The sequence below is a fragment of the Athene noctua genome, chromosome Z (assembly GCF_965140245.1).
Source record: "Athene noctua chromosome Z, bAthNoc1.hap1.1, whole genome shotgun sequence".
In the NCBI taxonomy this organism is placed as follows: Eukaryota; Metazoa; Chordata; class Aves; order Strigiformes; family Strigidae; genus Athene; species Athene noctua.
In genome coordinates, this window is record NC_134077.1 from 27961324 (window position 1) to 28090660 (window position 129337).

Genomic DNA, 129337 nt, shown 5'->3' on the forward strand with positions numbered 1-129337 from the left:
TGGCAAGAAATATATTTCAGGAACCCTCATTTCATGATTCTTCACAGCAACTGAAGTGAGCCGGAACAGCTTACAGTTTCTTAGGTCACTCTTTTCAGCTATTTTCTTAAAGCCTCACTAAATAGGCAGAGTCAAGCTTACCTAAGAAATGACAATTGGAAACCTGTCACAACAAAACAGAAGTGGAAAGATGCCTGGCAAAACCAAGCCAATCGTGCAGAGCAGGCAAGAAAGGTGTCTGGTGGCACCTTTAGAATAAGCAAAACCAGAACAAGTCTCAATCCCCAAAATAAGACACCAAGAGCAGATGAGATAAATTCATCTTCTTCTGGATTGGGGACAGAGAGTATAAAATATAATCTGAGTAAAGAAGAAGGCAAACTGCCTGCAAGGAGCTCTCAAGCCAGATAACCTTGGTCCTGGTGACTAAGGACTACTAAAGAGTGCAGCCATCAGCACTAACTATGTAGCATCACCTACACTCTGCTGTGTGCTCGCATCTCATCTGGGATAGATTTGTTAAGGACTAATTGTTTCGTATATGTAGCAATAATGATTGATAGTAATTAAGAGCTATTGGCAACATGAACTGCTATGAACATCAGTACTTCTTTTGAAGCTTGAAACTGACTTGATTTGTCCATTTCCTAAACACCCCAGTCACAGCGATATTCAATTCCCTAAATGATATAGGGACCTATATATTAATTTGTAACACTAATGATCTCAGATTTTGTCTTTTAGAACATTACATATGCCTTTGTACTTGATTTCATTATAATTTTCCTTAAGTTAGGAAAAGGAATTTAAAAATTGCAAAGAATATAAAAATTATTAATTTTCATTTTAAAAAATACAGGGAATTAAAAAATTAATCAGGCTGCTGGTGCTGCTGTTACTATTACCAGATTATTCCCAGTTTCCGTTGTCCTACCTCCATGTGTAACCCTTCGGTTTGTGAAATAATAAAATTTCTCATGTCATGTTTGTATTAGTGTACAGATAATATTTGAATGTTAAACACAAAATAAGACCAATGAATATATTTTAGAGGGAGTCATATGAAGAGTTTCATCTTTCCTAATGGACAATCTATTTAGTTACAGTGGGACTCAGTTTCAGATGATCTGCAGCATAATTCTTACGTGAGAAAAATACTTACTTTTTTTTTTTTTCTGTTATGACAGAAAAATTTGCAAGCAGAAATCTGAATTACAACCTTTCCCCAAACAAACACACATGGCTAGATAATTTTATTAATATGCTTTTTTAGCTTATATGTGAAGTTAGAACATAGTTCTCAGTCAAAGACTAGAAAAACAAGGATTTATTTTACTGTTAGATTGGTTTGACTTCAAGTTTGTAAATGTATGTTGGCACTTCATGTTTGTGGAAAATTAAAATTGTCAAACAGCAAGCATTTTTTTGTGCAGGCATTAATTAAAACATGCTCCTCTGAAAAATCCTAATGAATCATAGTGGTACGTGAAGTTAATTTCTTCAGAAACACACATGGAAACAGCTTCAGAAATACTGAAGAAACCTGTGAAGTAGAGGAAGCTCAGGTGTCTGTATTTCTTCTTCTCTGCTTAGCAGTCGAGAGCAGTGTCCTGGTTCAGCTAGGATAGGGTTAAGTTTCCCCAGCAGAGAGGGGGAAGGGATCTCCAGCCGGGTTATTCATACCATGCTGGCGTCAGGTCCGGGCGTGGCAGCGCGGGAACTTTTTCCTTTGTGGCTTTGGTGAGGGGGAGCACACAAGCGAGCTGTCTGTAACCATTTGTGGTATTTCTCTGTATATCTTCTGTCTTGTTCACTGTTATTACTGTTTATCGCTGTTATCATTGCTACTGTTGTTGTTCAGATTGTTTATCACACTGTTGTATTCAATTTCTCCTTATTTTAACCCGGGTTTGTGCCTCACTGCCAGCCCGACCGGCTGAGGGTGGGGGAGGGGCAACAGCAACGTGGTCTCCGGTCCCTAAACCAGCACAAGCAGTTTCAAACCTTATTTCCTGAGGTAGTTAAGAGACCTTTTGCCCATATCAGAGGCTGTAGATATGGATGTGATTTCAGGCAGATAAAATGAGATCTTATGACTGAAATAACATATCCTGTTATTTGAGTACAGTCAAATACACATTTACAGTCCTTTAATATGCAATTCTCCCTACTGGAAGTTTTGAAAGGTGTTTTCATAAAATTCCTCAGTCTGTGTGTCCATTAATACCTTTCCAGAAATCTAGTGGAGTATAACAGTTAAGAAAATCCACTTTACCATTTTCATTCAATTCTCACTTAAGCACATTCCATGGTATGCTTTATCTCGCTACTCACTCACGTAACATGGTAAAGCTTCGTCATTTTAAGTACCTCAGCTTTAAATATCTTTGCTTTTGGTTTGCTTTGACAGATTTTACATAAAAATAGACATTGATATCCAGATATTAATTCCTGCCTACTTGCCAGTATATTGTTCAATTTTTGGTAGCCTAAAATTACTAAAATAAGCCAGTCACATTATAATGCAAATTAATCTCCCTTTTTGCTGTCCTTCATACTTGAAGAAGCAGTTCTGAACAACCTGCAAAACACTTGAAGTATACTAACTGCTAACACCGTTTTCATCCCACAGTTTCAGTGTGATTTGTGCAAAGTCATGCTGTGGAGGGAAGAAATCACCAGACCTCAAAACTGCTTGAATTTATCCTTTCATTTAAGGTTCAGTGAATTTTCTAACCTCCGTTCTCATGCTTTCAAAACTGCAGTGAACAAGAAATGAGCTTGTTTGTGTCTAAGAAGTCAGTGCACTACTATGCTCGTGATAGTTGGTTACATAAACACCAAAACGCATCCAGACAGGACACCCCAAGAAAATAACACATTGAAATAAATGTTTTAGAGGGAAAATAAATGTAGATGCACACAAAATTAAACATTTATTTCCACATGTATGGCTTCACAGAGGAAGAGGTTGAGAGCTGCTGCAATACAACGAGTTGGCCATCATGGAAGCAGAACAAGGGAGATTACTGGGAAAGGTGTCACCCTTGTTACCTTCTGAAATACCCCATGTACACTCTTGCAGAGTCTCAAGTCTTTCTGACATGGATTTGTGAACTTGTATTAATGAAAACATAGTCCTTTGATTTTTAACTTTCCTTTTTTAAAAAAAAAATATTTGTAAGACGTTCAAATGGACAAGAATTTGTTTCAAAATAGCAGTTCCCTGAGATTATTTTTTTTTTTATTTTATTTTTTTAAGGCAGATTAGTGAAATAAACACCATTATGAATTTTGGAAGAGGTTTTTACGTTAGAGAAATGTGCTTCCACCTTGCCACAACAAAGCTCAGGCCATACCCGGTGCAGAGCTCCGCCACGAGCTGGAGAAGCCGGTGCCGTGGGCTCCTCCGCGTCCCGGCGCCGCCCGGGGACCCCCGCGGCAGAGTGCCGCTGCTTCGCGGGTGCTGGCTCTGCGGCATGGTCCCCAGCCCAGCCCTGGGCAGGCGCGGACCTTCTGCTCTTTCTGTTATACACAAGAGGGAGCTCTTGGTCGTAACGACTTTCCTGCGCTCTTACCGACTTTTGTTGAAAGTCTATTCCGTGCCTAAACTTTCCTTACTTTCATATTGGCTCTTCCAATTCAGTGATAAATGGATATGGGAAAGCTAAAAAAAAAAAAAAATAGTGACAATCTCGGCCATACATAGTGTAGGCATAGCTCAACGGAATGGGTTACAACACCCAGTGAAAGCCACATGTCACTCTAGGTACCAGCAGTCCCTAGGTATGACATATAGAGATCTCCAGCAGTGAGGCTTACAAGCACCCATGTCCTGAGCAGGGAGCTACAAAAGCTGCTCCATGGGAAACGAAGAAATTTTGTCCCATGTGAAATATCGGTGTGCTATGACATGTGGCAAACTCTAAGCAGTAGGCAGGAATTTGCCTGTGATTAACACTCACAGCTCCCAGTCCTCTCTGGGGACAGGTGCCCGCAGCCAGCCCTGTTACACAGTGTGTAGCTCTGGGGTGAGGCAGTAAGGACCGTCCGAATTTCTTTTAGGACTCGGAGGGCTGAGGATATGCAGAGGAGGCCAGTTCTCGTCTGTTCTCTGGCTGAACCCGGACTTCAGTGGGCTGCATTGAAGGGGAAAGGTCTGGGGAAGGGTTGGAAAACCTCGGAAGGACACAGACAGTGAAAGGTTGGCTGCACTGCAGTGGATAGGAACTCCAAACTATGCCCTGGCCAGATTTTAAGTGAAGAATCTAAAGAAACCAGGCATCCTTCCCACAACACTTCTCTCACTGGCTCACCTTTTCTTTTCTTTTCTTTTCTTTTCTTTTCTTTTCTTTTCTTTTCTTTTCTTTTCTTTTCTTTTCTTTTCTTTTCTTTTCTTTTCTTTTCTTTTCTTTTCTTTTCTTTTCTTTTCTTTCCAGTCACGGCTGAATTTTGATAATGTTGTTACACTTACCTAATGAAAGAAAGACGTGTTCTTTCATATGTGCACTCTTAACCACTCAGGTTTAAGGTACTTAAAATATGCTATAAAACAATAAAAACAATCCACTCTTTACAACTGTATAATTGGTCTAATAAAATATATCATTCTCTCTAAGAAACTGTTTAAATTAAAGCATTTTAAGCATTATTGTAGGTTCATAAGTAATGAACATGTTTTAAAAGACCAAGAATGCCTTTATGCAAAACAATTCTATATATTTTTCTTTTCTGTTACCTGACTAAATGGTTCTTGCCCATTCATAGTAATCCCAGCTATTCATGCTCAGGCTGTATTTATGCACTGAAAAATTAATAAATTGGTCTGTTACCGTCTGTAGTGCTGTAATTATTGCTTATAAGCAGCTGTCATTTGAACAAATAAAGCCTTTAGCATGACTGGCCCTCTAATAAATATGCTACTTTTAATATTTCCTAAGGGAAGCAATACAGAATTTCATATAAGTGAGTAAGGATACCCATCTAGTACACTCTCTGGCTACCCAAGTGTAGTCTATTGATTCAAAAACTACCTCTCTTAATCTTGGGAAAAAAACCACAAGATACTACATATTTAAGATACCAGATAAGCATTAGTATCTGAAATATCATCAGTAATCTAAGCCAAAGGGAGTTTCCACATTTCATCTTAGACATAGCTAACACAACAACAGTGTTGTTAATATCTTGGAAAGCAAAATAATCAGGTACTCTGTGAATCAGTTGGCTTTTTGGTTTTTCTCATTTGTTCTGTATGCTTTGTTGCTTTTAAGATATTTGACATATTGGTGCATTCAGGTATTCTTTCAGAAAATAGAAACATCTGGAAAAGCAATATATTGTCAAGGTGTTTAAAAATAGGAGTCAAAGGCTGGATGTGGCAATTTGTAACAGGTGAAGCCTAGGCAAAGATCATCCTTTAAATCAGGAAAAAAAATGTAGCAGTGTTACATGTAGATAATAGAGAAGAGAGAAGCAAATTTGTTTCTTGAGGTGGAATAAAAATGGGAAAAACAAGATTAAGGGGAAAAGCAAGCATTTTAGATGGGATTGAAAATAAGAGCTCATAGCCCGGGAACTCATAGCTGTTGTAAAATTGCCTTGCTATTCTGCAGATCACAATACAGGCACGTGAATGTGCATTTGGGGACTTAGAGCTAGATGAAAAAACATGGAAACTCTTTATAGTCCTCATTCTTCTCTTTTTAGCTGCAAAAGAACTAAAGGGTCTGTAAAGTGCAGATTGCAGAAAAAGTCACACACAATTTTTATATAATTCATTAAAGCATTCAACAAAAATAGCTGGTAGGTAAAGACTGGCTAGAAATGCTCAGAACTTGGGTGACAGGTAATGACAACTTCTGATAGACAGGAGGGGTTGTATACCATAATCAGTAAGAAAATTAGAGAGAGATGCTCTCAAAACAGTTACACCGACTGCTTCACAAATGTTATGCTGATACGAGTGCATCAAAAAAAAATCTTGGTTCTAAATATACATCAGTTCGTAGGCTTGTGCAAAGACATTACAGACAGTGGCTTCTGGAAATGGTAACAAGTCAAAATGGAGCAGAAAAACCCCACAGTGTTATTTGGCCTCTTGCATGTTCCAAAAAAAAAAAAAAAAGAAAAGAGAGAGAGAGAAAAGGGTAACATGCTGAGTATTTCAGAGCACAGAGTAACCTTGGATTTCATGTGATGAAATTGTGGTCATGACAGAAAATAAACAAAACCTGACTTATTTTTTCAGAAAGAAACATCTATCTGCACACAGCATTTCTTTCACCCATTTATACAGGAAAAAAAAAAAAAGAGAAGGATTAATTAATAAGCAAGACATACAAGAATACAGTATGCCTCCCTGATTTGCTCTGCAACTAGTCCACGTAAAGAAATACAGATATGGAAACCTAAGAATAATCTTATCTGCATCTCCTGATAAAGAAGATCCTCTGCCCACAACACAGTCTTTCAGAAAATGGTTCTCTTTACTACAAATTGGCTCAGACTAAAAAGTCTCTAAAAAAGAGCCTTACCACAGACACACAGAGCTTTGAGTGTGATTTGCTCAAGACTTTGGGCTAGAAGCCTAGAGACTGAACAAAAGCCGGTCTGCTTAAGAAAAATTTATTTTCAGCAATCTCTGTGCCACAATGGCAAAACTCTGCTAATGACATGAAGCACAGCAGGAGGAAGACAAGAATCCAAGAGCAAACTTGGCTTTGTATTTATTGCAGCCTTAGTCATCCTTTTTGAACAGAATTCAGCTGTCAGCCATGTGGAAGACAAACACCTGTGAGGAAGTACAGAAACAGCTGGTTATCAGAGGTCATATTGCAACCAGCATTAGCTGTGCTCTGTACCGAGTCCTGCTGACCTGCTAGATGAAAACAGTAACGCAAGTCCTGTCATAAAAACTAATGCATTGGTATGAATGAGGACATCCAACAGGCAACCGGGGGAACATTTTCTTTGAAAGAATGAAAGAACAAGGGTGATGCCATGTTTTTATGGATTGGTCATTGCTGTTGCAGTTCTTTACTGTATCTTGGGCACAGGGAAGTAATAGTGTTGATAGACAATAACACTTGCTCACTTTATTCATCTAAGGCTTCTATTCCAGACTCATAGTGACTGTTTCAACATCCTGTAGTTGATTTCTCTGTAATTTCTCTGGTAATCATCTCCTCTGGCCCTTGAAAAGATATTTTCAAAGTATTTGCTTAGATAATCCACTAAACTTGAATTTATTGTCTTTTATAAGGGATACTATAAAGTCTGTTGGACCTATCACAATGATGTAAAACAGGTAGCTATCACTATGTTAATAGATAACCAGGGTTTATAACAGTATAACTATGAAAGCAGAGATATCTCCGTGCTTGTGTTTTGAATTACATATTGAAAGCTTTGATGGTGACTGGTGCTTAATCACTGACTTGGAAAGATGATATGCTTGTATCAGTCTACAAAATTAAAAGTATGCCCATGGCTGCCTTCAAAAGATCCTTCCACTGACTTCTGTTAGCAGTTTTGTGACATGCTTTGTGTCCCAGGAGCTCACAGGTTCTTTCAGTTCGAAGAGTTAATCTGTTTCATTAAAATGACAAACAGATAAACTGACAAACCTGGTGTGGTGCGATATAGGCATTTTAAAGCAGATAGAGGAGAATTTTAAAGTGATTGTGAGAGGGAAGCAAGACTAAGAACTCGAGTGTGTGCTTATAGGCAGAAGAAGAAAGGTTTAGACGCTATTGAAAATGAATGAGATGCTGTAGCAGAAATCAGTCAGCTAAGACAGGTATTCTACATTCTTGAGTGCTTGTAGATTTTCATGGTGCTAGAAACTGCAGTTGTTCATTTTTCAGCTTCTTTTTACAACTTAAAATTAAGATAGACTGAAATCTGACAATGGTCTAAAAGCATGTAGCAATTAAAGTTGTATACAGAAATAAAAAACAAGATTCTGGCTTCAGGCTATAATATATTTTTAATTTGCTTAATAACTTACTAAGTTACAGACAGGATTTTGATAAGGGCTTTTTCTACATTGGATGAAATAGGAACCTGACATAAAGAAACATTGCAGAGAACACAAAGTATTTAAAGGGATTTAGGGTCTTAATTTAGAATAATTAATCCATTTTTGAAAGTCACGCGAGCCTGTATTTGAATTCCAGAGAACTTTAAAAATTGTACCTGTTATTACACTGCAGAATATTGAAGCTGTTATTAATTAACTTTGTAGAATGAGGCTGTGTGGAGGTTACAATGAGTTCATAATTTTTTGCTGGAATTTAGATGCTCAGAGTATATGTTCTGCTCATCTGTCTAAGTTAGAATTTATGTCTCTGGGTTGACATTATTACTAGCTAGTAAGGACTTTAAATTGCAGGGCTTCACCTACAAAAATTATAATAATTGTCATTACTGCTGTCTGCAAGTTTGGACGTCAATACATGTGGTCTGGGTGACAAAGAGAATAGGTAATTTCTTTCAGTCACAGGCACCCTTTGTGTTTGTACATTTTTAATATACTAGAACTTGCAAAAAGTGGGAGAACAGGAGAAAATGAAAACAATGTTTCCTTTCTGGAATAGTAGGCATGCCATGTATTTGCATTCTTGAGGCAATTTTGGACTTGGACGTGTGATAAAAATAAAACTGAGACTATCAGTAAATGCTTTTCATAATGGTAAGTTTATAAATTGGAGAGGGAACCTTTATAAAATTGTTGGATTTCTTTCCCCCAAATATATGTCCTTTTCATTTTATGTCTTTTCCATTTTAAACATAGTTATATCTCTGCAGATTATCATTAGCTGTTGATCATTCCTAATTTCCCATGTGTACCAGAGGACATATACGCATTTCTTCCTTGTGTTCATCTATTCAGAATATTAGCCATAACTTAAGGGAAAGAGGAATCCTGCATAGCTCTCTTCAGCAAGACTTTTCTATTTTGTCAATGTTACATAGAGAGTAGAGGAAATTCTTTAGTCCTGAGCCCAACTATCCAAGAAAATAAAGGAATACAAGCAGGGAAAATAAATATATTCTTTCTTCTTTCTCTAGAAATAGCTAATTCTTTCACTGTGAGATCAGTTCTTCCAGTACAAAAGGATCATTTACTTGCATGTGGAGATATCCAAAGTTTACCATAGATCAATACATAATTCTTCTAATGCAGCTGCCTCATCATCTGTGCACCTGCACCTACAGGTCACCCAACCGATGGCATCACATTCTGTCCTACAGTAGGACACAAATGTTACAACTCAGCACATTGCTTAGAGAGTAAAAAGGTGAACCAGCTAACTACGTAGAGCGTCATTACAGACAAGAACTATAGCACTGAACTTGATGTATTCAGCCAGAGGGCAGTGACATCTAAAAATGAAGGTATTGTCTATCATGTTTTCATATCAGTAGGTTTTTAAATTGCACATTTATACAATTAGTCATTTGCCACACTGATTAAAATAGGAAGTGTATGCAGTTACATAATGGGACATATGTAGTTGCAATTGCTAAATCATTTGCACCTGTGCAAAGGCAATACAAAATGGAGAAGGTTTATGCTTGCTTTGCAAAATGGAAATACTAATAAAAGATTGGGAAATAGATGTAATCAGAAATGGTGAGTTTGGGCAATGGAGTATTCTACATTACTCATTAATAAAACTAAGTGGCTGGGAGCAGTGATTTTATAGACTGGTGTGCCTAGAGAAGGTCTATCTCTTAATTTGTGGTGTAACATACTGGTATGTATGCTTCTGATGTTAAGAAAATATTCCCCCCAACTCTCTCCCACAAAAAGAGAGGAAGAACTAATATCTTTTTAGACAATAGAAAATGTTAGTGCAGCTAGAAAACAGGATGCTTATTTACTTTAATGGAAAAGCACAGAAGGTCCCTTGTTCCAAGATGCAGTTAAGCAAATCAGTTTCCCTTGTGAAGACATGCATTTCAAAGGAAAATAGGTATGAATATGTAAGGTTAATTTTTACCTTCCTGAAATTCCTTCATAGTTTATCTATATCATTCAGGTACTCTCCCAATGTATCAAATGTAAGGCCTTTGAGAGTTAGTTGCTCATCTTCCTGAAATGATGCTCTTTTGTACTGTTGATGTAATTTTTTGCAGTTGTTGCTCTATAACTAGAAAAGATGTACAAAGCTGTCTTTCGAAACTTTCAAAAACTTGTTCTCCCTCCCACTTTTTTTTTTAACCCATTTAGACAGATCAATAGAGATGTTTGATCAAGAAAAAGCAATAGTGCTGAAAATGGAGTATGAAGGTTATCTAGTGCCATATAGTTTGGAAAACTCAGTAAAAAAAAAGCCTAGTGATTCAACAAGTTGTGGGTGAAATCCAGGCTGTAAATGAAGTCAGTGGTAAAATTTCTGCTGATACCCTTAGGCCAGATTTTCTCCCTAAATACCCAGTAGATAATTGAAGACATTATACTTTTAGGTATTCACTGCAGTAATAAAGCAGTAGTTACAGCATTGCAGGGACTGACTGGAGCAGAGCACTGAGACTCAGGTTAGTCAAGACCCTTAACTCAAACTTTGATTTTATCTTCTTGTGAAACATAGGATCACTTATACTATAGCTGCACCTCTGTCAGCCAGTTAAGGTCAAAGAAAAGGGTTTTGTAGTGCTTTAGATTAGATTGCTTACCTTCTATTTAAGGAAATACACAAGTAATTTCTATGTAAAATTAGAGAGAGTTTTTCCTTTATTCTCATTCCAGCTTCTTGATCCTGTAAGTGAAGAACACGAGGCCCTAGAGCACCAGGCTTGAGAAAAGCCACAAAGTTTTTTTGTAAATTAGCTCAACGTCTGCATTTATTCACTTCAGAAATTGAGATCCTCTTTACTTTGTGCATGAAGAACAGAGGAAATAGTGACTCTGTAAAGGAGAGTTGATTTAGGAAAAGACTCTATAAAGGAGAGTTGATTTAGGAAAAGACAAATAATATTTGTTATGTTATTTAAAATATTGGGTTTGTTCGTTTTGCTAATTACTATTTGTCTTCAGTAATAAAGTATTGTAATGAAAATTTCAGGGGGGGCCTAATTAACATTGTGTCTGTACTTAAGAGCTAGTGGTGATATCTTTTTTTCTTCTGAGTAATTGTTGAGCAAGTTGCCAAGTCCAGTGTTTATATCTTACAGTTTTCAGGGTGGAATAACAAATATTCTTCCATTTTCATTTAAAACCTCTCTAATGATTAATTTTCTGACCCACTCAGCAGCTATATGGATGGAACATCATCCAACAGTCATTGCCTTTTAGTGCTCCATGTCTACCTAAAGCATCCACACAAAAACACCTTTGAAATTGCTGGTGATCTGGACAACAGTCATTAACCCTGGCTAAAACTTTCCAATCTGTTTTCAATAAAACACTGTGCTTTTGCACACAAAGTATGCATTTATGCTGATTAAGCACCTTTTTTATCAGTAGGGTGTGCACAATCAAGCGTATTTGACTCTAATACAAAAGCAGATTGGTTTACTCAGTTAAAAGCTTTGATCTGGCAACTACAGATATTAGGCAGAGCCGAAAGAATCCATAGTGCGTATGGATTCTAATTTACTTTCGGCCTCTAAAGCAGAATGCTAAGGGTAGGCAGGAATTTTTTCACTAGCACTAACAGAGCACTGAGTTCCTGCGAGTGAAAGATGCATTATTATTCCTACCAACTTTGCTTCTTCATATGGCCTTCCTTTGCTAATCTGACACAAATAGGCTTCTAAATTATCATGACACCATGTTACTACAAAGTATCAAACGTCCCTGGCTGCCTCAACTCAAGATAAAACACTAGCTTCAAGTTGTAGGAGCTTCAGTGAGACATACTCAGAAAAGGAATCCTGCCCTTGTTCAAGGGCATAAAATTTACTTTCAGATTTTATTCGTTTCAGTGGGTGAATGATGCCAAAAGAGGTAGTTATCAGAAAGGCTACATATACTTCTAAAATATTTCTTCAGGATGTGCCTGCAGTCCTAAGAATTGGAAATAGTCAAGATACTGTGTTCTGTCCAAAGGTAATAAGAATATTGCCTTATATACTGCTACAAAGGTAATAAGAAATTTTTATGACCATTAACTTGAAACCAGTGCAATGATTTAGCTATAATCCTCAAAATTACTGATCAACTTTTTTCACCTAGTCAGCTATTTGCTGTGATGTGAAATGAGAAAACAGTTGCTTGGATGAGATAAACATGCAACTTTTTATCGTTGCAAAATTGAAGTGTGCCACTGCACAAGCAAAATAGCTTCTTACATTCAGTTTTTAGCAGTTGCAACTTGTTGTCTTATTATTAAACTCCATCTGACCATTTAGGTACTGCTCCTTTGTGTTACCTTAAAAAAAACCAAACCAGTTATCCTTCCTGCCCACTTTTTTTTTTTTTTTTCAAAAACATTTACCACATTCCCAGCTGTTAGAAGAAATTTAAGCATAGAGATTGGTTTACTCAGGTGTTTTGGCTAACAAAGGTCAAGAAGATTGAGTTATAAATATGTAAATCATTAATTGTAGTGTGTGTTCCTTTTACTGTGTTGCTGAGAATTGCACAGGAGAACAGAGATTAAATACTTCCCTATAAGCTGCAGTTGTTTTCTCTCCATGCTGGAGTTAACTCTGCCCTGGTGCAAGAAAACATCTGCTCAGTTGTATTGGTTCCTTCTGCCAGCCACTTGAACATCCATAAATATGTTTTCTATGACTGGAGTCCTTGCTTTTCCTGGAGAAGACAGGAACTTGGTTTAAACCTTTGGTTTAAAGTGCTATAATATCAAATATTGTAACAGTGTCAGTCTGCCATGTTTACAACAGCAAGGGGCTTTCAGCAGATCTGGGAGCTCATAGCCTCAGATGACTGATCCCAGTGCATTTAACACGTGAAGACTCCCACTGAGTTCAGTGGGAACATTTCTGAGCTTAAAGTGAATTTTGTGATTTATTAATTGCATATTGGTGTCTATCTGAACATGTGGTAAATAAAAACTTATGTCCCAAAAATATGCTTGCAAGTTATGGGTTGAACCTACTGCTGTCCCAGTGTGGTACCCTCTGAGGGTAGGCATTAGTTGTGGGATAAAGACCAGGGATCTAGGGCAGATCCCAAGTGGTGCAGCCCATGACTTTTCAAATTGCAGTAGTTAGTCACTGAATGCATTTATATGGTGTTAACAAGGGTCAGACTTGGGATATCACTGACAGGCAGTATTGCATTCAAACTTAACATGCTCCATCTCTGCGTGAAAGTTTGGACCTATTCTGGAGCTCTAAGAAAGAGAATGCTGTCCCCCTCCAAACACATCTATGGAGCTCAGGCTGAGACAGCCTCTCAGAGGGTTTTGGGGGTTTCAGTGTGTCTGACTGGCAAATTCGGGCCAAAGAGCAGGCTTGAACTGCACTGAACTGATAAGTGCAGGCATATCCAGCGCATGCAACACTTGAAGCATGTGTTTCCGTTGCAGCAGAGGGACCTCCATCAACAGCTACCACTGAAGAGGGAACTTTTAGTATTCGGGATGCTTTCTTACCCACAGCAAGGTTAGCACTCAAGGAAAACTTGGAAAAACAAGCAATGAAAGCTTATAGAAGAGGTAAAAACTGCAAAGTACGTAGCTTTCAAAAAAGATGTCTAAGAGCCAGTAGTGAGAACTGTGCTAACGTTTTGGCATCCAAATGCAACTAGCAACCTTTGACTTCACGCCAGTTTGTCACTGGGTGTGAAACTCTTGGCAGTTTGCCTCGACTTCACAGCATTTTAGGTCTGGAGACAGAGAGAGAGAGAGAAGAGTGAGCAGAGACCTGCGTATTCAGAAGATTCTATTAAGTCTTGTTTCTGTTTCTCTTTTCTACTTGCAAGAAACTATTCATGTCTTTTGGACTATGGAGGATCTAACTTGCAAGGATCAGGTTAGGGAAACAAACCACATCCCCCATTTCTTTAGAAGTGGTATTTGGAACTATTAAACTGTAGTTTGTGCTCTGTTTACACAAAAGATATTTCTTGTCAAGAAATGATATTGTCAGATTTTCAGGAAATGAGCTATCTTTCCAGCTTCAAACACCAAACTTCCCTGTTAAGAGATAAGATTTTTTTAACACTTTACCCTCTCACTGAAATTTTAGAACTGCTTAGAGTATTTGGAAACAAATGGTCACAGCTCCTAAAAAATTGTAAAAAGTAAAAATATAAGAATTTTGATTTAATGATATAATTTGTGTTTGCACAACAAATATACTACATCTTGATGTTTACCTGGTGCTTAAACCAAAGTAATTTTAGATTCAAGGAGTGCTTTTCCAGTTCAGTGGAATAATTTTTCTTCTGCTTGCAGGTGTGAATTTAGCCAAGTCAAATGAAGATATTATATATGTTTATCTCTAATGTGTAGTATAAAATCAGAAAATATCTCATTAATCAAATAACCCTGTTTCTAAAAGTTTATGTTAACAATAGAAAAAGTATCTTTGAGATTCCAATAATTATGGATTTTTTTCAGAGGTCTTTTGCCCATCTGCTGTTTAAGACAGCAGTCCTCCTTTTACTCAGAACTGTGCATGGAAGGAAAGGAAGAGCAGGTTGTGCTTCCAACCATTGCTGCCACAGATGTTTGTTGGAGAAAGCCCTGTTGTATAGAGGGGATGATCTAGAAACAGCAGGGTTAGCAGAGGCAAAACTTGCTAACCTCAGGTCACCGACATGTGAAAGGATTACAACCCTCCCTTTCCTTCTTTGCTTGGATTACGTACAGTCACGTACACTGATTTCGGTGCCTGCAGTACCAGCTTTTATTGCCATCATCTTCCCCTATTGGCAGCACAACCCACAAATTTGATACTTTAATTATTCCAGCATCACTTAGGGAACCTCAATACCAAGTGTGACTGTGCTACTTCAGAGCAGTGATCCTGGAGGAATATATAGTGGCAGCTCTTACAGGCATTGCTGAGAGCAGTAGTGTATCCCACAGTCTGCCAATACACATGCCTGTTTTTTCCCACGCTGGCTTGGAGAAGGAGGCAGAGCAGCAGGGACGTTCATTTCTCCACCCTGGCAAATCCTATACCCTGTTTTGTACTATTCACGCTGTTTTGTTCCCCTGCTTGTCTTGAATAGGATTAACAAACAGAGTATTTTCTTTAAGCTCCGGTGAACTTTACTAAGATACTCAGAAACTGCGTCAGAAGTTTTAAATAGTCTTTCTCACTGGTGGTTCTCTTGCCACCATAATTTCTTGTCTTAATAGAGGCACTGACACTTTGTCAGTGACAGTTCTTGTTCTATATCACCATCGGAGTGTGTGACATATTAACTTTCAAGCAATCTAGAGGTTTTATTTGCTGTCACAGATCTCTAAATATTGACCTCTTTAAACATTAAACATTACAGACAAACACCCCAGAATTGATGATGCAGAGATTGCAAAATAAATTACTGTTTAAACCATGGAATGTGCAACATGACAATTCAGAGCAGCTGTCAGGGCCACCTCTGGCTACCCTCTGGAAGGTGCTCTCATCAGCTGCGATATTGTGGATAACAGTGGTTTCAGACTTATTTCAGGAAGCATTATCATCAAATAAGCATAGTGATTAATTGCTTTAATGACTCCAAATCAGTCTCTTACTGTCTGTCTGCTGATCTGCGGAATTATAACTTTGTGAAAAAAAAAAAGTGTCACTGGTCGTTTAGGCACACAAAAATCAAAATATATGACTCAAGAGGTTTAAAACATCAGTAGTGAGGCTTATATTTCGGTAATTTCCTCTCCAGGTAAAAATTTATTTGTCTGATCTTTGGTTGTTGAAATCACTTTGGCATTTGTGTCTGCATTGCCTCAGGGAGCTTGTCCAGTTTCAAGTTGTTTGAGTCTGAAGAAGGGAGCACAAATTCTAAGCCGTTACCACCCCCTGTCTGAGTTCTCCTGCCAGATCTGTCTCCTTTTCACTACACTTGAAAAATAAGAAACAGCTGTTCTCTGGCAAGCCTCAAAAGAGTGTAAACAATGCTCTAGTTACATGCTATACACTAGATGTGTTTTACATCAGCTCAGAAATAATCCTTTTGCAAGCAAGTTTACCTCTAATCCAGTAGGAAGACACTTAACAAGGGAAGAACTTGCAAGACCATACCCAGACTGTGCACTTATTGCAAGATGTAGAAGTCATGACCTGTCTTCAGGACAGAGCTAAAAAACATGCTTCTGCATTGCATTTTGGGTGAGACCAAGACCACAACTTTGAAGCAAACCTCCTGATTTTTCCCGCATACTGTAGAGAAGTCTTGAAGCGTATTATCTGAATTACCTGCAGATAACACTAACCCAGAATATGTACCCCTGGAGTTCCCCAACCACTAATGAGTTTTCCATTCACAGATCAGACCAGAACCAGCCAGAAGTAAAACCTACTGAAATCAATATATTGTGGAATGTCCAGTCCTCAGCACCAATTGTTTTACTCTCCAGATCCACTGGTACTGTCTTATCCTATTTGTCAATATATGCATAGCCCAAATGATCTTCTGACACTGTATTACCATCCATTAGATTCTTAACTGGAGTATCACCTTTGGTAGGTGTTGACTAATTCGTAACTAAACTAACAAATAAAAAAAAAAAAAAAAAAACCACAACAAAGCAAAACAAAGGAAATTGTCTCTGCTTTAAAACAGAAATGTCACCTCTTTCTAATGCTTTTTATTCTGCTCCTGCAAAGCATGCAAGGGAAACGCCAAGAGCCAGGGCTTCCAGACACAGGCAGCATTAAGGCTCAGATGATTTAAGTCACTATTACTTCATTGACTTCAATGGATAAAATAACTACACATCACAGATGAAGATCTAGACAAAAAGTATTTTGCTATAAGCACTGACTGCAAATTCAAAATTCAAGGATAGATTTTAATGACTACAATAAGCATATTACACCAGGGCAAATAATGAGATCCACCCAGCTGTTTTTGGTCTTCATTCCAAACCTCCAGTTTTACTACATTAGCAAGGACCAGGTGAAAAGATACCTGGTGCTAAAGTGAGACCCACAGGAAACAACAGCTCCAGAGAATGTGAGCCAAAATCCTATACTTTAGGCTTCCCTTTGGGTGTTACATGTTTCTGTATGTATCCCTCCATCTATCAACATGCATATGGCAGTATTTAGAAACTATTTTTGCCTCAGAAGTTTACATTTGTTTTCTCCTGTTTGAGCAATCTTGCATTGAACTGCTTTAAATTAAGAACATGGGTTATACCTCATAATTTCAAGGACGTTTATCCCAGCCTGCACTCTAGATAGCGGTTTCACCTCAGCAGAAGCAGCAGGCTAGTTCTCCACCTAAAGACCGATATTTTTATCTTAAATGTCCAGATTCTCTTTCTAAATGAAGATTGATATGCTGAAAAAGAATCTGCCTCGAGGAATCTCTGTGAAACAGATCTCTCCTTGGCACCTTCAGTTACTTAGATGCTTTCCCCATTCACCATTTTTCAATGATACTGGGGTTCCATCCATCTCCTGCATTTAGAGTGCTTCTAGATTTCAGAGAATTTTTTTATTCTCTCAGTGACCAAAGAATTGCAGCCATTCCTACCAGGTGCACCCAGAGGTAGGCAACATGACTGCTATAAAGGGAATGTTGTTGAGTCTACATAAACTGGAATTTTACTGGTGCTAGTTGAATTTTAAAATCTAAATGGAAGGTTACAGTCAGCTGAACTGACCTTAGAGGACCTACAGATAAAAGGCACAGATTAATTCAGCTGTAAATCTGTGCAGAATGGCATAGCAACAGGATGACTGTCCGAAGGGGAACTGTTGTTTTAACTTCACGTAACAGCTGAAAATTATTTTCCTGAAAACATAACAATTCTAGAACAGACTTATGCCCTTCCAGACAGGATTAACTGGTATGCAAAATATGCTAGATGAGTAAAAAAAAAAAAACAACCAACCAAAATTGTTGTATTTGATGATGAAGCAGTTTATCCTGTAAAAAAACCCCAGACCTTTCCCAGAAACACAGGGCCTAGGACACAAAGTCATGGGTTTAATTTTCATGTGAGAATTTGGACTCCCAGCCGCCTCTGAGCAGACTGACAGCTGTGGTACTGCTCTTGAGTCTGCTACATGTTAGATGAGGTAGCAACAATTCTCATGCCATCTCTGGTGGAAGTTAAAATCCCAGACAAGTCACAATGAAAGCAGCAGATAAATTGGTAGCTTTAGCCAATGTGCCCTTTAATCCAAACAAGTCCGAATATTCAATTTTGCAAGTGTGGTTGTGCAACTCAAGATAACTGATCCACTTGTGTTCCACTGCTCTTTAGGTAGCCACTGCCTGTAATGTTTTCTGCAATACGCATCATTGAGACTATACTGTAGAGATAATTATAAACTGATAGGTATAAAAGATATTTTCTTTGTGTATGTGAGGCTGTTATTTTCCTACTACCTCTTAAAAAAATGATTGAAAGCACTCAACTTTGGGATTTATTTGGCAGATCTTACAATATATCAGTTCTGACTGAAGATCTGGAAACTGCTCAGTGTCTTGCTAATGCCTTTAAAAGGGAAACTCACTCAAGATGAATACAGTGACAACTGCAAATACTTCATGAATGTGAATAAAAATTCAATCAACGAGCTCACACAGCTAAGAAATGCTTTTCTAAGTAATGCACCTGCGCTGCTGGGCTGCCTGATGTTCAAATCTCAGAACACAGCTTTCTTCCACCTGACAAAAGCATTCAATTTTAGAGTTTATATGGCCAACTTTCTAGCTGCAAAAGGCTGTTGAAGCATTTCAGTTTTGTTTTTCACACACTGTCAAAAGATTTTTTGTTTTGGCTTGTGTGCTTTCAAAGGCACAATAGAAATATTTACAAAAGTACTATTCATGTCAATATTTAACTATTGATTGACAACTCTTCTTCTGCATGCTGGTGAAAGCTTGCTGAATCGTAGCTTTGGCTGGAAGGAGCCAACAGTGAAACTGAACACCTCTTCCTCAATCCCAATATCTGCAAATCTAAAGAGCCTTTTGTTGAAAGAGTACTGAGTTTCAGAAAGCCAGGCAGGAAAGAAAAATAATTTTTTTTTTCCAGTTCTTTCCTTGTGCCTATTGCTACAGAGTCCAACACTGACCCCTGAACTCAGGGTAGATATTTCTACCACCATCAGCAGCATGCCATCTGACAAGAGGTTGTTAGCTTCTGTCAGGTGTTTTGTTTCCTCCCACATCAGTTCAATGAAAGAAGGACAAAGTTAAAAATGCTGGCTATTCTTGTGTTTAAAATATTTTCAGTAGAAAAAAGCTGAAGAAATAGACCTTGTTAAGTAATAAGACCTTGTTTTCTGTACATGTCACTGGAAACTTTGCCGTTTTAAGGCAGAGTTAAAACCTGAAGAAGTAGGCATGTATTTCTGGTTTCACATCTTTTAACAAAAAGTGATCTCAATGTTTTCAAGGAGCATTTACACACAATTGTCTACTAAAAGAAATTCAGCAAAGTTTCCATAAAACAGCTGCCACTTTTATCTTGTGCTAATATTTTGAGCTTTCATTTTTTAATCTCCCCCTTTAAAACACTCAGCTGAGTATCGCCAGACAAACATGCTGGACTTTGTCTTTCAAATACAGGGAAACAACTTGGCATTTGCATGTGCCAAGATACTTTGAAGGGTGTCAATTTCAGAGGTGGACTTTTTCAATACTCATACAGCAAGGGAGTCAGACTCATCCCTAATACTCTATAGTATAAGAAAATACCAGAAATAAGGGGTCTACATCTACATTAACATTTGAATTGTCTCTCTGGTACAAGAAAGATTTATGTAGTTTAATGTTTCAGGTATTCTTACACATCAAACAGATGTGGAATAATTGAATCAACAGAAATACCAAGATGCTTACTTTTAAAAAGAGAGAAAGACAGCAAAAAGAGGTGAAAAGCAGCAAAAAGAGAATAGCAAGCTATTCATAAATACATATTTCCTATCCATCATTTTGACAAATTTTTGTGTGAGATTTTGTCTTCTGGGTACTCAATGTTTTTGTCACACTCCTAAGTGTGTAAGATCTGAAAGACAGCCACCTTTGTCTCAAGAATTTTCACCTATTCAGGTATTCCTCCATTACATGACACAGAACAGACTTTCTTCTTCTCATTCTTTTAAACTTCAAAACACATTAGAGAGAAGACAACTGTGGCAGTCAGACAGAAGAGCCTTATGTCAGCTTTTCACACAGTCTATCCTTGTAAAGGAGGTGTTTTCTCCCATTAATTTAGTAAAGCTGTTTGTGTTATCAGCCTCTCAACATTTAGCAAGCCTGTGGATCTTTTTGCAACTTAACCATCAAGCTTTTATTTGAAACTGCTTTTTTTTATTATTCTATCAGCTTTTTATCATGACCTTAAAAACTATATTTCTCCAATTACTGATTTCACTCTTAAAAAAAAAAAAAAATCACCATTTGCAGACATCTTATGGACAAGATTCAGGGAGCACAATAGTAGAAGAGAACTTTAAGTATGAGGAATAGCTTAAAATAGCAATTTTGTACTTCTAAACTTTTTTTGACATAAACGTAAACCAGCAAATCTTGCAAAGGAGAACTATTTAAAATGCTTTCAGAGGAAAACCAGGTAAAAGATCCTGCCAAAATAAGATGAGAACTTTGCCTGAAGCCATGCAGCCATCACTTTGGTAGGACCTGTGTACATGAAGTAGCCCAAAACTAAAAACCAAACAAACAACAAAAGAAACAGCAACTCCACAAAACTTCTCAAGAATTCAGAAAATAAATGCTTCCCCTGTACATAAAAGGAAGCCTCTTCCAGCCCAACCTCTTTAATGAATATTGCCTTACAATTCTTTCTTTCTACTTTATATGCATCTAAGTCTTGTACATACAGTTGCATATACTTAGATGTATGTATAGGCATCAACATTCTTCCAAGTTCAATTTTCCCTAAGGTTTTTTGAAATTCAGCCTATTCCAGACTTGACTTCTGGGCTGCTGCAGGGAAGGACTGTTCTAACATCAGAAGCACACTGCCAAATTCAGTACAAGAGGCTTAAAAATTCATAGTAGTCTGCACAAAATGGCTTCAGATATGCATACTTGTTTTATCAGGATAATGTGTGCTCTGTCACAAGCATTAGAGTATTTTAAATAGTCGTATTCTGTGGTGCGTTCACCCCAACTGTGGTCAGGTGAGCGAGACTGTCTTAGAACTTCATCTAAACCCTCACAGTCTCTTTTTGTCAGTAAAATTATTTCCCCTTTTCCCTGTGTCTGTCCCAGTTCTGCTTGTAGAACTACCTAAAAGTTTGATCCAGGTTATCCTTCTGGACAGCCTTTTTCATCTGTGTTATGGGAGACATTGGCACACTATGCATAGACATAAACCACCAGCTGATCTGATCTACTTTGATTTGTTATTATGTGTATTTATACTCTTCCATGCACAATGTTAAATATTACCCAAAGAGCAAAACAGAGTGGAAAAATACTCTAGTGCCTCAGCCAGGAGCAGTGAGTGCAGTTCCTCAGAGCACCACAACCTCTGGTAGCTTTGAGCAAATCATTATTCTTTCTCTGCTTAAGGTTTTTGTCTCAGAAACTGTGAAGTAATACTTCCTTTCACCAGAAATATTCCCTATTTTCATCTTCAGACACTGTAAACTCCTGGTGCAGGAAACCTCTTGCTGTGTCTTTAGAACCAGAATGAGAAAACTCTGTCCCACCTTCAAGTTTTTGTGCACACTGTTGGAAGGACACTAAAATAAGTGCTAAAAATATTTGCCCGGTTCTGTTTAGGCCACTCAAACGAACATTACTTTTGGTTGTTTTCAGCTTTTTCTCATTGTGCAAGATGATATTTTTAAATAAGTTATTGTTAAATTAGTTTAACAGTTCCTGTATAAATATAACTAGTTACCATCTAAACAGCTAAAACACTGATTTTCACAAGATGCCTGGCTAGGGGGAATTTCCAATAAGAGCTGACGTAATACTTCTGCTTGTGAAACAGACAGGCAGGGTCACCTGTGTCATCCCTGGGCTGTTCTGCAAGGGCATATCTTTGTGTCAATAGGGCAATGTGATCTGTCCTCATCACTGATGTAAAAGTTCTGGCAAGTTTGGAGAACTACAGTTGGCAAAGTTAGAGGTTAGATTTGTGACTTTCACTTGGGGTTGAATAACGGGAACAGACACCTCACTTTAGACAAGCAGAAGAAAAGAAAAACAAGTTTTAAATGGACAATATTTTTGATATATCCTCTAAATCAAACACAAACCAAAAACTAATACATATTCTGACCAAAGGCCAAACTCTAAGCCTTGGCTGCATGTGCTTGACTCTCATTGTAATCAGCAGGAACTCTATGTGAATATATTGAAGGTCAGAACTGAGGCCTTATTTAAGCTCAGATCAATACAATCATGTGATTTCACCACCTCCACCTAAGTATAATAAAGTAGAACTTAAGCCGTCATATCACTGATTGATGCATTTCATGCTTAAGATACAGAACTTTATTTAAATAAATGACAGTCCAAGGAAATGAAAGTTAGTGTAAACCAAATTAATGCCTTGCTGTACAACATATAAAAACCCCAGCCATTTAACAGAGTGAAGCTTAATTATTCTAAGTGCAAAACAGTAAGTCTGAAGGAATAAGAGATGTGCTAAGAAACCAGACATTAAATTTGCAGAAGGAGAAGCAACTGATGGGTGGATGTAAGTCAAACATGTCTCCTTGACTACAGCACACAAGCTTGAAGTACAGCAAGCAATCTTTATCCTTAAGTATTGATGAGAAGTGGACACTTTCAGCTGGATCCAAGAGAAAGGAACACAAACTCTTCTGCAGTCCTCCTGCCTCTGAAGAGAGGAGTATTTTTGCTTTTAAGACTCCTACTGCCTTGAATTAGCTTTGCATCATCTATGTCATCTGTGCCTGCCATGGCATCAGACCACAATGAATATTCTCCTTCCAGAACATTACAGTTTTCATTCCACCCTCTGTCTTGGCTGTCCTGTAGGAAGATGACTTTATGAAGTGCAGGCTCTGATGAACAGCATGAGTTAAAGCCCCAGGATGTCTTCTCTTAACAATGCAGAGTCTGAAGTACAGGGCAGTTCTAACTCCGTTCCAGCAGAAGCCAAGCAGGACACCTGCTCTAGCTCTGGTCACACTTCTGTGCATCCTATGAAGGCAGACAGTCAGGAATGTCTATTTAAATTTAGTTCTTGATTAAATAATTGACATTTCCTTGTTTATAAACAGGCATATATACAATCCATACTTACAGATATAGATACAGTTTTTTAGAGTTGGTAGGTGACGTACACATAGATACAGTTGGTTGCATATAACCACCTGTCTTAAACAGGCGCATCTCTCATTGTAATTATTTCTATTAAGAAAAATTTTTGGCAAAGTATCTTCTTCATCCATTTAGAATGCACTATTCAGTTTACATTCTTAGAACAGGAAAAATTACCTCTCAGAACCCTCCCAGTCTGCTTTTCTGTGAATATTCAGTTTAGCTGAGTTTATATATTGAGAAAGGAGAAAAATAGTACAGCCAAGGAAAGTATAAAATCTTAAATATATCTGAAGTGTTTGCATGTTATGAAATAGTTTTTAAGTTCTGTCTTCCAGAGTGAAACTGGAGATTATGTATTATGGTGTGACATAACATGTGCTCTCTTTTAAACTGTGTTATGATCTGAAATATTTTACTACTAAAAGAGAAGCACTTGGATCTTAAACAAGCCACATGTACAGTAAGAGCCAGATGTAACTGTAATGTAATATCTTCCAGCTGTTACTGTGCAACATACCAGCAGAGCCTTTCCTGTTGACAGCTAGGGTTTATGTTATATTTAACTTTGAGCTGTTCTAGTAATGTGAGGCATGGTTCCACTTCCTTATTCCATCATGGTCACACTAGTGTGACAATACATGATCAGTGTGGTATGGAAATGAAGATGCCTACCAGGACTCCCCCAGAGGTACTGAGCATTTTGTTCACACAGACAGATCTGCCTCTTGAATTCTCTCTTCTTACTCCCCTTAGCCATATATAACATTTGAGAGTGGTCTTAAGCATTAAAAGGACTCCCAACAAAAGGTCTTGCAGATTATGGTGACTTTTCATTCTGAAACAACAATTTCTTTGTAATTTCAGTATCCTCCATCTTCAATGCCCTAATTGTAAACACAGCATCTTATCTATTTGACTTAAAGCAAGAAGCCTTAATGCTAGCAAATATGAGGTCCCTAAGGAAACAGAAACCTCTAATGTGCAGAGGCATGTTAGCCTTGATATAACCTCCACTAACTACAAGGGAGAGAAGCCAAAAAGAGAATCTTATCACTTAGGATATGTAGCACGTTTAAGCCCTGAAATAAGATATAGTTTGAAGATGTTTGAAAAGAATATGGTAGAGGAGTGGAAGAAAAATCTATACATCTTCCACACTAGATGTGTTGCTTTGCCTATCCATTTAAACTGTCCACTCTGCTTTGCTGGAACCTCTCCACATAATTAAATTCCTTCTCCTGGTTGTAGCCCATGATGCATACAAAATAAAATGAAGGCAGGGGGGGAGAAAAAACTAGGATAGAAAGTCAGGAGGAAAAATGAAAGAAAACAAGATAAAAAAGGAAGAAAAGAGGAAATAAAAACAGACTGTGAGCTAATACTACATTCTCACATACTCAAGATAGTGAAAAATAAGGTACAAGCTACATCAAGACTGCACTTTCAAATGTCTGGCTTATTTTCACTACTTATACTCTGGTGAGATATTACTGGTCAGCATCCAGCAAAGAACACACCCTCCTAACTTGAGAAGACCTTCATCCATACTGAACATACAGCTGCAGACCAACCAGTGTTATTCAATGAGTAGTAAGGCTACTTACTTGAGTAAGGCAAAAAGTGGGAAAAAAAGGTATCTGATCAGAACTGTCGGGGAAAAAATGTGTCTATGTGGAAAAAGGTAATTTTCAAGTTGAAAACTGACCAGGAAAGAGGCCTGAAATAGTGGAAAACAGTAAACAAATTCCTGTGAGATGAACTAACATTGTGCCCTGCAATGAAAATCAATTGGAAAGCAAAGAAAACAAGGAGTTTGGAGCCAGAACATAGCAAAAACCATCACAGAGTCTCATATCCCAGCTAACCAACACAATTCCGGTGCTACGCAACTCTTGGAAGAACAGCCTGTCTACTGTTCGACCCAGGAGAGTTCACAGGAATTTATAAATGACAGCTGCCTCTGCTGAAGGGCACCTAACAGGTATAAAGAATGTTATTGCATTGGTACTGCCCTTTTCAAACCCACAACCACAAAAACTGACCATTAGGATAGAGAGAGATGAACACCACTGAATCCAGTTCTACTTCTGTGGGAGTCAATGGTAAAACTCAAGATTTATTACAAAAGCATTTGTCTGAAGATATTTTCTGAACTTAACCATTGTCTTATTTTGCAAGCTTCCTGTCAATCACATTTTATTGTGGGGTTTTGGGGGGGGGGGGGGGGTGTTGAGGGTTTTTTGGGGAATGATATTACCCTTCTGTAAAAAAATCCCAACTCCATCAGGAAACTTCCTGTGAACCAGTGGATTGCTGTCTTAGACATAAATTTCTTCTGATATGAAATCCTATGTGCTCATTTTCTCCATGCAGGAAAAGGTTGTATGTGCCTGAAACTTGTCCATCTTTCCTAATTATACTAGCTGGTCTGATGACTCTTGTTGAATGAAGTAATGTTTTCTTTTGTATAGGTGTCTGGGGCATCATTCTTACTAATTCATGAATTACAAAAATTATTTACAAGACCCACTCTATTGCAAAGAACCTCCCATCTGTAAGTCCTTCCTTGTGCCTCATCTGGAAATGCGATGCCAAAGGATGAATGCATGGAAACTACTGAAAAATCTGGAAGAGCCAGTGGTAACCTGAGAGGTTACCTGAGAAGGCAGTTGACCTGTGAGGACCTGTGTCAACACACAGGTACCTAGTAAAGAATCTGTGCTTAGGAGAAATGTCAACAGAGCTGCAGCATCCCAAAAGCATTTAAGAGCCCACTGGGTACCTCAGAACAGTGGTCCAGTGAATGTGCTGCAGCAGATCTCTATCAATTAGCAAAAAAGAGCAAGTCCAGATATACCCATGATTCAGTCAAATGAGATGGTGATAACCCATGACGTCCCCACCCTTGTAGACAAGGCCAGGTACTTTGGCCCCTGATGGGAACTTAATGTACTTACTAAACAAAAATAAATCTCTTCTCAGCACTCTTAATGTTTGGTATAAGCTATTTGCATCACAATAACATGGGTAGCAATAACACTGACAAATCAGCACTACTTTTAACTGCTGAGTCATTGCCCTTTCACCAATCAATAATTCCAGATCTTTCCTAAGGGAATGTTTCCCCAAAGTCATCAAGAGAATCTTACATGGGGAGATCTTATATGATCTTATGAAGCAAAGACTGTGAGTTGATTGAAGAATTCTATAAAAATTCATTTGAGATCTGGTTTGTGTAGGCAACTCTGGTCTTAGAACCTCGTGATTACTGCCAGTAGGACTTCTTGGTCCAAGGTCATCCTCTTTCCTTCTGTGCTGCATGTCCTCATTGTTGTGGTTTAACCCCAGCTTTACATGCTGAGCATGATGACATATGGGGTCAGCTGTCCCAGCTCTGTCCCCTCCCAACTTCTTGTGCACCCCCAGTCCACTTGCTGGCAGGGTGGTGCAAGGAGTGGAAAAGGCCCTGACTCTGTGTATGCACTGCTCAGCAATAATTAAAACATCCCTGTATTATCAACACTGTTTCCAGCACAAATCCAAAACATATCCCCATACTAGCTATGATGAAGAAAAATAACTCTACCCCAGACAAACCGAGCACATTCTCTACCCTTTATTCCATACCATTTATGTCATGCTCAGGTCTCACACTACTCCATACATACTCAGTAACCTCCACCCCCTCCCTATCCTTTGATACAATACAGAGATATCTGTGAAATGTCTGTTAAATGTCCATAAATGTTCACAAAATACCCATTGAGTTAATTCAGTCCATGACTTTGGGCTCCAACTGTTATGGTGGTCACTCAGAGACGAGAGGTGTGTTTCATGGAGTTACTGGGCACCAAAGCCAGCTCAGGTAAGTCACACCTGCACTTGCACTGCTTCTTGTAAGGCTTGTTCTCCACTGGTTCAGGTGATCCCTGCTATAGTAATTTCTATAACTTGCAACTCAAATCCCAGGTTACAACAATTTAAAGGTGTTTCCATCACAATCTCCACCCCTGGCCCCTTCGGGCCAGATCACAGGGCTTAACATTGCAATGAACGCCACCCCTTGCCCCTGCTCCAGCTTGGACTTATTCACAGACTACAGTCCCTTAGGGTACATTCTTCAAGTGAAGCCCTATCTATGTGGAGCCATAGTCTCTTTGGGGGTATACATGCTGTGGCATGGACTTACCCACAGCCACAGTCACTCTGAGGGGCACCTATTCCAGCGAGTGAGGGCTTATCCATGGGCCACAATGCCTTCTGAAGTAAACCTCCTCCAACATGACCTATGGTTGCAGTCCCTCTAGGGCTGTACCTGCTCTGTCGTGAGCTTATCCATGGCCACAAGCTTTGAGATGCTCCAGCATGACCTCATTCACAGCCACTCATGCTTCAAGGTGTACCTGCTGCAGCACGGACTTATCTACAGCCACAGATACTTTGAGGTTTTCCTTCTTCAACACGGACTTATCCTTGGGCCACAATCCCTTCAGAGGTATACCTGCTGCAGCACAGGCATAACTGTGGCCACAGATGCTTCGAGGTGTACCTGCTCTGATGTGGACTTATTCACGGCCACAGACACTTCGGAGTGTTCTGCTCCCATGGAGACTCATCTGCAGGTCACAGACACTTTGACTCGATTTCCCACTGGAGTTCCAGCTTGTTCAGTACAGCAGCACAGAAGCAGCAGTTATCCCCTGGCCATCTGCCATCCCAGACACATGGCTATTGCTGTTATCAAAATGTTCCAAGGCACAGCAGAGTAAAGCAATAAGCATTACACTAACAAGTACTGGACTCGTTATACAGTAAGGCAAGCAAACCCATGACAAGAACAGGAGCCTGTCAATTAAGAGCTACACAGCAATAAGAGCTATAAATTTGATCTAGCACATTCCAGTCAAATCTGTCCTTATCTCAAACCCTTCAAGCTCCACGTTGGGTGCTAAAATGTACTGTTGTAGTTTAACCCCAGCTGGCAACTAAGCCCCACACAGCCACTCGATCGTTCCCCCTCAGTGGGATGGGGGAGAGAATCGGAAGGGTAAAAGTGAGAAAACTTGTGGGCTGAGATCAAGAGAGTTTAATAGGTAAAGCAAAAGCCTTGTGTCCATACAAAGCAAAACAAGGAATTCATTCACCACTTCCCATTGGCAGACAGGTATTCAAACATGTCCAGGAAAGCTGGGCTCCATCATGCAGAACGGGACTTGGGAAGACAAACACCATCACTCCAAACGTCCCTCCTTCCCTCTTCTTTCATTGCTAAGCATGACATCATGCGGTATGGAATATCCTTTTGGTCAATTCAGGTCAGATGTCCTGGGTGTGCCCCCTCCCAACTTCTTGTGCAGCCCCATTCTTCTTGCTGGTGGGGCAGTGTGAGGAGCAGAAAAGGCCCTGAGACTGTGTCAGCACTGCTCAGCAGTAACTTAACATCCCTGTGTTATCAACACTGTTTCCAGCACAAATGCAAACCATAGCCCCATACTAGATACTATGGAGAAAGTTAACTCTATCCCAGCACACTCATGCACAGCTATTTAAATTCTGCTTATTTGAACTTGTACTCACTTCCATGAACCCAGGCTGTGGGGTAGTATGTCGGTATACCTGTGTGCTAACTTAATGTGATGCTGCTTTTCATCAGAGCCATGAGAAAAAGCAACCGAAGCTGCTTCACGACACTGTATTTCTTTAACAAGGTTAGAGTGTCTGTGTAGAGGTTTGAAGCAACTGCTAGTAGTTCCAAGTTTCATGTCAGTGAGTAAACCTGGTACAACACCAAAAGGTTCTCTTTCTTCCCATCCTAAGTATGAAGGGGGTAGATGACAGTTGAGGTGGTTGCTCTTTCACTGTTTATTGAATGTGACCTGACCACCACACTTTCCATTCCACCTTGGGCCAAGGACAGCTGAAAGTATGTGTGGCTCTTCATGAACTCTGATGATTTAGTGCTCCATATGTAACAAATAGGACACCAATTTTGTGTCTTAATATACACAGCTGCAGACTGTGGTGGTTCAGAAGCAGCTGGAGCCTGCTGTGAGGAGGTAGCAACTGTTTGGCCTGTCCATTTTAAAACATTGTTTTGGCCCTGTTTGTTCCTCACTGAACTGTACAAATATCTTCACACAGTTAATCTCAGGGAGTCTGCAGCCTATGTCAAAGCCTGGGCTTTGGAATCTCTCTGTCATGTGGTATAGCTAACTCTCCACGGAGGTTGCAAGCCCAAACTAGTGGCTCTGTGAACATGCAGTCATTTGCGATCACTTTGTGATTTTTCAGGTAACAGTGAGATATCCCATACAGCTATTCAAATGATAGAGAGAAGCAACTGTTTTTAAAAAATCGCTTATAATTAAGGTAAGCATTTAATATTGCAGTGACTCCATGAGTCATTCGTTTACTTACTAGCTGCTCCACAGGTGCAAATAAGGGAATTCTAAAGGCAAGTCAATATTTGGGTCCTGTTTCATTTAGAACTAACTGGTTTGCAAAGCCCCACCTTTATTTTAGTATGAGTCTATGGAAAGAATTTTCCATTTGGTTTTAATCACTTTCAGGTCTGTGGAAAAGACCTGCACAAGTATTTGGGACTTTCTGATTATGAAAGATGCCTTTACTGAGTGTTATGATTGTGACTTCAGACTCAAAGACTACTATAAAATATCTGGTGTTATTTCCTTTGGGAGTGGTCTTTCCCTGTAAAGGAGCACTTGATATTTCTACGTCTTAGTTCAGCTTTTTAGCCTTACAATAGAAGTGCAAGGTAACTGAATTATAGGTGCTCTATGAGAACATATATTCTTCTTATATTTTAGCTCTCCATGGAAGATGATATATTTTTAGGCAGCAACAGAAACACGGACTAACTAAATGGATTGGAAACTAGCATGGGGTTTGCATCACTTTTGTAGAGCTATCTTTTCTGTCTGACAGAAGGTGACCATTTTCACTGTGCCTCAATTCCCTTATTATTAAAGAACTTACTATTATTCACCTGTCACAGGCTTGATACAGTAGGAATAAATATTTTTAGAAACACAGATGCTGCATCAGTTGAGGCTATACAAGTTACTTAGACATAATTTAGCTTATTTGGTGTATCAGAGTCTAATTCTGTAATACCTATACTTCCATGATCCATGGAGGAATGACACTAGTGGTATCACATTGCATGTAAGAAGGCAGCAAAATTTGCACTCTTATACCTTATGCAATTATTTTTGTTGAGAGCCCTGAGTACTTTTCCTGCCTGGTTTGAAAAAGTTTACAATTGGAATATTGCACTGCTCTGAAAAATGTCCTAACTACTGTGTTAACAAAAATTCTAAGTTTGGGGAGTCTGCAGATGACTTAAGCTGTTTTTTCAAGTGTTTTGTGCCAGCAGGGCAGGAACCAGAATCCAGACCATAAACCTTAACCCAAGAGTTTTATTTTTCCAGGATATAAGAACCCCAAAGTAGGGATAACAAATGACAGGACCTCCTTAATCTGGGTTTATGTTGCAATGAAGCAGTGAAGTGAAATGCAAAACCAGAGAGGCATGCTATTTGTTTTAATTGATGCAATGATGTAGGAAGACGCTTTTCCCTCTCATGCTTGCCTTTTGCCTAGAGATTCTAATTCTGAATACTCCTGGCCAACATGAAACGTCGGAGGTTAAAGCTTTTCTCCAGCAGTGAAGGACTACATTTTCACTCATAAGAACCATGTTCAGGCAGGGCCACTGCTTGAAGTCTCAGGTAATACATGTAACCAAAATGAAGCACTCAGTCCCAGTAAAGTCTTAAAATAAGATCCATCTTTTCAACCAATGTGAAATATAAATTGGTTGATGACAGCATTGCTATTCCAACCTATACTGAGAAAAGATTTATCCCAAAAAGGTGATAAGGCTTCGTCCAGCCTCTGAGTTTACAGGGCTATTTTGCACATTTTCTTTGAAGCAGGCTTTTACAAATGCTGTTTTCTTCCTTGTGAATATGTTCGGTAAATATTCTCATATCAGCTATCCCAGGCCCATTCAGAGGCCTAGTTTTGACAGAGGAATAGCCATATGCCACAGGCCTGAGTGCTTCCCAGCAGGTTTTTCAGTGAAATGTTCAAACCTTGGTTTCTGTAATCATATGTAACCAAACCTCAGGTGAACTTGGTCTTTGCAGTAGCAAGAGACCCTCAGCATTTACAGAGTAGTTCTCTAATCTCCAGAGCTATTCTGGCTCCTCAGGATTGCCTGTCCTTATGCTTAGGACATGCACTTTCAGGGCCACTCTTTAAGTGAGTGATCAACAGGTCTCTGCACCTAGCGCCAAGCACTCACACAGCTGTTTTGCAGTTCTCTTAAGGGCAAAGCTTTGTATTTGCCTGCAGATAGAAACAAGGGAAAAAATATTTTTCAGCACGCTTATTTAATCAGAGTGCTCACTGCAAATAGGTGATGTGTTTCAGGGGCATCTTTTTCAGCTAGGGAGAGAAGAGGCGGTTCATTTTTCTGGCTGCTGTTCTCAGAGCTTCCTGAGATAGTCAAGACAAGACTAGACTTTCTTTTAGACAAGAAAATCAAACACTTGGCATTCAGAGTGTGATTTAAAAAGCAAGCAAAAATGAAAAAAACAGAGATATGGAGGGTCTGAATCTAAATACTGAGTGGCAGCGGAGAGTGGGACATAGCTGTCATCTAGGGCAGTTTTGCTTTCTAGTCATGGAACATGTTACGCTCATGGCTTTGTGATTCATGTGGTTCTCAGAGAAACTGGCCAGACCAGAGTAGCATGTGCCACACAATCCTCTTATGTTGTTTCTCTAATTATGAATTAAGGAAGCAGGCTAGTGAGGTTTCATCCCCTAAGAAATATATTCATTCACATTTAATCATCATGTTTTAAAATGTTCTTCACCACAATTGGCCATAGGTCAGCCAGTTAGCTAAACTAGATCGAGGAGAACACAGGGCCCTGAAATAATATAAATCTAAAATCAAGAGCAGGATGGTCATGAAAAATAAACCAAAACATGAGCCAGTGAACAGCATACACACTTCATCTTTGTGGTTCAGAAAAGAATTTTTTTTCCTACTGGGAATTGAAGTGCAAATAGAGTCCATTTTGGCATTAAGTGTTCCTCTGAATCTACAATAAAACAGGAAAGAGGCACACCTCAGCTGTCAAGAAGTTAGGCTTTATGAGAAAATAATGTACTCATCTGTCTATACCAATGATTTTTAGTGAATTGGAGAGTAAAAGCAAAGAGAAAATATATCTGGAAAAGGTGTTTCATTATTTGTTAAAAAAGCCAAAACTTTTCTTATTTAGCATGCAGGAACAATCAATTAAGTTAGAAGCATTTGTCTGTAGTGCAGTGTAGCGTAAAGTACCCACGGGATTCAACGATTTGAGATCTAATTATTGAATAAAGCTTAACATGAGCTACAAGGGCCAGAACTAGTCATGAAGGCCTGCACAACTGGTGTTTTTTCTTCCTTTACCAGCTGGAGAGGCTAGAGCTACTGTCCATGACTGGAACATAAGACTCTCTGACATTTAAGGACAGCAAAGTCTTTCATAAGCTAAACTGTCAAGAGCAGAATACGTAGTATAGTTGAAAAGTACTGAACTTCACGTCGTTCTACTTGTCTCTGCAAACAGAGTCACTGTAGACAGGTCACCTCTTTTAACCTTGGGAAGGCTATATCCTTGCTACACAGCTTTCTCTTGGCCATGAGAGGAGTGTGAAAAAATAACTATAAAGATTAGGTAATGAATAGCACATATTGTATCTCTGTGGTTTAGAGAAAAAAGTTTGTAATGGAAGCAGGGTTACATATAGAGTGGACTTTGATTCTGCTCTGTTCCTCCATACATCAACAATGGAAGAAGATGAATAACGCTCATACATCAAGAGACTGTCACCCAGGCTTCAATAACAAATTTACATATGCTAAGATTTTGTAGTGAGTTAGACAGAAAGTAACTCCAGGCGAAGTAACTCTAGGCTCAATTATCCACAAGAACATTAAGAAACTGTTTATGCAGCAAGGGACTCTCTCTGAGCAACAATTCCTGTTAGAGGTTTCAGAGCTCCCATACCTCTCAGCATGGGAAAAAAAAGCTGCTCACGTGCTGGTTATACATAGGTGACAACTCCCAGAATGAAAACTCCCACATGTCCTGTATTTCTTTCTGATAAGCTAGTTCTCATCAACCATAGTTACACAGACAGGGATAGCATTTTCATTCCCAGAAGAGTCCCTCTTGTCAGCTTTTCCCTTGCATATGGCATATGCCTTCCCAGAGACTCTTTGCTACTAGCCTTCCCATGTAAAACATGTCTTTGATAAACAACTTCTCTTACTGCAAAATCTCTAATAATGACTCTCCAAAACAAAAACAAAACCACCAAACCCTTGCAATTTGCTGAATTCATGTAGATATTGCTGTTTGTTCCACTCCTCATGTGACTTTGCGTTCCTGTGTCTTTCTGTTGAAGCTCCTTCACTGAAATCTTAGTTAATACACCAAATCATAGTTAGGCTGAGTTCTTCCTGCTGTTGCCAACCTGAATGATTTAGTAGTATTAGTGATTTAGGGCAGCATCTCTTACCACTTAAGGATTTAAACTGAAACACATGTGAAAAACTCTCTTCAGTTTACAGTGACACTGCTCAATAACATCTTTCCAGATGAAAGCATATGAAACACTAAACATCTGCTCATCGCCCACTGAAAGCTAATTGTCAGCCTACAGCATATTGCTACCTCATCAGCTGGCCATTTAGCACTACTCCAAATCTTGAGTACTTTCATGTGCCAGAAGGTTTAATACTTTGCCTGTTCAGCCATAACAATGCGCAAAAACTATTTTGTTGTTACTGGTTTCTGTGTTTTAAACCAACATAGGTTATGTGAACTTATTTGTGTAGGGGAAAAGGTGAGTCTATTTCTCATTATACTGCTTGATATTGATTATATATTACTTTTGGTACGTACCAGCTTTATGCTTGTGCTGTACAGAGCGCAAGATGCATTGCTAGTGCTTAGCAAGTAGCAAAGCGCTGGCTTTGGCATTCTAAGGACTCTGGACCCAATTAATCATTTCTCTAGAGGTTTCCTGTATTTGTGCCCTTTATGTTGGATAGATTACTCCCTTATATTTCTGGTATGGCAGGCATAAGTACCTGGTAAGCACCTATGTCTGAAACACTGAAATTCCTGTATTATTCATTGCAGTGTATGATGCCATATTTACTGTGGCTAAACAGTTTTGAGGACAACTTGGGTAGATAGTTGTTATCTTCTCTGCTTATATTTTCCCTGCCTCACTTGCTAGGCATGTGTGTGGCTAGCTGAAGTACTGCCTAAGTTTCTGTATCAATGGATCTTGCTACAGCTAGCTGCTGTCATTGCTGCTGTGCTTCTTGGCTGTCTCTCTGATCTTTTCAGTTCCCTTGACCCGACTAAATCAGTGATCTACAAGCTATTGGGTTTGTCCTTTAATTTAACCTAGTAAGCAAAATCAGAATGAATATGCTATATTTGAAGTTAGTTAAGTGAAACTGTTCATTTCCTGTGGGAAGACTGAGGAAGACAAGAAGCAATGGGTGCAAACTGAAATGCAAGACATTTTGTCTAAAAGTAAGGCTTTTCTACAGTGAAGGTGGTCAAACACTGGAAGAGTTTGCCCAGAGAGGCTGTGAAGCCTCCTTCCTTGGAGATACTCAAAACCAAACTAGACAGTCCTGAGCTACCTGCTCAAGGTGACCCTGCATGAGCAGGGCGGCTGGACCGCCAGCCTCAGCTCAGCTCTGGTGCTGGGCCACTCTCACAACTTGATCCATGACAAATGAAGAAGCTCAAGCCCAACATCTGGCTTGACAAGATTTTTCAGGAATTGGTTCATAGTGAATGAGAAAGAAACATGCTAAACACTGGGGTATGCTGGAGCCCAGGAAAAGCACAGGGGATTCTTTTCGCTTGCAGTGTCATTGTTCCTAATCCTTCTTTCAGTTTTGGGCTGCACATTCCCTTGACCCCTCTTTGGCACAGCCTCCAGGTCCACTTCATGCAGATAGTCCCCAATTACTGCTGATTCTTATCCCTGTTCTTTTGTCTTTAGGCCTGCTTTTTCTTCTTCTTACATGCCCCCTTTCTTCCTCCTCCCCTGAAAAAAAAAAAAAAAAAAAAAAGACTGAAAAGACTCTTGCAAAGCACCTACTGCTTTCCCACTGGCCTTCAAGGAGTAATTGCTTCCTAAGGGCATAGGTTCATTTTAAAACTGCTTAAACATTTTTTGGAAATTTAATAGAGCCTCCCGGGAGACAGGGTCTCATAAAATAAATATTTTCTGGGCATGTCAATATGGAGGGAAATATGGGACTCATCTAAGGAGGATACTGTTAAAACTTAAACTGGTGCCTGAGTAACCAGCAGTCACTAGGAGACTAGGGGACTTGCTACACAGTTACATTATTAGCTGCATTAAATGAATGGGATAGCCTCAGTGCAGGCAGCTTTGATAATTCTGGTAAGTTTAATTTGAGTTAACTTTTTCCAAGATGGTTCTTTCCTTGTAACTATATCTGGAGAATAAAACTAAGCACCAGTGAACTCAGTGGCAGAACTCCCACCAACTTAATTTGGATCAGGATTCTTCGCATGTTTGAAATACTTTCAGCTTTTTAAAGCCTTTCCTAATAGTGTATTGCTTGGAAAAGACTTTGGTGTTCATGAGGAATGTTTTAGTAAAGTGTGATGAATATTTTAGTTACCATGAGAAAAAGGCTGAAAACTTTGAAATGTGCACAAATCCAGTTTTATTTCAGTTACCTTCTTCAGTAGGTATATGGAACACTTTGGAAACTGGACATTAGCTGAATTAAGTACGATTAGTCTTATTAAAAACCCAAATCTCTGCCCAATCAGTTTTGAAGATCATTGTACATGAAGCACTGCACTGCTCCTATTTAAAACAAGATCTGACAAATGAAATTGTAAAAAACAAAAAGTAAAAAATGCATTAAACTATCAAAATGGTCTAGAGCATTAAAACCTAAAAGTCTTAATTAAGACAAACAAACAAACAAAAGCTGCTGCTAGCTGTATCTAGTGTACTACCCATAGGTACAAGTGACTGGAAGCTTAGAAGTTTATAATAGTTACTAATTACATGGAGAGCATACATACACACAGGACTATTAAGTAGTGTCAGATGATGTTTAAAAACCTTATTTCTGAATTGTCAGAGTGGTATTAGAAGTGGAATTAAAAGGAGGCTAGAATCAGAAAACAAACTACTTAATTCTGACAGGAGCCTAAGAAAAGGCATCTAACCTCTGAAGTAGTTTACGGCACTAGTTAGCTTAATGTCCCACAATCGGCATTCGCTCAGAAGAACTGCGGGTAGCCTGGAAGCTGCCCTAGTATACTCCTATGTACAAGGTATAGAAATATAGCTGTCTGTCGGCCCTAGCCATGCGAGTCTTCTGTCCCTGGTTAAACATTCAGTAGGTCTTACGCAAACGCATGCTGCTGCTTCTCAGTTGTTCTCCTGTGGCACTGCTGTTGCCTAAAAGGAAAGAGGAGAGGTTGCTGTTTTAAGGAAAGAGACAGTCACCACCGACTTCATGTTCTCAGCATGCACCTTTATCCCCAGAATAACTCAGAGCCTTAAAATACTTCGTGCATTTATTTTCAGTACTCCTTTCTAGTTTTATAGAGGACACCATGCACCCGACAAAATCACCTTGTTCATTGGCTCTGTGTGACCACAAGCAAGCCCACAGCAGAAGGGACAGCTGGGGAGTGACTCCTCCTTCAAGCTATCTTCTCTCCCTGATACTCTGCTCTACTTTGTTTTGACAAAAACTGCTTGAATGTACATCTTGGAAAGTAAGCTGCAAAGAGAAACCACCTCTCCCAGCAAAATTCTTGGCAGCGGGAACGGATGTGCTGTGACACCCAAGACAAAATCAGTTTTCCCTTGGTGAAATTTCACATCAGTATTCTCATGGTTTGTACCTGATGTGTGAAAACAGTTACTTCCACAGGCAAGTCCTTGGACATACTGTATACTATTTTAAGGCTTATATAACTTGTTATGTATTTAGTGGAGTTAGTTAATTAGAACTTCATCATAACCAGGAGCCACTAGGGATTTACCTGTGTGTTTTACCTGCAGAAAAATTTAAAACAAAGGGGAAGCACTGAATCTGCTTTAGCTAGACAGATCTTCTCACTCATAAAAGATACACAAGTATATTTTACATTACTCTCTTGGTATTTTTAACTTATAGCTGTCTGTCTTCCTATGTCTTTTTGAGATCTGGCAAGCAGAAGAAAGTTTGATTTTCTAGTCAGCTTTCCAGACACCCTCACTGAGACCAGAAGGTTTTTGTAGTGTGAAGTAATTTCAGGCAGTTGGAGGGCCCAGACTTGCTACCACTTTCTCCCTTACTGGAATTCCATTTACAGGAATTCATGAAAGAGACCCAATGATTAAGATTTACCTCTCTGCTGTAAGCCAGCTTCAGTTTCCCACAAAAGGTAGTAACATTGCCAGATGGTTACAGATCAAGAGTAGGAAAATAGTCCAAGTCAAAATGTCTAGTCTCGCTTGCTATCTTACATACTTCATATTCAAGAAACAAAAAGAAAGCAAGCAAACACTGAACTTTCGTGTGAATTTTGTTCAATATTTTTCCATGTTAACTTCCCTTTAAAATCTGAATTATAAATTTGAGTTTACTTTCTCAAGGACCTTTAAAACTCAGGAAGGTCAAAGTTTGTGGTTCAGCTGTCTGGTAAAGTTGTAATCATGCAATGTGACAAGCTTCAGAGAAATAATTTACATGGTACTTGTTGATTATATAAAACTTTAACAGGATCTTAGTAAGGGCTCACTCCAGGAAACTCCTGAGCACTGAATTTCTGGCTTCAGTGAAAGTGTTCTGTATCTAACAAAACTGAACAGTCTTTGAACCCCTGTGGCTGAACATCAAGAATCTGTCTTTTCTCCCCATATAAGTAGTTATGATTCCCAATGCATGGAAGAGCACTAAAAGGAACCCTATTAAGCTCTCCCAGATGTCCTAGATTAGTCCCCCAAAGCTGATATTAAGATTGCTTTTCTATGCAAATAAAATCTCATGGCATTGCTCAAGAATGCGGACAACAGCCAGCCAGCCTACTCTCACTCAGAGCAAGTCTTTCTATGTCAAAGTCTTAATTTTAAAGAATTCAAATAAATTTATTAAAGAATTCTTAAGAGTAAACTACAAGGTTTAAAACAACTGACTTGAAATGTGATGCTTTTTGGCAGAACAGCTGAGGCAGGAAATGTTACACATGACTTAAGTTCACCAAAACAGTGTAGCTGCTTCACAGTATTCCATTCACTAGGTTGCGTTTACCATCATTTGCTGCCTGAAGACGCTTAGTTAGTAGCAAAATTCTCATTAATCCTCCACTCTGCTTGGAACTGATTTCCTCCTGACAAGGAGGTGTCAAGCTACAAAGCAGGGAACTCCACATGAGGGAGGTGCAATTTGACAAATGGAGTAGTATTTGGAAGCAGGTTCTATCCTGGTCCTGTCTCTATGCAGACATGCCCTGCAGAAGGCAGGGCTGCTGGACATCCTGCTTGCCCTGGGGCACTGGTGCTCTGCCCTGTGCAGGCAAGAGGGAAGCCCCTCATGCCCAGCCCCACAGGGTCTCAGAGCCTGGGGCCAGGCAGGGAGCATGTTATCTCATACTTACACAGAGAGTCCTTTCTCCAAACTGGCTGTAGAAGGTCATTTTGACTTTGTGCTTGTGTCCAGTCCTCTGATCAAAGGTGTTACAGCTGTCAAAGGGCGGGCTGTACAAATGCAGGCTAACAGCAGATTCAGTGTGGCTTATGTTCTCCACACGGTGCAGGCCAATGGAGTCTGTAACAGCAAGGGCATGAAACAAGAAGTTGTGTTAGTGGGAAGATATATCAAGATCACAGATGCCTGTAAAAATGCTTTCTAAGCTGAAACTCATGAGCAAGACAGTTAGGCATGCCCGTGCTTTTACGGGCAAAGAGTAACTCAGTGCAGGGATTTTGACTGCTGTTCTCTAGCACAGATTCCTAAATACACTGGTAATTCAAAATACGTTATTGCTTTCCACACTTCATGTAACTTCTATATTACCTGCTACAGGATAAAGGCCAGTAGAAATCCAGAGATACTTAAGGAAGGCCATGCTGTCAATAATTTCCTAGCTACCATTCCCAAAGGACTTCAAGGTTATTTAATTTCCTAGCAGTATACTGCTGTTTCAGATGCTCCAGAAGCAGGAAGATTTGCGTTTCTAAAAATCAGCAAGACACGTTGCAGGGAAAAAGTTTTTGTATTGCTAATTCTTAGCCTGGTAACAAGGATATCAGTCACAAGTCAGCTACGTGTATTTGGGGCATGGACTTATGGACAGAGATATAATTGTCTTCTACTGCAGGCATCTGTTTCCTAATTAATCCTTCCATTTTATTCATTTGGAGAATAGCCTTTTCATTTGTCTGGTCTTTCGACTAAGGTGACAAATAAGTAGTGACTGGCATGCTTCCAGCTCTTAACTGAATAGTAAGCATAACTGAACACGTAATAAAACAAGGCACTGTCTGTTGTGTGTTTAGTAATGAAGTAATGGTACTTTCTCCAATGGTGGGGTAGATTCAAGATATTACATAAAAATGTAAGAACTACATCCATGAAACAAACCATTTCCATTCTACACTACAGTGGAGTTTTTCAGTTACCTAAAAGAGACCTTGAATTTAGATTTATAACCCTGCTGTAAAAACAACTCAGGCCTTTGTACTTGAATTAATATGTTATATAATACCTAGGACTGTGTTGTGCAATGTAGGCATGATACCTTGAGAATCATGAGTACACTCTTAACTCTGATACATTTGAAGTTTAAGCCCAAAGTGTAATTAGAATAGTTTATCTAAACAGAGAACGTAGGGGGAAAAAAAAGTCTTAAATCTGTGCTCCTCTAATGGAGATTTGAATAAACACTGTTTAGTGAGTTCTAACCTTAAGAACAAAGTACAAGAACAACCAAGAACCACACAATAGAAACATGAAGGTCACTCACTATTGAAGTAGCTAGGGCAATCAACACACTGTCGGTGTTTTCCTTCTACTTGTTTTACCCGTTTCTTTTAAACCAAAACATTTGTTATGAAACATGGCAGAGATCCAAACTGCCTCAGAGAACTGGATACCAAATTTGTTTAAAACAACCAAGGAAGCCTTGGCTCAAACGCACACAGGGTGGTTGCATTGGAAAAGAACTGTATAGGTAAGAAAACCTGACTGAGTCTGAGAACCCACATCCCTGGCATGGGAGCATCAGCAGATGTGTCAAACTCCTTTCATTTCCTGTCCTATGTGTTTTGTGTTTTCACTTAATGTGGCATACCATCAACGAAGGGCTTTAGAGCACTAGTCTTTCTTCCCCAATGCCCTCACCTGTCTTAGTCCAGAATCCAGCATAAGGCTCCCTCCAGCTGGGGAGCTCCCAAGAGCAGCCCCACAAGCTGCATGCTCTGGCTTTTAACTCATCACATAAAAGGCAGATGGCCCTCTTTTCTGATGCTTTGCTTTTGTTCTGTTGAAATCTCTGCTGTTCAGCGTGATGTGCAATATCTTTCAAAGCATCAGAAGACATTACACCCAGATGGCCATTCCAGGATGGCCTCCAGTGTGGCAGAAGGTGTAGTTACAGATATGTGCAATGGCATGGATTTAGGCATCTAGGGAGCCTTACTGGTGGAGACTTAGTCCCCTCTCAGTATCTGTGGAGTCAGGCGTTTTTTTTGTTAATTGGGTAGACCTGAGCATTTAAATTCTGCTGACGCTGCACTTCAGCACTACAGTCTTTTGTTAGTTTGGACAAGAAGTAACACTGAGGATAAGAGCCTCTGCTCCTGGCTGATCAATTTATTCTATAGACAGCTTTTACATTTTTGGCCTAGTATTTCCATGACTGACTATAAGGATTATTTCTTTGAAAAAACATGAAGGTGATTAAGCTATATAAGTTTTGGTTCCCCTGTTTCTCATAATGTACTATTCAAGGTCTATGCTTACAAGCAATTTCAGATACTCATTCAGTACACAGTGCTGAAAGCTGCTTGGTCTAGAGGAGATAACCAGCATATTTAAGTATCAAACAATTGTTGCAATGTCTTAAGACTGAGTTAAAAGGACATATTTTTTTGTTGTCTGTTTTATTGAACCAAAGAAAGTTGTGCAGCATCTAGAGAGGCATGATCTTAAACTGTGCATAAATCCATCAGTATTATACTGCTAAAGTAGGAGACTAGAGAACAGATTAACTCCTCTGTCAGGAATAAGACTCATGGGTGTGTAGTTGTCAAAACAAGCCTAGTAGCTTACCATTAATGTAGGCACACTGATTTTCCCTCAAAACTCGTTCTGATTTCTTAGTCATTTCACCGTTCCCTTTTTTCTCAGGCCATTCAAACAGTGTCTCCTTTAGATTTCCCTGGAGGATCTTCATAAAGCAGTGTGAGTCAGTGTGATCATGGATGCTGCTATATATGTAAAGAGAATAATCAAACTCAGTATGATACACATATTTAATTTCAGTACAGCAAACAGGACAGATGGCATAGTATATTATATCTGGACATAGCCCTAGAAAGAAGTGTCATTGCATGAGGGTCATGCACAAAAAGTCTTAGGAAAAAAAACATTCACAGTGACTAAGGTATGCCTACTTAAAACTGCTACTTTAGAAATGCATTAAAATAAGCTCACATACAGCAGGACTTGGAAAAGAGTCAGATATTGATCAACCTATGACTTTGTCACAGTGAAATACAAAGGAAGTCTGGAGAAGGGAGGAAGACAGAAAAATTCTTCAGAACATAAAAACTCTTGTGGGCCAAGAAACAAAATGACTCTTTCCACAGTGACCCCAGCCAGAGATTGGTATAAATTTGCAAGTATACCTGATACTTGCAGATCTACCATGATCACTCCTGAAACATGGGGGAACTTCTGCTTAATTTCCATGGTCTCTTCACTGATGGGGGATCCAGGCATTTGTTGAAGAAAAAAATGCAGTACTTACTCTGATAGTACTAAGTACAACCAGCTACAGTAAATTGTTAATTTCACTCATTTAGCAAAACATGAACAAACCAGCAGGATCTTGTATGATTTGTTTGCTTGCTTGATCTGTTTCCTTGCTCCAAAGTATATTTTAATTGCTACATTAGGAGACATATGGAGTAGATATGTAGTTGAGTTTTGGGGGTTTTGGTTTTGTTTTTTAGATAGAGGACTAACTGTTACAGAAGTCAATGAGATTAGGACAAAGGGAGAGCTCTCCATTCATCAGTGATGAGGGAGAAGGGGGAATTTGACCCTCCCAGAAGTACAGTGTTAATGAGTTTCAGTCAAAATCTTAGTACCTGTACTAAGTTTTCAGTACTTGTACTGTACAGTATTTGTACTGTTTCCAGTAAACAAATTTCAGGGTTTCTTACAAACTGAGATGTCAAGAGAGCAGAGCTTGCTTGAGGCACAGAACAGTTCACAAATGCCACGTTGTCATGATCCTTCCGCAAGCCATGAGAACAATCTGATCCTCCTGACGAAGGAAGCAAAACCAACTTGTGGTCTCAGTCTAGCTCTAGCAAATGCTCATCCAACTCAAACACAGTTTGACATAAATTACAGGCTTTGTGGGAATAGCTCCGAAGGAGAAGAGGTAGTGGTATTGGTTCCTAAATCCCTCTGAGTATTATGTCATGGACTGCCCTATAGAATACTGTAAATGTTCAATTGCACATTCAGTTAAAACAAATCAAAAACTGCTCCAACATCTCCTTAGATTTTCTATTTATATGCGAGAATAATCAGACAAAATCTGCAAGTTTTCTTATTCTGTATTTTGTTTTAGCCAACATTTTGTGAAAGACCCTCCAAGGGACAGATCCTGACCTCATGTTTGTAGGACTACAGAACCCCATATACAGTCTGTGTACACAACTCAGGAGGCCACATCAGCAGCATGGTCTGTTTTGAGGAAGGAAATTAGATACATGAACCTAAAGAAAGCCAAGTACTCCTGGGAAGGGGCTCTCTGCTCCTAACCTGCAGTCCCAACCCAAACGTATTTTTCCCATCTTGTCACAGAGACAAGTTTTAAATACCATGAGAGAACAAAGACTATTTAAACTGCATCAAGTCCTGCTTCTTGCAATCCAGTGTTGTATGGGTGCCTGCCCACAGGACCCACTGCATCTCTGGGACTAAAAGCTTCCTCTGACAGAAGAGAAGCTTAGATTTGTTAGAAAAGCAGAGCATTTTCAAAAGAATGCTCTAAGAATGTCCATGAGGTACAGACTTGCAAAAGATAGACAATATTCAGGACTGCTATACAAGTAGGAGCTCTGCACTGCTCAGTTTCCAGACACTTTAGCTCACATAGGGTTGATTATTATTCTCTTTTTGTATGACAGCGAAAGATACAGTAGCTTTATATCTGTCTGCTAAAACCATGGTCTTTGGATACGAACCTGCCATGCCCTTCACCCCAGCACAATATCATCAAGTTGAACTTCCCATTTCCATTGTCCACAAGATTTCTTGTATACCTGAAATATAAAGTGTTTGTTTTTTACTGTACTGATATGCTCATAAAAGACAAAATTATACAAAGATATTTATGAAGGAAGCTTGGGACATATAAAAATCCTTTTTCTTGTCTTTTTTGAAAGTCAAGTTTTACTTGAAAAAGAAATTTTATTTTTAAGTTTCTTTTTTTATAAGAAGGCTTTTTTTCTTTTTCTGGGGAAAAAAATGACATATTTTATAATAATGCTTTTGAATTACATAGATGACTGGAGTTTAGGAACTGCGAGTCTGAGACTAGGGTGGTAGACAGGATCAAATCAAAATAGTTATTGAATGAAGTCACTTCAGCATCTGGCTTATAATTAGAAACAGAAGACTGCAATGAAACAAGAAAAATACATGGTTACATTCTTCTGCAGCTCCTTTTCAGATATTCTTGGCTTTCCTTCCATTATGCAGCACTCATTGTACAAAGCCAAAAAATCCCAAAGAAAGGAGATGTCAGGCTTTCTGTACATGGTCCTCCTACTCTGTTCCTGAAAGTTCTATGTCTTGAACTGTAGCATTCGTATGTGGATAAAACACCTGTGAGGTAACTTCTGCCAGCACCTACTTTAAAACAAATTTTATCAGAGCAAGATTTCTTACAGATTTTTCATGTGCCAATTTACAGGTGGCACAGAATAAGCTTGCTTCTAAAGACTTTTTATCAATATGCATGTTCTAGACTGATTTGCTCTCAGGGCTTGAAAACATCTTTAATAGCAACATCTTACGCTTGTTTCCTTGTACTCTCCTGCAAGCCCCCCTCGGGCTACCAGTCGTCTCATTCTGTTGAAAAGTTCACTAGAAAAGGGACTGGGATTTTGCCCTATACATTATTTTCCATAGTGGGGATCTTCTGACCCGGGACTGGTGTTTCTAGCTGTTATGGTGCAAGTATTCCAGCGGGACCTTCTGATTTCATTTTAGCTTTAGTCATGACTATTTGCACTTTACTTTGCCAAGTAAAGCAAATACTTATGCTGATGACAGGATGCCTCACTCTCACCTAAAAGATTGAAACATGGGCACACAGAAAGTGCACTGATGTCAACTGAGTGGATTTTTTTATTCATTTCCCCATAAGACCACTCTATTTTACTCAAGATAAGATGGTCATAACAAATTACTTTCAAAGCATAACATGTATCTATATGCTGCCTCTCACTGCATCCACTGTTTGTGCGTATATTAAGTAGAATATTTTTATTATGACGTCAGAACATAAGCAATCAATGCTGGCATTTGACTGAACTTTTCAAGTGCTGTTATTTCTGTACAGCAGGTCTGGCTGCCCCCCCAAAAAACCCAGGCTGTTATCCATACTTCTAATGTTAGCACACTTTGTTTTTCCGATTCTTAGTGCTCTATGTTCTGTTACAAATTTGTTCTGAATGGAGGACAGTCAACAAGAGGTGAAAGGAGGCTAAAAAAAGTCAAAACATAATGATGCTTTCATGAGAGCAAGGTTAAAAGGAAAAGTTGGGGGAATTTCCTCGGTTATTTTAAAGGAAGTACTCAAATGAAATGTGTTTATATTGAAATTTAAGACGGGGAAGCCAGGAATGGCAGGAGTAAATCAGTTGTTAGCGAAGTAGGAGCGACTTAAAACCCTAACAGGTATTTCCCTTCCTCCTGGCAAGCAGCAAAAAGCTTCGACCTGCACTGCCCCGGAGGAGGAAAGGGTTGGGGGACAGACGGCTCCCGACCCACCGGTAATGCCGGGAATACACGTACCGGCTCCACCACAGAGGCTAGACACCCGCTTAGGAGGGGTCTACTCCCCCAGCCCTGCGCGCCGCGCAGCCCCCGCGCGGCGGTTTCTGCTGCCGACATGCTGGGGTTTTTTGCTCGTTTGTTTTACTTTTTTTGGTTGCTTCGGCAGGTTTCTGTCTCCCCCGCGGATTACCTCGGCGGTCCCGCGGCTGCGGTCCTGCGCGCCGGTCCCGCCGGGGCGGGAACGGGGCGGGGGGGCCGCACCCCACAGGACCGCGGCCGGGGGACCGCGTAGCCCCCCTCCCGGCAGGCCCGGCCCGCAGGGCCGCAGCCGGGGAAGCCCACCGGTGCCGGGTGCAGGGCAACCGCCCGCCGTGCCCGCCGGTGCCGCCATTGGCCGCCGCCGCCCCGCCCGCTCCCCGCCCCCGCCGCGGAGCGCCGCGGTGCCCAGTCCCCTCCGCCCCGGGGGGCTTCTGCCATCCCCCCACTCCCTCCGCCCCATCGGGGCGCTGCCGGAGGGGCTGTGAGCCAGGTCGGGCCGCGGGGGAGCGTCCGCCCAGCGCCCCGGCGGCCCTCGCCCGCCGTCCGCGGCTCTGCCCCGCTTGCGCGGTGAGGGGCGCGGCGCCGGGGGCTCCTCGCTCCGGGGCGCTTTGTACCTGTACTGGTCGAATTTGGCGTACTGCAGCCACTCCTCGGGGTTGCTCTCGTAGGACTCCATCAGCGCCTGCACCTCCTCCACGCAGATTTTGTCCTCGGCGAATATCCGGTGGAGGATGCGGACCAGCTCCTCCAGGCTCCGCGCCTTCCACGTCTCCGTCTGCACCGGCTGCTCCATCGCCGCCGGCTGCTCCGCCGCCGCCAGCCGCTGCCCCCGGCCGGCCCCCGCCGCCTCCCTTTATGCGCCGGGAGGCACGGCGGGAGCCTACCACCGCCCCGGCGGGCGGAGGGGCCGGGCGGCGGCGGGCGGGCCCGCGGCCAGCCGTGCCCGTACCCGGGAGCGGGGCCACCGACCCCGGCGGGCGGGGGCAGCCAGAGCCTCGCACCGCCTGCTTCTGCCTGCCCTCCGACCGCCGACCGTCCATCCAGCGAGGCAGGGCTGTCCAGGGCAGGTCCCGCTTTCACGCCTCGGGCGGGCAGGCAGGCGGGCGGGTGGGAGTTGGGCTCTCCGGCATCGCCGGTGGATGGGATACGAACAGAAGGGGCTGTCGCTGTCGGGCAGAAGGCAGGTTTCCCTCTCCCCGCCAGGCTGCTTCGTGTGCGCATCTTCGTCCCTTTTGGACAAGGTCTGCAGCTCACAAAGCGTGGCCCGCCGTTGCCTCCCTTACTTAGGTCACAGGGAAAGAAGATTCCGGGCAGATAAGCTGCAGCAAAGAAGTGTCAATTTGAGGCTGGCCTTGTAAAATTACATCTAGAAGATGTATTTAAAAGCAACACTGGAATCTAAGTCACACAGAAAATCGCTGCTGGAGATAGATTACTATGCTGAAAGTGCCATTCCTCTAAAAGTGGGCTCTCTGCAGTCGCATTTAGGCATGCTGTGACTACTAGCACTCAGCGTGACACCTAGAAAAGTAGTGAATGGGACAAAGGAGGCCAGGCTAAGATGAGAGACCATCCTTGCCTCCTCAAGTCTGTCAAACCGATATACTGGCTGCAGAGCAAGCAGATGCCATGATACCCATCTTCATGTCCAGTTCAACCATTAATAGGATGTTTACCAGTCATGAATTTTGGCAACAGAATTCACTATACGTCATAGAACTGTGGTTGTTTGGGTTTTTTTAATCTCTCTTGTTTTCTAAAAAAAAGATTGTTCAGCTATTTAGGTCTGCCTGATGAATGTGGGGCTGGAAGTAAGCAGATTGGTGGTGGGGTCTGCCATAGCTCTGAGGCTTAAAAGTGCTCACAATACTGGCAGCTTAAGATTTCCATTAGAGACAGTTACACTGAGGGATTTCTAGCACGTCTGCTTTCTCCTTCCTCTTTCTGACCTGTGCATCAAGTAGGTGTGAGAAAAAGAAACACCATTAATACAGTAGCTACAACTTGAGAGGCTGGATAAATTTCTAGCTCCATGGGAGTTGGGAATACATGCTCATAGATTTAAATGGGCTGGGATCTAGTGCATTGGAGTGAAATACAAATGCACCAAACAGGTACATTGTCAGGCATCAGTCCAGAACATCTTTTGACCCACCGAAACCAGGCCCAACCTTATTGCTACTTTGTTAAAAAGGCGGGGGGGGGGGGGGGGGGGGGGGGAGAGAGAGAGAGAGAGAGAGAGAGAACTGTGACAATTTCAAGCAGACTTTTTAAGGTCTGAAAGAACATAAGACCATCCCTAACCAACAGCCATGGTTAGAGAAGAAAACAACAACCAATCTTCCTGGGAGAATTGCAGGTAATGAACAAACACATCATGTGCTTGAGTAACTTCTTCAAACTCACGGTTAAGAATGAGTGCCTTATTTCCTAATGAAATTTGCCTCAGGTCCATTTTAGCTATTGGTTGGTGCCAAAAGATTGTACGGGAAAAGTAGCACTTCTTTCCAGTACTTGCTTGAGTATTCCCATACGGGCACCACTGAAAGTCCTGTAGGTTGAAAAGAGTTAGAATTACTGTGAAACACCCTATGCCATTTATTTCAAAAGCAGAATTCACATAATTTTAGAGGTTGCTGGAAACTAAATCTTAGAATATAAGTTGTTGTAAGAATCTCCAAAACAGGTTGTGAAATGACCAGTGTGATAAACTTCCAAACATTTTTTTGCTTTTTTTGGAAATTCCCAGTATCTGATTTAAACTACTATCCAGCAGTTCTAGTGTTCCTCTGCTTGTTTGTACACCTATGTGTCTGGTGATGTTCTGATACTTAAATCCTGAAAAAAATGAATTATGCTCCTGCTGTTAATACCAGAAAGCTCAGAACTTTGATTCCTTTGCCACAATGTTGATGGGATCATTACTGATGCCTCTAAATACTGCTAATAAAACCAAAAGGACATTTTATCCCTTCCTATGTTACAACTAAGGGATCGGGCTGGATGTACCTTCTGTAGTTGCAAACTGTTGTTATTTATTATAGCTCACCTATATTGCTGTACCAATTTGTTAATTTTTTTTTTATTACCAAAAAAGTCAAATTTCTCTAGTAGTAATAGAAAATCTAATGCTTTTATTTGCTCCTGTTCAAAAGTGTTTACACAGTTTTTCATTTTGAATCATTCAACATTACTTGTTGATCCTGAAAACTTCCATAGGAGTTGATTACTTGATTGCACAAAAATCATTAAGAACAGTATTTATGGCTCTCCAGCTTGTTTTTGCTAATACCCCATTGAGAAATGCCACAAGCATCTGAGCGCATACAGCAGTTAACAGATTCTAGCTTCAGTCACCGAGGGTATCTGTCACTGAAAATTTAAAAGAAGAGAGCATTGTAATCTGCACAGCATGGGAATTGTCTTCACATTCTCATTTGCGTTTCTTATAAAGGACTGTACAGTTATTTTACTCATTTATTTTTATTTCTGAAAATCATATATTTATACCACTACAGAAGTTAACTATTGTGCATATTTCTCAACTGTTCTATTATTATAAATACTCTGTGGGAGGCTTTATTCCAACAAGTGTAAGGAATGTTGTAACTTTCAATTTTATAGCAAAAAGCTTAGGTCCCTTTCAATACCAACTACTTAAAGTTTTTTGAAAAATAAGTCCAAATTTGAGGCAAAGGGCACAGTGATTTACATCTAGGTGTCTTACAATGCAGGATGTAACACTGCAGCTCGTGTCCAGCTCCTCAGGAGCTGGACTGCATACTGGTAATGGTATCATGGATAGTCACATATCAATGAAGGTTAAAAAAATACAGAAACATCATTTTTGATCAGACTCTACCGTACCAATATGCCTCACAAATTAGGTCTCTTTATCTTTGAGTAGCACCAGTTCTCTCAGTCCTTGGCTTTTCATGATTAGCAGGTATTATACTTAGTACTATATTCACATTAAATAATTGCGCAAGAATTACATTTGCTAGTTCCTATAATCAGGGTTTTGCACCTTGTTTCTGATAAAATAGCTATTGAGCTTTTAATGATGGCATACCTTGATGTTTCTTGGAGATACGTAATGACATTTGGTTCTCCTGAATCTGTATGATGCAATGACATCTGCAGCATGACCAATGGGTACTTCATACTTCCGTGTTTTAATACCACAGTGCCTGAAGTGGATATATATTCTTTGGGCTATGGAGAAAGAGCAAGCATGTAGCTTTGGGGAAGAAGCGTTAAAGGTCTAAGGTCTTTTCCCATATTTCACATTATGCAACCCCTGTGAAAAGCACAGAACCTTACCAGGTTCACACAGGAAGTGAATCATTCTTGCATTCTTCAAGACATAGCTTCACTGAGAGGTAGAGAGGAAACCAACAAACTACTCTTGCTGATACCCTGGCAATTAAAACCTTGTCTTGGAAAATGGCAGTTTGGGCTTCAATCACAGAAACCTTGCTTTATGGATAAATGCCCAACAACTCAACTATTATCCAAAAGAAAGGTGTAAGCACTTCAAGCAGTCATCAGACATGACATGTAACTCCAAGAGACTTACCAGCTGAAGTGCCCAAGCATATATTGTCACCTTATCTCCTACTGGGGTGCAGCTCATAAGCTTTTTCTCCTGAGTTATTGAGAAAAAAGTTTAACTAAGATTGATGGTATTAATGAACTCCAGTGTTAGACACTTCACACAACATACTGGGCCTGAATACATAGCTTGGGATTGAAGACTTTATGATGCATCTTGTCATTCTAAATAAAAATTGTGGGCAAGCTGAAAAAGGGATCCAAGGTGTCCGAATCCTCAGGCTGTTGAAGCAAACAACTATACTGTGTCTCTTTGGCTTGTTAGCCTGGACAGAGAATAGCACTTCAACCCAACAATGAGTATTTACATCTCCTCCTCCAGATACTAGGATTTTCACCTCTTTACCAATGGTATTAAGTCCCTGTTCACCTAAGATTCTTTATGTTTGCAGAGAGGACTTTTGCAAGAGAAAATCTGGATCTGCAGCTATTCTGCAAGTGTTGGGGCACATGACTCAATGGCAGTACCCTTCGGAGGAAGCTTAAAAGAAGAGAAAATTTTGTCGTCCCGATCGTAATACAGATAAAAGGTTAATAACCTGTGCCATGGAAACTCACCTTACTGAAATAAAGTATTGTGTTGTGTAGCCCCAAAGCATTACAACTGGGTTACTGCCTTTTCCTTCAGCTTTGTATGATTTAAGGACTGCATCCTGCATCTGAAAACCTGCAGTGCCTCAGTCTAAGATGCCTAGAGTTCTGTCCCTTTTATTTCACGTGAAGGTCTTTGACACTTGGAAGTATACCAATTGCATGGAAGAGAACTTTTGGGTTTTAATCAAGAGGAAACATAAGAAAATGTTTGTTGCAGACATCACTCAGATCGCTGTTGGGAAGCAATGCACATCTAAAGCAGCAGTTCCCAAACTCTGATCCTGAAGACCAAGATAAATGATTATGGAGCCCTAAATCCAAGCGGGATGGATGACTACTTCTGGGGCTGTGGAACAGCACTGCAGCTGTTCCTCAGACATATAACCTAGAAAGTGAGGTTGATCCCTCAGTACACAACAGTTTTTGCATAAGAAATGCTGCTTGCACAGTGATTCACAAAAAAAGCCTGAGAACAATTCATATCAAACATAGATCATACAGTGAAACATCACAGACACTACAAAATGCAGTAATCAATGAAACAAGGGCACCACATACTAAGTCATGCCATACACTGAAAACACTAACAACTGCTAAACAACATGTGGACTGCTGAAGGAAAAAAAGAAACTGCACTGAAGAGCTATGAGGCATTAAACACACAGCACAGAAAGGATCCTCAGAACAAATCAGTTTGATCCACTTTTGGTGGGAGGTTAGTATATTATGCATGTGTTCAAAATAAAAAATAAGAAATAAAATATTGACATTTCTCTCCAAGAAAAACACTTTAAAATAAATGTCTTTTCTTTCAATTTGCAGTATTGATATGAGAAAGCTGAAGTGCTGGCTGGTCTTCTCTGCACTATTTACTGTGTAGTTTTCTGTTTGGAGCCCTTCTCTTCTTTGAGGTTTTCTGTTTCAGAGCTGAAGCGCTCTTAATGTGTTTTAGTTCCCAAGAGTTGCTAGAGTTACTAGTTCTGTTACCAAACTTGGTTTGAGGGTAAGACATTTTTGTCTAACATCATATACTGATTTTTGTAATTGCAACATGTAACTTGAACCTTTTTTTTTTTAATGCTTAAACCCTCCATGCTATTATATTTTAATATTATATTCAGTCTAATTGATATATACATATAAAAATAATTGTCATGTGGAATTACACCATGAGAAGATAGAGAGCAAGGACACTGAGACTCCTGTACTTTTTCCTAAATCTTACTAATTAATGTCTGTCACCTACTTTTGATAAGAAAAGGTATGAGTGAATTGAGATGTGTTAGTACTTCCTCACCACCTATAACCTGCATCCATAGCAAAAATCTTGCAGAATTTAGCTACTGGTATGCACTTAGAGAAAGCATGTATGTGATGATTACATGGACGGAAAGCTGTAGAACCATTTAAAAAAAGTTCTAAGATTGCTCCTGAAGTTTGAAGATGGACAATGTTTTTCTCCCCAAAGTTTAATTCTTCTCAATGTGCATATAAAGGATCAAATTTCACCTCGAATTGGGACTGTGTATCTACTAACAAATATCCCAAGGACTGTCCCCTGGCACAGAGGCCAACTTGCAAAGAACAGTTTGCATCCACATTATTTACCTTTTAGTCTCCAGAACAGGCTGGTCACGTGCAAGTGCCCACCAGAAACGGTACCTTGCCGATTCCTCAATTGTGCAGAGGCCAAAGCTTGTGCCAGCAACTGTTCTACCCATTAACTGTACAGATGACTGAGCTACAGTCCCCCAGAAAATTTCCTGCCACTGCTGAGTGACACAGATGTAGTGTGATTGGCTTAATGTTAAAAGCTTTTAATGTGTTTATTTTTGTCTCTTTTTTGTCAACAATGCGATTCATTCAACCTTTCTTAAACTACCTTTTTATATGAAACAACATATAGACAGACAAAAACTTCTGGCACGAGGTCAAAAGTTTTCTCACTAAAATACAGTGAGATGCACCTGACAACTCATGGCATTATGGATACTGAAGCAAGTGCAAAGCAGGGACAAGAAAAATATGTAGAATTCTAAGATGTTTAGCTTTGGGAGCATATTGAGTATGATGCTAGCAAAGCTGAAGCATGGTCTCCACAAGTAAAAACAAACACAGTTAACGCGCTTTGTCAAATGTTCTTCTCTTGATAATCCCATAAAAACAAGGCTGAAAACACTTTTTGTTTTTTAATGCATATGGCATTTTATGCAAGCTTGCAATAGAGTAATAATCAGGAAAAACCCAGAGTTAAAGGCATTTTTCCCCCTTTTTTGTCTCATCTCCAAGTATGAAGATGTAGCATAGTAATGCCTTGAGTAACCTTTGTACAACATCCCTGAAGAGTCATTAAGACTTAAGGACAGTCAAGACCAGGGCAAGCCAAAAGCTTGTGCAACTAAAAGCAGAATTTGATCTGTGAATTGAGCATGAACAGCAGCAACGGATAAACAGAAGGCGCTTTAGAGTTGAGATGGAGTTTGCAGAATGGATGGGTGAATTTCCACCCCCTATCTTGAATTTACTGTAGATGTTTATGTTGTGTTTATGTATGTTTATGTTTGTTAAGATTATGTTGTGGGGATAATTAACACAGACACATCTTCTGTTAATACCAGCGGTAGTTCTTCAAGACTGAAAAGTAAAGCTGACATTTGCTCAATATGCACATAGCTGACATGACTATGTATATAATTTCACTCTCCAGGTAACTTTAGTTTCACTCGGCTCCTTCATGTCTTCCATGTGCTTTTAAGACTAGTTCAAGCTACAGATTAGAAATTTGTAATTAATGCTAGTCTCTAAACCATTATTTGAATAATAATTTCTCTAAATAATGGCTCCCAGGTTAGAGGGTTTGAACTTGGTGACTTATCTTGGAAATAAGGTAACTCAATTTTGCATAACACTATTTCTAGTATCAGGATGTTGTGAAGTACTAAGTCTTTCACAAAACTAGTATTTTCATTTCCAGTAGTTATCTTTATTTCAATATTTGGAAAAATTCAGTAAATAATTTTTAATTTGCCTATTCTGTTAATTCAATTACATAAAATCAAGTTAATTAAGTCATATTACAAATATTGGTAACTCAGTATTGTAGCATCTTTGGATGGAACACAATACTCTTCCAAGTAAGTCTACACTTCTTTTTTGTCTTGTACAACTCTCACAGACTTGCCCAAAAGGTCAGTCCTTACTTTCATATCCTTTTTCCTCTCACTGTAGCAATTGAAGTCACTTAAACTGTACAGTCAACACTTTTGCTCAAGGCATACTGAATACAGAGAACATACTTCATGTTCTACTTGAGCTTCTGATGTTTCTAATTTACTGGAATTATTCCAGTAAAGGTAAGTACATACATTTTAAAGCATTTCAGGATCATTTATGATTTCAGAACCTGTAACTGTCACTTTTAAAATATGAGATTTAACATGTCTTTTGCAATCTCTATCTTCTGTAAATTCTACAAGCAACCTGCTGCTAACCATTTATTTGTTCACCCAATACATTATCTACTTGACATGTTTGCAGTCTAGGCTGTTATTTAAGAATATGCACAAGGAAAAGTTTCTACCACTTGGAACAGCCACACCCTGACTCCAGTCCAAGAGAGCCCACTGTCCTTAAGGAGTAACCAGAGATAAACAAGCACTGACTACCTCTTTGATGTGAGAAGGTAGAAAATTACAGAGAAAAGAGGCAAAAAGGAGGACTCTGCATAAACAAGGTAGAGAAGCTACATGGGGGAAATAGTAGAATTGTAACTGGCAGCCGTTAAAAGGAAAGGAACAGAATAAAGGCAGCCACTTAGAGCTTTCAGGAAACAGAAAGCAAGAGCAGGATCAGGTGTGTAGACATGGTATACTGGTAAACTAGGGGTGAAGAAATAATTAGTTGGGTTGGAAAAAAATTAAAAACAGAAAAATGCTGGAATAAATCTTGAATCTTAAATAAGTAATTCAGATCTGCAGGAGTAAGTTATCCAAGTTCAAAAATGCACGTGGTGAACAGAAGAAATCCAAAGCATTACTGTGGGGTTTATATTACTGTACCTTTCCATTACTATTACATTTGAAGGGATTGAGACAGGGTTTTTTTGTTTTTCAACTTCAGAGGATAACAATTATCTATAGATTCAACATGAAGGACAACCTTCTACCATTAGCTGGCAAGACATAATGACCCACAGTTCTTCATCTCAAGATCCTAGTGGGTTTTTGTTGGGTTTTTTTTTTGTTTGGGTTTTTTTAAACCAAACTAACTCTCCCCCCCCCCACCCTTCTTGCATCACTTCTGACGAGCCCATGTGCAGTATATGAGCAGTTTCATTTAAGATCAAATGAGGTAAAAGGCACCAATAGAACACTCTTTTAAAAGAGCCAGACTAGTAGCTTATCTTAGGCAAACATACTGCCACACAGGAGAACAAACTATTTATATTTGCAAGGCAGGCAAATGGACATATTACGAAAAAGGCTGAAAAAAAAAAATCTAGGAAAAACTATGCAAATACCTTTGTCCTTGTGTACCCTCTAGTGGCTGTGCAAGGTTACAAAGGCCTCGCAGTAACAGAACTGAGCAGGCCATTTCCTCAGGACAACCAGAGTGCTTACCTCTGCAATAATTCTCTTAAAGAGACAGTCATGAGATCAGGGTTCTGAGCAGGCAAAAGTATGGGTTATTTAAAGTGTTTAGGCTTACAATCAACACTGCCTTGTTAACTTAATCCAATAAAACCAGGTTTCCCACTTAAAAGGTTGAAAAACATATCAAGCTATTCTAATAGGAAGCATTCGGGGCATGTGCCTGTCTTACTGTGCCATGTACCCAGGCTGCATGTAAACTGCAGCAACATCAGAAAATTAAGCTGAGTATTTGTTTCCACTCTTAGAAGACTTCTGGAGAACTACCTGATACACAGGTTGCAGAGACCACATAAGAGCCACTTACACATGAAACAGCAACAAACGACTCAAGACTATCATACAAGCACGCTTTAAACTAGAACAGGCTGTTTTGTCTGTATGTGCTGAGGAAGTGGATTACATCAGGGACCAATGCTGACATCCAGCATAAGAATACTCCGCAAGCAAACAGCTAACATTTAATTTAGTTCAGCTTAAACAAACGTAAAAGATTGTACAAGAGACATTTAAAATAAAGTGACAGAAAACACCCCCCACACTAAAACCCTCCAATACACAAAAGCAAAGTTCAGTACCCTGGTCAAGGTGCCAAGGGTGAAAAAAAATCCTCTCCAGGGTGAAAAAAATTTCATTATGTTATGATTTAGCAAAAGAATGTAAAGTGTATTCTATTTTGTTGATGGAACATGCAGCTGGTAAAACAGGAAAACAGAAAAGTAGAATGTACAGAACAGGTTTTTAGCACCTCATATCTATTTCTTCATGAACTGAAGCTCCAACTAAAGATGCAACAGCAAGCTGCATCATTCAAGCAATGATGTTAGTCATTAAACTGTGCCAGAAGAAAAACCCTGGCGACTGCTGAAGTGTTCAGCCTTCAACAAAAAGCTACACAATCTGGGTGTGAGGAAAGTATTTGAGGCCTATCATTATGTTGTGACATATACATGACATACTTCCACTTCCAAGACGAAGGCGGCACAGGGTGAACTAATTAGATTATATACCAATACCTACACATTAATTATGAGAAAAAACATCAAAATACGGTCTTGAAATGACATGAGATAATACATATTCAAGATGAGTAAAAGGGAACTTTTATCTTCAGTACAACATACAGGGCAACAGAACTGTCCAGTCAGTTCTCCAGACAAATACGACAGTTTCCCTTTAGATACAGCAGCTGCGAACTCAGCAGCAAGACAATTTGCTCTACTCTTAGATGGCAGATGCAGATTTGTTTCTTACCTCTTATGTACATCAGAAAAATGCTACATGATCGCGTATCCTAGGTAGCTTTTATTTTATGCTATTTATCTGCATAATTTTTATAAACGCACAGCCATAAGCAGAAATGCAAAAATCCTTCTTTCTGTGTGTTTACAGGTTGAGTTTAATAAAGTCAGTCCCTTTGCCATTTTTGAAGACAACACCTAAACAACTGTAATGCTTGTCATTCATCCCCATGCCTGAGTTTTGCAATAATGTAGCACAAGCTTGCCATCACTTCCAAAACACTGCAAGAAAAAGAGAAACCAAAACAAGAACTGTTAGATTATTCATAGGCTAGCATATACATGAAGCAACAAATGAAGAAGCCCCTCACCAGATAACTGATTCATGGAATACTGTCACTGGTAACAAAGCTCTCCATCATAATGGGAGGCATGACAACATACTGCATGTGAAGGAATGCATTTCCAGAGACTGTATGAAGTCATGTCTCTTTAGTTCATATTCATACAGATCTGTGAGTATCAACTACATTACATTAAATGGAAGATATTACCACAATGGCTAGGAGCAGTAACAGATTTCAAGTGCCAGAAGTATACTGACAAATTCTGCTTAGCACATTTGGAAAGGATATTTAAGATGAAAGTCACCTCATAGAGGGTCCCAACTTCTTGGTCTGGAGATGGAGCAAAAGACTGGTTTACGTATATGAACTGCAAGAAAAAACATAAGATAGATCTCCCATAGATCTCATGGATCACAGATAACACAGAGGAAACATTCTGCAGTCAGAGGTGGGTAAATCTGTCCTCTGTTCACCATCTGTTTTATAACCTTTGTAGCCCACAATACCACAAATCAGTATTTTCACTTCATTGTGGATAGACAACATGACTTCAAGGAGTCATCTCTGACTGGCCAATCAGACCAAGCCAAAGCAAGCACAGAATCACAGAATCATTCAGGTTGGGAAAGACCCTTGGGATTGAGTCCAACTCTAAGCCCAACTCTACAAAGTTCTCCCCTACACCACATCCCCCAGCATCTCATCTAAACGACCCTTAAACACATCCAGGGATGGTGACTCCACCACCTCCCTGGGCAGCCTATTCCACTGTCTGATCACTCTTTCTCTGAAAAATTTTTTCCTAATGTCCAGTCTAAACTTCCCCTGTTGCAGTTTAAAGCCATTCCCCCTTGTTCTGTCACTACTTACCTGTGAGACCAGCACCAACCTCTCTACAATGTCCTTTCAGGGAGTTGTAGAGAGTGATGAGGTCTCCCCTCAGCCTTCTCCTCCTCACACTAAACAGTCCCAGCTCCTTCAATTGCTCCTCAGCAAGCTGACTTCCGTCTCCTGCAAATTGACCCATTAGTCTCACATACAGCAGCAAAAAGTAAACTCACTGGTTTAGTTCTTACTCTTATTTCAAGTTTCCATACCATTCCCAAAATTCCAAATTTGCTCAATGAGAACAAAAGTCACAGAAATTAGAATTTTTTTGTTCTTTTTCAAAGTTTTCCTTTTCACATCCTGCTGCTTAAATCACACTGGAAGACTCCATGCTCCCTCCGTGTTTGTTTTTTTTGTTTGTTTGTTTGTTTTGGGTTTTTTTTAGCTGAGACAATGAGATGGCAGTTGATCAATTAAACTGTTGAGAATATCCATGAACAGTAAATAACTGAACTATTACTCTTCTTTGAGATATTGAGCCTTGGGAAAAAGAAACCCTTAATGATTTCCAGGTGAAAGAGACGGCTAGTGAAACCATTTACACCTATATGCTTGAACAAGAGCCTCCACACAAAGAACACTGATTTCACCTACACTTTACCTGCACATTTGATTATTTTAACGAGTCTAGCTTTAAATTTATACCTTAAATGAAAACTTTGAAGTGTATGGATGTAAGAGTTTACTGCTAATTGCAAAATAAGTACAATCATATTTCTGAAACTGTTCCAGCTCTTCCAGTGTTATCAGAAGGACACTTGGGCCTCACAGGAAGGATCACCAACGATGTGCTGCCAAACTACAAGTATTTCTAAGCTACCCGTTTTAAAAGTACTGTTCTATGACAGTAATTAAACTGTTTGAGAAGAAAGCTGTACTGGGTCTGGCTGAGCTGGAATTGGTTTTCCCCTGTAGCAGCCCTCATGGTGCTGTGGTTTATATTGGGAGCTGGCAGGGTGTTGATAGCACCCTGGTGTTGTGGCTGCTGCTGAGCAGGGCTTACACAGCACCAAGGCTCTTTCCAACATTTCCCCCCTGCAGTGGGACGGGGTGGGCAAGATCTTGGGAGGGGACACAACAGGACAGCTGACCCCAACTGACCAAAGGGATATTCCAGACCATATGACGTCTGCTCAGTATAAAGCTGGGAGAAAGGAGGAAGGGGGTGAGGTCACCCTTGGTCCTCCAAGGCAACAACTACTTGTACCAGAGCCCTGCTTCCTGAGAAGGCCCCACAGTGCCTCTTCATGGGAAGCAGAGAATAAATCTGTTTTCTCTTTGCTTCTGTGCACAGACCTTTATTTCACTTTGCTTATATTAAAACTGCTTTTGTTTTACCCATAAGGGTTGTTCTTTTTCCTCATCTTATTTTCTTCCCCCTTTTTGCCCTATTGAGAAAAAAGATGGAAGAGGGGAAGTAACAGAGGGGCCTGTGGGTACTGGCATTTAGCCAAGGTCAAACCACCACAGAAGCAGACACCAATATTCAGAAAGTTAACCCCAAACACTTCATACTTTTTCCCAAATACTCCTTCCATATACCTGACTTACACAGTTATGCTGTACATACAAAGCCTTCACTGAAGTGCACTGCTGCACAACATGCACACAGCTCTGCACGGCAGCATCAGACAAGAAAATGGAGACACTGCAAAAAAACCCAAAGGTTGGAGCTGAGAACCCAAGCAAATCTGAACTGCACCGCTACAGCTCATCTCAACATTACACTGTGGTACGTACGCTGAACAGACTTACTGGTGCTCCTACCTACACCAAACTTCCTTCCGAAAGCCGTAGTCTAGATTCAAACAGTCTCCTGCAAGCTGTGACAGCTTGGACCCAGGGTGAGCGGGGCTCCCTGCCATGGCTGCCTCACTGCTTCCCCCGCGACGCATCGGGCACGCCGGGCCAGGCCGGGTCGACAGGTGCCTGCCCCTACCAGCTGCTCGGAGGCCATCAGCTTGAGGAACTTCTTGATGAAGTCAACGAGGCCCTGGATGGTCCGGGTCCGCTCCACGGCCCACTTCTTGGTCTTCATGATGGGGGTGTCGCCCACGGCCTTCAGCAGGATGTCAACTGCGGGGGAGGGACGCGCGTGAACACCGCCGGCCGCGGTCCCGCCCCCGCCTCCTCATTGGCCAGAAGCACCAGCTCCCACCACCGACTGGCCAGTGCACCTGCCCGTCGCCGCACAAGCCCGCCCGCCCCGACAGCGCCCGCTCGCCCCATTACTTTTCTTTTTCGCGTCGCCGGCAGGGTCCTCGGTGCCCGGCGAGCCGGCCGGAGGAGGAGCCGGGTCCGAAGCTCCCGCTGTGCCTCCGCCCTCCGGTGCTTCCTCCCCGACCTCGCTTCGGCCGTCGGTCTGAGGCGAGGCAGGCGCTGGCTCCTCGGCTTCCGCCATGCTGCTCCGCGAGCGGCGGAAGTGACGCCACGTGAACCCGCTCCGCGGAGTGTTTTGTCCCTCGCGGGCCGCCGGTTTCCCGTCAGGTGGCGGGGAGGGGCGCGTCACGTGCGGCAGGACTAACGTCTGCGGGTCGGCGCGGACGTGGTGCGCGCGACCGGCTGCCGCCGCCCCGAGAGCGGGGGGAGGGGGGAGGGGGGAAGGGCGGTGAGGAGGAGAAGGAGAAGAAGGAGAAGGAGGAGGAGGGGCGCAGCGAGCCCGGCGGCTCCCGCCGCCGCCGCCCCACCATGATCAAAGCCATCCTCATCTTCAACAACCACGGCAAGCCGCGGCTCTCCAAGTTCTACCAGCGCTATGTACGGGCGGGCCGGGGCTGCGCGGGTCCGGGGGCGGGGGGCGGGGAAGCGCGGCCGTCCTCCTGAGGCGGTGGCTCGTTCCGACGTGCTCTCCCTGGGCTTCTCTCAGCACCGGCGGTCCCGGGGTGCGGCTGGGGGGGTTTGTATACGGCGACCCACCGGCCTGAGCGCGCCCCGGCGCCTGCGGCAGGTCGTGCCGCCTGCTGATCAGCGCTTAAGGCAGCGGCGTGGGCCGAGGGCGTGGGGAAATGGAGAGTGCTGAGACAGGCAAGAGCCGTCAGTAAGGAAGATGAGGTTTCGAAGAAAGCTGTTTTACAAGCCAGTGTTCTTTTCACTGGAAATTGTCCTTTAGTAGTACTGCCGGTGAAGGACGTGAACCTCGTCCAACGGCGAACTCGGTTTCCTGAGCTTGTTTGTGGAAGAGCTCTAAACTCGCCCGTGCTTTTCAGCCTGACTTTCGGTGTCTCTGATGTAGTGCTGCGTGTCTTCGTGCTGTGCCAGAGGTGTTAGAATTGGGAAGATGAGTTTTATGGGACTCATAGGTTCAATAAGCAGAGCTTTTTCCTTTGAAAACTTAGAGTACTGTAAAAATACAGTTAACATGAAAAAGAAATGTGAGATAGAAAACTGGATTCTTTTACATGAGAGAAGGCAGGTAGCAAAGCAGCTCTGAAAGTGCAGCGCAAACACTAGATCTGAACCAAAAGAAAATGCACCCACAAGGAATTGAGAAACAATGTGGAAACAGTTGATTGAATTCAAGGATAAGATATTTTTTAGGTAATGGTTTGATCATATACTGTATTTCCTAGCCTGTAGGCTAAACTCTGCTTGGGCTAACCTTGAGCTTTAAAACACAAGAAAACACACCGGATGCTTTTCAGAATTACATAAACAAAATACTGGTTTTTAATAGTGCCATTACTTCCTTGCATTTGTGGCCACTTGCAATTCTATTACAGAAGTCATATTTAACTTTTTGGAGAGGGATGTTATCTTACTTCTGCATCTCAGAGCCTAAGTGATGACTGTGACACTTCAGCTTGTGGTGTCAGGCTTTTAATTAAAGGAGGGTAACATACAGGTCATTGCTATGGATGACTGAATTTGATCCCTTCTTCAACAGACAATACTGGAAAATTTAAATATATATTTGTGAATCTATTTTTTTTCTTTCTCATCAGTTCTGGGTTACCAAGCAGATGTCCTTCGTTTGCCATATCTAATTTAAAAATTAAAATGCAATATGTTCTCACCTATGCCTATTGATAAGTTTGCATCCTCACTTTGTTGTTAATAACTGCCTTTACAGAGCTCCAGTAACTTACTGAAGAAGTTGAGGGTTTTTTCGCTCTTCTTTTTTCCTGTCCGTGTGGAGGTAGCAATTAATTGTAGTACATAGGTGAAAGACTTTGTGAAGGTGTACAAAAGTTGCATTAATGTGAAACAGTTAACTGCCATTCTCGTCTTCCATTCAAATGTAATTATCTTTTTGTGTTTTATGTTACTGTTGTGTAATCAAAGTCCTGGGAGGGGAAGAAGCAGGGGAAGGAGAGGAGTGAATGACAGGAATATACCAGATTTTTCTTGTAAACTCCATTCTGCTCTACTTTCATAATTAGAATTAGAACAAATAGTGCTGAAAATAGGGTCATATGTCCATATAAACAGAACACCTTGAAATTTTGAAAACGTGAATAGCAAATGAAATGACAAAATTATGTGATTAGTGGTTTCCCTAAAGCTTTGTGATGTACAGAAACGGGTGCAATTGCCTTGATTATCTTTTTGTGCGTGGTTTCAATAAGGTTTATTTATGGACTTTTTGAAACTTACGTATACTTCACTGTTGTTTGAACCAGTACTGGAGGCAAATCTCAGGGTTTTTTTCTACAAGTAGAAGCATTCCCTTCTTTCCAGACAGATTAAATTTGGTCAGATCCATGAAAGAAGTATTTGTTTGCTTCATGATACCAAAACTTGTATGTGTAACTTTTTTCTGTGTGAGAATGGAAAGAGTTCCTACTGCATAAAATAAATAATCTTTTGCAATTGGGTAGCAAAATAGTAATTTGTGGCAATTAAATAGGAAGACGTATGTACTGTGGTTTTATGTTTCAGAATATAGACCTGTGGCCATAATTTCAAAGTTAAAAATAAGTTTCTGAACAACTTTGTGAATAAGGGAAGATTCTGAAAACAGAAGTTATTTTAAATACTCAGTATCTCAGTTTCTTCAGGAAAAAAGATGCATTGTCTCCTTCCTGGTACCATAGAAAATATGGGGGAAGTAACAGAGATAATTGCAGCAGAATAAAGCAGGCACAATTTAAAAGACAGAAACTGTAGAAGCAGAGGAACCTGCACTTCCTTGGTCTGTGTTTTACAGAGCAATTTACTTGTGCAGGAGCTTTCTGCTAATGTCTTTGTGGATTCTAGAGGTTGTTTATAAAACAACACATGAATTTAAGATGATGAATGCAAACCACACAGATGCCAGGCTTTTTTTGCTTAACAGTCATGCAGGGTACTGCACTGTTCTAGCTGAAATCACATGCACCAGTTTTGCTTAGAGTGTTTGTTCATATAATGGTTTAAAATGCTGACTTACATGCTTGGGTACTGATGGGGGATATCTGTGCTTGATAACTTTAGGGGTTCTGTGCTGTAAAACAAATCCAGGATTGTAGGAATTTTATCTAAATTTTATTGACTTTAGAAATACAGACTTGTTAAAATTGAGTCCACTCTTAGAGAAGGGTAGCAAAAGCAAGTATGCAGGAATGAATGAGTCACAGTGGGGATTCAAGAACGAGTCACGTGAATTCATAATTGGAAGTGAGAAGTTCCTGATCTGCTATAAGGAAAGTGAATGGCTTAGGAGAACCTGTTACTCATGAAGCCATTGTATTTTAAGCTCTATCTGAAAGAGTTATGTATTATGGGTTTTTCAACTTCCCAACCCCCATCAGGCTTTTGAAACTTCTTGTTTCCCCCTTTGTTCATGGGTGAAAGTAGTTTCAAAGCATGTCTGTAGCTGTTGAAGATATGGTGGAGATAGAAAAAAAAATCAGAATACTTGAGAAGTCTTCCTGTTTACTTGAAGAAACTACTTTTAGATGGGCTTTTCTTAGAAGTTTCTTAACTACTTTTTTCACAGTTGTCTCTCAGTAATGTATTCTGCAACTTGTAAAAATGTATTTTCATATTGAAATGACAAAAACAATATGCATCTTGTTAATTGGCAGATTTAAGGCTTCAGAAGTAGATAGTTTGAGGGTGTTGATATACTTTGTATTCTATTTATTCGCTCTGTGTGCTGTGCATTGTTAATCCATTTTAGCTTGATAGCAAAATATGTTTTCTTTCATAGAGTGAAGATACGCAGCAACAAATTATCAGAGAAACTTTTCATTTAGTATCGAAACGTGATGAAAATGTCTGTAATTTCCTAGAAGGAGGATTGTAAGTATCAGGTTTGGAATAAATGCCCTTATTGGTTTGCTAATATTACTTCTGATTATAATACAGCTTTTCACAGTTGTGCTTTAAATGCCATATCACTTGAGATATTTTAATACACAAAGAATAATATGTTGCACCAGGTATACATACTCTTTCCTAATGGAAGCATACATACATATATATCTATGTAATAAAATGAGTTAGGCAATAAACCTAATTTCTCCTAGTGCTGTAACTGACGAAGTGCCGTATCTAGTGCTGTAATTCTGTCAGACACAAGGTGGGGAAGAAACAGGCAGATTGTACCTAACTGCTTTCCCTAGAATCAAGCTAAAGATTTCTGATCTCATTTGAAGAGGCATTGGCATTTGCCATAAGCATTGTGAAAGTTAAAATATTTTGTAGTTGGTACTTTGGCTTGAGCTCCTAAAATTTGATTGGGCAGTATCTGATAGTAGGATTACTCAGGCTTTTTATCAGGTCTCAGGCTTGCTATATAAACTAGGAAGGAAAAAAAAAAAGGTTTTAAATATGCTAACTAATGCAGTTTAAGCCAAGATTTTTTAATTTAATATAGGTGGAGCAAGGTAGGAGGAAAGCCAGACTTACGTCTTCTGTCTCTAGAACTTCCTTGAATCATCTTGGTTGCTTTTTTAATGTGGTCTTGCTTTAGTTGAAGAGAAAAAATTTTGAAATGGAAAAGTTTTGAGATGTTAGTCATCAACAGTAAATAGTCACTAAGCCACCTTCAAGGAAAAGGGATCTTAATCGACGGAGGAAGCTCAGGATTTCCAGTCTAAACACAGAGATTGTCATAGCCTGTTAAATATTTTAATTATGGAAATTTCTGTTTACTGGAAGTTAGTATGTTAATGCCTACATTTGCTGTGTGCTATCAGTTAAATGCTTAGCTGTACCATGTCAGCTCTGTCTTTCCTGATCAAGATGATTCCTGATTTTTTAATTTTACTATTTTTTAAACCAAATTAATTCTCTTCCAACTACTCAACTGTTGATTCTATTGTTAGGTTCTCGGAGATGGTTTCAAGCTAGAAACATGCTGGCTTTAATTCTATGGTGAAAGACAGATGCCATTTGGAGCTTTTTTAAAAAAAAATCACAGGTGTGCAACAAAAAAAGACAGAGGACACAATTCTGGATTTCCTCCTACTGCTCAGTTCCAGAGTTAACCATTTCAATATCTTTTCTCAGTTTTTGGGTTTTTTTTCAGGACAGGGATCACTTTCTTATTTGCAGTTTGCCCGAAGGCCTCAACAGTTTATTTATACTAACTCTGCATACTGAAGTATTTGAAAGAGTTGGGAAAATAAAGCATAAAAGAGGAAACTTCAGTTGCCATTTCTTTCCAGTTTTACGTTTGTTTGTAATATTGCCATGATATTTTTTTAAACATGGTTCCTGCTTTCAGGAGCAAAGGCTTCCCTCTTGCCCCACTCAAGCATGCAACATGCTTAAGCAAAAGTTACCTAAAAGATTTTTTGTCCTTTTTATTTATTTATGTAGTCTCTGCCAATGATAAAGGCAGAAACTAATGTCAGTGATCTGAAGAACATTTCTTCTTACGATTTATGTATTTTTGTTGGAAGGCTACAGCAGAAGAGTGAAAGGAAATACCTGTTGAGACTTCTCTCTTCTTGTTCAGTAACATGATTATTGAATCTATAAAAATTGATATTTTTAGGGTTCTGCGCTTCACAACTATTGATTATTTTATTTCTCAAGATATCAAAACATTTTGTAGCACAAGAGTGTTACATGTTCTTGCTTATTAAGGGATCCATAGACTCAATTTTCAGTAAGTCAAATACCAATCTTAAGCCAAATTACAATTTTCTTTTTCTGTTGATGCTCCTCTGAGAAGGGTGGGAAAGGATTCATGGGCATACGCTCTGCTAATCTATAAAGAAGATTAGTCCCTGTACAGCACCCACTAGTGTGTAATGGAAGTACATTTAATACCCATTTTTTGATGAAACTGCATGATCTGTTTTAATTGATTTTTATAAAAAGGTGTATATGTTGATGTAATTATTATCCATATGGATAACAATAACTGTGTGGTAAATGTAACTTGGACTGTCTTGGTAGTTAATATTCTTCCATTGTAATTATATCACAAAATAAAAGTTGTGATGGATTTGGGAAGCCTCTAGCCAGCCATTAAGAATAGACTTCTTATTAACTGAAGTAACTGTGAGGATTTGGCCATCTTATCCTGAGATGCAAACTAAGCTTTCCTGTTTTCTTTCCTGTTTAGATTAATCGGTGGATCTGATAACAAACTAATTTACCGACACTATGCCACCTTGTATTTTGTCTTTTGTGTGGATTCTTCAGAAAGTGAGCTTGGCATTTTAGACCTCATCCAAGTAAGTTTTTTTGCTGCTTTCTTCTAATAAGTGCAATTCTACTTGAAGTACCTTAGAACTTCAGTATTCAACTCTGTCTTTTTCTGTAGTATTTGGAAGTGAAGGTGGTTTTCATCATGTGAATGCACCCAAAGTGCTGAGTATTACTTCTAGATTGTTTGTAGTTTTCTAGACTGTCTTTGAAAAAGTTGTTTCTGAAGTTGATGAGAAAGTAAGGAAACTGTGTGGAACCTACTGAACAATCAGCAACTGTTTTTTGCTGCAGCTTTTCAAGGTCTTGTTCTGGCTGCAAGTAAAAATTATGCAGTCCAAACATTTGCTAGACAAGTTTAGATTATGAGAACCTTGATACATAAAGCTCTCTGTGTGTATTTACATGCACACACATGTATATGCATTTGCTACAAATATATAATGGATGAACATATCCAAAACCTCCTTCGATGAAACTTTCCATGTGGATTATGAGCTCTTGGTCAGATATACCTTAGAAAGTGAGTGCAAATGCTGCCCTAGGCATGTGTTCTGTGCTGGAGGGGTGGCTGGGGACAGGTGAGGAGAGAAAGAGCTGATACAGGTTCTTTTTGGATCTCAATGAGAAAAGCTCAACAACAAAGTGGCTTAATAATATAACTGTTTAGTAAAGCAGAATAAGAAGTGGAATGTAGACAGTAAATCTTGCATCCCTTCAGATGCCGGGCATCCTGTCTTCATGCAGCATCCAGTGGAGCCTGGGTGGATTTTCACATGGTGCACTGTTCAGGCCAGGTCCTATCCATGGAGAGAAGCCCTCCCTTTTTTTGGACCTCTGAGCTATTACGTAATTTCCTCATGAGAAAAGAACTCTATTCCTAAAGGGTATTCACCTGAGAACTTCTTCGTGCACTGTGAGATAAAGGCAAGGCCATGCAGGTGGTGTAATCACCTATACCAAGTGGGAGATGCCTGCGGTCGTCTTTGTTACAGTGAGCTGGCTGAGTTTATCCTGCAGCTAAGGAATTTGTGCAGTAGAGCATAGGCCTGTGTCTACTCTAGTTAAGTGTTATGTGGATCACCAGCTCCTAAACATGTGGTCTATTGGTCAGGACCAATATATGCCACTCCTTGATCCACATACAGTTTACCTTTCCTGAAGACATTGTAGATTATAGATTACATTGATAAGATACAGGCTTCTCAAGCCCAGTAGAGCAGACATGGCCTGTTAAGGATCACTGATTCCTTGAATACAATGTCTTCTGCAAGTCTCCCAGTGCAGCATATATGATTTAAACTGTTAAATATGTCTGTATCAACCTAGCAACAAAAATCATGTCTGGTAATATGAACACTTTTTTGTCAGGAAACCTGATTACACCAGTAATTTTTTTCAACTTAGTCTGCACATAAACAATGTCGCTGATGTTTGTTAGATGAGGCAAAAAATAGTTTCACACCATGAAGTGATGTATGTCACTACATAAAATAGGTCTTGGATACGTGTATGATTCACTTACTGTTAAGTCTTTCAAAAGCTTGTACATCAAGAGAATTGATTTATTACATAAGTAAAATCTGCGGTATATGGAGATATGGGCCTATATCTACTGATTATGTCACTGCAGAAAGCACTGTGATCCTTAAAGGCCTCACAATTTCCTGTATACCTTTCTTGAAGCTGAATAGCTTCTAATAGTCACCTATTAGAGTTCTGAACTCTCTGCAGTGCTTAGTGTTCTTCTGGGCAGTAGATAGAAATTTCTTTGAGTGGCTGTGTGGATAGCAGGGAAGGAAGCTCTCTTTCTAGATTCTTGTTTCATTGGTCATAGAAACATTCTGCAACATCCGAACAGTGCAAGTTACTGAGTGAGGTACACAATGAATGGACTTACCTTTTCTTAGCAGTTTGTTTTGCAGAGTTGCTTAGCTGCTTGTTGCACAGTATGTCTTCTTACTTGGAAGTGCTAAAATATTTATGAATTGAGTAAAGAAGCATGTTAACATCTCATGTGTCTCAGGGATGTTTTTCAGACAAAGTGAATATTATAAATATTTTTAATCAGATAATAAGGATAGTAAAGGCTATATAGGTCTGACCTGTTATATTTTGCAGGGGCACTATGCAAGTTCATTTTATTCATAATGGTATATTAAAAATGTCACATCACTAGCTTCCAGTTATTTCCAGTTACACAGTATAACCTAAATTTTACTTTTAAGGTGTTGAAGCAAATTGCTTGAGCTTACTACTACCTGTATTTTTATAACCCTCAAGCCCTCTGAATTAGAGAGATCTTAAATTTTTCTCTAAATTGTGTTGTTTCTTGTGCCAGAAGTACTGTGATGGATTTCAGTCTCTCAGGCTTTATATTTCACATCTTTCCATTACACCCTGGTGTTTAATTACATGCCAGTATGATTGCTTGAAGGAAGCAGAAATAATAGAAATGCCATTTCTATTTATAGGAATACTTCATTTTTTTCTGACCCATGTTATTTTGTTTATACATACAGTCTCACCACCGTACCTGCAGCTGTTCAGTATTCCCACTTCTCTAGATCATTGTAATTTAACAGTTTTATTATAGCAGAAAGTACACAGAGATTAATTGAACACTTTTAATTTCCAGTCTGGCTTACAAGAAGGATCTGTTTAATCTGCTTAGCCATATTAATCAGAATTAAATGTATTTTACACTGGAAAAGCACCCACAGAATGTTTATTATTACATCTCAACCCCATGTGCAATGCAGACTGGCAGTATATGCGCATCTACTCAAACAAATAAGCTCTGTCTTTTTTTTGGTTGAGAAGTGTTGAACCATTTTAATAAATCTTTGTTTACTATAGTTCAGAGACAACACAGGTAAGAGTAAGCCATCTGGAGTTTGTTACGATATACATAAACTGAATTGTTTAAATAAGTAGTTAGGTAAAGAGCCAGTTTATGATCTCATGAAATTAAGCTGGTGAGATGAACCTAGAACTCAGTCCGGTGCTTAAGAGTTTTGTGTTTTGTAAACAGACTAAATCTATAGTAGATGAGTTTACATATGATAGTCTGCAGTTCTTTTCAGCATAAAGTTTTGCTTTAATACTTAAGATAGTTCTGTGAGGGCCATTTATATCACCATTAGGTCAGAACTATTTTGCAGGTAAGTCTTCTTGGCTCAGGCTTAATTCACTGTATATGTTACAAATCATAGACTGCCTCAGATTTTATACTGTGTTCAAACTAGATGTGTTTGAACACCTCAGGCAAATTCATATTGATATTTTTTGTCCATTATTTTTTCTAAAAATACAATCATTCTTTTTATTGCTTTTGATTTATTGGATGGGAGATAGGTCAGCATCTATGCTGTGCTTGGTAAATTTTGCAGTCCTCTGGATTCAGTGTAAGTTCATGTAATGAGTTGTAGCTATTTCAGATTCTTCATGTTAGCCCGTGAAGTGTAAGGCTATAGTGCATAGAAATAACGTACTTAAGAAAAGGTGATTAACTGTAGACTGCCATGAGGAAAAACTGAGTGATGTTTACAATGGCACTTATGGAACTAAAAGCCTGTGTCAACTGTAAGCATTTTTGAGGATTTTAGCTACGGCTGTGCTTCCAAGACATGTTGACTCAGTAAGTCTGTGAGATCAGTCTTCCAATGACAAGTTGCATATACTGCAAGATAATGTTGTTCAGTAAGATGCACATAGGAAATGCAGTGCAGTTCATGAAAGATGCTTTTCCCAATTCTTAAAGATAAATCATCCTGACCAGAAATGCTTTAATGCTAATTAAGTAAAAAAAAAAAAAAAAGGGAGAGACAGAGACATATGACTGGAATTGCTATTTTAGCAGAAAAAAACCCTAGCTAGTTCTCAGTTAACACTATTTATTTATTTTGGAGTTGGGTGGAAAGTAAAGTACTGGAGTTAAGAACAAAAAGAACATTTTTGACCTAAAAAGCCTTATTGGTAACACAGTAAGTCCTGGTAGGTCTGCTTGAAAGACCTAACACACTTCTGTTTTGACTAATCAGCAGGACTTGTACAGTCTTTCCTCTACACTGTAATCTTGGCATTCTCTGTATCATCTATGAGCAATTTAAAAAAAAAAATACTGAAAGAAACCTGGGATGTCGGTGTAAGTGTGGGAGAATGCAGCGGCTGCTCCAAGGATTTCTCAGGCTGTGGAAGCACATATGCTTGCAGTGATATGTGAATGATGACTTAAGGTCACTCTTAAATCAGAAGAGAAACTAGTTGTGTATGGATAACTGACTATATGATCACAGTATTATGTTCTGAACTAGTTGGTGTCTCAAGTAGCATTTGAACAGTCAGAAGCAGTGAAGGAGAGGACTTTTCATGGGCCGATAGAATAAATTCTGCCTTAAGGTATACCATTGCTGTTTAGTCTAGGAAGAAGGATGAGATATTCTTGACATGAGTTACTCCTGTTGTTTTTACTTCATTTTTTGTACCTGCTTTAGTAGTGTTTGATGTGATCTAGCACCAGATGCATTTGATTGATTAGGTGTTCTGATTTTTCTGCTAGCCTTGTTATTAATGTATGTTTTATTCCTTTGCTGTTTTATTTATCTAATCAAAAAAATTACTCCTTCATGGCAAAGGTGGTGGTTTTGTGTTTTGACATATTGTTGAATATAGGGAGCTCTTGGCTTGTATATATACAATAACAATTTGATATTTTGATCATATACTTTACTCTCCAGGTGTGTGTCTAGCTTTATTCAAGCATATTTACTACAAAAGAGAGGTGTGGGGTTTTTCTTTCTTTTCTTTTTTTCTTTCTATTTACTTGCATGGAGATGTGCATCGTTTTTTCTTTGAACTGTAAAAGATCGGTTTCAAAAATAAAGCACAAGGGGGAGCTAGTAATTCATTGTCCATGCATCCTTGTTTTCCTGCTATTTGACTCCAGTTTCTTTTTCAATAGCATCACCAGGTGCATATGAACTAATGTGTGGTGTGTGTCCCAAAACAATTGGTGTGTTTTCTCTTCTGGTTATTTTGATCAACAAGTCTACAGCATCTGAATTACTGAAGTACTTACAAGTCTAACACTACTTGCCATTGTGTGCAATTCATTTTACTATCAATTAAAATTATGATGAAAGTGGCTCTAATTTTAATTATTGATTATTTGAAGGTGTCTTAAAATGGGTCAGCAAATGATAGTGTAAAAAAATCTATTTTCCTTTGTAGACTAAGACTTTTAAAGATCAATTATTCATAATACATGTATACCATGTCAGTGCTGGCATTACTCAGACTAAATTTTCCATCCTGAATGGAAGGTTGAGGAAGTCTTCAAAGTTTCCATGAGAAATCCTTAACTGGTGAAAAATCTCACTGAAGAATACTCCCTACCAGTTTATTTCCCTTAAAGTACGTTTGGTGTTCATTAGTGGTCTTGCATTGCAAGCAGAGATCTGTGAGATCATTTTGTGTGTGGTGGTGTCACTACATAATGGGTAAAGGTTTAAAAGTAACCTTTGTAACTATGAATCAAGTGTTGGTATAGGAGAAGCCCTAGTTACTGGAAGAATATCACAAAAGTAGAACTTCTGTGTTATTGATGTGTGGGCATACATACTGCTACTAAATACACATATCTGTGGGGGGTGTTTTTGAGGATTTTTGAGTTGGTTTTGTTTTTATCGTGTTCCTTTGTTTTCCAAGGAACTAGATGGGTGTCAAATCAGACCATGTAAATTCATGTGCAGACTTGATGTATATGAGGAATCTTTTCTGTTCTTTCAAAAATAGTGTCAAACAGATCTTGTAAATAAAACCTTAGGATAAAGGTTATGTTTACACTCTATTTCCAATCTTCTTCGTGCAGCTAAAATCAAACAGCACTGTCCTTGTAACCACATTCTCCTAAGGTAGAAGGAAAGTGAGAGAACATTTCTAGTCATTTATCTTGATGCATGTATTTGCAAACTGTGTAGTTTGTTCTGCTTAACATACAAGGTTTTTTGTCTGCTCTCATTCCTTCTTTATAGAAGACTGTTATCACAACAAATTAACAACTGCTTGAAGAAAAAAAAAATCTGCTTTGCTTTGCTTCAGTATAATTTTGCAGAAGCATATATATTTACTTAGTTGAATGTTGTCAGTGAACCTTACTGTCTTGAGTCTGCCTGTGAAAATGCTCTATGTTCCTAGTTTAAGTTATGAATTGGTATAGTATTAAAGAATAATCTTTGTTCTAAATGCATGGAACATCAGTTAGATGTAGTTTGACTTTAAAATGAAGATTGATGATAGTAGTAATAGAACAGCAGAGTGTTATCCTCTTCTCTTTTTTGGCATAAGCAGGATCTGAGACCAGGGATTCAGGTGTAAAAGTAATCTTTCTTGATGTGCAAGGTGAACATCTGGAAATGTCTGACGTCAAATAGACTTATTTCACTAGGTCTGTAGACATAAATATATCTCTATAGAAGCAGGCCTTTTATCCACTTTATTTTTGTCAGCAGAACATGGCTTCTCATTCCTATTTCTCTGGGCCTAGGCAGTTTGAAATCTGGTTGTTCTCAAAGACTAAGATGGGATTAATAAACCATGTTGGAAAGAGAGAGAATCAAAACAAGATATTTAACTTCTTCCATATTGCTGCTTTGGGGTTTGAGTTTAGAATTGCAAAAAAATAATTTACATACAAATAATAATAACAAATAATGTTAAACACATATTGTGACAAGACAGCCTTGAAACAGAAAACTGAGATCAAAATTTCCCACAAGTTGCAGCTTATTTACTAGTCATTAATAAATGATCTGTAAATTCATACAGAAATTCTTTTTAATTCTGAGGACACTAAGCTCTCAAACTCAAGCATATGTTTAACTTAGAGGTCTTGACACATCTCATCGAAGTCAGTAGGAGTTATGCCTTGCATAAAGGTAACTGTGCTTGTACCTAAGACTGGAGTCTTTGTCGGCACTCAACACAAGCACATGGTGATTGGCATTCAGGAGCTTTGGGAGTGCAAGTACAGTCATCTTTTCATTATCTGGCCTAACTGGAGACTGGCATGCTTGTAGTGTTCCAAAACTGGCTAACTTGAGTACTAAGGAATCTGTCAGAGAAGTACTCAAGAGCAGGGTAATCTACAGTCCACATCCAACAGAGGTCATCAGTGGCTGGACTTTAGCAGCTGCTTGGATTTTTCTGCTTTGTGCGCTTACATTCTAGATTCAGGGGGGGAATTATTTTCTTAGGTGCAAACTGCTGAACTTTTCTAAATTTATGGAGGGGTATGCCTGACAGGACCAGCAGATGTGACATTAAGACAGCTACCTTTTTGTTTGGTCCATCCTGGATTTCAGCAGTTCTAAACCAGGTGAAAGCTGCTGTACTGTTGCTGGAAGCCATAATGCTGACAAAGATGCTGACAGTTTACATTGCCCATGTTTCCCTGTGTGGCAAAGTTAAGGGGGAGATGTGTGCAATGTAGTAATTGATAAAATGAATAATAATGAAAAAACCCTAGTGGATTTTTGATTAATAATTGGGTTTTAATGAAATGGGAATGAATACTTTGAATCACAGATGAGAAAATTGTAGCATAGATGATGTTACTGTTTTTTCAAGATGCAATTATTGTTTAAAACTGTGACTTTTAGCAGAGTTATACCATAAAACTGACTTGTGCATACAATTTTGCTGTCTACAAATAGCATCCTGTGGACATAATACTGTTAACCTCTTGATTTCTTTACATGTTTTTACTGCCTTAGAATGTGCCCAGTGTTTATTTTCTGTATTTGCTTTTGTTAAACCTCACACCTAATGAAACTACTAAGTTTCTGTTAAAGCTTGACCTCTGGATTTTTTTCCTCTTTGCAGGTATTTGTGGAAACACTAGATAAATGTTTTGAAAATGTCTGTGAACTGGATTTAATTTTCCATGTAGACAAGGTACTGTGATGAGCTCCTGAAATATTTCTTGTCAAGTAAAATGTTTGGTTCAACTGACACTTGGTATTAAACTCTGCAGTGATTTTATTGTCAGTGAAATCTAGACAGTTTCTATCAACATGTTATTTTTAAGCTTGAAGGCTATGGTGGAGCATGTCTTTCTGAGGAAAAATAAAATAATGTGGGAGATTTGCATTGTGTTACTGCACATATAATTGTCAAATTGGAGACATCTGAATATTCTCAGAGTAGGACTTAGTTTCAGGAAATAATTTGTTCTATTTTGTTTATGGTTAGGTGTTATATTACTCAGAACTGAAATTGTTACGAGATTTTCCAGTTAAGGCTGGCAGTTTCCTTTCAGATGCTATGGCTATGTAATTTAAGTGCTGCATGGATCTTTCTCTTCTAAACCTCAAGCAGACACGACGTCTTTTTTCAAACATTTAGAAACAATCTTGTTTGACTATTCCCAGCTATCAGGAACAAATTGGTTTTTTTATTAATCTGATTTTGAGAAATGCTATTACTATAGTAATCTTTCATTTAAAAGGACATCAGCAACTCTTGGTGTAATAGCTAAAATGCTCAGAATTGAATACACAGAATCTGCTCCTTCAATTGCATTTTGTGCCTACTGTTGCTTTCTGCACATTCACCTTTCTCCATCTGTGAACAACTTTTTGTATCAGCAGCAAAAGATGAGAAGTGAACTAAAACCAGTAACAACTTGTGATGGTTTGACTCTGGCTAAATGCCAGGTATCCACCAAGTTGCTCTATCACTTCCCCCCCCCCCCTCTTTGTTTTCTCAACAGGGTAAAGAGGGGAAAGAAGATAAACTAACCCTTGTGGGTGAAACAAAAGCAGTTTTAATATAAGCAAAGCGAAGCAAAAGTTGGCGCACGGAAGCAAAAGCAAACAGATTTATTCTCTACTTCCCATGGACAGGCGCTGTCGGGCTTTCTCAGGAAGCAGGGCTCCAATACGTGTAGTGGTTCCTCGGAGGACCAAGGGTGACCCCACCCCCTTCCTCCTTTCTCCCAGCTTTATACTGAGCAGACGTCATATGGTCTGGAATATCCCTTTGGTCGGTTTGGGTCAGCTGTCCTGGCTGTGTCCCCTCCCAAGATCTTGCCCACCCTGTCCCACTGCAGGGAGGAATGTCAGAAGGAGCCTTGGTGCTGTGTAAGCCCTGCTCAGCAGCAGCCACAACACCAGGGTGCTATCAACACCCTGCCAGCTCCCAGCATAAAACACAGCACCGTGATGAGGGCTGCTATAGGGGAAATCCAGTTCCAGTTCAGCCAGACCCAGTACACAACTTAAGTAGCTGAAATAACCATTTGTAGCTGACTGGGTTTATTTAAAATTTGGGAAGTTCTTTTGGAAGAAATGCTTGACCAGACAGTGACATGCAAATGACTCTGAATAGGTGTTTGAGCTGATACTGTGCTCATGACAAGTCATCAGGATTTCTAGCCTGGCTGGAACATGTTGGCTGTTTCCAAAATGGAAGATTAAAGTACAAAAGAATTTGAGTGGTTTCTATATTGGCTTCTGAGCTTAAAGAACCCAGATACTGCAGTTGTTTTGTGGCAAGGAATTTGTTCGTTATCTTTGGCTGCAAAATACTTTTTGCAACTGCTATGCAGTCCAAGCTGTTGCGCTGTAGCATGTTTCATTCAGTAACATTCCTTAACATAAGTACTCCTTTACACTTTATAGGAGAAACATCTTTGTAATAAAATGTAAAGAACTCAGGTGCTTCAGAATGTTAATTTCTTGAAGAATGTTTTACTTTGTATTGGATATGAGATGATATTTTTCTTCTTGAAAACTATTTGTCAGAGTGAAACTAAAATTTAAGTATTTTATTAGATTTACTAAAAAACTCCATGAGAATTCCAATTAATGTTTAAGCTAGAATTTTCAAACTCTGAGGAAAATGTGAACCATAAATTCTAATTAGATATGTTAGCAAAATAAATGAAACCTTGAGTTAAAAAATTTTGAATGTGTCTTTAGACAGTACAGTGATTTTTAACTTGAACATAAGTCAACAAAAAAATACAATACAGAGAGCTGAACTTCTGCAGTAACGCAAGGCTAATACTAGCAGTACGGTAGCATTAGTTGTGCAGTTGTGACTAATCTGATGTCATTTCCATTCTTTTTTTCCTTTTTCATATTTCTTCAGTGTAATTGGTTTGTAAGACTTACTTTATATCGTAACACAGAATCAGAACATTTGATTTGGTACAGTTTGATTGGTATTCTTGTAAATCTGTAAGAAAAAAACCCAGGAGTATGCATCTGTGAGAATGAAATTACAGCATTATATTCTCTTTAAACTGCTGCTGAGGTCACCTTGTCAAGAAGCAAAATGCACTGAGTCTTCTGAGTTACAACATATTAACTTTATCTTGCCAGGTATTTGTGACCTGGCCTGTTAATAGATTTCAAGGGTGTAATAAGGAAAAAGAGCACCTGCTGCTGGATGTTTGGTCTAGATAGAATCTCAGTTAAAGGGGATACTTATATGTGGGAGCTGTTCAGGGTGAAACATTTCAAATATTTGTATTGTCAGTGGTCTGGTGTTGAGAAAAGTGAGGACTGACTGATTGAATTGGATGAGAGTTGATCTGTGTCTTCAGTTCTTGATGGAATTGTGGAAGGTGACTTCCAATCCTCTTGCTAGAACTGCCTAAAATACAAGAAATGCCATTCTGGTCAAAATAAAAGAAATAACATTTATGTAAAAGAGCTAAACTGTAATCTCAACAGCTGCTGCCTCTTCAGTAGCATTTTATTGTGGTGTTCCTATAACAAAAGATTTGCCTTCGTCGGGCAGCCATGATTATACAGGACCCAGTGATGGTTTTTAGGAAGCTGGAGCCCAGAGAGTTGTTTATTCAAGAAGAATATTGGTATAGTACTAGAAATTCATTTGGAGAATAAAATACAGATGGGAATGAGATAGTGTTTCTTATGTGCTGTAGCAGATGATGGCTTGGGGTGTCAGAGAGTGTAGCTTGCACAGGAGAGAAATAGGCTTCTCTTTTACAGATCAGGTGTATTAAAAAAAAACAATCTTGCAATAGCTGGAGCAAAATGTTTTCCAGAGGAGGTTTATTTCAGTCTTATACTGACTCCTACACTGAGTCCAGGAGTGTAGTGCTTTCTAATGGAAAACACATCACAGAAAGTCATCATAAGCATCTTTTTACAGCTGAAATACTGGAATACATTGTTTGGGATTTAAGGAAATACTTTTAAATTTTTTCACAAGATTTTGGCATCTATTGAAATATCCCTGGGAGTACCATAATCTCTTCTGAGAGTTTGTTATCTGACCAGAGAACAGTGAACTCTCCAGAATGATCCCAACTTGAAGACAAGAAAACATGTTTGCCAGATTTTCCTGGAAGATTTTTTTCTTGATGCATTCCTTCTCCACATTTGTTAAAGCATGCATTCATGCTTTTAGACATCACATGGAACAGAAGTAAGAAGCACTCTTTTGTAAAAACACCTCAATTATTATTACAAAATGCCAATTTCAGATTTTGAAACATTGTGTTCTCAACAGTCTGATCTCTTTTAGAATGAGGTGTATTCCATGTGCCTTCAGTCTTTCATTTAAACACTATTTTGAATACACTGTTGAAGTGTATTTTGTACTTCGTTGCTACTTAATGCTTTTTTAAATCAGAAAATTTTTTGTGTCTTTAGCAAAATAATTAGGGAAACTTGTAAAATAGAGAAAATAATGTATATTTTTTATTTTAATATGTATTTGCAATGAAAAAGAAAAGGTTAATATTAAAAATGTACGTCTTACTACTGCTTGTAGTTTCCTTATGACTAAAAACATTGAGGAAGGTATTTTCTTAATGCTTTGGTGTAGAATACCAAGACTTCCTTTGTGGACTACTGTGCTTTAGGAAAAAAAATACCCTCACTGTTCATTCTGTCTGCAAAGCTTATTGTAATATTTTTAAATCTGCATATACAGTCTCAATTATGAGGAATTCTATTTGTGAGAAGCTGTATTCAGAACTGTATTAATTATCCTTCTTCACTGCGTCTGTCATAATGAGGATAATGGCAATAACTGCCAAAGACTGTATATTAATGCCAGCCATACAAGTATTCTGCTGTTCTATACAGTTATGGCATCAGTGCTACAGGTGGCCAGAAACCTGAAGTTTGCCTTCTGCCTTTTTTTTTAATCTGTGAACAGTACTCAATTGTCAATTACTTCTTAATCTTATCTTGCTGGCGTGTTGCAGACGTCTTTCAGAATTTACACCAAGGGCAGTTGCTGCCTTGGTGTGCTGCATTCTTTGAGGCTGTAAATCAAATTCTTGCTATCATGCAGTGGTTGCCTTGTTTTGTTGTTGATATTGTGCTACAACTTTACCGTTATATTCAGTGGTCTGTGTGCTCAAGAAGCCCTTTTTTTTTCTTTTTGATTTATAAAATAGTAAAACAGTTCAGCTTCTTTGTTCTCAGAATCCTAGAGTAACTTAGACTGGAAGAGACCTCTGGAGGCCATATGATCTAGTTCCTCTGCTTGAGCTTGGCAACTTCTTGAATTTATGTCTGTCTTCATATTATACAAAATGCATCAGCTACGTTGTCATATCATAGAATTGTTCCATGAACTTTCATACATAAATATGCACTTGTAGGGACTTGTGCCACTGCTCTTTTAAGGTGATGTTACCAGCTGGGCCTCTTACTGACATCTGCTAAGCAGTATTTCTGCATTTTCTGCCAGGTTGGAAGAAGAACCTAAACCAGAAAAATTCAGTCCACAGGGCATTTATTCATTCTTTCAGTATTTTAAAACCATATGCAAAGATACTGCTGAATGTGTTGTGAATTCATGTGTCATTAAGTAATATGTTCAGTGATGTCTAGTATCTCTTTCCATCCAAGGATAATACTGTTTTCTAAAGCTTTTTTCCTAAAACTTTTGTAGATTTGTTTGGACACCTGTATAACTGCCTGTGATCCTTCCACAGTTACTCTTTAAAGCATTTACTACACTTGAGAAGTAGCAAGTGTTAGTATGTTCCTGAGCATTTTCATGATCTGGCTTTTATGAGTTTGGTTGATGCAAAACTATTGTATTTAGAAATGCAATAAACTGGTTTTTCCTAATTTCCTATATATCTATAAATGATATTTTTCTTTCCTATTTATAGATATACATATATATGTATATATACAGACGCTTTTGGTACAATTCACATTGCTGACATATGCATTACACTTAAATTAATCCTAGTTCTTTACATCTAGCTTTTTCCAGAAATTTGGATTTCCTGCCTAGAATAGATAGAGCAATTCTGACTCTAGATAGAGATTCTGATAGAGATTCTGGCTCTGAAGCATTTGTTTTTACTGGTGGAACTCTACACGTCATGAAGCAGCATATTTCTACTCTAAAATTTTTAGATAATTCAAATACAAATCACCAGAGATGGCTGGTACAAGATGTTACTCCCAGCAGGGTCAGCCATGGGGTCAGACCAGTTTGCTTCGGGAGGGAGGGAGCCTGCACAGCCCCTGGGTAGCCTGTGCCACTGCTCACCCATCCTCCTGAGGAAAGGTTTCCTTATGGCCAGTTGTTGTGGTTTGAGCCCAGAGGGCAACTGAGCACCACGCAGCCATTCACTTGTCTCTTCTTCCCCAGCCCTGGGAAAGAGAAAAATAAAGCAAAAGGCTTGGGAATTGTGATAAGGACAGGGAAGGGTGACTCACCTATTATGGTCATGGAGAAAAGACAGACTCTTCTTTCCATGCTCAGTTTTGTTTCTGACATCTTTACCTCTTCCCCCCAGTGGTGTGGAACCAGGGAATGGGGGATTTTTAGTCAATCCACTGTTCTTTCCTCCTGATGGGAGAAAGCGCTCTTCTGCATTCTTTCCCCTGCTCCACGTAGCATCCCTCTCAGAGGGACAGTCCTTCACAAAACTTTTCAATTATGAGTCTTCCCCATGGGCTGTAGCTCTTCCCAAGATGCTCTGGCATGGGTTACCCCAGCGTGTTGCAATCCTTGCAGTACCGAACTACAACAGCAGGGGCTTCTTCCCATAGAGTCTTGGCCTTCTTTGAATGTAGCTACCTGCTCTGGTGTGGGGTCCTCCACATTCTGCAGGCAAATCTCTACTCCACCATGGACCTCCATGATTGTCAGGGGGATTTTCTGCTCTGGTGCACCTCCCCCCGTTCCACTGACCTCAGTGTTCACAGACCTCCTCAAAACTCCCACAATTCCTCCCACGTTCCCCTTCTTAAATACAGCCACCGTTGCTAATTGGCTCAGCCTTGGCCAGAGGCAGGTCTGACTTGGAGCCAGGGGTGCTTCAAGAAGCTTCTCACAGGAGTCCACTGCTGTAACCCCCTCGCCTGCTGCCACAAACCCAGCACACCAGTCTTAGCCTCTCATGTCCCTTGTCCTCTTGCTGTGCCCTGCTGAGAAGATCCTCTCTCTTTAATAGTCCCTCGTAGGCACTGGAGGCTGCCGTTAGGTGCCCCCCAAGCCCCATCTTACCCAGGCTGAACCAGCGGTTGTGCTCCAGCCTCTCTGCCCAGGATGAATGTCCTAGCCCCAGCCATTTGGGGCCATTTTGGTGGCCCTCTGATAAACTCACTCCAATTAGTTGATGTCTTTCTTGCACTTGAAGGCTCCAAAATGGGCACAGTATTCTAGACGTAGTCTAATATGTTGTATATTTAACATGTCAGTAGCATGCTAGAGAAAAAAATGATGTCTGAGTAGTGTTGACAGGTCTGTAGTTGCTTACTTTTACCTATTAAGGTGGAAAAAATAGCTACCAAATCTGGCATAAATTAATTACATTTATTTTTAAATGCACCTTATAATCTATTTCAGAGAAACCAGAACAATTGTGAAAAACTAATCAAGCGCTCAATCTCTTCAGTCATTTTGCTGTAGGTTTCATATGGAGTTCAGCCTGTTATCTTAAAGCTTCAACATCTCAGTATTTCGTATTTTCTTTTTTTTTTTTTTTTGTAAAAACATCACTCATTATTCATCTCTGGTTTAAAATAAAACAAAAAATAATCTGTAAAGATCCAGACCTGCTCTTTTACATTCTTTTTGTTCTATCCTACTAGACTTCCACAGCTTGTTCTGTGAAGTTCTCTGCTGAAAAAGAGCAAAGTAAGCAGGCACTTAATGAGATGTAATTTGTTGCCTCTTCAGTCAGAAATATGTATGAATTATTCCTGTGCTTTAAAAAAAAGGGCCAAGTTCTAAAATTTACCAGAGTTTTCAGGTACATTAAGAGGAAGTCAAATTGAATTCCTTTTCTTCTCTAGGATGTAGGCTGGAATTTAGTCTGTCATGTACTTATCAATGCACTTGCAGGTATCTTCAACAAGTCAAAATGCATTCAACAGTGGAAATATTCTTTTGACTTTAAAGTGAATAGTTTCTGAATTTTGGGGGCTATTAGTTGAGGCTAAAGTTACAGCTGGAATTTCTTCCTTGACATCACCAGTTCTGCTAAACAGCAAAATGAGACGTGCTCACCTAAAATCTGAAGGTGATGATTGTGGTTGCTTTTTTGGAGCCAGGTGCATTTTTTAAAAGAAAATAAAGTTAAAATTCTGTAATCAGCAGTAGCAAATGATGGTATTTGCCCTGTTTTGCTGTATTTTTATTAAGAGATGGAAAAGAAGCACTTCATAGTAAATGCTGAGATGAGGTAAGACTAGCCAGAAAATTTTCCACTTGTGTAGGAAGAAGTGAATTTCGTATTAGTCCTTCTGTAAGTCTGTATAATGCCCATTCAAGAAACTAGAAAACAAAAAACCCTAAATTTAATATCATATGAAAAATACTTGCTTAGTAAATTCTTGATAAAATAAAATATAACCAAAATCACCAGATAAATACTGTATTATGAAGACCTTTTGTAGTTTTTATGTTTTATGTTTTGGTACCTATGCATATTGTAACAGCTAGTCTTTCTATATTCTGAGGAGAATCTCACATAGCTTAAAAGTTGTGGAGTAGTCAAGAAGGCCAGATAAACCTTAAAAAAATCACTGATCTTGGAATGGAGTGTGACTGTGATTGAAGCTGCAAATGTGTCTGCTTGTAAAAGTGTACCATCTCCTTCCTAAGTAATTATCAAACCTAATATTGTGTTGATTGGCTTAAACTCTGATTCTGTATCTTCAGCCAGACCTCTTTAAAGTGGCAGTCTTTATGACCATCACCAGTGGTAGTGATGTGTTGTCTTCTAAATGCTGTTAGGGGTTATTGTTAACTTTTTAGTTAAGGAAAAAAAAACATGCAATTTTTGTGTCTATTTTAATATTTTTAATAATGGTTTCGATATTATAATATTTGATATTTCTTTTTTATAGTAACAACATCATAAGTCAACCTTTTGCATCACCAATTTATATTATCCAACCTTCCATATGAGTAAAATTGAGAATTGCCTGAAAAATCAATGTTTTTTCCATTAATTCTGTTGAATACATTGTATCTTTCATCAGGTGTGTGTGAAATAATTCTTTGCAAATTTGTAACCAAATGCACATTCATGTAAGTTTTTGGTGTTAGTAGTTCAGGTAGCCCATACAATGTGTTTACTAACTCCTATTTGTGTACAGCTATAAACTTTCCTTATACTGTGAGTGAAAATAAGTTTTCTGTAAAAGAAATTGATATTGGTGATGTCTTTCAGTGCATTTAGATGTCTGTAAACTAATGTTAATCACCATGTTTTTATCTTTTTTTTCTGATTGTGATGCTAAAAAGCTTTTAAATTCACAGAATCACAGGATCATCATGGTTGGAATAGACCTTGAAAATCATCTAGTCCAACCATTAACCTAACACTGACAGTTCTCAACCACACCATATCCCTAAGCACTATGTCAACCCAACTCTTAAACCCCTCCAGGGATGGGGACTCCACCATTGCCCTGGGCAGCCCATTCCAACACCTAACAACCCCTTCTGGAAAGAAATGCTGCCTAATATCTAGTCTAAACCTTCCCTGACACAACTTGAGGCCATAACCTCTTGTCCCATCGCTTGTTACTTAGTTCAAGAGACTCATCCCCAGCTCTCTGCACCCTCCTTTCAGGGAGCTGTAGAGGGCGATGAGGTCTCCCCTCAGCCTCCTCTTCTCCAGACTAAACACCCCCAGTTCCCTCAGCCGCTCCTCGTACCACCTGTGCTCCAGACCCTGCACCAGCTTCGTTGCCCTTCTCTGGACACACTCGAGTCATTCAATGTCCTTTGTGTAGTGAGGGGCCCAAAACTGAACACAGGAATCGAGGTGCGGCCTCACCAGTGCCGAGTACAGGGGTCAGATCCCTTCCCTGTCCCTGCTGGCCACGCTATTGCTGACACAAGCCAGGATGCCCTTGGCCTTCTTGGCCACCTGGGCACACTGCTGGCTCCTGTTCAGCTGGCTGTCAATCAGCACCCCCAGGTCCCTCTCTGACTGGCAGCTCTCCAGCCACTCCTCCCCAAGCCTGTAGCGCTGCTGGGGGTTGTTGTGGCCCAAGGGCAGCCCCCGGCATTTGCCCTTATTGAAACTCCTCCAGTTGGCCTCAGCCCATGGCTCCAGCCTGTCCAGGTCTCTCTGCAGAGCCTCCCCACCCTCGAGCAGATCAACACTCCCACCCAACTTGGGGTCATCTGCAAACTGACTGAGGGTGCACTCGATCCCCTTGTCCAGATCATCAATAAAGATGTTAAACAGGAGTGGCCCCAAAACCGAGCCCTGGGGGACACCACTCGTGACCAGCCGCCAACTGGATTTAACTCCATTCACCACAACTGTTTGGGCCCGGCCATCCAGACAGTTTTTTACCCAGCAAAGCGTGTGCCCATCCAAGCCATGAGCAGCCAGTTTCACCAGGAGAATGCTGTGGGAAAAGGTGTCAAAGGCCTTTCTAAAGTCAAGGTGGACAACACCCACAGCCTTTCCCTCATCCAATAAGCAGGTCACCCTGTCGTAGGAGATCAGGTTTGTCAAGCAGGACCTGCCTTTCATAAACCCATGCTGACTGGGCCTGATCATCTGGTTGTCCCCCATGTGTTGTATGATGGTACTCAGGATGAGCTGCTCCATCAGCTTCCCGGGCACCGAAGTCAAGCTGACAGGCCTGTAATTTCCTAGATCATCCTTCCAACCCTTCTAATAGATGGGCGTGACATTGACTGATTTCCAATCTGTCAGGACCTCCCTGGTCAGCCAGGACTGCTGGTAAATAATGGAAAGTGGCTTGGCAAGCAGCCTTCAGCACTCTCGGGTTATGTGTATGTCTGTGTGATGCAGCAGGTCACTGACTAACTCGTCCTGGAATGCGGGGGAGTCATTCTCCCAGTCTTCTGGCTGAGGAGGCTGGATTCCCTTGGTACAACTAGTCTTGGTATTAAAGACTGAGGCAAAAAAGGCATTAAGCACCTCAGCATTTTCCTCATCACTCGTTGCCATGTTTCCTCCTGTGTCTAGCAGGGGATGGAGGGTCTCCCTGGTCTTTCTTTTGCTGTTGACATACTTACAGAAACATTTGTTGTCCTTGATTTCGGAAGTCAGATTAATTTCCAGGTGGGCTTTAGAACTCCTGATTTCCACCCTGCATAGCTTCACAGTGTCTTTGTAATCATTGTGAGTCCTAGCCCCTTCTTCCAAAAGCTGTAAACTCTCCTTTTCTCACTGCGTTGCAGCCAAATCTCCCTGTTCAGCCAGGGTGGTCTTCTTAAAGAGTGTCCAGCCTTCCTGGACCCTCCAGAACCATCTCCCAAGAGATTCTTTCAAGCAGGTGCCTAAACAAGAAAGTCATCTCTTTGGAAGTCCAGGATGTCAGTTCAGCTGCCCCCTCTCCTGGCCTCTCTAAGGATAGAGAACTCTATTATTTCACTATCGCTGTGCCCTAGTTGGCCTTGTAACCTTTCAGTTTGTAACCTTTGGCACTACTTCTATGCTTTTTAACTTGGTATGTTACAAGGGATGTATATACCAGGTGTAAGAGAGTGGCTTAGTAGGGTTTGTTAATCTTTCTCCTAAGTGTTTGATTCTTAAAGCTCCACTCAGTAGCAGTAGGCAGAGAGGAAGAGCTGTTTCTCAGCCTCTCTAAACACATTCATTGTAAGTTTCTACTGAAATACACTAATGATTTATCAGAGAAACAACTCTTCAATTTTGTTCTTGAGGTGTGGCACAAAAATGGAAGTGTGGTGGTTTTTTATATAATGATTACAACTCATCTTTAGAATTGTTTCATTTAGAGATTTACATCTATCCTTGATCCACAGGGAATTTGCAAGAATATCCAAAATAACAGCAGAGTTGTGCTTTGAAGTGTCAGATTGTATGATGTGTTTATTTCAGAGGAGTAATACAGTGTTCCTTGTCGTCAGAATTATAATGGGATTAAAATATTATACATTACATATTATCTCTGGATTTTTAGTAGAAAGTATGGGGAAGCATGCCTTTTTTTTTTTAAAAAAAAAAAAGCCTTTTAAAATAAGGTGCAAATACAGGCTCTGAAGCAGATTCATGAACCCACAAATTCACATTCCCAAATCACAGTTTCAAGAAAGAGGGATATTTAGCCATACCCATTTCATTAAGGTCTTCAGCTGGTTTACGTAGTCCTTCAGTTTGAGTCCTAGCTGTCAGTCCAAGATGCCGAAGACTCCCTGTTTGTGGTGTAGCTTGGGTATGGGTTAGGTCAGGTATGTTAATTCTAATTGTAAGCCTAGTCTTGGGACCCATGGTGGTGAGCATCACTGTGTCTCTCTTCCTTCATAAATGTAGCCCAAAGTAGTTTTTACACAGCTGTGTGTGAGCAATTTGTTTAATCTTGTAGAACCTGCTCCTTAGAGGTATTACTGCTATTGATGCTAATTAGAGCTCTTGTCCATAGTCCTGTAAAAGGGCTACTCAAAGAAAGATGAATGTGAAAGTTTAGCATTGATATGCAAAGTGATATAGCTCATGAGTTTGTAACAGAGTTATGAGCAAAGAAGATACTGCAGAAATGAACATCACGTTATGAGCTTTGTTCCCAAATGGTTTTAAATAAATTGCTAATACTAATTAAGGAACTTAGAGAATATATGTGTTCCTGTGTTGAGGAATATAGATATCATCTGTTCAGATGCATGTAGGACATTTTGCATTATAAAATTTTCTTTTCGTCTTTTTTAGGTTCATAATATATTGGCTGAAATGGTCATGGGTGGAATGGTTTTGGAGACCAACATGAATGAAATTGTCACTCAGATTGATGCTCAAAATAAGCTGGAGAAGTCTGAGGTAAGAGTGACGTACTGTGTAGTTTTTAGACTAAAAACATGGTTGTAGTAAATGCACGCTGTATAATAGTTTGTCTTTCAGTAGCAACCTATGTACAGCTGCTTGCTTATAATGCTAAGAAATGACAACGTATTATTAGGTTAGGATGTTGTACCTTTCATCATAAGTAATTGTTTAGAGTCACTGCTGATTAGTTTTTACTATTTGTATCCAATAGCATTATGTGCCATTGCTGTTGAGATACTTCTTGAGTTCTAAGTTTGTCTTACAGAAGACATTTTATTTCCAGTGTATTTATTGCCGGGCTAGTGACTATAACACTTAAAAGAAATTAAGTAAAGAATCAAAGCGTATGTATGAAGACTGCATATACCTGTCTGCTAGTATGTTTCTAGCACCTGAAATAAGTGGCAGCATATTTAGCATCACAATGATACTGCAACCTAAAATAATAGATTGGACTGAAACAGACTAGATAGAATTTAAAGCACAATTTTTAAAGTAAATACAAATTCTACCATTTTGGTAATCTGAATGTGGTCTTCAGTTGAGTAGATTCGAGTGAGGAAAATTATATTCTGTATATGCCTAAACCATTCTGAACAAGGGTTACTCACATAAGTTGTGGGAATCCCTTTTCAATTCAACAACTGCTGGATTTGTATCTAGGAAAGAAACTTAGACTAAGAGGGGACTTTAGAATTACTTTAGCTATAACGCAGAATATTACTGTTCCTTTAACATCACCACACATGCCTTGTAAGCCAAAATAGTGCTAGTACATTTTAGCTTAATCTGAGATTGGTTCTTATTGATGAGAATAATTCCACAGAACACATAATCTGATTTTCAAAGAGTAATATACAAATTTCTAAACAAACCTTTGCTTGAATTGGAGACCATTTCTAAAGTTGAAGTCAGCTGAGTAGATTGAGATATTGTAGGTGGCATGAATAAATGACGTTTTAGGAGAAGACCTAGAGAACTTCCTAGTTCTAAGTGCAACAGAGAGAAATGAATTCCTCAGCTTTTTTGTGGTACAATGTATACTGTTCTCTTAATTCTACGATCCCACACTGCACCACCTTAAGTCTTTTAATACATTTAATTATCTGGTTTGTGCAACTTCCACACTGTATCCAAGATCAGGACAACACTTTGTGAAAAACAGGATAAAGCTAGGTATGATATGATACTGTGCATAGCAATATACACCCAGAAGGATGCACTGCAGACTATGAAGATGTCCAGGATGTTCATTTTAGATTTTTTTTCAAGCTCAGAATGAACCATTGATCACAGAGATCAAATTTTGGAATTATTCTCATAATTTTTTACTATATTTGAGTAACTTCTGTATACATATATTTTTCTTTATTTGGTGGAAAATAACATAGTGTCCCAAAAGCTGAACTTGCTGAGCAGCTATGTTCTACCGTGTATTATTTGCATATCAGTCTTACTTAAAAGCATTTAATTAAGATATTTATTCTTATGTAAATTCTGTTACCAAATCAACAGTGGACCAGTCTCTGACTAGTCATCTGAAACACATCAATTCAGTGCAGCCAGCTGCAATATTTGATGTTTTCCATTATTCATCAGTAAGCCATTCTTTTAAGATGCTTTTGTATAAAAATAGGTGGTAGAAGATACAAAAAACCATGTAGAGCTCAGAGTATATGCAAGGCAAATAGAACTTATTCCTTTACATTCAGCAATGAATTATAGAAGGTAAAGAAGTATCAGTGATAAATTAAAACACTTGGAACTGGGATGGAGTAGAACATTTGGCAGTCTACTCACCACAAATGCTTTTTTTTTTTGTTAGTTCAGTGACCGTTTCTTTTCAAATTTAACAGTTACTGTAATGCTGAGATACTTCACAATACCTGGTAACTATTTCCTCATATCATTAATCATTTGTTTCATGTATAGCACAGAAATTTCCTGATTGCTATTTCTTTTCATTTTTCGTTTTTTATAAAGATTGTGAATCTTTCAACATGTCTTTCCTGAACATATATGTTCAAGATACAAGCAAATCCAGTACATGTAAATCAAAATCAGTAATAGCAATGTTTTTGAATGCTGGTCACTAGGAAATCAAAACTAGTGGATTATTTTTAAAATTTAGAAATTATTATTGATATAATGTGTAGTTTGTAGGACTGCCACCTGTGCCACAGTACTCTGGCTTTACTCTGTCTGACTTTTTAGATCTCTGTCATAGTTCTTGCATCCATAAAATCACTACTTTAAGGTTAAATTTCCTTTCGTAGCTGAAGTAATGAAGCCAGTAAAGCTGTAACTGAGCTACATTTTCAGAAATATTTTAATTTTGTATTGTGCCCACCTGGCTTCCCTTAATATACAAAATTTAATGATTTGACATCAGTTATTTGTTTAGTTATGTATTAGGTTTCTAAAGAGGCTTTGAGTTAGCATTTAGTGAAGAAGATCAAATGTATTTATTAAATTCACAAATATTTGAGTAAAGTTATAAACTCAAAGAATTGCTAATGTTTTCAACAGAGGTGAATTATTTAAACAACTATGAGGGGGTCCCTAGCTTTGATTTCTGATTCAGCTCTTACATTGCTTGGATGGGCTACAAAGTAAATTCTATTTCTACCTTGAGAAATGTCTTAAATGCATTTCCCTACCTTTCAGTTTAGTGTTAATTTGTGAATGGATTTTTGGTCAATCCTCCAAAAGCCAAAGAATCATTGTGACTAAGGGAGGGAATTTTTGGGTGAGGGGTCATTGGGATTTATCCAGAGCATCTGGAAGTTTTGTAGGTAAACCTGGGCTACCTCTTCTCTATTTGGAGAGTTCAGCTATGTGCGATTTAGACTTTTAAGTTGGACCTCATTTTTTCCGAACCTCCTGATCTTTTCTAGCTCTTTCCATTCTTCTCTCTTACAGACCTTTATCTTTCAGTCTCCCAGACAGGACAGGTAGACAAAGGTATTGCTGACTTTTAGAAAAAAATGTACTTTTAACAAAAAGGGAAAGCAAAATGATGTCAAAGGCAATAAATTATATAGGCCAGACTCAAAAATTATGTGTAAAAATACCCATACTAGTCCTTGTAGCCTACTTTTTGTGCTAGTTTCTTCTTGTAGCTCCCTCATCTTTTTATTGGCTACAGTGTATTTTACTAGCTTTCCATTGACATCATATTTTTTATTTTATTTCTCTTCCTGCATTTTAGAATTTAACTTTTCTTTGTGTCATTGTTTCAGAAACAAAGGAATATGAACTTGTATGAATATTAACCAAAAAACTGCAAACTAATCTGAATAAAAAATTGAACACACAGATAACAAAATATTATATGATGGTTCTTATTTGGGAGAATTTTGTACCTGATAATCTGAAATAGGTAATATGAACTCTTTGGTTGCACAATTTAGTATTTCCAAATGAAAGCAAAGAACTTTTTACCTGCTTGTGAAGAGAAGTTTCAGAACGTTTCAGGTGTACAAAATATAAAAAAAAAAACCACCACACCAAAACCAAAATTCAAGTGGTTTTATACATACAGAATAAAATTATCAGTGCAATTGTAAAGATGATGTAGAAATACCAAAGTTGATCTTTCAACCTTAAGTATATTGAACATAGAATGAGAAGGTCTCTCAGCATGTAGTCAACTTCAGATGTACATTTGCTGCCCATGCAATCTGAATCACTGGATTTTGCTTTAAGATATCTTGGTAACTGCAGTCAGCGAACATGAATATTAACAAGGAACTGAAAAAAGAGGAGGAAAATGTATGTTTGAAGTTCGGATTATGATCATTGTCCCCCGTCATTTTCGTTTGAAATGTTTAGTTCAGCTCAACGCTTAGAATGTCAGTCACAGTTAATTGCAGTACTTCAAAATTCATTTCCACTTATTTTAAGTATCTGTGTATTCAAACTGCAGGTATTTTGAACAGCAGGAATCTTAAGCAGATGAAGTTTATTTAATTTCTGAATAGCTTTGCTCTTTACTGTTTTACATGATCTTTCTAGGATCAAGTAATATAATACTTTTAAGATTTCACAAATACCATTCTGTAATTGGATTTAGTAGTGCTAAGTTGTAAAGCATTAGCTAAAAATATTTTTGGGTAGTATGAAACATTTTACCTAAATTTGAAGTGTGATATAGAACGTGAAGAAAATCAAGCAAATGACCTTCCTCTGCCTAATATGTCAACACTTGTAACATATAATCTGTATTTCTATTCTAACAGTAGGGAGCTTGATTTCAGTTTTGGTTGGTTTTTTTTTTTTTTTATTTGTGCAAAGCTACTTTTCTTTTTCTCTGTTCTGCTCACACATATTCTGTTTTTATTTTTGGGTCTGGCAATGAAAAGCAAACAAGCAAATAATTAATCATTCCCATCCATTACTCTCTTTGTGATTCAAGTGCTTAAAATTTCTAAGAGTATGTCTTAAGTCTTCTTATCTGTTTGGCCTCATTTTGATATACTTGCAGACTTCATTTTGTTTTTTCTCTAATTATGTTCATTTATTTAACTTCATAAGCAGGGACATGATCATTCCTTTATATTATGTATTGCATCCTTTCATGATTTCATAACCCTGCTGCTTTGAAGTCATACTTGTTCTGGAAAGAAACATTGGTATGAGACACCAGCAGCAGAGAGGTCCTAGTACCTCCAAAATATCTGGAAAAGGGTGGCTTATTTTGCAAAGCACTAGCTTTCATTATTTTGTTTTCAGGTAGGCTGTATATTTTAATATGTTTATTTTAGTGATAGCTCTATGTAAAGTTGTTTGGGATGGAGGTTTGAATCTTATTTTTCTTCTATTTGTATATGCATAGTAACCACATTTGTGATGTGCAGTACTTTTTCCAATTGATCTGAATTTCTTTTTAAAGAGTAAAACACTGTTTCTGGGATCACTTTCATATAAAGTTATCAGTCGGGCATTATGAGAAAGGGTGATGATAAGTCTGAAGAAAACTGATTTCTGTAGGGATAAATAATGACCTAAGTAAACTAACAACAGCTCATGTTTCCTACTTGATAGACTAAGACCAGTAGAATTAAGTTCTGTTACTAAATGTGTCTATTTCAGTCTTTAAAATGATATTGTTTTGCATATGTGGCATTTCTCTTCCACTCTAAAAGTATATGAACATGTTTACAAACAGTTTTTGCAATAAGTGAACCTAAAATTTTACTATACAGTGTTTCGATATTGAAGTACAACCTTCAATAACAAATTGAGAATACAAAGCAGCTGTGGCAAAAATGTGGTGTATGGGTTTATTGTAATGCTAGCTGTATGCAATTCATACTATATTTCTGAAATTTCATTGATGTGTCTTAAGTTTCATTTTCACTTGCTTAAGTCATTTGCTTGCTGTGACAGTTCATCATTCACTGCATGTTTAAAGCTTGCTACTTTTTTTTTTTTCCAAAGTGAAACAGTTTTTTCTTTGCACCTCACCAACTTACCTGATGAATTATTTGATAAAAAAGGCAGTTGAAACTTGTCCAGTTCAATGTTACAGTGATGGCTCTTTTAATCAGGTACCTCTATAAAACTCCTAAAAGCACACTGAGCTGGAAGTACTTCCTGTAGTACCTTTGTGTTTGTAAATACAGTTCACTTTCTGTGAAAGAAGTGATAAATAAATGGAAGGACTTGCATACTAGTTCACTGTTTGACATGTTAAAAAGAAATTCAGAAACAATAGCATTTGAAATAATGTATTAGTTATCAAGTTTGTGAGTTTAAGTACTTTTCAGTAATTTTATCAATTAGACATTTTTTATTAACTGTTTACTCTCTCTTAAAAGTACTGTATGACTGTATTATGCTTGATAGGATTGACATTAATTGTGATAAATAGCATTCTCCTATGCATATTATGTATACATTGAATTACAAACCCACTTAATACAGAGAATTACAGGAGAAGAGAATGTAATAGTTTGAAAATCTCTACTCCAGCATATGATAGTGAAAGACAATCTCGCTGGCAAAAAAAGAGGTAATCTGAAATTCATAGTACGTTTGTCAGGGATCTTTGATGACCCTGATCCAGAATGGTCCTCATGAAATGTGACTGTTGAAGTCGTGACCGTGGAGGGGGGTGGAAGGGCAATGGTCATGTCGTTGTGGTATTTTAAATAATTCTCAATTGTGTCTCCATTGTATCCTATGCCATTGGGGCGGGAGGCAGGGACTGTAAGTCTGTGTAAAGAGCATAGCTGCAGGTAGGTAAAAATAATGACCAGTTATACTAAAACTTTTATTTGTCCATTAAGAATAATTAACTTTCATTAAATTAGGGTAAGGAATCTCCATCCTAGTCACCTAGAAGGCATCTCTCTTTTGAATTGCCAGCCATGCCTGTTTGTGTGGACCATGTCCATCACTTAAAATATTTTTCTGATTTCCCATTGTTTCAGTTATAAATTGTATAATTCATTGCTTTTGTTACTACTTTATTACTATTTTCATCTTCTCTATGGAAAACAGTTTACATTGCCCCACTTCTGGTTTAGCTTACAGTTTTTCTTCAGTTACTAAATATAGAATTTAAAGGATAGAACCAAATAAAAAGGAAATGCATTTATTGTTTTATCTGTTAAACTTCACTGGTAGTTACCTCCTGATTTCAAATTAGTATTTCCAAGTCCTCAAATATAAAAGGACAGTGTTGAGCAGCTTCATATCTTCTGCACTGTTTTTTACTAAAGAGCAAGAAATTGCAGTGTCTAATACTGTTCCTTACAGATATTGTAGATTCAGGGATACTTGCATTTCTTAATACTACTAGTGTTAGATACAGATTTTCCCCCTCATAAAGGTACTGCAATTGAAACAGCCTCTGAAGTGAATGACCTGATAGACTTGGTGATGTTAGGGGAAACCAAGGAAAAAGAGGCTTTGAAAATATTTTTTTGCACCCTTTTAGTTTTACTTAGCCTGTACTTCTGAGAACTGATACTTTGGAATATGTCACGGCCAAAGTAAGAGCAAATTATTTGGTTGCATTAGAGATTTAAGATTTCCCGAGCTTTCTCCTCTAACCCTATATGCCTTTCCCAACTTTGGCATGTCTCATATGTGAGTGTTTGGCAGGGGGATAACAGATGACTCATGGCTTTCTCATCTCATTTCCTGGTACTGGGAATCTTCCTGTGACTAAAATCCAGGGATTTATGATGCTTTAGCCTTTCCACATGATATAAAAGGCTTAGTTCAAAGTTGAAAACTTGAATCCATTTTATTTAGACTATAGGTTATGTTTTTGAAGGGACAAGGAGAACAGTAGGTAGGATTTTCAGTGGAAATCTTATGTTAATTTGACCTTACATTTATTTCTTAGAGTAGTAAAAAGGAGAAAATATTTTTTTGAACTGCCTTCAAAAAGTAAGAGTTGTTATCTGAGGAGTATATAGGGTGTCTGTCTCCTTTTGTGCAGTAGTGTGGGTGGACACCACGGAAGTCAGGTGTACTCCTCAGTAACTATACCCTGTAATTGCAATTAATGTCAGTGAAAATCAAGAATCTGAAGAGGTTATATGCTGAGAGGTAGTCACCTACCAACACTATTTAATAGACACAAACTTTTCCAGAAGTTTTTCTTATTTTGTTTTGCTGTATTTCTTGCGCAGAATTACATTATCTGCGAATACACTAGTTTCTTGAGTCTTTGACGCTTTTATAATGAAAGACATTACATTTCTACAGGTTTAGTCTTTTGTTTAACCAGTTCTAAACATGTTGCTTTGTTTCTTGTGGATGGTTCCTTTTTAGTGGACCTGTAAGATGCCACACTCTAAAATTGTAGTAGTTCTGAAAATCACTTTGTGTTTTTTCTTCTTTTTTAACATTTTTAATCCTACTTGTAAAACATTAAAATAAAAAGTTACTTTTTTTTACATATTCAAAGAATTTGGAATATGATATATTTTTCTGCTAATAAGAGCTCTGTTTTTAAAATCTTTCAGGCTTTTTTCTCCCCCAGCAAGAACAAAAATTATTTTTACACCTTTGTGGCAAGCCTGAACTAAAATCACACAGCTAATTCTAAATACACTTAGAGAATCTGAACTTTCAGGAGAAATGTTTCCATGCTTAAAATGAATAGTACTGTTTCTACACAGCGTCAAATACAGTAACGATTAATTACTGGCCTTTTTTCAGTAGCCCTTAAAATTACAATGTTTTGAAGAGGTGTTCTTCAGAAGCAATAAGGAAGGATCATGTTCTGTATGTCTTCAGACCTCTGAGCTGTAAATCATCTTTGTTAAAATTTCATTAACATATTCTAGTGTGTAAACTTGGCAGTTATTTTATCTAAAAGGCAGAACTGAATGGAAGTCAGTAATGACCTTACTTCTATATTATAAAAATTGCAGATTTATACAGAAATGCTCTGACTTTAAATGAAGCGAGACTATGTATAGTAGAGGACTTCAATATAAAATAGGTCTTCAGTGTTTAATTTGGTACAACCAGGTTATTATGTAATGTTCCAGCATGCCTGGGGGCTGCAGGTATGTTATCATATAATTAGATACTGTGGGACAACAGCTTACTCCAGTTGGTCTGTAGGAATTATTTCTCTGGATGCTCTATATCACCCACAAATGTAAGGTGTTTATGTTTTTCATTTTAGGTTAAGCCACCTTGAAATACCTTACGTATATTCATTTCAAGAAGTAATATGGTTCAACTAACATTCAGTAGCAGGTTACTTTGAGGTTACATGTTCTGAACCTGTAACCAATGTTAGTCAACTGTGAACCGTGTGAATTTTTAGAATAGGTAAGAAACAAAGACAGAACACTGGACTTCAAATACTCAAGATTGTCTGTTCTATAACCTACACATGACATATGCTTGGATAAGCCTCCTATTCTCCCCACATGCTTTTCCATCAAGTTGACATTACATGTTTTGCCATATAAAAAAGAATGTGTGAACTGTTTTCTCTTTCTGGTTTTAATATTTCCAAATAACCCATTTCATTCCAAACACAATTACCATCTGGTCTTTCTAATTGTATAACCATGGAAGTACTTGAAAAGTTAGTTGTCTGTGTATATTGCTAGTAAATCTTCTTGTTATCAGCTTTGCCTGACTTGCATTTTTCCTCACTTTATACACAGGCTGGTTTAGCAGGAGCTCCAGCCCGGGCTGTTTCAGCTGTAAAGAATATGAATCTGCCAGAGATCCCAAGAAATATTAATATTGGTGACATCAGTATAAAAGTGCCAAACCTGCCCTCTTTTAAATAACATGGCTACGCCAGGTAAAACCAAGGAAGAAATGTAATAGAGATTTACCACATAATTGTTTACTAAATAAATGAAGTGTCTAACTTCTATTTGGATAAAACTCGAGGTACTGTATAGACGTAATTTGAAAAATCAGTGTGTGGAGTTGAATGTTGCTTTTGTCTTGTTTGTGAAATTAAAGGATATGGATAGTTCCCATGTGATTTCTAAATTACATTCCTATGCCCTTGAAAGGCATATCACTCTGTCTCGGTTGCTGCAGTATTTTGGGAAAGTATTTAAGATGTTCTTTACTTTGTATAACCTATAATGCTGAGTTATTTTGTATATTCACTAAGGTCTATAATTAGTGCATTCTTTAACTACTTCTGCTGTTTGTCATGATTATTTAAAACTTAAGTGCAAATGTTGCATGAAAACATTATACACTTTGTTTTGTTTAAATAAACCTTTAACAAACTGGACTTCTAGATACCTGTTTGTCTGAAATCTACTCTTTGCAATAAATCATGTTATTTCCTATTATGGAGCCAATTGCCTATATATAAATACAGTTGTAGCAAGCATTAATGTTGTAGTTTAATCTCAAAAGGAATTACAAGGGGGTATTGTGTTGAACATATTGGCTCTTTACATTTCTCACAAAAGCTGTTCATTATTATTCTGAAGGAAAAACTGCCTTTACTGAAGATCCAATAACTTCTGTTTACATATAGATGTTGAGAAGATACTTACACAGACTGATAGACTTTTCCCTGATGGTCTGACTTTGTTTTGGTAAAAACTGTCTGCAGTTGCTATGTGTGTTGTGAGAAGTACAGAATGGGCTGAGGAGATAGGGCAGCTCAGAACTGTAAATGTGAATCTATCAAGTAATGTGATAAAGGCACTCTGGAAAGATAAATGAAGATACTTTAATACGGCCTCTGTGCCTCGTGACATTTGTGATTTGTGATTCTCTACTTTGAGAATTAGATTTATGAGATACTTAGTATTGTCAAGACCTCAGAAAATCTAAGTGCTATCACGTCTGTGTAAGTTGCTCAGCTCTTAAACTCTTCTGTGATTTAAAAAAAAATAAAGGGGGATAGTGATTGGTTTTTATAATCATGCTCTTAAGCTGTGTGTGATGTACAAGTCTGTTTAAATGAATAATAAAAATATCATTGGGATATTTAAGAATTCGCGTACCGTTTTCTTCTCCAAAAAAGTACATAGTCAATACTGTATATGAAAATACAATAATATTGTATCAAGGACAACATATTTCAGAACTAGTCTGAAAGGCCCTGTGTTACTTCAGAAATTTGGATTTGATGGAAACCAAGCATTCTTTTCCTTAGGATATCCATATCCATAGGATAAACTTGGAATCACATCATATTCTTTGCTTAATCTATAGTAACTATCATGGTTCTTTGAGACCATTCGAGAGAGAAAAACGTGAAAGAGAAATTACTTTTGAAGTACAAAATCTGATACAATCCAAGGAATTTTAATGTATTTCTTGGGGGGGGGGGGGGGAAGAAACTTTATGTATATTGTTCATACTACATTTAATAAGCATCAAGTAACACTATTTTATAAATGCTTTTGAAAACACAATTGTCCTCTTCATGCCTCTTAAAGAATATTCATTCCTCCAAATTAACTTTCTTAGTTTGAGGTTTCAGGAGATTTCCTGTGGGGTTTAATTATAAAACTGCTTCCTTCTCAGTTCCACTGAATGTATGAATTCCACTGAAGGAACTGAGAGAATGAAACATGCAGCATTTTTTTCCCTATGAAGTGGAGTATTCTTTAGTATTCCCAAGTTAGACAGCTTAGCTAGTATGAATCTGGAACTGTTACAATAATTTCACCTGCTTTTGCCAACTTTTATTTTCTGTTTAATGTATAGACCATGTAACATTCAAAGCAAAGATGTTGAAAATCTTCCACATTGTTCCCCTCGTGAAGATTTAGTTAGTGCTGCTGCTGAAGGATAAATAGGAAATTTTGAAACATCTGACCTACAGAGAGTTCTGGGTATTTGTGAAAGGAAGTCACAATTTCAGATATTCTTCCAAGTCCTCTATTTTTTGGCTCACTTTTTTCCCTCTGGTTCATTTTCAGATTTGTAAGCTTATGTGGTTAAAACATTTTTCATTCGTCACAGAGAAATCTTTTCTGGGTTTATTTGAATCAAATATTTTTCCAAATCTGTAGAGAAGGAATGTCTGAGATGCATCTTGACATGAAGTATATTTCAGATTAATTTCTCACCTCTTACCTGTCAATAATAGCTAGGCTTTCTTTCATACATTTTAGTGAACTACCTCTTATCTCTTAACAATTAAATATATGACTATTTTAAAAAAACTTTTTTTAAGCATTGTGTTTTGCATTACTGTCGTTTATACTACCTTTGTCCTACCTGACAACATGGCTTCTGCCAGGAAGGATTCTTCTCTGGACAGCTATTCCATAGACACCAGATTTTTCAAGAAGCTTCTCTGTTTGTGACTGGCCAGCAAATTTAATGCAAGGCTGTGACTAACAACTGGTGCTTCTTTACTCAAAAAACCCTTGGATGAGCAGAAATACTTTATTGGATTTTCACAATAAAATTGCACTTCTTTCGAAAATAAATTCTCTCTCACACAGAAGAGGTACTGTACAGAAAGCCTGAAAGGTAGGTGGTTTTTTTTTTTAATCAGAACAGATGGTATGACAATGTGGACTTCCTGAGGGTAGCTGAACCTATTTGCCACACCTTTGCCAAAGGAGTGTCTTTAGTTTGTCAGGGGAGATATTCTTAACATGTCATTTGATACTGCCAGGCCTTAAACTATAACTAGTCAGAAGATGATGGGATACTCGACTGATAGAAGGGATGGAAATGGTATTCTTGACGTTCTAGGGCTTGCCTTGTGTTGCGGATACTCAAAGGTTTTCCACCATGCACAGAGTTAATTTTAAGGAGACTAACATTAATAATACAATTAATAATTAAACCTTCAGGATGTCTTAACTAAGCTATTTTTCCTGCACTTCCTCACACCTGTTTTTCTGTTGTCAGAAAGGCCCATGTATCACAGGTGGTTACTTGTCTCAATATTCTGCATAGTAATTATTTTCCACATTTGTCTGTATTCTGGGGATGCAGGGTGAAGTGTCCTCAGAAAGCAAGCTTGAGGCTTGTGTGTAGTGGCTGTTCATATCACTTGTCTCCAGACTGTGATTGTCTCTCTAATGATGAATTATACCTTTCAAATTCAGAGCTATTTATTGTGAAGCTTTGGAATGGGGAGATAAGTCTGATGAGCCTGTGAGAGCAACTGCTAGGTCTGGCAAATAATTTTTTTGTCTTTGAAAATAAATTTTTTTTTCTGGGGTATGGATTCCCTCTCAAGTTTGGAGATAAACAATGTTTGAAGCATTTTCCTTTCAGAAGCCAAAGACATTCTCTGAAGGCTCAAGTGAAGCAGACAGATTATTTTCTTCTTTCTTGGGAGATGGATTCTTCTAGACAAATGGAGAAAGGGCAGAAATGATAAGAGTTTCAGAAAACGGGCATTCCCAGCTGCCTCGGTAGACTTGAAACAGAGCAGCTAGTTGTCCCACTGGGGCAGGGGCAGTCAAAAAAATCTTTTGACTCTTTTTTGCTAAAAAAGAAGCATCTCATGTTAGAATCAACTAAGAATGCTGTCTGCAGTATTGACAGCCCAGACGGTACAGGTACTATGTCAATGCACTCCCCTGTTTTGGATATATTCTGGGAAGAGGTAATATATTACAGCATCACAAGCATTTACGAAATTCATCTTCTTAAACAGATGTTGCTGCTCTGATTTATTCTGCTTGACAGGAATGGCTGAAGGAAAGTATGATTTTTTGCAAGGGAGAAACGGTTCAAGCCAGAAACTCAAATTGATGCTGCCTTCCTGTGAGCATGTTTGACCTTTTCTTTCTAGTAGCACATTCCAATAAATGCTGAAAGTATCCTGAGTTTTACTTAGGCCTATGATGATAGCTGAATGGGAACTTGCTAATATTCTCAGGGTTACCTCATAAAGATCCTTGATACTGAATTATAGCATATGCAGGGCATAAAATACTGAAGGAACTGGAAATTAAAATGTAACAGATCAAATCATCTGTTTGTTAAAGAAAAACAGAGCCTAAGTCTTGCACAAAATACATTTCTCACCTTCACAGAGTATTCATAATTTTATTACGAGCAAGAAAAGCAAGCATGAGCCAAGTACTGCCAAAACAGACTAAAGGTGAACAGTTAATTTCACCAAAAACTATATTTTGTTATTTATTTTTATGCTTATCATAGCAAATTGAAAATCTCTCTTCCTTTCTTCAAGGAAATGATCCATCCTTGCAATTTTTGATGTCCAGTGTTCAGCCCCAAGTGCTCTGTGAGCTCAGGTTGCCTCCATTTCATGGTAGAAGTGCAAAGGTAACACTGCGATGTCAGCTTAGCAACCGGATTTCTTGTCTGCAGAGATTTCGGCCTTGTGGTGCATTAGGAGTGCTGTGACAGTGTGATCTGACCAGGGAGGAACCAGAGGTCAGTACATCCCTGTGCAGACTGAGTGTGCCTGTGCATGGTGTGCTAGAGACATTTGTGTTGATCCGTCATCCATCCTGTGAGGTAGAGTTACAGCCACTCGAGCCATATTCCACTGCTTTCCTGCCCAGTTTGGCTCTTTTGAAACTCAGAAGCATACACAGATTCCAAGTGTCTCTCAACGAGACTTCACCAGGAGTGGAGCAAATCCCGATACGAATTCTCTCTGAACAGGACTATAAACATCACCAGAGCTGGAGCTAAAAGTAGGCCAGTATCAGTGACTGTAAGATGCTTTGGGTGGACAAGTGTATGGTCTCCTGGGTCTTTTTTTGGCTTTCACAGTCCAATCCACAGACCTTCTTCTGGTATAACTTTCAGCACTCAGCCAGCAGAGTTGCTGTGAGACACAAGTTGAATTTCACAGCTTCAGATGTTTGCAGTGTACCTGCATGGCTCATGTGTATGGCAGGATACCTGCATGATCAGTACTCTACACAAGACATCTAAGAAACTTTTGCCTTTGGTGTAGCCATGTTAAGTGGCACCCACATCATCACCACCAAAGGTCCATTCCAACAAATTTGACCAAGCAGTCTGCAAAAGTGCATAAAGAGAAGCAAAACTGGTAAGGATTGCATTCAAAACAGTCTTTACAGTAATTTGTTATGCTGATGTGTGTCAGGACAGCAGAGATCTTTCATGATTCAAACAGTCATGCCATTCCCAAGTGCGTTGAAGTCAGGTATCATTTGAGACACCCTAGGTCAGAACTCACAGTTCTATTCCTCCCTGAGACACCCTGGCATCTCGTGTGTCATAAACTAGCCTGCCCGTGTTTCTGTACAAAATCTGCTTCACCAGGGAGGGCTCGTTGACTGTCATTCTTGTGTGTCTTTCAGGACAGGTATCATCACAGATACCTCCAGCAAAGTCCAGCAGGGCACATCCTGGCTGCTGTCCCTCTGCAAGGTGTTGTGCACTCATTCAAGATGTGATTGCCCTGGCAAGATATAGAATATGTTGCTATATAGAAATATATAACAACCTATTAATATAGGCATGTGCATCCTGGCTCAGGTTTCTCCCACTCACTTAAAAACAAGGACCAACAAGCTTTGGTTAGTGACAAGCCATTATATAGACCAGCATGCTGGAGTCCTGGTGCAGACAGGGGAGGGAGAAAGTTAATATGAGAGCCTCTTACCAGAGGGTAAGATGTGAGTTTGTAGTATAGGACTGGTTGTCAGAGGAAACCTGATGAGGTGTCCTTCTAGGTGGTATGAGGCTGCACAAAGGCCTGAATTGCAGCTCTCCAGCAAGAGGTGCCATCACTGAGATGATCTTCAGGAAAAAACCTAGAGCAGGTAGGAACAGCCAAAACATTTTACAATTTAGAGTCATCCATGAAATCTGTAGCAAGGTAAGAAATAGTGCTCATCCTTTTCCTCCTGGCATCAGTGCAACAGACTCCAAAATCTTAAAAGTATCGCTCCATTAAATAAGTCCCCTTGGCCCTGGAAATTTCAGTTCTTAGGAATCTGCTATAGCCCATTTCAGTAGTTTAATGGCACTATAGTATCTTTTTAGTTTAACTTAGATTGCAGTTTACTAAAATACTCATATCCAAGTGTTGTGGGTTAGCATAACACAGATTACAGCTCTCCAGGCTGTGTCCCCTTCCAGCTTCTTGTGCACTCCCAGCCTAATTGCTGACTAGGCAGCGTGAGGAAAGGCCTTGGCTCTGTGTAAGCACTGCTCATCAGTAACTGAAATACGGATGTGCTATCTAGGGTGGTTTGGCCACAAATCCAAAACATGGGCCATAGGAGCCACTTTGAAGAAAATTAACTCTATCCCAACCAAAACCAAGGCAATAGTAAGACAGGTAATAGGACAAGGGAAGAGAGGATGATAGGGTAGTAACACAATAGGATTTTGCATCATGCATGAAGTCATGATTTTAAATTCATTCTTTCATAACTATGTACAGTGAAGGACTTCCTGCTAAATCTCACTTAGTTTTCCCAAGAAGGACGTATTCAGGAGAGGGCTTGGGTGAAAAGAAACTGGTAGTTTGCAGGGCAGCTTAAAAACAGTGCTGCCCAAAAGAAAAGCCAGAAGGAAAAACAAAGGATAAGGTTGTAAAAGGAGAAGGAGCTAAACAGGTTATTTTATAATCTAGGGATAAGTGTGTGACAGAATTGTGAAATAATTTATTAGGTTAACTGATATATATAGAAAAATGGACAAACCTTTGCAAAACCAGATCTTTTTCAGTTAAAGGCAGTGAGCTTTAAATGGCTTCTAAAATGTGGGGTTTTTTTCTGGCAGATGCTGGTTGGTCTAATTTTACTTTTCTGACAAACAGGTATGTAAATCTGGCCTGAGTGTTGAGGAAGCAGTAACAGAAAGACACAAGAAGGAAGCAAAAGGATTTGAATATGAGAAAAAACTTGCTGTTTCTTAGTGCTACACAGTATTCAAAGTGTTTGCAAACCTAAGATACTACTTACACCATTTTTGTGCACTCACTGGTGCAAAACATGTAATAGGGCTGCTGGTGGTGTGAATATTCAGGGTGCATAGTGGTAACAGGTGAGATCCCTAGCCTCTCCCCTTTCCCCTAGCCACCTACTCTAGTACTACCTACTAGGTAAATGGCAGGCTAAAAGGAGAGGAGGGTTGGATTCCTTCAGCGTATATGTTCATTTCAGTGACAAGAGTCTGAGATTCCGAAGTGATACTTCCTTTTGAGAAAATTTCTCTCCTGTCCACCAAAAGAATAAATAATATTCCAAAGTCACTAAGTTTGCTTGGTATCCAGTTTTTAAAGTTTTTAGGTATTATTTAGATTTCTAAGAACTGAAATATAAAAGCATATAAGCAATGCAAAGTCTCTTGATCAAAACCAAGAATGAAAATAACAGGTTGTTTCATACTTTAGAGGGGTACTTAGCAATTCAGCTTTATGTGTTCCTCTGAGTTTGACTGTAATGGTGCATAATGTCCACTCACCCTCTGACGTGCAGTGTGGCAGTCATACCTGTTCTTAGGAGGACATGCTTGTGGAATTTCAAATGCCTCTCCTTGTCATTCCTACTGGCCTTCCTCATCATTTTTCAGCAGTGAAGTTCCAAATAGCTATTCAAATATGTTGGAAAGATTGCACCATTTGAAAGGACTTAGAATCACTCATGGAGGTGAAAGGGATTATAAGTGAGTTTTCAAAGTGAAAGCACACACTTCCTCCTAGACCGATACTGTGGACTGTACCTCTGTTTGCTGGAGATGGCACCACTAGCACCAAGCCTGGATTCATTAGGAGAGCTAAGGAAACTTCAGCCTCTGATGAGCCCTGTAATGCACAGCATGTGTGTGTGTGTGTGTGTGTCTGCCTGCTTCTTGTGGTTCAGTCATGCAATTGCCCTTCCTTCCCCTTTCTTCCAGTTCAGATGGGGACTGCACGCAGCCCCGTGACACTGAAAGCCCTATAGGGGCTGAGGATGTGTTGCTGTGGCTTCACACTTCAGACACACATCACGATGGATGGCAAAAGCAGAGCTGTATCTGTACAGCAGTGGGGAGGCTGAATGTGGGATGTTTCAAGTCAGGGAGAACCATGAAGAAAAGAGAGACAGTCCTTTGCCAGACAATGTGCTGGCAGTGACTTTCCACTTATTTGGTCTTTTTATTACATTTAAACATTGTGTTGAGGGTTTGAGAGTTTTAGTGACTAATGACCAAACAAAGACCTATTTATCACACAGAGTTTCAGCACAGGGCCAGTGTAATATGATTTTATGTTGTCCCCAAGTTAATTATTACACCATATGTTTCTTTGCCTTAAGAAAGTTATTCTCTTTTCCCCTCCCTAGAGTTTCTGAGTTTCAGTATAAAAAAAAAAATCTATTCCAGCCTTCAGAATTTTCTTTGAGATTTTATCCTTACTTGTAAAGATTTAGCAGGTTAGAGTTTTGGGGAGATAGTTCAAGTGGAGCACTGTCTGATAGGTGGTCTGATGGACAGCTAGGGTTCACAGGGTTTAGGCAGGTTGTCTAAACTGCTGGCTCTCAGCACACACGGGGAGCTGCAGACACCCCATTTAGCTGGACAGGCAACTGTAACTCCAGTTTTTCTGCATGAGGGGCCACTTAGCTTCGTTGCTTGGAATTGGGTAAGAGTCTGTTTTTGACATAACACATTAGTTTAATGAATTCAAAGGAAAGAAATGGAAAACTTTGGGATAGGAGTAGAAATAAAAAAGGGACTTCCTTGAAAAAGAGAGAATGGGAATTGAGGACAGTTTGGGAAAAACAGCTTGAGGGAGAGGTGGTGGAGAAATTAATGGGAAGAGCAGGCACATGAAGAAAGTTCTGAAGACAAAAAAGAAATATGACTCACAAATGTAGGATGGGAGAGTAAAAATCAAGATGATACTAGGAGACTCTGCTGCACGGGGTGAAGTTTGCTCAAGGACAGCCAGATAAGAAAATCAGGAAGGGCTGTGACTTTGCTGCAGAGCCATTTGATTGGATAAACAATATAGATCCTATGAAGCCACTGGGGAGCACTACCGGGGAAATTTTCTCTTCAGACTGCTCTGGAATATTTCTCCAGGTGGACAGATTTTTCCATAATAAATGAAGTCTTAATACCAAACCTGCATTTATTCTATTTTGTGAATACAGTAATTGCTCTAGAATAAAATAAAATTTAAAAAAATAATTATTAATGTTAGAGTTGTGCTAGCATATTTGCCAAAGTATGCAGGTCCAAATGAGAGCTATAAAACTTCTTCATCTTGGAGTGAATACATAAAAGTTGTGTTGGTTTTAGTATAAGCTTACAGTTAAACGGTATTGCATGTGTCTTTCTGGTTATGGAATTTTTTGTCTAGAGGGACTAGCAGAGAGAGGCATGTGAATCAAGGAAGGGATCTTCGGGTTATTGTTGATCCTTATGGAGGAAAATGGGATCAGAGATCAACTGGAAATTTGTTAACTTGTGAAATTTCTAAACTAGTGTGCAGGAGTGGTCTTGGGGGAAATTAGATAGATAGATAGATAGATAGATAGATAGATAGATAGATAGATAAATAAAAGGACAATAATTTATTTTCCTACTACTTCGCTAAACTCTTTCTAACTGTGAAAAGGTCCTTTGTCTGAGCTGAATAAACCACAGCCTTACTTACATGGCAGTTTTGCTAAGACAACTGTGGAACGTACACATGATCTACCATAATGTGGCAATTGAGGAATAATCACAGCTGTCATAATTAAACTTAATTTATCATGGTGTCTCTGCAGTTTAAAACAACAGCCTCCCCCCAAAACAGATACCCACACAAAACTTCCAATTTAGGTAACCTCTATTCTATTTCCTGTGTTTTCTTAATGAATAGAGTCTTACAAAAGTTAATCAATCAGGAAGTTTGAGTTGTAGCTGTCTAAAGTGCACTAATCTGAAAAATCATATGTCCCTAATGAAGAAGTAGTTGCCTGAAAAATGTTGATACGTAAGAAGTTTTGAAGACCACCATACTTGAACCACTGTTTTGAAGTTTGGGTTTTGTTTAAATATGTTCTCTTCTCTGTACCTTTTATTATGAGGATAGTCCTGAAAATTAGATTTTTAAATGTTTTTGAGCTTGAGGCGGTCTGAGTAGGTGTGACTCGGATGTTTTCAAATCTACTTATGTAGTAGTACACTTCTTAAGCTCCACCACACCTAGCACTCCTACACTTGGCACAACCAGCAAAGAAGCTGTGTTACTTCCTTGTGCAGTGCTTGTTTAAGTGACAGTACAAATGTTCCTGTATAAAGGAGATTAAGAATTTTAACCTAAACTGTTTTGGATGTGATGATAGACTAATGCTGTTTAGTGATCATCTGCGCTTGAGGAAAGGATGAGGGACAAGTATGCTGTTTTCTAGAGGTTGACAGACTTCAGGCTCACAAAGTATTCTATTAATTCACGCTCTCCTGTGACTCACTGATATGATTAGAAACACACTGTGTTTATTTGTATCCCTAAAACTAATGAGCTAACTTCCTTCTCCTCTAGGAATATTCAGATCCATCTGTGTTTCAATGGATCATAAACAGAGGCCAGCATTTTCACGCTCAGCATCATTGTTTATTTAGAAATGTCGTAATTCTCTACCACATAGTAATTCCCAAATGCAACCACTCATAAATTAATGCAGAACAGCTTGTTTATCTTGGGAGAGAAGCGTCATTCAGCAGGTTAGGAATTTTTGAGTTTTGGAAATTTGGAATTTTGAAATTTGGAGTTTTGGAAAATAGTGATTAGTTGCAGCCACAGCTGTTAATGAGTGAATCAGAGTTGTTAGGAATTCTTGCTGAGGGTGTTCACTGCATGAAATTTTTGCTTAAAACCAAAGGACCTCCCAAAGCAACGCCTATGCATGGACTGCTGATGCTGTGCAGTCAAACAGTAGTACCAATAACAAAATGTTATTCTCTCCTCCGAGCTTCTCATTCTCTGTTTCTCTGCAGAAAATTTTGGAGGATCTTGGTTTCTCCCTGAATGCAACAGGAACAATTTTCAAAGTTTGAAAAGTTTCCAGACACTCCTAATCACTTTTGATTGGTAATTGTCTTAAGATACCTTTTTTAAATTTACTAGTAAAAGTTACAAAATGCCTGCCAAGTCATATTCAATAAAGATGATGTACAATGTTTATTTTTATCATACATTTCTCTAATGAAACACAAGTATGGGAAGTAAGGTGAAATACTGCATCATGAAGACCTGGATCATGAAGAGGGTAGTGGGGTTTAGCAAGACAGGATGTTTTAGACTTAGCCATTTTAAATGACCAGTCTGATTTAGACTCATGTAAGGAAGTCATGTATGATGGATTTTCACTATTAGATCCTGGTGGTATGAAGGTTTATATCAGCATTCAGTGCAGGATTTTTTTCCTCCTTTGTATTTTATCATCTAAAAAATAAAGGTGTGTTTTTTCAAGTTTTCACTTTTCAGAAGTGTTTCCAGTTTTTGTGATTTGAGAGTGACTATGTTGGATATCAGTACATTCCCTATTTTATAAACATGTGATTTTGAAATGCAGTACATTACAATGCTTGTTTTAGTGTAATATGACTACTCCACCATAAAAAAAGTGCGTTCCCCTAAGATCCAACAAACAAAACATCTTCTGTATTTACTTCATGAGTTCAACCACAAGAAATTTGACCTTCACTTAATTTGCATGTTTTTTTCTCCATTTGAAAACATACAACATCCACCACATTCATCTATCTTGTATTAAAACCACTATGAAAGATTATTGTTTCAGGATGTAACATCTCAAACTAATACAAGTGGAGCATTCTTATTTTCTGTACAATGCAGTAACAAATTCCAATATTTTCAAAAGATAAAAAAGATTCTTAATTTCAGGTGGCAGTTAATGTTATACAGAGAGAAAGGTGGCTGTGTTTATGGTTACCATTATTTGTTTATATAAAAATTTATAGCTTTACATCATTCTTCATATTCCTCTAACTTAATTTAGGGTATGAAGGTTGTAGGGAGACGTTCCAAGACAGACTAGATTTTGCTAGTTTATACCATCTGTAAATTGCTCTTTCTAGTATTTGGTACCAGGAAATGGTGGGATCAGGAAATCCAGAGCACTGACCATAGTGAATGTGGGTTTCAAAAAAAAAAAAAAATCACACTAGTTTTAACAAAATACAGAGTCAAACTTTTCAGCAGTGTCAACCATTCAGGACTCCACGCAGAATCAGTGGGAGCTATCAGCTGTGCATTTGGAAGGAAACCAATAAACCTGCAATTTATGTTTCAAACCAGCTTCCTTGTCATCCTTGCATCCTATGCTGTGCATAGGACTGTGACAGGAACGATGGAAACTGAAAGCTAGATCTTGCTGTGAAGTTTATTTAACTGAGTATTTAATTGGACTAAGGATTGTGCAAGTTTCATAAAGGGTCTTGAAAGTAAGGATGGAGGACTGAACCCTGTGATTAAATTTGCCAGTGTTGCCTCAAGCATTTTTATACTCTTGTATTCTTTTGAAACAGCTGTAATTCTAGAAGACTCTTGGATGTTTGCACAAACTCCTCTAAAGAGTGCAAAGACTGGCAAGGAATGATCTAAACAGATCTATCTGTCTCTTCAGGATAATTTCAGTGACAAACTCAGCATCATTTTGAAACTATAGGCCATCTCAAACCACAGATCATAACATTCCTAAGTGGTTTAAAACTTGGCTGTGTGTGCAAAGACAAGAAGGTCCATAAGGCCATGTTTAAAAGGCATTTGAACACCTACCTACTATTGCCATAAGCCTAGGTCATAAACTCGCTTTGAGCCTCTGCTTTTACTGTTCTTTTTTCTAGGTAGCAGTTTCTGTTTCCGAACAGTAAAGTCCTCAGAGAAGCAGTCAAAATTAAAATTATCTCTTCACACAGAAAAAATACCTGCCTGTCTTCTACACAGCTGTAGATGAATGTACTAACAAGAGGCTCTACCTTAATATAAGGAATTGCAGGTCTCCGTCTACCTACTTATGTGAACTGGGATTCCAGAGTTCAGAAAAACCCAAATGTCAAACAAGGTTTAGAACAAGAAAAAAGGATTGGAGTGCCTTCCTGCTGTCTGGATTTCACAGCCCAACTTCCTCTCCAGTGGACTGGAGGACTAGGCTTTCAAGAGTCTATCCACCAAGGCAGGGTAATGCATGAGAAGATGATCACTAGAGGTGCTGAGGAAAGAAATGAGGGTTACGTGTTAAAGCAAGCCCAACAACTAATGCCTGGCTCAATGTGTCTTCCTGAGTGTATCATGTGGTCAAGTATACCCTTGTTAGCCACTCAGTGACAAGATGCCAACATCCATGACACCAAAATAGGTGGTTCTGGAAGGTGCTGCATACCCTGAAGCTCCTGTTAACCTGGTGCTTTTCAGGTTTCACTGAGCACCAGCACACCCTAACTTGGGATTTGGTCCATTGCCAAGCTGTTTGGCAGTCATGAAGGCAAACAAAACATATGTTGGTTGGAGTGTCAGTTTGGTACATTTGATTTTGAGAAGAGTGAAGGTGTACTAATATTTCTAGTCCTAAATTAATCTGAATAAATCTAAATTTATTCCAGCTGCAAGGGGAATGCAGGCAGCTGCATGATATTCATCAGATTTCCTGTTAAATAGAGGTAAACAAATGACTGTAAAAGGGAGAAATTATCTGTCTGATCTATTTTAAGGGTGGGAAGGCAGTTACGTGTCGCAACAGGGACATTTTTGAAGTTGAAACCTCCCTTATTTGGAATTTGTAAATGTATTTGTTTCCTCCTTTACACACAGCTGGACATGTGTGTTGTTTCCTGGAACTGAAATGATCACCCATTCTTATCTGGACGACTTTAGCCAAGCATTACTTTTGAGCAGCAGTATCCCATGACACCACCAGCTAATGCATACCAACTAGTAAAACAGAACCTATGTTAGAATGCAGTTCCTAAATATTTGCCCAGTTCAGAAGATGCTATCAGAATAGTTGTTCCATATACTTGCTGAAACACAGTAAGTAAACTAGAAGGGAGGACAAGTTATTCCACAAACAGCAGAATTAATGAAGCCTGATTGTCTCCAAATCTGTATGCTCTGTCACCTAACACCTCTTCCTACAATAAACTAGTTTCCATTCCAGCATCCCATGAGATCTGCATCTCAGTAACTTGAGATCTTCCTGTGCTGGCAGGGTATCCAGTTCAGCACTTGCCTTTATGTTTTGGGGTTTTGTCCCCCGTGTTTCTAAGGTGAGGGGAGAAACACAAGCTAGAATTAGCAATGAGCTAATGAGCCAGGCAGTGCCATGTGCTGAGGGGTCAGCCAATGCACATGGGATGAATGGCCAGCAACCCCATGCCAAAGGGAACAGGGAATAGCTGTTCCCCCAGTAAGAACACCAGGTTTTATTTTCTCTCTCTGCAGATAAGTAACATCCGGGTAATTAAATATCTTCAAGATGTCTAGTTTTGCTAAAGAGGCTGAAATCGGTCAACAGGTTCAAAACTGAGAAGAAGGAGAAGCTGAAAAAAGTTTCTTCCTTGGACAGATATGCTTATAATACTTTTAAGATTATCTGCCATTTAGCACTGATAGGCATAGCATAAGCTATTTGAGATATTTGGATAGCATGTAATGATTGCATTATAGAAACCCAGATAAATAAAAAAATTAGTAACCTGCTAGAGTTGGGTAATTCAGTGGGTATGAAGTTTAGCATAAAAGCCAACAGGCTGCCCTCTTGTGCCACGGAGCTGGAGGGTTCATTTGTAAATTAGTAAATGGGCTCAGTGTTTGCTTTCAGTTCCTTACTCTTAATTACATATGTATAAAGAACAAAATTCAAGCTCTAAGATACATTTCTTGAAGTTTTTGCCCTCTTTAATACAGTAACATAACTGTATTAAAATATCTCTGACTTTCCAGGTGAGTTATTATTTAGGACTAGATGAATCTATTTAAGATTTGGAAAGTTTCAATTGCTTTCCATCACTCGGCCATGCCAACTGTATTCTAATAAATAAACATTGGTATATAAAGTCATTTTAAAAAAATTCTAATAGATTTGGTTTATGGGAGTTGTGATATCATTACCACATTGCATATGTTATTATCCTTTCATCTGAGGAGAAAATGAGTGCTTTAACCCTTATATGAATACTAATCCCGATTCTTCTTGTATGAATTTATTTCCTTCCATCCTCCATAATTTTTTTTATCATTATGGATCTTCATATAACAAAATGGTTTATTTGAAGTCCTTTCTACTATTTCTTGCTAGGATTAAAATCTGTTTTATATAATCCACATCACTGTAAGTGATGTAATTTGATTACTCTCAAGAGGTTTTTTCATGCTGATCACATTGGGAGAGCTTTCTTCATGTGGCTAGAGCAATTATATTTTGAGTCTCAAGAAACAAGACTGTATGCTTTAAAAAAAGTGGCTATTTGAACTGGATCCAAAAGTATAAGCTATTCAGAACAATATCATGTAATGGAGATATAAAAATAACTAACTTCAAAGATACCAAATTATATGTGCATATCCTACAGCTTACAAAATAACTTTTTTAACAACTGCAGTTACAGCAGTTACAGATCAAAAGTTTTTCTGAATCAGTCATGTGTTTATGACAAAGACACTTAATAGACAGCACTTTGCCATCAAAGGAGTTCAAAATTATGGAGAATTAAATATATATCTGTCAATCATCTATCTATCATCTATCTATCTATCTATCTATCTATCTATCTATCTATCTATCTATCTATTGTGGAGAAAATTAAGTATCTATTTCAACTAAGATAATTCATTCTCTGAAAAAGACTACAGCAAAATCTACTGCTCTGTGCAGGTGAAAAATTCTGATTGCTTTTTTAACACTCAAAAGCCCTATTTTCTGCCCTTCTCTTTCCTTTTGTACCAAATGTTTTCTGTTTGGCAAATGGATGGACCATCCATGTCCATCGTGCCATTTTAGTAGCCTTTAGAAGTTATTTCCTCTACTCGTTATTGCTCTGACTTACCTGACTGGAGAGGGACAGCCACCTACTTGCTCTGACATGTCATGTCAGAACTGGATAGCTTTTACCATAACACATGACCTTTATAAGGTCTCCTCCTAGGTTTTCACATTCATGTATGACAGCTTGCCAGATTGCTCATCAGTCTAAGGATCTGTGCTGCCTGATTGTGTCTGGTCTCAGGAGAATCCAGCTTTAGCAATCCATTAAAAAGTGCAAGGGTAAGGCAGATAAGCCACAAGAAAAAGTGGAAGTGAAAAGAGACTCCTGAGGAGAGATACAGAAACAGGTGCAATACAGAAAATGTGAAAGGGTAATTCAAGACAGCAACCTTGTGCTGCTCCTCAGTTTTTTATAGGACCTGGAGCATGTCAATATGCCCTCAAACAGCATCTCTGCTTTTCCATGACCCTGGAGCATAGAAAAGAGTTGCTGACCTATGAAATACAGTGGGCCCTGTAACTGTATAGTTTGGCTGTGTTTTGAGGGGTTTGGCTTTATTTGTTACTGAATAATAACAGAACATTTATTTGTTACCGAACAATAATAGAACATGAATCTTGAACTAAGCTTTCTTCCCAAGACTCTCTATTCCCATGATTTCCCATCTGCAAAACCTCCTTCTGCCTCTGACCACAGTCTTACTCTCACCTATCAAACCCAGATGAATTAACTGTAGGATCACTGAAACCTTGCCTTTCCTGGTGTTACAACTGAATTAATAATCCATTTTATTGGAGCAATTTTTAGGTGTTTTTCTGAACCTTATGTCATCCATTTTAAGCAACAGCAAACTGATATATAGAGACCCCAATGGTGGACTTTCTTCTGACACTCATATGGCAGTATATGTTGTTTCTGAGAAGTTTTGGCATGGTGCTGGTTTATTTAAATATATCTAAGACCACAGTAAAGCTCTCTTAAAGAGCCTGAGATGATAAATGCTGAAGTGGTAAAACACAAAAGCGAATAGGTCTGAGACCAAGTGTTTCCAAACACATGGTAAAGTCAGAATTGTGTCTCTCCACCAACTGATGTGTTTTTCCTCCCATGTGCTGGCAAAGAGTCTATAGCTGTTTCAGCATATCCTGTCTCATGATCAAAAACAAAGCTTGCTTTGGCCTGTACATTGTGCAGAAGTCTCCCCAACCATTCCAAAAATCCTTTACATTTTTTCACAGACAGATGGTTTACATTTTCCATTCTCTGTTATATCTGCATTAGGATAAAGTCTTTTATCTTACAGTGATTTCAGCTGAAAAGTAAACACCCATATATTACACCACGTTTCTTCAGTTGAATAAGATTCTGCAAAAATATTCTTTAAACTTATTACCTTTGCTGTAGAAATCTTAGGACTATATAAGCATCATTGACATGAAGTACTCATTGTAGGTTCTATAACAGCATACAATAAGTTAAGAATCAATGATAATTTATGTAGAATTTCTATAGTGCTTTGCAGCCAGAGACCTCAAAGGTGGAGAATAGCGTTTTCTCTTGTCTTTTCAGGGGCCAGGAGAAATAGCAATATTGTTGTGGATGAGAGAAAGGCAATTTGGTTCCTTTCCCATTTGCTTCTCTGAGAATTCCTTCTTTGTTTTAATGTTATTATAACAAACGTCTTCTTAAGCCAATGCTGCCTAGAAGTGGGCGTAACCCCCATGCAGGTCATCAATTCGTTAATTCCACAGAGCCTAAACACAAAGTTTAGGAGTCAAAGTCCTATCACTTACATTCATTTGGCTTTATCTTAATATTCTTCATAAAAATCCATTTTTGTTACACTAACCTGGAGTTTGTTCTGGCTTGCCAGATGTCTAGATTTTAAGAGGGAAGAGTACTGTGCCATATGGCCACTCAGAGAGTGATACTGTACAGGCATTGACAATATTTACATGAATTTTAGAGAGACAAAGAATTAATTAAAAGGGAGTGGAAAGAGCACAATCAACACTTCATCACTGCTTCCCGTCTTCCTCTCTCTGTATTTCCTCTTTAAGGGGGTGGAGGGTTTCATATTATTTCCCATTGCTCTCACAGACCGTAACATTGGCTCATCACAGGAGGGAGAGAACAGCTGCACAAGGGCATGAATGAATAATGATGACTGAAGGAGGATGGGAAACTTTAAAACCAGTGTTGCCACTAGAGACATGTAAAATGAAATTGCACCCTCCTTGATATGACAGAGTTGAAGATTTCTTAACATCCCAAGAGTCATGTGGTGACATTATTGCCTGTATATAGAGAAAGCATATAGCTGGCTGCAACAACAAACGCAACTGGTGAAAATTTCCAGCATTTCTACATATTTTTATTTTCACTTTAGCTGGAGTGTTTTTGCCAAACTTTAAATGCTTCACTTTGAATTTAGAGCTTTACAGATATGTTTTTATTCCTTATTTTTCCAGTATATATTTTTAAGTTATCATTGTATTATATTTCTGTTCATAATTACTTTTGTTATTAGAATTACTGTAGGCATTTGTTGGTGTCTACTAAGTTTTATTCAGTAAATTAAATACAAATGTTAGGAAATTATATTCAGGTATTTCATTGTTCACTGCTTCACAACTGATATTAAAAAAGTTAATACAAAGAAAATGACTATAAAATTAAAATGTGAACAATTTAAAACACTTCAAAATTAAAATAATTTTGAAACTATACAGTCCAATACTTCTGAAGTGTTTTACTTCATATTAACACAAAGTGTCATTTTCATTTTTTTTCATTAAAATTAGTTTCCCGTTTGCTGATGAAGATACACATATATTCTACCCTGCTATGCTATGCAGCAAGATTTGCCTCAGTAGGTGTGCTAACAGCTTTACCTATGAACTTTTGTTTACAGCTGGCAAAAGTAAAGCTAAGGATTCAACCCTGAGCATGCCATCTCAGTTCTGAGAGGCTCTGGAAGAATAAGAAAGGTTAACCAGAAAGGAGTGTATTTGCATGAAGTTTTTAGCATAAAAGGTATAACATTAGAACTTTACTAGTTTCTCTTTTGGTTTTGAGGCAACAATCTTTATACACATATTGAAACATGTAATGTAAATAAGTGAGCAGATGTTCAGAATGTTCTTTCTTTTTTTTCCCTGTTGGAAGCATATTATTCCAGTTCTCTGATTGTTTGGACCATTCCTGGAATTCTTGTTTTTAACTTAAAAATTCCAAATGTCGACTTGCTGCTTGTCTGCCTCTTTTGCAATTGCGAAGAAAAGTTCTCTGCTGACAGTATTTGCAATACAGAATAAGAGAATCTTTCTATGCTTGTAACCACCTGTGTATGTTCACATTCAATGTTTTTCTTTGAAATAATCAAGTGTGTGCAAAAAATGTTGCATTTTGTTAAGACATCCTGAGATCTGTCTCAGGATTGGCCAGCAGAAAAATAGTAATGGATATATACTTATATACTTAGGAGCACAATGTTAAACCTCTAAAAAGAGGTTCTCATAAATTTACACTGTCTCAGCTGGTGATATCTATGACATTCCTCGATTAGAGTTACATGGGCACCTTCCTTTTACCTATAAAACTCATACTTCACAATGCCTTCATCCCATACTTTTTTTCCAGTTCCAAATTTGTCACTCAGTTCTCACCACCTCTTGCCCTTTCTGATAATTTCAGGAAAGCCTCTTTCTTTGGCAAAAGAGCCATGACAATGGTAAGTGTTGGTGTGGCAAACCACTCTACCAACCACACTGGGTACCCTCAGTTTTCTGCATGTGGGGCATTTGTGTGTGATTAGATACTTTTTCTGTGGCAGGTTTGATGGTAGATAAGGCAATAGGCTTGTTTTGGTTCCTGAGTCCTGCTGGTCGCTTTGGACTGCTGGTGAGTATCATTATTTCACAACGGGTACATAGATACTTAGATGATCCCAAGCACAAACACAGGCTGGGCAGAGTAGTTTGAGAGCAGCACTACAGAGAAGAACTTGGGAGTAGTAGTAGTGGATGGAAAACTGACTATGAGCCAGCAGTGTGTGCTCACAGTCCTGAAAGCCAGCTGCATCCTGGGCTGCATCAAGAGAAGTGTCGCCAGCAGGTCGAGGGAGGGGATTCTCCCCCTCTACTCCACTCTCATGAGATACTACTCCATCTGCAGTGCTGTGTTCAGCTCTTGGACCCCCAGTATAAGAAGGACATGGAGCTGCTTAAGTGGGTCCAGAGGAGGCCACAAAGATGATCAGGAGGCTGGAGCACCTCCCCTATGAGGACAGTCTTAGAGAGTTGGGGTTGTTCATCCTGGAGAAGAGAAGGCTCCGGGGAGACCTTATAGCAGCCTCCCAGTACTTAAAGGGACCTACAGGAAAGATGGGGAGGGACTCTTTATCAGGGAGTATAGTGACAGGATGAGGGGTAACACTTTTAAACTGAAACAGAGTAGATTTAGATTAGATATAAAGAAGAAATTCTTTACTGAGTGAGACACTGGCACAGGTTGCCCAGAGAAGCTGTGGCTACCACCTCCCTGGAAGTGTTCAAAGCCAAGTGGGACAGGACTTGGAGCAACCTGATCAAGTGGAGGGTGTCCCTGCCCGTGGCAGGGAGTTTGTAACTAGATGACCTTTAAGGTCCCTCCCAACACAAACCATTCTATGATTCTAGAATAAAGATTTTGAGTTGTTTTTCAGTACTGGATATATAAGCAGTGCTCTAGTGAGAGTTCAGGGAAGGAAAGCTGATGACTATGCAAGTGGGAAATGTCTCTTAGATGACCTTTTAGCTTGTCCCTATCTCCTCTGTGCTGTGGAGCAACTGGTCCATTGAGCCGTGAGGTGCTGGGTTAGTGGGGAACCTATCTGACCCTCTGTAGGGCTAAGGGATACAGAGGGTAATAAGGGATACAGCATGGCAACAGAGATGGCAATAACAATAAACACAGTCGTTGGACAACAGTCAGCTTGGTTGTAGTTTCAGGACAGTCATAATGTTAAAATAAAGTCACCATTCCCCATGGTGAAGTCTCTAGTTCTTGCCTATTATGATCACACCACTTTGTTTATGCATGACACAGTGAATTTGGGGAGTACTGAGATAATTCTTGGGATGCACTCCAAGAGCCATTATTTCTGCTACATTCTACCCAAAACAAGGAACCATTAAGATATTTGAAGCGATCCCAGATTGTTATTTTATGATACAATAAAATATGTTTATGCAACTGAAATATCTATTACATGAATGAAGGGAAGAATGACTAAGTAGTGTAACAAAAATGGCATGCTGGCAGGGATTTGGCTCTCTTGCTTTCTTTAAAAATACAATAGTGTTAACTAAATTTTGAAAATATTCCCAGTTTGAGAAATAAAACCTATCAAAGTGAATACATGCAGTTGTTCTATTCAGAGACAGAGTCCTGTATTTGGTCCAACAAGTTTGTTTGCGTTATCTCCCCAAATATTATTTTGAAAAACTACTCGTTGTCTGAGAAGATTCTCTAGCATTAGGATGGATCCCATAATGTACAGAATGTGAACAGAGAGAAGTAAAGAAACTGAGAATGGAGTAAACCACTGTAACTTGGAGTGCATTACCATTCAAACAAATTTAAAGAGAAACTTAACTGCCAAGGGGAAAAAAAGTGACATGTTTCAGGAGGCATAGCTCCAGAAGGGATAATGGAAGGGGTAAGATGTGGGCAGATCTTTCTTTGGAAGGTGTATTTTCCACTGTGCTCTACGTTGCCTTTCCCACTTGACATCATCTTTCTGTCCCAGAGAAGCAGTGGTTAAATACTGTACACCCATATAATGCCATATTAATTAAACTGCTGTCTATTATTGCTTCCTGACTAGGATGCACCCACTCTGTTTCTTATGACAGCATTGGCCAGGGATTATAATTCAGAGAGTTGTGGAAAGAACTCAGTTGATGTAAGGTCTGTGCTTTGCACTTTATGCTTCCCACATCCAAAGGGAGACAAGGTGTTAAGGTTCAACATTTGAGATTTCCATGTCTTTTGAAATGATATTGGAAAGATTATTGTAAAGGGTTGGGTTCTAATGTACTCCTGTTTGTATCCAACTTTAAGAAAGAAAATACTCACAGCCCTAACAACAAAAATATGAAAAGAGGAATAAAGATAAAGGAGAATAGAGATAAATTTGGCAGAAGGGTTAAAGGTTGCACTTGGGGTTATGAATGTTTTGCAAAGTCAGCCATTCTGGGAGTTGAAAAAAAAACCATGTAGTGGCTAGTCCACATTGTGTGATGCCAGTAAAGAAACCAGGAAAAAAAGAAGAAAAAAAAAAAGTTTTTCAGATCATGGCTCATAAATCATGTTGTCATGATTCTTCAGCTCCCCCTATGAGTTTTGTGAATCCCAAAGACCTCCTCACACAAACACAGAGCAAATGGTGCCTTTGAAGAGTTCATAACAAGCTGTCAGCCTAAACAAGTTTTCAGGGCTTAACCCTTGTGTTAGCAACACACTAAAGTGAACAGAGAGAAAAAGGTGGTGGACAAAAGTGATTATTTTTGACCAGTGCTTATTCATTCTTTACGGAATCCATAGTTCTTCTATATCAGTATAGAGCAGAAATTAATCTGATGGAGTAAATGGGATACATATGTCTAAATGAAGACAAGAAAAGTAATACTCTTTGTTCAGTATAGGTGAGATGTCTCAGCCTCTGCCTGTGCAATGTTTGGAGAAATGTTTGCTGAATACACTATTATGCAAAACAAGGGTGTCCCAACTACACATTGTGGGTCACCTTTACTTTGAAATATGTTATGTCCAGTTTGATCAAGATGCAGATAAAACAGTGGGAGTCAGTAAAATATGAGTGAAGTTACTCTACACAGTGATGTCCAAAAATTTGCTGCAGTAGAAGGCCACTGCTGGTGTCACTTTTTGCCAATCCTGGAATGACTTCCTTGTCTTCCATTATTCATGCCAAAATCATTCTGTGTTTTTATACTTTCACTGTCCTCGTTACTCATTCCTCTGCATATTGAAATGTCTTGATTGATGGAAAAATACCCTATAGAGGCTCAAGGTAGCTATAAACTCAAGATGTTGCTGAGATATGAAGCCATGTACCCTCTATGCTGAGATTAATCTTTGTGTATCAATCACAGAGAGAAAAAAGCTTTTGCTGTGTATTGTCTGTTTATAACCTCCAAGATGCCATCAGCTGGAGTAGAGTACGGAACAGTAGCCATCTGAAAGGGAAAGAAAATGCTTTGTTATATTACAGAAATAAACACCTCAGGGTTCACATTTGATTGGCACAGAGACCATTTTAAACACATGGTGATGGAAGAAGTCGTGCAAAGAGGGACTGAGGGAATGTTAAATGAGTAGATGGATTGAGAGGGTGTTTGAAAAGGGTAATGAAAACCAAGAGGGTTTGACGCTTCAGAAGAGGAAATACTACAAAGCATAGACTGTTCATCCTGGACATCATTTGTAACGTCCATAAAATGAGTGTGGGTCTGGTAATAAAAACAGAGCTTGCTTGAAAAGTTTCCAATAGCTTCCCACGAGGTCCCCAGAACAAAACTTATTTTAATATTCCTTTATTTAATTGAGCCCATGATAATCCTGGTAAAGTTATTTTGGATATCTACTTGGGCTTTGAGATTTATCTTTTCCTCAGGGTCAGCTTCAGGGGGTAGAACATGGATCTTGTGGGATCCAGGTTTTAAGTTCTGGTCAAAATTGCAGTTGTGAATGTAGGGTTCATTCCCATCAGGAGTGACCCCAGGGAAGAAAAATAAGACTCAGTCACAATGTTAGGGGCAGGAACTGAAAATGTGTGCATATATCCAATTGTTGACTGTTATAGTTCTTATGCAAGAGCTCCTTCTTTTGTCACAGTACTGATGCCTCCTCTGAAAAGGCCTCCGTCCATTTTCTCCATTTTACCATGTACTCCTCTAGATCTAGGCATTACAGTGATGTTGTTGAGACAGGATGTGATCCCTTCCTTTCCCCAAACCGTAAGGTAATACATGATGAGTGCACTTGGTACCTCCAGAACCAGGTGTGAGGCCAAGAGTGGCATGTGGTGCTAGCAATAAATCCTTGAAAAAGAGGGAGATCTAGTGGCATGATGGTATTTAAAGATGGATGTGACGCTGAGTATGATACCAAAGTACAAGGAACCAAAGAGGTCCTTTAAGATATAAATTAAACCAATTTGGGACAGCTGTGGAAAAAGTGCCTTAAGGACTAAAGTTCATTAAAAAGACACCAGATATTTTTCTCTCCAAGTAATTGAGTGGATTATACAATTTCCCAGAAGTCACTAGCTGACAATTTAAGAAATAATACTGGTATGTGATGTAGACAAGTCATAAGAGAAGGACAGGTGGCTTATTCGGTTTGTTATCAAACGGCTTCTCCTTCTCCATGCTAAGTCCAAAAATGAGATTTTCTAAAACCTGTCAGACCAGTTCACTGCATGAGGTCCAGTCACCACAGCAGATCATCCCAAAGGCTTGCCAGGCGGTGGGGTGGGAAGAATCCCCAGGCCACCCTTCTTCTGAGTGGCTAGCATTACAAAACCGAACTCTTCCCCAGTGCCAACATTGAGCTCATAGCCTGAAGCTTTGAACACTTTCCCAGAATGTACTTGCTTTTTCCTTGGTATTCGTTTTGGTTTATATGCCTGCTAGGCTTCCCTCTCTTCTTGCCTTGCAGCTAGATTTGCTAATTTCAGAATGAAGACTGTGGCTAGCAGTCCATTTTGTACTTTACAGACATTATTCTTTCTGTTTTCAGAACAAACTAATAATGTATGTTGGATGCACCCAAACCTTCTCAGATTGAATTTGCCTTAGGCTTTGGTCACTTCTCTCTCTTTTTTTTTGGTTGTTTTTTTTTTTTTTTGTGTGGGTTTTGGTTGTTGGGGTTTTTTTTGTAGTTTGTTTTTTGTTTGTTTGTTTTTGTTTCTGTGTTTTGTTGTTGTTTTTTTTTTTTTTTTTGAGGGGGGAGTCTGCTTCTGTTACTCCTGTAGCAGACATAAAGAATTTTTGATCCTCCTTTTTTGTGACATGTGTCTCTGTCCCTCATAGAGATTTGATAATTTGATGCTGTAGATTGATTATACATGGCTCAAGTTCCCCAGTCTGGCTTTCTAGTACAATTTTAGCATTCCTGCAGCTAGACTCTAATATCAGAAACTATCCCCTGAATAAACTAGTGATACAGGCTTCTCTGCCTTCTAAGCCCTGTGGCTTCCTAACATTTCTCCTCACCTTGCTATCAGCTGGGACTTGTCTTCTCATAAACTTCATAGCACCATCTCCATCTTCCTCAGAAGTGCATCCTGACAGTGTTCTCCTAATGCCTTTCCAGTATCACCTCAGAAACCACCAAAGCACACTTAGGATTTGGTGTCACGGATCAGCCTCCAGTCCCAGCCCTGCAAAAAAGAAAGATCAGAATTATTTCCCCAACTCCATTATTGTGACTGAGTTATCCTCAGAGGCATCTACTGTATCACTCGTCCTGCAAGAAGCTCTGGCTTTTGTAACTATAGTTTTTAACACAGAGACAAATGCACATAAGTGGATTTTTTTTATTAATAGAAGGAGCCATTCAGAGGCTGATCCACATACTTTATTCTATTATCTTTTCTGCACCAAAGACAGGGTCTCGTAGCCAGCAGCATTATTGGTTTACACACATTAATTTTAGGTGAAAACTTTATTCCTATGCTATTGTGAGTAGGAATGTCCCATTTCCATTTCCTATTCTATGTCACATTTTCTGTAGGAAACTGATTTGTACAATAGCACAGGGTATATAACACTTCCCCAGGTCTATCCACACAAAAGATTTATGAATCATATTTTGTAATTCATGCATTCTGAAACAATTCCATGACTTGTCTTAGATACAGGTTTTGTTGTGCCATGTTGCATGCCACCAAGTACAGAGATTTGCCAAAAATATTGGAAACTATTTGCCAGACAATCATGCAGGCTTCAGCAGAGATCTGCCTCTTTTTTGTCTGAATGGATCAGAGTGTTCAGGGATCAGATGAGATCAGAATTAGGGCTTGTGAGAACAAACCCGGCAAGTAGGAATGAAGAACTGCAATGGGATTGCAGGCTACGCTGAGATAAGGATGCTGAACAGGCATGGTGCTCTGAGATGCAAGAACAGCATACTAAGGGGTTAAACTGGAGACCTGTTTTATTCCATTTATAAATCAGGCTCAAGCCTTAGTATGTTTCTGCCAAAGGTCTGCCAGAAAGAGGCCCTGGATACACAGAGCTCTGGCCAATTTGATCACAGGTTGACATGTAGCCACATTCTGCAGTGAAACAGAGGTTTGTTGAACCAGTAAAGATTCTGGGGGTGTTTTGCAAACTTTTTCAAGAAGTGTATCTTTCAAAATGTAATAGCCAGATTCTGGGAATAAAGAGTGCCCGTAAGCTTTAAAGCTGTTGAAGTCTTGGATGTTTAATTCTTTGCCCACATGTGAATTTGCACGAGTAATTTTCAGGTGTCCGGCTGGTTTAATGAAGACTTTAATAGGAAAAAAAACCCCAAACTGTGAAGAAGCAATTGTTCTTATTCCTCAGTAATTCTGGAAAATTTGACACATCACAAAATGTAGCAAACGTCTTTGTTTATAAGCAAAGAGGACAGATTTTAAAACAGTCTTTCAGTACCTGAAGTATATATATTTTGGGGGAATGATGATGATGATGATAAGCCAGTGGTGCTTGCTGTAGACGTGGAATAATAATGCTCTGTTATAGAGCTAACTCTCAGCACAGAAAAAGCAAGCAGTTTCCTAGGACAGTGGGGCAAGAAAGGTTGAGATGCACAGATAGGGTAGCCCAAAAGGAGAGCAAGTAGGTGGTTCAGAGGACCCAGTCCTCAAAGCATGTTCCAGGGTGTTAACTTCAGATCAGCTGTGGTGTCCTGGACTGAATGCCCATCAGTGGCTGGAGCGCATGAAGTGCATCAGGATACTGGTTTCAAAAATCCTGACAAAGACTGAGCATTGCCCACAGTTCTGGATAGCCAGGCTGCCTGGCACTTGCCTAGTGCAGATGAAGAGGTTATTTCCAGTGGGAGCAGACATTGGTCTCTCTTCTGCTATCCTCCTCGTAGGAGCAGAGAGCAAACCAGATTCTCTAAAGTTGTTTCTTTCCCTTTCAGCTCCCTGTGCACCTCTAGGGCTGATCCAAGCTTCGTGAAGCATTTCCTGTACTTGGCTGTTGCAATCTCAGGCTTTCATACAGTTCAAGAGCCCTACCTGAACCAAAAGGAGATGAAAGGAGAGGAGACATATGTCCTTGGTCCAACTCTGTTGTCCAACTCCATGAGTGAGAAATAGTTTACAGTATCTCAATATGTCAATTCTTAAACTTTAACTTGCTGTTCCTTCTAGAGAGCTGATAAATCTCAGTATGACTAGCACTCAGGGGCCAAATACCACATTCCTGGTTCATTTCGGTGAAGCTGCCAGAAAAATACCAGGCATCTGAAAGCCTGTAAAACACTTAATGAAAAGAGCCAACAACTTTGAAAATTCCACTATTCATCATATTAAGCAATATCAATCTACTGACATTTAATGTAATTTTAAATCCATTTGTAAGTTATTTCTGGTCAAATGTTTGCTCACTTTCATACAGTTTCACCAGGCACAAGCCTGAAAATGTTGGCATATTTGGGGAAAAGCTGACACCTATTCAAGTTCTTTTTAAGTGCAGCAACAATCAGAAAACATCAAAATTCACAAAAGTTAAATCCCATCTGGAACAAAGCTTCACATGCTGCCAATGATTCATGCATTCACTCATCCCTTTCTTATTAAATACTTAAAATTTTTGAACATTTCATACCAATTAAGAGTGCATTTTACAGGGTTTTTTTCTTGCTAAACAAACTGGTGAAAATGTGACACTTCTTTCCCACATGTCCTCAGTTGCAAGACTTGGTTTATCAGTCCTATTGACTGCCTGCCACAACTTAGAAGCCAGCTGATAGAATTACCAACTATACAAAAAAATTATGGATGAAACTGCAGACTCCTTAATTACAGCTATGGTGTAATTTTAATCTCCTGCTTATATTCTGGATAGTGGTTTTCACATCTGCTGTGGCGACTTCTTGGTTACTTTCCATTCTGTTTCGTTGGTCTCCTCCTGTTCCCTGGAGGTACTTTCCTGACCCTCCCTTCTGAGGAGGTGACTCTCCCAGGTATCACACATTCAAACAGGGCTGCAGGCTTTTCTTGCTCCTTGGAGCACCCTGAGACATTTGGAGGAAGTCTCCAGCTCTGAGCACAACTCTGCTCATTGGACACATTGATCATTTTGTTAACTGCCAGTTTTATGGTTCATCACTACCCCATTTTAGCCATACCATATAGGGATTATTCTGCTGTCCTCAACAAGCAGAAATACCCAAAGAAAACATTTGGTTTGGCCCCAGTTGCTCTATTTCCTCCACTGGTGAGAATTGTTGCTGCTACCCACCATTTGCTGTGTAGGTCCAAACCACTGCATTTGTACATAGCTCCACAGTGGCTGTCAGCAAGGCCCAGGTAAAAAGTTCACAGCTGGTCCACCAAACGAGAACAGAATTTACAAATAAATCTTTGTATGGTTTGGTAGTCTGCAATACAGAGGATTATCAGTGGCCTGTTGGTCTGAAACACTGAAGGACATCTCTTAATTAAAGCATGAGTGAAAAATTACTTCAATTACAGTATTAGACATCATTACCAATAATGGCAATATTTCAAGCATGCTTCCCTACATACAATTTTTTTAACTACATGCAGGACTCTTTGTGCTGAAAGCACTTTCCTTGCTCACATAGTGACCACCAGGCAAGGACACCTCACTCTGAACCATTAACCTCATGTTCATGTTTTTTGATGATATTCCGGTGTTTGGTCAAATGTGACCCTTTTAAATGGGAAGTCTTCTTCACATTGCCCTTCTGTACTGGCCTGTACTGGACAGTTAAGAAAATCTCATCAATACAGACCCATGCCCAGTTGCTACTCTGCCAGCTTGTAAACTTTATATCCACTGACAGATCTATACAGGCAGTGTACAAAATCTCTTTAGGACAGAAACATTGATATAGAGGTTTTGGTGTATTTTGTTGTGTTTGTTTTTTTTTTTAAATTATGGGGTAAAGGAAACCTCGTTATTTCAAGTCTAGTTCCAGTTATTTCATAACTAGTATTACCCGTGTGGTCTTTGATGTTGAAGATACATACTCCATGAAGGACAATGTAGCCCATCCTGAGCCTGCAGGAAAGCTGAGGACTTCTTTGACATGTCCTGTAAAAAGTTATGGTCCTCAACTGCTCATGCTTGACTCGTGTATTGCACTTACTTGCAGCTATGTTAACTATGTACTTCCACCTAGAGTTCACACTTCTTACTTCACATGGCAGGGAAACCTTAAATATCCATTAAATCAGACCTCCAGAGCAATAGTAAAAGAAAGACTGCAACTTCAGCATCTCCTATGGAATAGCTCCTGCCAGAGACCTATCCAGGCATTACATTTTCAGCTCTGACATAGTATTGGCTCTGTTAAAGAAGAAGAAAAAATGATGCAGAGCAAATTACAGAGCGTAAAATGAGCAGACCAAGCTAAAAAAAAAAAAAAAAAAAATAGGGACTTCGTGGATATAGGTGGTGCACATGGATCCCTCATGCCTCAAAGGAACATTGGTTCTGACTTTGTAAATACAGAAAAAAACAGGTACCTCCCCAAAACCTGAAGAGTAAACAAGATCTACAGTTCTGTTAAAAACAAAGCTAAAACCAAAATTTCCACTGCTGAAATTGCCATACATGTTATCACTCAGAACTTCTCAAACTAGGTTGAACAAATCACTCATAATGTGATTTAGGGCATCATCTTTCAGCCTAACAATTATTTCATATTGCTTAAACACAAAATTACCCATTCTCTTAGCATCAGTATATATGATTTAGGACAGTATCACAGTATTTTTTATGAAAACAATACTATTAACCTGAAAATCTTGATGAACTTTAAGGATGGGTCATTGTAATATATGGCTGATGGAAATTTCATGTCAAATTTCCTGGCCGGCCGCCACATAAGTGTCATTCACCTTACTGAACCTTAACAGATAGTAGATCTCCTGCTGTCATATGTGACCTTTTTATGTTATTTAAAATTCAGTGGACACCAATGGGACACTGAACAGCTAGTGAGCATGACACAGACCCCTTTGTCTGGGACAAGATAGTAAAGTTTGTCAGATGCTTTGGTGTCCTTCAGAGTGACAGAGCTGTCTGACTTATTTTAAATAACAGGTGATTTGTTTTTACCTTTAGATGTGTACTAGAGGCTTCTGCTGACTTAAATACAAGCCTCCTGCTTCCATCCAAGGTCAGGATTTGGGCTGAGTTACGGCTTGAATAAAAGACTGTGCCTGACACACTGTGGCTAGAGTGCCCATCCTGGCCCAGGACCTCCTGCAGCTTCAGCCTCAGAAACATGTCTTTCAGACATCTTAACTCTGCAAATAAGTTCAGCAAGATGGTGAACTGTAATATTGTCAACAGAAGATAACTCACATTTTTTGTACTGCATGCAAAGTATTTTCCCATTTCAAACAAGACAGCATGTGTGTTCCCACCAGGAGGGAAATCCACAGTTGTGGGTGGATAAAAGCCTTCACTCAACAGTTGCTTTATAAGGTAACTGGTATAAATTACTTGGGAGGAAAAGGTATTTAAACAACACTTCTTAAAATATTTATTGTAAATATTGTAGTTTTATTATGTGTTAATTGAGGAAAGGTTTGAATTCCTCACTGAAAGCAAGAGAAAAGAAAGTATGTTTTACGGATATAAACTGTAAACCTTAAAACATGTCCGGCACCATTAAGAATGGCAAACTTCCCGTGGGTACTGCACTACTTACAGGCTTATGACTGAGCAGTTCTGCTTGTTTCCACAAATGTGGAATGAAATGCCTCACAGTTTTGATTTTGCATGTGTCTTGCTTGAGGGTGTGAATGGATGAGGACTGTTTTACTGAACAATGTTGAGAGTATATAAAAATTATTTGGAAAGCAGGGCATTGAAATCCTCCATAATTTTCTACAGTGTCTGGGGTCTTGCCTTAGAAATACTGGTGCACTTCTGTGATTTCTTCTTCCCGTCAACTCCTTCTTTGCAGCACTGTCTTTTCCTTCCTGATCTTTCTGGGAGCTCTTGATGATTTGCCTTACCCAGTCTCCTTACTGCACCAGCACTCTGCTGGGATGCAGCAATTTTGTGGACTGGCACAACAAACTGCTTCCCAAATTTACAGTGACAATAAGAAGAAAAAGATACTTTCCTAAACACTTGAAAATATTTTATGTGAAATCTTCTAAGTGACATGCAGAAGGTCATACTTGTTTGAGGGCAGTTAGTTCAGGGTTGCTGTGTGGCTGCAGGTCCAGTGACCTCCAAGAAGTTTGTTGGAGATTGTTGCAAAGTCTTAATATGAGAGCAATATAATCGACGTTGAAAAACATGAAAACATGAAAGGGAGAAGCTGCTAATGTGCAAGATGAAGAGTAAAGGAATGTGAGGCATGTGCAAGGACAGAAGGGTGAAAGATGATGGGCTGGAAAGAGTACAGAAGCCTGAACTGGAGACACAGAAACAGGTCCCGGGGCTTGGGTGGGGAAGACTCAGGGTAAATGAGAACAAAATGAGAAAAGCAGCACAGAAACAGAAATATACAAGCTAAACTGTGTGAAAGAAAACAGCAGAACATGGGCTGGTGCCAGAAGGCAGCCCGTTGGGAAGCTAATGGGAAACAGCAGCAAAGGCACTGGGGCGGGTGGCAAATCAGGTAAGAAGAGTGGGAGAGCCCACAACCAGCAGGACAGGCTGGCAGAAGGGATCCCCTCCATCCCTCAAGCAACACGAAAACAACAGGTTATGAGTCTTCTGCTGGAACCAGAAACTTCATTTGTTCAGTGGCTCAGAGCTATTCCCTAGATCTGTAGCAGCCAGCCCTGCTGTGCCCAGCATCAGCAAAGCAAGAGCTGTATTCCCTCATACTAATTTATGTGTTAATTGAGAGAGATAGCTTTTCTGTGATCAAGTACGGAATACAGCAGGGCTGGCTGGTCATTGGGAATAACAAAGGTTTTTGTAAACTAGACTAAAGTGTCTTGCGGCAACAGCCCGCATGGCCGCTGTTCCTGCTTACTGCTCCTGTTAATGCATGGCTCATCATGATTTAAAAGAAGAGCTGCAATGGAGCAAAACCAAAAGGCATGTTTTACAAGGTGACAAAGGTTTAATTTTGCAATCTTGCTGGCGATCCAGTCTCAACCCGGCAAACCGTGTAACTAGGAACGTGGGATTAATCCTATTGATTGTAATGGGGTTAACTAACAGCGTGGTGATGTTTATAGCCTCCAATTGAACTACATAGGGAAGTGAGGCTCTAAACGAGGACAATTTATCAGAAACCCACTTTTTTTATGTACCAAGGATATTCAGAGTCGATGTCTTTCTTCCAAATCTTTTAACATGTGGATTTCCCTTCAAGAGCCGATCCGCTCGAACCACAACACTGCTCACTTGAAGAAGAGACACCCCCATTTTCGCATCCTTTCTCTTGCCACTCCTTACCGTGTAAAAAAACCCCATGGATGTTCGTTTTTGTTCTGTTTTTCCCTTTTTCCGGCCGCCGCTTCCGCCGGGGCGCGGGGAGCCCCCAGCTCCGGCCCGACGGCCGCTCCTGGGTACCCGGGCTTTCAGCAGCCCCCAGCCGCCGCCCCGATCCCAACCCCGGCCCGACCCTGCTGGAGGAGGCCCGGGCAGTCCCGCGTGTGCAGCGCCGTCTGTCCGGGCGGTGCCGT

At 39.1% G+C, this 129337-nt stretch overlaps 3 protein-coding genes across 10 annotated transcripts; 1 reads left to right on the forward strand and 2 right to left on the reverse strand.

Annotated features, from left to right (window-relative positions):
* Window positions 1-30804: 30804 nt before the first annotated feature.
* On the reverse strand, window positions 30805-46786 carry CDO1 (cysteine dioxygenase type 1). 2 transcript variants are annotated; one of them, XM_074931429.1, is made up of 6 exons: window positions 46442-46786; window positions 43970-44047; window positions 41817-41974; window positions 39142-39311; window positions 36902-36952; window positions 30805-35548 (listed from the first exon to the last, which is right to left on the reverse strand). In XM_074931429.1, the coding sequence occupies exons 1-5, from the start codon at window positions 46618-46620 to the stop codon at window positions 36923-36925; spliced, it is 615 nt and encodes a 204-aa protein (XP_074787530.1). In that variant the 5' UTR covers window positions 46621-46786; the 3' UTR covers window positions 30805-35548; window positions 36902-36922. The 2 variants fall into 2 exon arrangements, with proteins under 2 accessions (XP_074787530.1, XP_074787529.1); XM_074931428.1 differs by lacking the exon at window positions 30805-35548 and having other exon boundaries at window positions 36184-36952; window positions 46442-46781.
* Window positions 46787-56125: 9339 nt separating this feature from the next.
* ATG12 (autophagy related 12) lies at window positions 56126-60592 on the reverse strand. Its single transcript, XM_074932801.1, has 4 exons — window positions 60393-60592; window positions 60100-60236; window positions 57577-57639; window positions 56126-57207 (listed from the first exon to the last, which is right to left on the reverse strand). The coding sequence occupies exons 1-4, from the start codon at window positions 60559-60561 to the stop codon at window positions 57148-57150; spliced, it is 429 nt and encodes a 142-aa protein (XP_074788902.1). The 5' UTR covers window positions 60562-60592; the 3' UTR covers window positions 56126-57147.
* Window positions 60593-60707: 115 nt separating this feature from the next.
* On the forward strand, window positions 60708-97485 carry AP3S1 (adaptor related protein complex 3 subunit sigma 1). 7 transcript variants are annotated; one of them, XM_074932143.1, is made up of 7 exons: window positions 60719-60917; window positions 64291-64382; window positions 66661-66772; window positions 74628-74699; window positions 86929-87036; window positions 89965-90006; window positions 96192-96310. In XM_074932143.1, the coding sequence occupies exons 1-6, from the start codon at window positions 60849-60851 to the stop codon at window positions 89998-90000; spliced, it is 489 nt and encodes a 162-aa protein (XP_074788244.1). In that variant the 5' UTR covers window positions 60719-60848; the 3' UTR covers window positions 90001-90006; window positions 96192-96310. The 7 variants fall into 7 exon arrangements, with proteins under 7 accessions (XP_074788246.1, XP_074788244.1, XP_074788245.1 ...); XM_074932145.1 differs by lacking the exon at window positions 74628-74699 and having other exon boundaries at window positions 60708-60917; XM_074932140.1 differs by lacking the exon at window positions 89965-90006 and having other exon boundaries at window positions 60763-60917; window positions 96192-97485.
* Window positions 97486-129337: the final 31852 nt, after the last annotated feature.

What these genes read in the sequence shown, in the direction of transcription:
- AP3S1 (XM_074932140.1), top strand. Translation starts at nt 60,849, where the DNA reads ATGATCAAAGCCATCCTCATCTTCAACAACCACGGCAAGCCGCGGCTC. An exon ending in AATTTCCTAGAAGGAGGATT is followed by an intron (nt 64,383 to 66,660) that starts GTAAGTATCAGG and finishes TTTCCTGTTTAG; the next exon opens with ATTAATCGGTGGATCTGATA. An exon ending in ATAAGCTGGAGAAGTCTGAG is followed by an intron (nt 87,037 to 96,191) that starts GTAAGAGTGACG and finishes CTTTATACACAG; the next exon opens with GCTGGTTTAGCAGGAGCTCC.
- ATG12 (XM_074932801.1), bottom strand. Translation starts at nt 60,561, where the DNA reads ATGGCGGAAGCCGAGGAGCCAGCGCCTGCCTCGCCTCAGACCGACGGC. An exon ending in CGGCGACGCGAAAAAGAAAA is followed by an intron (nt 60,237 to 60,392) that starts GTAATGGGGCGA and finishes CCTCCCCCGCAG; the next exon opens with TTGACATCCTGCTGAAGGCC. An exon ending in AAGTTGGGACCCTCTATGAG is followed by an intron (nt 57,208 to 57,576) that starts GTGACTTTCATC and finishes TTTTTCTTGCAG; the next exon opens with TGTTTTGGAAGTGATGGCAA.
- CDO1 (XM_074931429.1), bottom strand. Translation starts at nt 46,620, where the DNA reads ATGGAGCAGCCGGTGCAGACGGAGACGTGGAAGGCGCGGAGCCTGGAG. An exon ending in GCCAAATTCGACCAGTACAG is followed by an intron (nt 44,048 to 46,441) that starts GTACAAAGCGCC and finishes TTTATATTTCAG; the next exon opens with GTATACAAGAAATCTTGTGG. An exon ending in TCAGTGTGCCTACATTAATG is followed by an intron (nt 39,312 to 41,816) that starts GTAAGCTACTAG and finishes TTGCTGTTACAG; the next exon opens with ACTCCATTGGCCTGCACCGT.